Source organism: Cryptomeria japonica, chromosome 1 (assembly GCF_030272615.1).
Source record: "Cryptomeria japonica chromosome 1, Sugi_1.0, whole genome shotgun sequence".
Taxonomy (NCBI): Eukaryota; Viridiplantae; Streptophyta; class Pinopsida; order Cupressales; family Cupressaceae; genus Cryptomeria; species Cryptomeria japonica.
In genome coordinates, this window is record NC_081405.1 from 563,419,610 (window position 1) to 563,563,788 (window position 144,179).

At 35.7% G+C, this 144,179-nt stretch overlaps 1 protein-coding gene across 12 annotated transcripts; it reads right to left on the reverse strand.

Moving 5' to 3' along the window:
• Positions 1 to 24,350: 24,350 nt before the first annotated feature.
• On the reverse strand, positions 24,351 to 105,402 carry LOC131043948 (phosphatidylinositol/phosphatidylcholine transfer protein SFH6). Of its 12 annotated transcripts, none has more exons than XM_057977192.2 (19): positions 104,854 to 105,402; positions 104,287 to 104,512; positions 104,107 to 104,152; positions 102,882 to 102,970; positions 102,551 to 102,632; positions 88,440 to 88,508; positions 85,364 to 85,667; positions 68,480 to 68,579; positions 67,098 to 67,364; positions 66,878 to 66,955; positions 66,690 to 66,791; positions 66,547 to 66,596; positions 66,354 to 66,453; positions 66,156 to 66,245; positions 65,910 to 66,023; positions 56,547 to 56,667; positions 25,279 to 25,676; positions 25,098 to 25,172; positions 24,351 to 24,923 (listed from the first exon to the last, which is right to left on the reverse strand). In XM_057977192.2, exons 5-19 carry the CDS (start codon positions 102,582 to 102,584, stop codon positions 24,897 to 24,899), a joined length of 1,929 nt encoding a protein of 642 aa, XP_057833175.1. In that variant the 5' UTR covers positions 102,585 to 102,632; positions 102,882 to 102,970; positions 104,107 to 104,152; positions 104,287 to 104,512; positions 104,854 to 105,402; the 3' UTR covers positions 24,351 to 24,896. The 12 variants fall into 12 exon arrangements, with proteins under 12 accessions (XP_057833175.1, XP_057833177.1, XP_057833180.1 ...); XM_057977194.2 differs by having other exon boundaries at positions 104,107 to 104,155; XM_057977197.2 differs by having other exon boundaries at positions 104,107 to 104,155; positions 104,287 to 104,515.
• Between the last annotated feature and the right edge of the window lie 38,777 nt (positions 105,403 to 144,179).

The window sequence follows — 144,179 nt, forward strand, 5'->3', positions numbered from 1 at the left end:
TTCCTCAAGAATAGACGCAAGCTCAAAGACTTGCTGCTCCTTCAAGAGAGTTTCCTATTTTAATTAATCTTCTCTACTTGTAGCTCAAAGACTTCAAATCAAATTGGACTAAGCTCCTTTAGAAATACTTTGCATAGAAGAAATAAAAAGATTCAAACTCAAACATGTAGCTCAAAGACTCAAAACTTGAGTAACCCTTCTTTATTATTCTTCAAAACCTTAAATTCACATACATAAGCTCAAAGACTTCTTGCTGTAAATTTGGCAAAGTTTTTGCTTGCTTTCCAAAAGATAAAAATTACAATAGACTGCTCCAGTATTTATAGAAGAGGAGCCTTGAGAAAAAGGTGGGAGGATCCTAACTAACTTGAGAGATTCTCTCAAGCACCAAGACTCATTCAATAACTAACTAAGACTTCATTAACTAACTAAGAGTTATTCTAACTAACTAAGACTTATTCCAACTACAGTCCTAATCGGACACAACTTGTGGTTGCCTTACATGTAATTACAAAAGTGCAAGTAATGTGTAATTTGCATTTTACAAAAAATACTTTTACATGCAACTTGTCAAAACAAAATTACAAATGCGTAACTAAAACTATTCCATGTGTCTAAAGACAAACTCTAACTGCATCATCCTTTGTCTGTGATAATCTTCATGCTACTTCAGGATGCAAGAACTTGAAGTATTATGGATTGGTAAAGACATCTTGAACCGGAACGGGAACTTGCATCCTTGTCTTCTTTCTTGGGGTAGTACTATCTTTTCAAGAGGGAACGGGTTGCCTTCCTCTTTTCATGTCATGACCATCTTTGTCTTGAAAGCATTTTATGCTCTCAACCATGAATTGTTGTTGTATCTCTTCTTTGTATCATCCTTCATCCTTGAAATCTTCTTGAAAAATAAGGCCCATGCCTTAATCCATTGATTTGGTAGATCATGTGTGCAAACCGGACTAACAAGGGAAGAGAGAAATTGATGCAAAAATGGGCTCACAAGTGAATTTTGGGTTTTGGAAGTTGCATTACATGTGTAGGGAAAACAAGAGCATTAACTTGCAATTGCGGGGAACAAACATGCAACTTCATATGCGTAATGGGTAACTACAAGTTTGCACTTGTAATTGGACCTTTAGAACTCATTTTCAAGTTTTTTTTCAGTGCATTTTGGACCAATTTCGGGTTCTGGATGGCTGACTGCAAGTAGACTTTAAATGGGGAAAATGAATGAAGATGTCAAATGAATGGATGAAATGGTATGTACGGATGATGGAAATGAATATGAAAAGATTTTGGGAAGATCATCTTCAAGAAAATGGGAAGAACTTCCAACATGTAATCCGGTTCTAAAAACCCCATTTTGAAAGAATGGGTATTTTTCATCTTTGAAACTTGGAATTTAAACAAAAGATGGTTAAATCTTTTATCCATAAGGGAAGAACAATTATTTTCATCCAACTTGTAATCGGGATTTAAAATCCCGAATACAAGTAAAGAGGGAAAATGGGGAAGAACAATGCAATTCTAAAATTGCTTTACAAAGGGGAAAATCTCTCTCACAAAATCTGATTTTTGGGGAAGAACCAACATATTTGAAAACAAGAAAAATGAAACAAGAAGAAAATAAGAAAACAAAAAAAAACAAGAAAAATGTAACAAGGAGAAAAGAAAAGAAATCAAACCTTGCTTCAAACTGAAAATGCCTCTTCAACGAGATGATTAATCTTTGAAATAAAGAAGAATATCTCTTAAAAAGAAATTAATCGTATTCCAAAACCCTAGCCACATTTTTGAAAAAATGCCCAAAACTGGAAAACGTGGCAACAAATGCATGAGAAATGGCATGGAAAATGGCCAAGACTCTTTCTAATGTCAATACCTTAGCATACCAAGCCAAAACGATTCATAACATTGCTGATTCGTGGCATTTTTAATGAAGAAAAACGTGGTTTTTGGGCAAAAACATGTTTGCTGTTATAAACCTAAAAACCAGCAAACTTAACCTCCATGTGGCGTGAAAGGTGTCTAAAAATGCATGGAAATAGGAAGGAATCCTAAATGCCTTCTATCTCCCAAAAAATCTCCACAAAAATTTACCTAAAATCTTCAAAAAAAAAGTTTTTCCTTGCAATTCGGGTTTTTTGGAACAAATAGCAAGTTTAAAATGCATGAAACAATGAAAATCGGGTTTTTTCGAGGATATAACAAGTTTAAAATTTTACTTTTTCAACATGTTAGGCAAAATCGGGATTTTTTGGCCAAATGGCAAGTTTAAAATGTCAAAAATGCACTTTATAAGCAAAATCGGGTTTTTTAGACCAAAGTGCAAGTTTTAAAATGTCAAAAATGCACTTTATAAGCAAAATCAAGTTTTTTAGACCAAAGTGCAAGTTTTTTAAATTGTCACTTTTTCACTTACAAGGCAAAATCGGGATTTTTGGAGAGAGATGCAAGTTTTATGCACTTGTAAAAGGGAAATAAAACCCCTACAACAAGTTAGAAATACTTGCACATATGTAATGGGGATTTAAAATCCCTATTACATGTGAAAACCATTAAAGTAGGGGTTTTTAGACCAAACTGCAAGTTTACTTGTAATAGAGCCAAAAAATCCCTATTTTAACTAAACAAGACTAAAAACAATAAAAAAGATAAAAACAACAAAGGGGAAATTTAAAACAAATTACAAGTAACATCTTATAAATAAAAGTGCACATGTAATAATTCAAAATTCCCCTACAAAGACCAAAACAATGAATATCATTAAAACTTGCAGTTTGAAGAAAATTCTCCACCTGTAGTCGGGATTTTAAAACCTGATTGAAGGAAAGACATAGCAAACGAACCCAGAATTTGATGAAATTCAAAACACAGTTTGAGGATGGACTGAGGATTAAGCCAGTCCAAGGATTAGTCAAAATTCTACCTCGAGAAGCGTGCCATAGAGTAAAAATTTTCATTTTTTTACAAAAATTTCATGTAATGGTCCTTCATTTTTTAAAACAAAAATGAGGACAACAATATTCATCATAGAAAGATTGAAAGGATACAATATAATTTCCATATTTTTGTGAAATAAATAAATTAAGTCATTTAATCATTTAATCTAACAATTCATCAATTTAATAAATCAATAATCACATAGCATAATACTTAAATGATTACGCCAACACAAGATAGCATCATCCATTTAAATTAAATAACCATTTAAATAAACAGAAACACGCAAAACCAAGACAGATCAAATGACGACTCTCAAATGACCAAACCAAGGCACCATGACACGCATAACAGCCAGACGGGGGAAAACACAATTGACTGACAACACTCACACGAGTGTAACTATGGTCAAGATAGGGTACAACAACTATCTCCTCCACTCCCATCGGATATATAAGGCATGCTCAGACCTGCGAAACCAGGTGGAGTCAATACCCCGTACCTACTCGGTACTAGTACCTGCAATGTCCTGCACCAAAGAACCACATGTGCATATAGACCAATATATATAAATACAGACATGGCACACACATCGATGAAGGAGAATCATGACGTTCCCAATCTCATCGGAGTGAGTGAAGTAAAATCATCCCCCCGCATCCCAATACACTTGCAAACACGCAACAAATAAATAACGCATCGCAATATAAGGGAAAAGTGTCACTCCATGATAACGATCCATAAAATAACATTACTCATAAGCACTGAGATACTATATAAAATCATACACCATAAATCCAGATAAAGCATGAAATAGCATCGCATAATATCCGAATCAAAATACAATAATGTTCCACAGAATAGTCACTGAAGTAACTCAAAACATACAAAAGAGGTTGATCAAGGAGGGGTACTACATCCTCCCCCCCAAGCCTAGGCTTACTCCTGGAAGCCTAAAATAGATAAGAAAAAAGCTCTCTCATCTTCGCTGCATCTTCCCAAGTCACAGAGAACTCGTCACTGGGGTTCCATAGGACCCTTACCTGCTCGATGGTGCAACCCCTGAGGGTCAAATCCCGATGTTGAAGGATGCGCACGAGCTCCATAGAAAGCTTCTCGTCCTTGACCTGCAAAGCATTCCAATCAAGAACATGGGTCACATCACAATGATAAGGATGAAGAATAGAAACATGAAAGACATCATGGATGCGAGATAGACTCGGTGGCAAGGCAAGATGGTAGGCAACAGGTCTTATCCTCTCAAGGATCTCAAAAGGGCCTACAAAACGAGGCACCAACTTAGAACCCTTTCCATAATGGATCGGACTCTTCCGCAAACGCACTCTCAAGAACACACGGTCGCCAACAGAAAACAGTTGATGCTCATAGAGTCGATCGCCATCATCATCATGACCATCACTATAATAACCTAAAAATGGCCATCTAAACCATAGGCCCCCTAATCTCGACAACATCACCAAGGTCCTAACCAAAGGCAATTAAATTAATCTTGAGCACACAATTAATTTCTTAAATCATCAATGTCACATGGCAAATTAATCACTCAATATTAATTAAATAAATAATTTCAAGTAAATCATTTTTAAACAATTATCTTATTTATTTTATTAAATATCCTAGTATATTTAACTAAATAAAACAATTTTCCATTAAATCATCAAAAAAGGAATTAATTGGAAAAAAGAATTAAAATTTGAGAAAAGAAATCAAATGGAGATAATCTTGAAAATCAAATTAAATTTTGAAAAAACTCAAGAAAAGTAAATAAAACAATTAAATCTCAAAATTGAATGAAATAGAGAATAAATCAGTTTTTTCTGATTTAATCTTAATTTTAGTTCAATTTCCTTTAAAACTGAGAAAAGCAACCAAACACATTAATTCACTTGGATTGTGTTTCTTCTTGGAAAATCTTGACCGCTCATCATCATTCGATCTCAGTCGTTGGTTTCTTTCTGAATTTTCTATAAATTCAGGCTCTCATCCCTTAATCAAGGATCCTAGAGAATATATTGTTATCATGTTGTTTTTGCTCTAGGTTCACTAAGATTTCATATTGAGAATATTTGCATATTAGTTATTGCATATTTGTTAAATCATTTAGCTTAATATTCATTCATAGCTTAATCATGTTAGCTTAATCTTGCATCCATCTAGCTTAATATTGCATCCATTTAGTTCAATTTCATGCTCATATAGATTAAATCCTTCATTTAGGTGTTGTCTAGTCACTGGTATTGCATATAAAAATTTGAGAGCAAGACTAAACTCACATCTACTATAAGGCAATAAGTCGCTTTGTGATGTTTTATTGTTCATTATTGATTGATTTACTAACCATGCGTCTAATGACTTAATCGAAGTGTTGTGTATTCCAGATACAGATACGATCCACTTTTCACACACATTTTTGGTGCCCACCGTGGGGCTCGGAATTCAATCCTTTAGCCTCAAAATCATTTTTTTATTTTTCAGGTCTCGTATGTATAGTCTCTATGAAAGGTCGTACGAGTATCCATCCTACATCGTACGAAGATCTGTCAAATCCTGTCTTTTATCGTCTAGTTCAGTGCGAGTACTCGTACGAGTTTCTGCTTTCCATATTTGATTTTGTGTTTTGTTTTTCGAATCTATGGGAATACTCGTACGGGAAGGTATAGACTGTCGTACGAATTTTTGTTTTATCGTTTTAAAAACAGTTTACGTTTCAGGTTTTTTCATGAATGAAATTTGGATTTTACTGATGCTGACACTAACCTTGGTTTGTCTCCTGTCTGCCTAAGATTTTTTACAGCCTAACTAGTTTTCTGTAGAACGCTTGTCAAAGAATACATCAATCGAACATACACCTGCCAAAGAATCAAAAGCAAAATGACTACTAATGTGTTGTTCTTGCAGGTTGCCTAAAAAGAATCAACCGAACATCGTTTATTCTTTAAAGTTTTTAGGCACTTAAATTGCTTTCTGGTTAATCAACAAATCTGTCTTTTGTGCTTGAAGAAAAATCTGAGAGGTAGGAGAGTATGCTCTTGTCTTTTACATACAATCAGAAATCTAGACCCTTGAAGCTTTTTCTAAATTTTGAGATTTGTGTACCTTTAGTGGGCCTGTCACAGTGAGAAAAAGTAATCACCCTCTGAGAACGGCCCAAGTGAGTACAGTTGGACCTGAGTATTCCAACTCACTATAATAAATAGGCCTCTGGTGATTAAAGTCTCAGAGGACGGGATTATTTGAGTTTTCTTTTTGAGATCTCTCATATCAAGCATTTTGTAGGGCCTCGTAGTCTCAATCACGTTTACATAACTACAACTTGTTTTAGTACCTTGTTGGGCTATAGGCCTCAATCATGCTTGTGTGAGTTCAAGGGTTAATTTCGAACGGAATTCCTAACTAAGAACTATAAGATAGAGGCTACCGGATTCACCTCTGAAAGGGGGATAATCTTTATGCAATAGAGATAGTAACTCTCCCAAAACACTTGTCATATCGTGCCCCCATTAGCGTTTGGAGTCGGCTAATACGACGTTGAGAATCCATTGCGTGAGACTCAGCAGTCATATTCTGATTAGCTATTGGGTGTGTACCTAAGTCAGCAAGCAAAGATTTTCTTCTCTAAGCCAACTTTCGTAGGGTTAGCGTGTTGTGATTGAAGTCATTATACATCTTGTGTGTTTACTGTGTTTTCATCCTTGAAACTGAAACTGAAACTGAAATACTAAAACTGGAGAAAACAAATCAAAAACATCAAAAACTCAGTGATCAGAACTTTGTCCGTGTCCAAAACGGGTCCTTGTTGGTCATCAAAAACTCAATCCTTATCAAAAACTGGTCTTTGTCATTCATTGAAACTCTGTCTATTAGAATCTCGTCTATAACCAGAACTCTATCGTACAAGTTTGTTGAATTGGCATCCTGCTACATAAGTATTATTGTACGAGACTTCAATGATCCTCTTAGTTTGTCGTCTGGCTCTTTATAAACTATCGTACGAGATCTAAAAAATTATCGTTTGGCCTTTAACATACTGTCGTACAAATACAAATCATACTCAATAGATTGTCGTTTATAGGCCACCAAATTGTCGTACGAAGTTAGGCAGCAACTCGTACGAGGAACTGTCTTTATCATCCAGGAACTGCTAAGCTGTCGTCTGGGTCTGAAAACTCTATTGTACGAATTCCTGATTTTGTCAATCCAGAATAGTCAAACTTGCCTAAATCAGTCTACAATGAGGATAAAATTGGTCATCATAATCTTGAGCATAAACAATCTTGATAACGTACCCTTGTCGTTGTGTTGCATGATTTTGTCGATCGTCTTTTCAGCTAGTTCAATCAACTACTTATCAAACTAAGTTACTTAGATCAAGTCTTATATAGGATAGATCGTTCTTGAAACTAGACTAAGTCTTAGTCACTTCTCTAAAATCACTATGTTAAATGAACAACTAGCTGCAATTTGATCTTGACTTTTGCATCACATCTAGCTCTCGGTCATATCACTCATAAATTCCTGTTCAAACCAGAAGTTCTCACAATAAAACTGACAAAGGTAAAGGACCATCATTTTCATCAAATGCCAATCCATTCTTTGTAGAAGAGTATGTCTCTAATAAGCCTTCATCATCAAGTCTACCAATTTTTTATCAACCCTTATCTCCCACCATGTTTGGAGCAAGGCAAGAGAGACAAGCTGCTAAACACAATACTTAAGACAACCTCAGCACCCATGCTACTAATAGTGATTCCTCATCAAGTGATTTTGAAGCCTCTAAACCTACAGAAACTGTTATAAATAAATTTCTAAACGATAAACATTTCCAAAAAATGATGAAGATCATCATGTCTAGAGAAAAGGAAGAGCATTTTCTAGAGCTAGCAAAGAAAGGCATTAAACTTCCTATTGATTATAACATTGAAACCCTTATCACTAAAGAGGAAGAGACACTTTTAGTGCTGGTAAACAAACAATTGCAAGCATTACAGACTGAAATCACAAAACTAAAAAACAAGGATAAATCATCAAAGCAATATTCTCTCGACACGATATGCCCATTTCCATTTGACAAAAACCTTTACATGCCTCCATTTCCTTCAAGAGTGGAGATTCCTAAGTTTGACAAATTTGACGAAAATGTCAATCCTCAAGACCATGTCAAAGAATTGTGTGCTTTATGTATGGAATTCATGCACGAACAAACATACAGCATGTGCCTTTCCCCGAGAAGTTTAGGAGGACAATCTATGGAATGGTTTTCAAGCCTACCTATGGGAATCAAAACTTTTGAGGAATTAATTGAATTGTTTCTACAATAATACTCCTATAACATTCTTCATCCAGTCACTATGATCGGGCTTTGCAATACCAAACAAAAAACAGGAGAGCCCTTTCTCACTTTTCTTCAACATTGGAGAAAGATGTTCTCTAGATATTCACGGCCTATTCCATATTTTGAGAAAATGGATATCTTCGTCAATAACTTAATCCCTGAATTGAAACACAATATCCAAATGCAAGTGTACCATTCATTCAACAAAATGGTAGATAGTGCCCTCAGAATGGTAGATGTGCTTATAAAGAAAGGAGATATATCACTTTGGAAAGAAACACAGCAAGGTTCTAGTTCTAAAGAAAAGAACAAATACTGAAAATACGGCAAAGATAACAACACAAACGTTGTTAATGATGGAGTGGTAGACACTGTTAAAGAAAAATCAAAATCCATAATATTTAATCTAGATAACGGCACACACGCACTCAAAGCAGCTGAAACTACAGCAAAAAATCCTCCAAAAAAATCAAAAGAATGGTTTAAAGAGAAACCTTGGCTTTCAAAGCCTAAACGCGATTTCACTCCTCTAGACAAATCATATGAATCAACTTTTAAAACTTTATTGGAAAATGGTCTGATAACATTGTCACACAACTCTAGACCATATGATCCAAAAGTTAAACCCAAATGGTGGAGGGAAAATGAACACTGTGAATATCATCGAAACAAGGGTCATACAACAAACAACTACATGAAGCTCAAACATGAGATTCAAGACCTCATCGATGTTGGCAAAATTGTTGTTGGAAATCACACGACTAATGTTGATCACAAAGCTTTTAAAGATCCCTTACTTGCTTATGAACAAGGTGATTCCTCAAAATAAAAGGGAGGTGCCAAAGTCAATTACACCTACACTAACAATGACAATGTGATCAACAGTATTGAATCTTCCCAACCTGAGTATTGCAATGTGATTATAATCAAAGATAAACAAAATAAAGCACAAACTACAAATATTGTGACTCGTGCTCAAAAGAAGGTTACTCTTCAAGGATCTAGTTCCTCAACTCCTGCTCAAACAACATCAAGCCTACCAACTTATTCAAACAGACAAATAGATACAATCACGACTAAATCTAAACAGTTGGCTTCATCATCCTCTCCTGGTTATAGCATTGTCGAACAATTGAAAAGAACTAACGCTAAAATCTCCATTTTTGAACTACTTAAGATCTCTTCTGCTCATAGAGAGATCCTGGACAAAGCTTTACTCACTACTAATGTCCCTAAAGATTTAGATGTAGATCGGTTTCAATCTATGGTGGGTCACCTGACTTCGCCACATTACCTCACTTTCTCTGAAGAAGAAGACAACTCACTTAATCACCCGCATAACCAGCCATTACACATCGAAGCTATGATCCATAAACACCAAGTCAAACGTGTTTTGATAGATGGAGGCGTTGGATTGAATATTTACACCTACAATCTACTGAAACAGTTGGGATTTTATGAAAATGTCATTTATCCAATAATGTAAATAACGATCAAAGCTTATGATGAAGAAGAGAGAACCTCTAAAGGTCCGGTGCTATTACCAATCAGGATAGGCCCTGTGGAAAGAGATGTTATCTTTCAGGTGCTTGACCTTCCTCTTTCATACAACATCTTACTGGGCAGACCATGGATTCACGAAATGAAAGCAGTACCATCTACATATCATCGGTGCTTGAAATTTCCTTAAAACAGAGTTGAAGTCAGTATTCCTATTGATACAAGCTATACCTGTAATGCATTAACGCAGAGTACTAATGCTTTTGTTCCTCATAACAGAGCAGCCTCTATAGTTGAAAGTTCAAAAACTTTGATGAAAGATTTAGAAAAGAAATTGAAAATCACAGATACTGGCAAGGATGGATACAAAATAGAACATGTACTTTCACTAATGTCTCTTCCTCCATCGCCAAGACAGTCGAGAAAACCATCAGATGTTATGAAGCCACAAACTTCAACTCCAAATCTCATTTATGATGGTCTCTTTGTACAGTCCTCTACTTCCCTTGTAGATGAAATAGAAGAGGATGTTGTTCTCAAATGGATTTTCAAAGAAGATAGTACAAACGAAGAAATACAACATTGTGAAATTTTCCCGACACAATATGGTCAAGGCTATAACATGATTCAATGCATGGGATATTCAGGTACCGGTCCTCTAGGAAAGCATCAAGAAGGTATTGTTGAACCTATTCAGCTACAAACTAAGTCTACAAATGATAAAGTTGGAATTGGATACAATCCAAGAAATTCATCAAATCAGAAACATACTTCTCACCATCAACCTAAGTGGAGGAAAAAGATAATACCTTCAACATTACAAAAAATCAATACTCAGCAAACTCGGGAAGAGTATGAAAATCAACAAGAAGAATTGGCAATCAAGAGAGAAGAAGCAGTTGGTACTCAAGTTCCAATTGTATCAGCAATAACACTACAAGGAGTAGAAATCCCAGAAGACATGAGAGAATAAATCAAAGGAATTAAAGAGTTGTTTGCACCACTGAACATTCTGATCGTATATACAGGTAGACAACAAATAGATGATTCAGAAACTGACTCGAATGAGTATGAATGGGGTCCAGATCATCTCTCGGATACATCTACTACAGAAAATCCTGAAGAATCTAATGATATCATAGATGAAGCAAAAGAGGAAATCTGCTTAAAGTTGCAAAAGGAAATAGAGGAAATCAAACTAAAAAGACAAGAAGACTATGAACAATAGCTGAAAGAAGGAAGAGCACAAGAAAATTCTTCACCTACTATATCTCTCTCTAATGAGATAAAACAAATCAGGTATGGAACTACAAAAGAAGAATTAGAAGCTATAGAAGGACCAGACATCAATCCAGAGGAAGCCGAATGGAAAAGACGACAGAGACTAACAGAACCATCAAGGTTATGTCAACAGGTATGTCAAATACAAGTGATTAATGAACCAAGTCGCGAAGGAACTTGCAACATCAAAGATGTAAATATTGATATTATACATACTTTTACTGAATCACTTGAAGAAGAGTCAGAAACTTCATCTTACGACTTTGATAACTCTGACAGAAGCTCTATTTATGACAATACCTATTTGACATCAAATTATGACTACGCTGTCATGAATGTCAAGACTCTGCCTGCTGACCTTGTTACTGTCACACCACGATATGTAGTCCAGTCTGAAGTAGGGGACGATGCTAGGAGTAGGTATGTTGGGTTAGGTCCACTAAATATTAACATGCACTTTGATAATCGTGTTGTAACTCTTCCTGGTCTCGAGACAGGGTAGTTTTCTGGAACTCAACTTATTGGTCTGAAGTTATGATGATAATATCGTTAATTCCCTTGAACTTGTTAAAACTTTATCCTTGGTACATCTTGAACTGATTGAATGTACTCTTCACGACCAACCTTTGAATATACCTACCTTCGCCAATGACTACACATTAGCATGTTATCTTAATGCAGTTGAACTAATGGACTCTTCCACCAATGAGCAAAGTGAGAACATGATTGAGACAGACATCAAGTATCTCAGTCGCAAAAATCAAAAAAAAGAAAAATAAAAATCTGATGACAAAAACCAAACTGTGGCGGTGTCAGAACAAAGAAAAGTAAAAATAAAGGAAGTACCTAAGGGTGAAAACCTCTTTGAGGCACCTGAGGGTCAGATACTTGATATGCTACCAAGTCGCTTCCAAGAAAAGTCTTCAATAATGATTGAACCAACTCAACCGGTAAATATTGGAAGTCAAGAGACACCACATGTCATCCATTTAGCTCAATCACTATCAGCAAAAGAGTTAAAAGATTTCAGCAACCTCTTTTTAGAAAGGAAGATCAACTTTGCATGGACATACTCCGATATGCCAGGCCTAGATCCTGATCTCATCATGCATCATCTCTCTATTACACTAGGAGTTAAACCAGTCAAGCAAAAACTTTGTAAGATGCATCCTCATGTGGCATTGCTAGTCAAGGCTGAGCTAGAAAATTTGCTAAAAGTTGGATTTATCAGAGCTATAGACTATGCAGAATGGATATCAAACATAGTACTTGTATCAATAGCAAACAAATCTATTAGGGTTTGCATAGACTTCAAGGATCTCAACAAAGCGTGTCTGAAATACAATTTTCCATTGCCCAGCATTGATATGATAGTGGATATGACTATTGGATATGAGATGTACTCATTAATGGATGGATTCTTTGCTTATAATCAAATCAAGATAGCTCCTAAGGATCAAGAAAAGACAGTCTTCACATGTACATGGGGAACCTTCTGCTGGAACGTCATGTCATTTGGACTAAAGAATGCAGGAGCAACTTACCAAAGAGCAGTAACCACTATCTTCCACGATATGATGCACAAAAACATAGAATATTATGTTGATGACACCCTAGTAAAAACCATGAAGAGATCCACACATATCCAAGAACTGGGCCTCATACTGGATAGAATGGAAAGATTCAAGCTCCGGCTAAATCCTAAAAAGTGTGCATTAGGAGTGACATCAAGGAAATTGCTTGGTTACATTATTTCAAAGAAAGGAATTGAGGTTGATCCTAAGAAGGTCCAAGCCATAATGGAAATGCCTCCACCCAAGAATATCAGTCAACTGAGAAGTTTACAAGGACGTCTCCAATCAATAAGATGCTTTATTTCTCAGCTAGCAGATAAAGTTCAACCATTCACAAAGGCATTATGAAAAGGAGTCAAATACAATTGGGATGAAGATTGTGAACAACATCTAAAACAAATCAAGGACTATCTTTCTAATCCACCTATATTGATGCCACCAATTCAAGGTAAACCATTGATTTTATACATATCAGCTACCGATATATCACTGGGGCACTTATGGCACAACAGGATGAGAATAAAATGGAAAGAGATATATATTATATCAGTAGGACCTTGGTGTCCTATGAGATGAACTATACTATCATAGAAAAAGATTGTTTGGCATTAGCCTTTGCATCATAGAAATTAAGACACTACATGTTAGCACATTCTATTAAGCTAGTGGCTAAGATTGATCCGCTCAAATACCTTCTCAACAAAGCAACACTTACAGGAAGATTGGCTAAATGGGTCATGGTTCTTACAGAATTTGATATCGAATATGTAGAATGCAAATCCATCAAAGGACATGTCATTGCAGATCAACTTGTTGATGCTCCACTTGAAGACAATCAACCTTTGCGCATACAATTTCTGGATGAATCCATCATGCACCTTACTCAACGATCATGGACGATGTTCTTTGATGGGTCTTTCACTCAACATGGTTCTAGTGCTAGAATACTTTTTATTACTCCTCAAAAATATCCAATCCCAAAAGCTTACAAGACTCTCTTCCCTTGCATAAACAACATTGCAGAATATGAAGCTTTGGTAAACGGGATCAAGTTGGCTATCGAATGGAAGGTTGTTGAATTACACATCTATGGAGACTCCCAGCTGATTATCGACCAAATCAATGATATATATCAGACTAGAGATGAGAAACTTATACCTTGTAAGAGAATGGTTGATGATCTCAAGAAATACTTTACCTTTGTATCATTTCAGCATATTCACAGATCAACAAATAGAGCAGCAAATGCTATGGCCACCTTGGTGTATATACCACAACTAAAGGAATCTAATTTTTGCTTTGAATTCCTAGTGGAAGAGTTACATTATCCTACCTATGATTCTCCGGAGTCCCAAATGGTATGTTCTATTATTGGACATGACTCATCTCGCTACAAGCACATTTACTCTTACCTGTGTGACCAAGTTATCCCTGTTAATCTTACTCGTAATGAGAAAAAACTGAAATGCTTCACGATACGTCATCATCGCTAATGATCTATTTAGATGAGGTTTGGATAGTACTTTGCTTAGGAGTCTAGAAACTAAAGAGTCCCAACATGCATTATCTGAAGTCCATGAAGGTATTTGTGGATCCCATTCAAACGGTCTAACTTTAGCACAGAAACTACTAAGGGTTGGATACTAGTGGCCAAATATGGAGAAAGATGCTATAAAATTTGCTAAAACTTGTGAGAAGTATCAGCTACACGAGAATCTCATACACACTCCAGCAAGGGATCTCATACCCTTCATTACACATAGGCTTTTCAACAATGGGTGTTTGATCTCATTGGCCAAATATATCCTGCATCATCTAACGGACACAAGTTTATTATAATTGCCATTGAGTACTTCACTAAGTAGGTAGAAGTGGTTCCGCTCATCAAAGCAACCAGTAAACAAGTAGCTTTGTTCATCCTTAACTATATCATCTGCAGGTATGGGATACCTTCTTCTATTGTGACTAACAATGGAGGGTGGTTCAAAAACAAAGATCTAGATGAACTCTGAGAAAAATTCAAAATAAAACAGCATTGGTCATCCATATACTACCCTCAAGGTAATGGACAAGCTGAAGTATCTAACAAAAATTTGTTGACTATCTTACACAGAATAGTAAATAAATCTGGAAAGGATTGGCATCTGCAGCTCAATCCTGCACTATGGGCTTATAGAACAAGTAACAGAACACCTACTGGGGCTACACCTTTTTCTTTGGTGTATGGGTCCAAAGGAGTCTTACCTATTGAGGTGGAAATACCATCTTTGAGAGTTTCTTTGCAAGGTCTTGTTACTGATGAAGACTACAGAATATCTAGAATGCAAGAACTCGAGTTGGTGGATGAATGTCGGCAAGTGGTGTTTCATTATCTGAGAGTGTATCAAAAGAGAATGTCTAGAGGTTATAACAAAAAAGTTTGACAAAGAGATTTTCAAGTTGGTGACCTTGTTCTGAGAGAAAATCCTAAAAATCAACAGTTTTGAGACAACAAAGGGAAGTTTGAACCTAACTGGTTGGGTCCCTACATCGTTACTACAAGCTTTGGTTCTGGTGCCTATCAATTATCAACGCCATGTTGGCATTTCCCGTTTTCATTCCCGCTTTCCTCCATCTTTGCTTTCGCTTGTCATATCTTTTAGTCGCTTTTGTGACATCCTAGTTCTTTTGGAACCCTCATGGCTTGAAACCGATCAATGTCCTAGTCTTAGGGTAATCAACTGAGCAATTTACATGTCCTAAGCAGTATCAACCAAGTCATCTTTATGTCAGTGGTACCCGGTCATCCACTCTGAGTCAGTCACCTATCTCCTAACTACTGAAGAGTCTTATTACTGAGTAAACAAGCAAAACAAGACTACTGAAAACAATCACTACACTGTTTGAGATATGAATGAAATTTTCTTTGTGTGATGTCTTTTAAATTAGTTTTCAATTATTATTCCCTTGAAGTAACTCGAGGAAGTCTATTTTGACTAAGAGGAGCAAGGATTGGGGGCATAATACTTTTCTTTGTTTTCTTCTTGTAGGAATGAATCCGATGATCTGGAAATATCTAATTAGTTGGGTGTCTGTGATAAGTGCCTTCACATCAAGGCGAAATTGCCACACATACCTTGACTTTGCTTATTTGTATGCTATAGGGAGATTGGAGTCATTTATTTGTCTGTTTAAAGGAATTTCTTTAATGTGCAATCTGGATGCATGTGTAATTTGTCCAAGGATATGAACGAAAAAGGGGGTCATTGTGGACAAGATAATTAATATTGCATATGAAAAGAAAGGAACTCTATTCTGCCTGTTGTGTTTGTAAAATGCTCAATGATAAAAATTAAGCATTCCAAATCCAGTGACTAGGTTTAGGTTGCATTCATTCTAAATTTTATGCATTTCAAGTAATTTCAGCATGATAACAATTATATGTTTATCTTTTGAATGAGAGTTTGAAGCATCATCATTTCTCAGCTAAGTGGTCTCTTTTTCATCATCATTTCTTCGATCGAGTACTTGTGTATTGAGATGTTAGTTGCATACATGAGCATCTTATATAGATCCATACATTTCATTACATACTTGTTTGCATTCATATATTGCATAAAAATAATAATAAAACATTTGCATTATTAGTTACTCATTTTCATCATTCATTTGCATATGAAAAAGAAACAAAAAAACAAACATCCAAATTCATCTGCATTACATACATCCATACTAAAAAGATATGCATACATATAGAATAAAGCATATAGAAAAAACATCTCATAATCAATCAACACAAGTACGATGAAATCAAATCAAAATCTTGTATATATCATCATAAATGTCTTAGAGTACAAATGATATCAACTGTCAAATACAATGTCTCATCGGAGCAAGAATCGTATAGGCTACAAAAATGGTGTACATAACAAAAATCTAAGAGATATAATAAGCTATCTCTCTGCCTCTGCCTCATCGCCAAGTGGAGGAGGTGGTGCCTGCTAACCGACATCCTATCTAGGTGCCCTAGCTCCCTCAAATCGAGTCATATACTAGGAATACAGAATAACCTGTTGTGCTACTAGGACCGCTACACTATAAGTTGTGACATAATAGGTTGCACGACTCGTCGGATGCAAAACCTCTCACTGAAGAGCATCTCGCTCTGCTCTCACCTCGGCAAGTTCTCGATCTCACTCTGCTCTCACCTCAACAAGCTGTCAATCTCACTCTGATCTTGCCTCTGCAAGTTGTCCATTGTGCTCAACTCTAATCTCAACAAGTTGTCGATCTCCCTCTGCCAACTGCATCTGTGCTACTGTCAACTATGCCTGCAAACCTATCAATCTCAATCTCAGAGACCATACTACATCCGGTACCCCCTAATCTCTCCCAGCCCCTCTGCCTCCCTACTCCTCTCTATGTTGCCTAACCTACCTAGGATCTTCTCTCTCCTCCTCACCTCCACCCTTTGTTTCCCTAGCACTACCAGCCTCAACCCCAACAACCCCTAGAGATCCACCCTCCCCTCCCTGTCGTTGTCTAGCTCCAGTTGGTACTTTGCTTCTACTAGCCTCGGGATCCCCTCTTGCCTGTGTCCCTGTATTTGACCAGGTACCTATGTCTGTGTTGGTGCATCATCCTCAACCTCCTCTATAAGAGGTGCATACTCTTTGAGATCCGTAAACCGAGGAAAAGGATGTCTCTGAAACCAATCTCTGTACCAGGGTAATACCCCTGCATCGGCAACATCCTCTAAGTAATCCCATCTTTGTCATTGTAAACCGACTAACTCCTATATTCTCAACACATATGATAGTATCAAGGCCCATCCTCGTCTCTCCTCCTTACCATACCGGGCATAGGCTGTGAACTCCTGGGATATACCCTGCGATCTCCCATACTGCCACATCACCCTGGATACTACAAACCGCTCAATGATAGACACTAATCAGCCAATGAGAGGTCGAGTCATGAACATTTCCTTCCTCTGCGCTCTCCAATCATCCCACAGCTCCAGACCCCTATACGGTCTCCATACTACGATGATCAAATCATTTAGCTGCCTCCTCCAATAGTTTGTCTTGCCCAGATGGGGCTAAGTAACATACCCTGAATAACAATACACAATAGGCTTGTGCGCCTCTCTAGAATCATCTACTATAGGCCTACATACTGGGATGTGCTCCCATGCCCATATCTGTAACACTAAAACCCCTGTTGGCATACTCTTACCCTCCTGATACACAATCTCATGCATCTCATGATACATATGGGCAAGCAAACACGATCCCCACCCTAATCTCTCAAGATGAGTCAATGGCCTCTCAAGCATCCTAGCCCAACCACAAAGAAAACCTTGATGTCCTCTATCAGGCATAACAAAACATCCGACAATACCTGCTAAAACGCATGCCAGCGAATATTGCTCACTATATCTATTCATCAAAACATCCCATGTGATAGCACGCTCAAGAATAGTCTCATCGTGGAATATTCGTCTCAATTCTAAAACACCCGGTCGCTGATTCGAATCATAATCAACCTTGTCTCCAGCAAACGGAATCCTGAGAATCCTATATACATCGTCTGGTGTAATCATCATCTCTCCAACTGGTAGATGGAAGGTGTTATGCTTTGAATGAAAACGCTCTACTAACGTAGTCAGCATCCCGTGATTCACACAAATATCAGACATCTATAGAAGGTATCCAAACCCACACAAAACAATGTGTGCTCTATCTGTATTTGATAATCCACGGACTAGCCCCATCATCAACGGATATACACACTGAAATAGGACATCAGGCAACCGAATTTGCAAAATCAAACATAAAAACTACAACACGTGATCCAAATTGTGCTAAACATGCTCGCCAATCCACATATACAAAATTAAAAATTGTTGTTTAGACTCAAAAATGCTTCTTGTTTTTTATACGAGTTTTCGCAGAGCAACAGAAACTCGTACGAATAAGGATTACACTCCACACGATAAATTATCCCTATGATAAAACATAACATATCGCACGATATAATGGGCACCCAAGAACAATCTCGTATGAGACATGGGACCACACCAGACAATAAACCCTATAAACCATACGACAAAACAAAAGATACACAGTTTATCGTACGAAAAACGGTATTAACCCGCACGACAAACCGAGGCAAAATGACTTCAAACGCAAATAAAATACAAAAAAATCAACAAAAATTCAAAATTCAAGAAATGCACAGGCCTAAGATGGATCACTTACCGTTGGGTTGTAGTTTTGCAGTCGATTATGTCGTCTCTAGCACTCGAATCGATGCTCCTGGATCGGAATGGTCATTTTTCTTCGTAGAGGGATTTTCAAATTTCAAACTTTGGGAGGTGAAAATGAATTGAAAATGACACATGAACCCCTTATATAGCCTAAACCCTAATTTTCAAACTTGCTTCGATGGACGTGAAAATTGTACCCTAAGCTAATTTGCCCATCCTGATTCCATTTTCAGGATCAAAATCCAAGATCATCTTCCTAGTCAATTTTACACCTGTGACCACTTAGCGCTTTCATCAACTACTCATTCTTTTCATCAATTTGCACTGAATTTCTCATCAATCAATGCTAAATCTTCAAATGACCCTCTGAATCATTCTTTGCGCTCAAATCATTAATCGCTTCATCTTTTTATCAAATTGCTTAAAATCACTGCGCAACCTGACAGTCTTTCGATTTCGCTTCCAAAGGGGCATTCTCATGACATCATCATTCGTGATCACATCCTCAAAGACGAGAATTTCTTTCAAAATCTTCATTACAAGTCGAGCATCTAATCTTTACCGAACATCAAACAAGACCTTATCGTTAGGGGCATCTCAGCTTCATCGCTTCATATCAAATTGAGATTTCTCGACCATCTGAATCAAATCAATCTCTAAGGGCATATCAGTTTCATCGCATCAAATCAAGTTGTCTCTTAATGTTAATCAGTTTCATCGCTTTTCATCAAGCTGATTATTCGTTTAAACTTAATCAAGGGTTTAAAGAGTATCTTTGATCACACGTTCAATCTAAGCAGGTGTTTAGTTTCATCGCATCAAATCAAGCTGGACAGTTTATCTTCGCTCATCGTGTCTTGATCCATCAAGTTCAAGATCGGTTTTATCTTCGCTCACTATGTCTAGTTCAATCAAGTTCTCGATCACTAAGATCCGCTTCTTGATCCATCAAGTTCAAGTTCGGTATCTTTTCTCTTCATCGGTCCTAGTTCAATCAAGTTCGGGATTAGTATCGCTTTCAATCAGTCTGTTCAGTTTCATCGTTGCAAAACAAACTAAATACCTCGCTCTTCATCTAGTTCATGATCAATCAAGTTCAGAACTAGTATCTCCTAGACATCAATTGTTCTTTGAATCAATGCGTTGCTCGCACATCAATTCAAAGAGGGGCAAATGTAATACCCTAAAAATGGTCATCTAAACCATAGGCCCCCTAATCTCAACAACATCACCAAGGTCCTAACCAAAAGCAATTAAATAATCTTGAGCACACAATTAATTTCTTAAATCATCAATGTCACATGGCAAATTAATCACTCAATATTAATTAAATAAATATTTAATTAATTGATCATTTCAAGTAAATCATTTTTAAACAATTATCTTATTTATTTTATTAAATATCCTAGTATATTTAATTAAATAAATCAATTTGCCATTAAATCATCAAAAAAGGAATTAATTGGAAAAAAAAATTAAAAATTAAGAAAACAAATCAAATGGAGATAATCTTGAAAATCAAATTAAAACTTAAAAAATCTCAAAAAAAGTAATTAAAACAATTAAATCTCAAAATTGAATGAAATAAAGAATAAATCAGTTTTTTCTGATTTTATCTTAATTTTAATTCAATTTCCTTTAAAACTAAGAAAAGCAACCAATCACATCAATTCACCTGGATTGTGCTTCTTCTTGGAAAATCTTGACCGCTCATCACCATTTGATCTCAGTGGTTGGTTTCTTTCTAAATTTTCTATAAATTCAGGCTCTCATCCCTTAATCAAGGATCCTGGAGAATATATTGTTATCATGTTGTTTTTGCTCTATGTTCACTAAGATTTCATATTGATAATATTTGCATATTTGTTAAATCATTTAGCTTAATATTCATTCATAGCTTAATCATGTTAGCTTAATATTGCATCCATTTAGTTCAATTTCATGCTCATATAGATTAAATCCTTCGTTTAGGTGTTCTCTAGTCACTAGTATTGCATATAAAAATCTGAGAGCAAGACTAAACTCGCATCTACTAGAAGGCAATAAGTCGCTTTGTGATGGTTTATTGTTCATTATTGATTGATTTACTAACCATGCATCTAATGACTTAATCTAAGTGTTGTGTATTCCAGATACAGATACGATCCACTTTTCACACACAATCACCAGCATCATCATCATCATCATCATCACCACCACCACCACCACCATCATCATCACCACCACCACCACCACCATCATCATCACCACCACCATCACCATCACTATCATCATCAACAGCATCATCATCATCATCAGCAGCAACAGCAGCAGCAGCAGCATCAGCATCATCATCATCATCATCATCACCAGCATCACCAGCACCAGCATCGTCATCATCATCATCATCATCATCATCATTATCATCATCATCAGTTGCATCATCATCAACATCACCATCACCATCACCACCACCACCACCATCACCATCACCATCACCATCACCACCAACACCAACACCAACACCATCACCATCACCATCATCATCATTGTGCTTGGGACCTCTTCAATGAAAACAATCAATACTTATGTTTGATTGAGTGCACTTTAACTATGGTAACCTAATCATAATCAACCAAGGATGGTACTAAATAGCAAATGGACAAACACAAGACACAATAAACAAAGGTAGAGAAAATAAACACTCCTCGCAAGACTATATAAAAGCATAAACAAATAAGAGCTCACCTTGCTAGGAATAAACATAAATGTGTCACGTAAAGAGCACATGATCATTAATACTTGTAAAATTTGTCACATGACCAACTAGGCCCTTCTTAAACATGTAGGGCATACCTACCATATGTACTGAATTCTAAAGACAATGTTGCACATAAATAAAGAAAATAACATTTTATTAAAACATTAATTTTGTATGTTCATGCAAATCCACACTTTTTGCCCCACCAATGATGACATAGCTATGATTGCACCATTTTGCCATATTGTGTAGATTAATTGAGATCTGGCCATGTTCAAACCAATGATATTTCATTATCTATGTGAGTATGGTTCAAAACTACTTGTAACTTGTATTTAATATCTACGTAATGTGTCATATTACACGATATCTAGGAGTTCTCCAAGCATTTTAGAATATATAATTTGCACGTTAAAATGTTTAAGTTTCTTTTAACAAATGCATGATTCGAATTTGCGTGACTAGGAATATCTAATGTCTTCATAAAACATTAGTTTTCAATAAAAAGATTGTGCAAGTATAGTCAAAGCAATGGTATAATATGCAAAGGAGCATAAACACTCACCCAAGACATAACATTTCTAATGATCAATATCATGTGCATAAATCATCTCAATGAAGCACATTAAATCAAATTCACAATAGCAATGATTCTCAAACCATATATTAATTGGGATAACACCCAATTTGTAACTCACAAATAAAACAATGATAATATGAAATGCTACAATCAATAATGATATATCAATAGAGATCCATATATCATACCTTACACATCTTTTAGGAAACTTGAAAAAATCATATCTAATTATACTATAATGTCAAAATGTTATATAATCAAATAGATATTAAGGTGACATTATATCCTAATGCAATGAGTGCAATGTGTTATGAGAGCATCAACAACTATGGGTTCTACAAACCTTTTATCGATTACCACCACTACTATCATTTAATTGGAATTCATCTTACTCTTGTTTGTCAATATCATTTTACATCCATCTTAATTGTCATTTTCTTTGAAGTTCTAACTTGCATTCATAATCCATATCATGAAGCTCACCTATGTGTTATATCGTTCAGTCTACCTTAATGGTTGTATTATTTAACTCTCCTCTATCATCTAATCTCTCATCTTTAATTTAAGTTATTTCAAATCCACCTTAACTGTAGGACTTACCACCTTCAATTAGTATTACTCCTCATTTATAAATTATTGGAATTTCACTTATGATCATGAAAGATTTATCCATCCTAAATTAAAAGGTCTTTCATTTCAATATCTTATTCTTTTGAGCATGGACCAAAAGAAACATAGCTAACAGAGGTTAAATTAACATGATTGCCTATACAAGAAAAATATAATAACCCAAAACCTACTTTCTTTAAAACCCACAATAACTAAGATTGCCCACAACCTATGGCCATTTAGATTACCTTTTCAAGATCGCAACCTATGCCATTTAGATTACCTTCTCAAAATCGATCCAATTATTTATATCTTACAATGAGAATCATTATATCTTACAATGAGAATCAAAATAATAAACAACTTTCTCCTATTTATGAAATACTTGATAAAACTTAAAACTACCAAATAATAATTGTGCACTACATAACGGCATTAATTTAATACACCAGAAACATTAAAAATGAGAATCTTCTCCACCTACTTCACAGGCCAATAGTAATCTCATGTTAATCCAAAGGGATGTCAGCCATCCCAAACTCCACAAGACCATGGTTATCTCTTCTAAATAAACTAGAGACATTGAAAATGAGGAGAATATTCTCCACGTACTACACAAGGCAATGGCAATCTCATGTTAATCCAAAGGGGTGTCAATCATCTCACGTACTCCACAAGACCATGGTAATCTCTTGTTAATCCTAAAGGGATATCCAACATATCAAAGGATAAAGTAGTCAAGGCTCCTACTTGTCTGGAGATGAAACGGCTTACGTTTCCCCATGAGAGTTATCTTTCACCTCTATGTGGACAGCAACTCATGGAAGTAAAGATGGATTGAGATCTTTGAAGTGTAAATAAGTTCAAAAACACAACACAATTGATAATGTTTTTCCAAAAAAAAATTAAAAAACACAAAACGGTCACATCAGAACCATTCTGTCTGCTCAATAGCGCCACGTAAAATCCCTAAATACTATTATTACTTGGTACCCAACCCAATTCGTAGTACCTAGCACGTCATACCAATTTAAATATTCTCAGTACTACCTATTACCTTAAATTTATTCCGTTGATCGCAAGTCCCAAGTACGTAGTCTTTGGTCTAGACCCCCTGCTCCTGAACTTCTAATGTGCACGAAGCCTATAAAGAAGAAGATGATTGTTTGTTTTTCAAACTCGTGTTTAGAACTAATGTTGATCTTAAAAAATTTATAATCCAACGTGATAAGACTTGTCTGAGAGTAAATACGACCTAGCACTTTGGAAATGAGTTGCAAACTGTGACGCTAGTTGGAAAAATACGAAAACAAAAAAGACAATATTACGCTAAGTCTTAGATGTCACATCTAATAAAGTCGTATGCAAAGACACAGTTGCCTTATTTAGATTTGTAAGCTTTCAAAAGTAAATGTTTATTAATTATTTCTTTTGCCAATTGTTGCCTTTGAGGGCACCCGAATTAAAATAAATTGTGAAGTTGTTTTCTCAAGATTTCTCAAGAACTAAAACTATCCCGAAAATAAAGAAAAACAAGCCATGTCCAGTAAAGGAATAATTAACACACATATCAAGAATGAAAAATAGCTTTCAAATGATGGCAGACTAGGAGAAAGTCTCCTTTGCCAGGCCACTCAATTTAAGAGGCGTGCACAGTCCCACAAAAGCATGCATGCTCTGCGAATACACTATACTTCTTAAGAACAACCCAATTTACAATTCCTAGAGGATTATATCACTTAGCTGAATAAGAATTAGAACAAGTCGTGGAAGAGGAAAATGGTAATTCAGAATTCAAAATAGTCGATAGCCAGACTTGTTCCAATCACAGCCTGCTCTTGTAGTGAGCATTACAGTAAACCTTCTGCCCCTTGACCTTGAAGAATCTTCACAGCAAAAATGGCAATAAGCCATTAACGTTGACCATTTCTTCATATGTATTGGCAAAGTATTCTATTCAAGGGTGCTCGTGAATTTGTGACAGGAAAGGTTGCAGATGATTGGCAATTACTTTATTCAAAATATTTCTGGTAGTTGTAAAAAAATTTGCACATCCCTCGGATGTGTTCCTAGGACTTCCTGCAGAAAAAACTCTTCTGCAAAGACAAGGAATGCACCAAGCTGTAGTTAAAACATTCATATTTTAATTAAGCATTTAATAACAGATGAAAAGCATACCAATATCTTTCACTTTATCTCTGGTAAAAGCATTCATATTTTAATCAAACATTTAACAGCAGGTGAAAAGCATATCAATATCTTTCACTTACACGTGATTTTGAAGCTTTCATATGTTCCAATGTTTCATTGAGTTCTACCTGTTTGAGAATTGTATCTTGCAATACCTGGAGATAAAGGCATGAAAAGCGAGGAATGAAAGATCCTTCATGAACTCAATTAAATGTAATGCTTTATAGAACATAACGAACATATCAAGGCTCGTTGACTTACTTTCTTTGTGCCTTCCAGCTCATTTTCTAGCCTCTTCATACGAATTAGTGTATCAAATAGCATTTCTTCCTTTTCCGGTGGAATTTGCATAGATTTTGTATTGAAATGATCGATATCTTGTTCCATTTTCTCAAGACGCATAAACAACGAAGGCAACACATCAATTCTGGCATCTTCTGGTTCAGGAATACTTTCTGATTTCTTCTTGTTTGCTGGGCCCATAGTCCTCTCAAGATGTGAGGAATGATCTCTGTCTGAGATGTGTCCCCTCTGAAGACCAGTTTTGAAAATACGGAAGAAAGCTACAAGTTTTAGAAGGAAAGCCATGAGTACTGCTGTTGTGTCACCAATAGAACTTTCTGCAGGAGTTTCGCAATCGGTGTCCAAGGGCAAGTTGTCTACAGAATAAAGAGAATAGCAATGCATTAGAATCTCATATAAAAAATTTAAAATTATAATAATCTGATTTTGTCCCCTGGAAATATGGTTGAACAAATTGCTGATAAAACCATACCAAAGATATTCAGTGATTGGTAACTTCAATTGTTTTTTGACATTAGATATGCTATTCTTATTGATATCAGCTTGCCCCGAGCAATTAGAAATTTCATGCATACAAAACCGTGAAGAAGGAGGGCCCACTATGTAACCAAATATGTTGTCAGACTTGTATATAATAGAATGTTAAAGAGATGAAGCTGTAAAATCTGTTTCATCTGGAAAACATCTTAGATTCGTACCACTTTAGGAACCATTGGTGTTCTCCCTAAAATTCAAAGTTGCAAAGTTGAAACATTAATCCATGAAGAAAATTTTAAGTATTGTAGGCAAATGACAAACAGGTGGCTCTCTATTGATGGTAAGTAAAAGGCCTTTGCTAGAACTACTTATTGAAATCCTCTACCATTTGTCATATTTGATCCAGTACTAAATGAATTTTGGATGGCACAGTCAATCTACCATTTATCATATTTGATCTAGTATTATATGAATTTTGGATGGCACAGTCAATTTTTGAATTAAAGTTGACATGAAAAATGTTCAATCTAAGTACATCCAGTCAGCTAAGAAGCAGCTTGCATTAGGAAGGTGGAAAGAGGATAATTTTTGCAGGACAAGATACTTGTAGCTTCAAGCCTGACTAAAGCGACAATGGAAAGAATCTTAAGCAGCAGGTTAATACGGTACAGCATTTGGGATGCAGGAGCAACAAATATAACAGCATGAACTAACTTCTGAGTGGTAGCTCTCTGTTTCAAAATTACAAGCAACGGATGAAAGATATTCAACTGGTAAGGTCATGCCCCTGAGATGAATGTAAAGACACTTGAGGCACAAATAGTCAAACTAAAGAACAATATCATTTTCTGCGTGTAACAGTATTCCAACAAGCACACAAACATATAACAGCTGCTAAAAGCACAACAGCAGATATAGTACAAAAAACCATGATTTGATCAAAATATAATTCCTAATCAAATGATAAGAGATATCTAAATGCTAGCATCCCAGCTAAAGTTAACTTCAAGAGAACCATACATATTGAAGCTATCTTCCCACAACTATGCCGTTAACCCATCATTAACATAAAAGTCTACACTACTGCTTCAAAATACTAAGTCCTAAACTATCAACTATTTAGCATTCTAAACTTAACATTACCCATCCAAAAAGGGTAGTCAGTCTCTTCACTGGCATAAAGCTGGGTAAGCCAATCTTATTGTAGTATTCCTTTTACCATTTTTGTTTTATGTTTTTTACATACAACAATATAGTTAACTGCCATAAAATTCAATCTTAGTTCTCAACACTGTTGTGAGCTAGGGTGAGAACACCAAGCTAGACAAGAAAATGAATCCAAACTTCAACTAAGCCTTGTGAATAACACTTCAAGCAGAAATCTTTTAGTTTTCCAACTGTGACAATTGTCGGGCTCACTTAAATTTTCATGGGACTTCCACATATGTCAGTACTAAATGCTGATGGGTTGACACTGGCTAGCATTTTGTCTGTCCTTTCATTCAATCCCCTATAGTTTGAATCACCGTTGCATCCTTCAAATCATGTTGGTTTTGTCATGAATATAAAAATGTTCACCAATTGTCAACCTATTTTTTACCTATCATTTTTATTAGAACAGGATGAGAGAGTGTTGTCTGTTGAGCTAAGTTCACGGCAAGTGTTGTGTCTTGCACCCATAGCCGTTCTAATATGCTTGATGGATTTGCCCTTCTCCATTGCGTATAGTCCCTTATCACAAAATAGTGTGGACCATCAGATACTTGGGGCCCTGCAAAATTGAAGCTTGTATTTCTGTCCATTTCCCAATTCAAATAGCATCGACTGACTGCAACATTCAATGCATGTTTTCTATGTGATTGCTCATTATTGGGACATTTTCCAGTTTTTTACATTATAATGTGTCACCCTTATTTGGTTCCATCAATTTTACAGTTGCTAATTAAACTCTGATTTGTAGTGTCTTGGTATCCCTCACTCGTACAAAGTTCTTGTGCTAGTATATATCATCAATCCTCATTTACTTTTGTTTTTAAATTAGGTGGTCACTATCTAATATCGTATGTCTTTGGATTGCACATTGAAGAAAAATTTATAGGACATCAGTTCACTTGATGTCCTTCTGTCTAATCTCTTGATGTGGCTTCTTCCATCACCTTTTTGAGCATTTTTATGACAATTTGCATTCCAATATCCAAACCCTCCATCAATTGTCCAATAATTACTGCTATTCCACATCCCGGCTTGAAGTTATTTTATATCCCAATTTTGATGCAATTCCTACTTTGGTTGAATCCCTTTCTTTGCCCTCCCACAACATATTACTTTTAGCCTTAATGGTTTAGATAATTATTGTGCTAGGTCCAAAATTCTTTGATTATGATCCTTCATACAAATTTGTGATCTTGCTTCAACAAAATGGATTCATTAATGATTTGTTTATCTGTATACTATTTTTGAAGCTTCTTAAAAAAAATATTTTAATGTTTTCCAAACTTTCTTACTGTAATTCTTTGGTGAAACCACGTGGAAAGCCTATCCAATGGATTTGCACTAAGTCTAATTTCACTTTATTACCTATTATCCCATTTACTTTCCAAAAAAAACTATTCAGAAAATGACTGATTGGATAAGTTGCCTTCTCTTCTAAACCTTTATTTTCTATATGGTTTGGGCCTCTCTTTCTAGTGGCTTCAAATCCTATGTTCCAGCCCACTCAGTCAAATACTGTGAATGGACCTTGTCCTTGAGTTGATAGCTATTCTAGCTGTGTAAATATCAAATCTACTACAAGTGAACCAACTGGTATTTGACTAAAAACCAGTGTTGGTGATTCTTCAAAAGAAAACCGACCCATGTGTTGTGACGTAATCACACATAGCCCCATTGCAAATGGGAGAGCCCACTTTTTTTCTGCTTTCTAGGATAGTTGTAGAGTCTTTAGCTATTAGCCTTTCATTTGTAAGAGGTGTAGTTTCTCAACTGACCAGGAGGAAATCAGGTTAAGTCTCTCTCTTTAGGATGAAGTGAAGTCAGTCAGTTGTCAAGGCTTAGGAAATGAATGACTCGTCTTTTGCTTGCAAAATTAGGGATGAAATGCTAAATTTGGCTAAGGCATGAAAATTTCCTTTGATTGCCTAAGATCAGCAACCGAGGCATTGAGGTGTAGTTTCGCAACTGACCAGGAGGAAATCAGGTTAAGTCTCTCTCTTTAGGATGAAGTGAAGTCAGTCAGTTGTCAAGGCTTAGGAAATGAATGACTCGTCTTTTGCTTGCAAAATCAGGGATGAAATGCTAAATTTGGCTAAGGCATGAAAATTTCCTTTGATTGCCTAAGATCAGCAACCGAGGCATTGATGACACTTCCTTTGCCCAGCCAAGGCATGATCCCTTCCACTTCTCCCAACACTGTTGGTGGGTTCCCAAACCCGATCACTCCCATTTCCATTCCTCACCATTCCCATCACCATTTAACCTTTCCATTCCTTTCCATCTTCCCATCTCACTCCTCCATACCACAGCCCTTCCATATTCACCCTCTCCTTCCACTTCCTACCTCACCCTCACCTTCACCACATCCTCCTATCCTCCACCTCCCCTTTCATTTCCATCTCCCTTACCTTCCATCTCCTTCCATTTCTTTCCATTCATCTTACCCTCCCCTTCGCCTACCTTCTTTTCTTCCCTTCCATCTCCCACCATTTCCACTTCCCCTCACTTCCTTCCATTTCACCCCATATCCTTTACCCACCTACCTTCCTATCCACCATCTACCTTTCCACTCCCCCTTCCTACCTTTACCCCCATTACCACTTCCATCTCCCTTACCTTCCATCACCTACCTCTACCTTCACCTTCACCTACACCTACATCCTCTAACCCACATCTTACACCCCTTACCCCTTTACTTCCCTTAGCATACCCATCCACTACCCTTCCATTCACCTCCCTACCATCCCACTTCCCCTTCCTACCTCTACCTTCACCCCCACTACCACTTCTATCTCCCTTACCTTCCAGCCTACCCTTTCCCTTTACCTACCACCCTACCTAACCCTTATCCCATCTTAGCCTACACCCACTATACCCTTCCTTGCCACGACCTCCCTTTATCCCTTATACCTCCCACTTCCTACCTTCATACCTTCTCCTTGTACCTCCCAACTTCCCTTCCCTTCACCGCAGCACTCTTTCCCCACATCCATATCCCTTATGTCTCCCTTTCCCCAGCATCCTCCACTTCCATTTCTGACGTGGCACATTTCCTTACCACTCTTCCCTTCCCCACAACACCTCACACCTACCTCCATTACCTTGCCACGCATCTTGGGCCCCACAAACTCTAAAATGGAGATTCAAAAAGTTTTCTTAAGGCATAGAGCATTTCCTTTGACTCCCTTTTACTACCGTAGCCTTGCTTGGGTCCCACCAATTACACCAGTTAAATAAAAGATGCAAATCAAAGTTTCTAAGGAATTTCAACCGCCGACATCAGCAATCAAGTCGGCTTCCTTTAGGGTGGGAGAGAATTTTGTAAAAAAAAAAAAAGAAAATTATAGAAGATACAATCCGCAAATTTATATAAGAAAGTAAAGAGGTACGATTCAGGGAAGCATATATAAGAAAGGTGCTAAGTTAAATTTTAACAATCAGCAAATTTATTTCAAAGCGATTTAAGGAGCAGATTGGAGTGCAAAATGAAGGAGCAGATCTGTGAATTTATAGGGAAAACTTGAAATCAGACTTGGTGCAAACTTGATGAGGTTTTCTATCATCCAATTTGAGAGTGTTTGTTTTTTTTAATCATTTCTCAGACCTGAGAAAATTTCACAAGCAGGTATAAGGCGAATTTGATCAAATTGCTAGGGTATATTCCTTCCATTTTGTGGCAAGTTTATGGATTAGGAATTAGGCGAGCTCGTGAAGGTTGATAAAAAAAAAAGTGTGACTTTGAAGACAATTTCACCATTTTCAGGGCCTGATTTGGTGCGAGTTTCAAGATTGCAGAGGCATTTTCAGACCTGAGGATGTCATTTCTAGATTTGTGATTAGATGTTTAAGGCATGAGAAGAGAGTAAAGACTTCTTGGCTTATCACGAATCTCTCTTATTCTCAGTTTTATTGCATCTACGTATGGATTTCATTCATCAATATGATTCATTTTTTCTCTGTTTCAGGTTTGAGACTAGCAATGAAGTGCATGGAGCAAAAGGATAAAGGAGAAACAACAAAGACATGTTCCACACATTCAAGACAAGGAATTTTCTACATTCCAAGGCGAGTCAACGTCATCACAACTTCAAGGAAGACAAATTCAAGACATTCAAGAAGGAGGATGAAAGAAGTTTCAAAAGATAACAAAAAGGAATCTAAGCTCAAAACAGAGGATTTCACAACTACACCAAGGAATTCAAGTCAAAGACAAGGAATTTTATCTAACATCATCAAGGAAAGAACAAGGTGAATTCCCTAACATAAGGATGAGATACAAACCATCACAAGAGATTCCAAAGAGGAATGTCCAAGGGAGGAATCAAGATATCCAAGATGAATGCAAGTGTGATCAAAGAAAAGGATAAGTTAAGCAAAGCTAGAAAGTTGATCAAAGATGATACAAATTGGGAATATGATCTATCATCATCATCATTGCTGAAGTTTGAGATGTTGAGTATCAAGAGATATTGAGATGTTGAGTATCAAGAGATATTGCTCAAAATTCCTTCATGATAATGTATCAAGTCTACAAGTGCAAATTGAGATGGCATCCTAGTCATCACTCTTGTTGACGTGTTTTTTATGACAGCGTTGAACATAGAATAAAGTTACCAATGACCACCTTACTCTCTCTTGATCAAAGTACGATTGTATGCTAAGATTGTGGAAAGTTCAAACAATCGACTCCAAGGTTCCTTAATGGAACAGGCGTGACTTAGTTGGTGGATGTGATATACTAGTAATCCAAGGAGCCTTATGTTTGGATCATTCTTTCACTTCTTTGTTGTCGCTGGAACTTCATCATCGGATATGGCAATTTTGTGATGTTTTTGTGGGCAATGATATCAATGGATGGTGCTTTGGTGGACAAATTCCAAATAAACAAGCTCTCCTTCACCAAGATTAACTACAACTCCGCAAGAACCAGTGCAATCTTCTAAGGATGTTGATGGATTTTCACATTGAGAAAGTGCATTTGAATACCCAACACAGTGCAATCCAAATGACTATTCACAATTGAACTTATAAATTTGGGGGTTCGGGCTACCTTTACACTGCAACTTATAATCAACGAGATGCAAAAAGTATGAACCATGGAAATTCATCAAACACCATTACATTCTCCATTGAAATCAAAGCACTATACTACAACTCTAAGTGAGGAAGGTGAAACCATGCAAGTTTTGAAAAATAACTTAAGTGGGCACCATCAGAGAACAATGTTTCACTATTATTATCGCAACAATTTAATACAAATCTCCCCCTTTTATTTACAAATGCGAGGGTCACCCCTTTATATAGGCTTCAAGCCTTGGCTACATGCAAAACCCTAATTAGGGTTTTCCCCAAAAGATTCCCGACACATGATGCGACAAGGTGGGAATCTACAATAAATACCCATGATGCCCGTATACAATTAATTTCATTCCATTACAATTTGAATCCCAAAATGCACTAAATGTGTCGTCCTCTACTAAATTTTCCTAACATGCAAAGAATATTCCCTTATGCAAAATTGCCCATAATGCTTTAAATGCTCCACCATCTTCCCCTGAGATGACTACATGCAAAAGAATCTATCATAATGTCAAAAATGTGGCGGCTACATGCAAAGAGGTGCTCCATCAATTCGGCATGCGTTGACCCGGCCGCCACTTGGCGAGAAACCCTTGGAGAGAGAAAATTTTAGGAGAGAAACTTTTGATTCATGAAGAATCTTCTCGCAATTTCGACTTTTCCTTGATCTAGGGAAGCTTTTCCATTGTTTTTGCACAAATCCTATTTTTTAGGGATTTTCCAGATTAGGGTTTGAGGGTCCAAGAGAGAAAATTCTCTCACGAATCCAAATCTGAAAAAATTTGGAAATTTTGATGAATTTTGATGCCTAAAAGTGGATTTTTCAGAAATTTTCCAGATGGGAATTTTTTCCTCTCTTTGTTCATCTTTGATTCCTTCCTTGCCTTTAGAAATTTTATCTTCAATTTATCCTTGGGTGTGATTTCTTCCTTGCTTGCAATCCCGTCTTTAAGGAAGGAATTTCCAACACTTGTAAATTTTTCACCTTTCCTGGAATTCTGCCTTAAGGAAGGAATTCCCAACACTTAGTCAATTTTTCACTTGTCTTGGAATTTTGTTGTGAAGGAAGGAATTTCCAACACAGCCAAATTTTCACCTTTTCCAAGAATTTTGTCGTGAAGGAAGGAATTTCCATCACTTAGCCAAATTTTCACCTTTTCCAAGAATTTTGTCGTGAAGGAAGGAATTTCCATCACTTGGCCAAATTTTCACCTTTCCTATTTTTTAGGAATTCTTCCATTTTTAACTCAGTCAATTTTCCACCTTTCCTGGAATTTTGTTGTTAAAGAAGGAATGTCCAACACTTACCAAATTTTCACCTTTTCCAAGAATTTTGTTGTGAAGGAAGGAATTTCCATCACTTAGCCAAATTTTCACCTTTCCTATTTTTTAGGAATTTTTCCATTTTTAGCTCCGGGATTCAAGTTAGAGAAAACTTCTCTCACTTGGCCAATTTTTCTTCTCGTCTTGAAATTTCTTTACTCTTTGGCAAATTTCCATGCCTAGGAGGGGAATTTTGAATTCTTCCCTGAAGAGATTTTCCTTCTCTCAATTTCTTCCTTACGCGTGATTTTTTTGTTGCTTGGAATTCCAATCTTGGGTGCTAGAATGACCATATGGGGGAATTTTCTTTTCTTGCTTTCCCTTCCTGCCCTCCATTCAACGCTCTAGCTTGGACTTGGGCGTGGAAATCACATGGCGAAGGATTTTAACCTTTTTTTTTAACCTTTCCATGGTGCCTCGGGATTCAACTTTCTTTCCTTAACTTGGGCATGAATTTGATGTCTCTGAGAATTTTTCATCAATTTTCTTGTTTTTCCATGACCTCTTCATTTTAGCGCCCCTCACTTGACTTGGGTGAAATTTCATGCCTTAGAATTTTTTCATCTTCAATTGACCTTGAGCGTGGAATTCATCACATGGAGGAAATTTCAATTTTTCTTTGATTTTCCTTGACTTCCCTTATCTAGCGCTCCATGCCTAACTTGGGCACCAAAACATCATGATGGAGAAAAAATGTTTGGGGAGGAAAAATCCTTGACCCTCCTTGTCTAGCGCTCTACCCTCTGCTTGGGCACCAAAACACCTTGGGTGTGGAATTTGTGGTGTGGATGAAAATTCCTCCATCACCAAGTTTTAGCGCCCCACTATGACCTTGGGCGCTATTTTGGCGATGTGAAGGGAAAATGGGGATGGAGGAAAATTCCTCCACCACCCCTCTTTAGTGCTCATGCCCTCTCTTGGGCGTCAAAACCACTGTGCCTTGGAAAATGTGTCAAGACCTTGATTTGGCACCCCCACTTTGGAATGCCACTCTGCCTTGGCAAGGATTTCTGCTTGGTTTTCATCCATACTTAGTCAATTTTCGACCATTTTTCAAATTCAAGATGCCAAATTTAGGATTGAAGTGGTTTTGCACCAGACTTAGAAGATTTTTGATGCTTTCCATTTCTGGAATGGGCGTCCATACTTAGCTAATTTTTTTATCACCTAGCCTACTTTTTCGACTTTCTGGATTTAGACAATTCTTCAGGATTGTTCAGTCTTCAGTGTTTGCCTGTGAAGAACCTACCAAATAGACTTTTCCCAAAATAGTAAGTGTTTTGAAATGTTAAGATTAGGGCAAAATAGGTCAGGGAAGCACTTACTAAAAATCAAAACTGTTAAAAATAATAAGTTTGATTTTTGGCAAAATTAGACCAATCTGAGTGGCAATGAAATCCCTAAAAAATAAGAACTTTCTAAAAATAGTTAGTAGCTCAAATTTCACATGTAGGTTTCTTAAAAGGTCCTGATTTCGATGCAACCTTCAGTTTTTCTAGAACCCTAAAGGAAAGGCCTCAAATCCAAATCTAAAGGTGAAAACCCTAAAACAGACAAAACAGACATCAACATGTCCAAATGCAATGTACATGACTCATCCATGGAGACACAAACTTTGAGATACCTACCCTCATATTACATTGGTTCGCATTCAATAATGAACCTAAATATAACTTTCTCATTGGCCAATGGGATCTGTTTTAACAAACCCTAATTAGGATTTTCATCTTGTAATCTCGGCCATTGATTGTGAATCAATCTAAGCCACTCATTGTAAAGAGCTATCTATAAAAGGCTCAAATTTTCTCATTTGTAAAGGATAATAGCAAGTTAATAGTTCAAAAATAATGAATAGTTTATAGATGTTAGATAGCAAGCAGTTAGAATAGAGTAGGAGAAGAGGAAATTGTTGCTAAGACTTGTAAATGGAAGTACTCTTTTCATTGAAGATATGGTGAAATGTGTTGGTTCAACAAGTTGCATGATTTCTACTTCTCATTTGCTTTCATGTTGATTAGATGAATGAAAGGAATTGTTAATAATTAATGATGAAATTCATATATTCATACCACTAGCGATTTATTGATTGTAAGTTTGTCTTGTGTGGTCAACTGGAATTCTTAAATGAGCTTAACTTCAATTGCTATTCACACTTTGATATGCATTGCCTTGATGGTATCTTTGTTGTTGATAGCGATTTGAACATCACATACCTATCTTAGGAGATTGCACTAGCTTAGTAGAGTCGTTCGTTGATGGCGAAGTGAAGCTTAGTTGAATTTCACCTAATCGTTCATTGTCTCTTGCATTCTTAGGAGTAGCGTAGTCTTCCTAAACCCATCTCTTTTTCCATTTTATTTTCCAAACAACTAGTTAGAATCTAAGTTCCAGCAACATCCACACGTTCAACATTCAATTATTCAACGTAAGACCCCTTGAATTTAACAGCAATCACATCAACAATTGACCTTATCCATGAGTCAAGACCTGATAGTAGAAACCTTGGAGTTGTCCCATTTGATCACGAAGCATAGCATTTGAGAGACTTCATTCGAGAGAGGATAACATACCTTGGTATTTTATTTTGTGTTTGATTGTGCATAAAAAACACATCAACACCATGCAGTCTTACTACCTCCTCTTGTTTATCCTTTAAAAACCTCTTACTAAGCAGTGACTTGTGTATCCAGCGCAAAGCCATTCAAGGTGTTAACAGTCAAAGTGATTGCAAATAATATATTGCAGAAGCATATTATTATACAACCAAAAGTCAATTCAAGTCAAGCACACCACTTGAAGATGCATTCCCATAACTCAGCCTATATTGCATCATTAACTTAAATTCTCTGTTTTCATTGCTATTTCAGCCCATATTGCATCATTAACTTTCTTTGTTTCCATTACTACTTACACTCGACAAAGTCTTTGTGTCCTAGCCTGACAAATATTTAATTTGTAACCTTGTAAGCTTAACATTGAGTACCACAGAATCTACACATAATATAATGCCAACGAATTGACATAAAGTACTGTTACCCCCGTATTGCAACAGCCCAATTTGTTTTTAAACTTCTACATCAAACTCCTTGCCAGGTTGATCAAGAATGTATATTTCACAAGTGTCTTCAGGTTGACAAGGACATGTGCGTGGTCAAGGTCATCATCTGAGAGCTCTATCATCTGTTATAACAGATCAATGAAGCCAAATCATATGTCCAATGTTAAACTAAAAACTTTGTGTGCACTGATCCATATGTACATAGGATCGACTATGCACATTGGCCTAATTGGCAACAACAATTGGCCTAATTATGCAAAATTGTTTTGCAGGAGGTAAATTCATGATATTTCAACAAATCAAACCCATTTTCAAGAAAACCCACTTCACAGTAGTCAAGATTTTAAAGCTTCAGTTTTCCAGTAGATGAATTGTGGAAACAATTAAATCAGAGGTTTAATTAAATTTTGAAGGATTTAGCTTATGGTTTTGGTCACTGGGGCATCACAGTGAATTTTCAATGAAAAATACAGAACCAATGGAGAAATGTGCCAATTTCTCTTCGTCAGTGAATCAGTGGAATTCAGGAACAAGTTTTCAATTTTTCGTTGATAAAATTTTGCACAATAATAAATTATAGTAATGTTTATGTCCAGGTTAGCCCCGATGATATTTAATTGTGAAATTTATTGAAATTTTCAGTTCCTACAAGTAGACATTGTGCATTGTGAAGTTTTGAGATCATTTACGGTTAAATGTAAGCGATGGGCATGCTGAGAAGAAAAGAAAATGAGAAAGTTAAAAGAACAGAAAAATGAAAATGAAAGAAAGAGGTTGTGAGAATTCACGACTCGTTACAAAGGAATGAAAGTCAGTTGTGAAAAGAAACAACTCACAACCAAGTTTAAAAAAAAAGAAGAAAATATAAATTGTGGTTGTGAAAATTAAAAAGTGGAGTTTTAAAACTTGAAAAATAGAGTTATAAGAATTCACCATCTCCAATTTCCAGAATAATAAGAAATAGAAATAGTAGTAAAATAAAACAACCATAAACTCAAAACAAAATTAACAGGCACTTTTGTTTAATTTCACAACTTGGGTCATACCCCAAAGGTGGAGGTTAGATTATTCCATAACTCCAAAAATAGAAACTCATAGAGTTGTTGAAATCAACAACTGCAAGGAAAGGCTCCAGCGTTCAAGTTTATAAATTATGTGTTTTAATTCACACGTGAGTCTTGCACCCACGTTCTCCTTAATTCACGCCACATTTCATGTAATAGAAAGGAATATTATGAAGATAAACTGAAAGAATAATTATGGTTACAGGAGTGTAAATTTAGGCAAGGTATGGGGTTATCTGCAAGGCCTGGAAATATTTACCAGACACGTAACTGTTTGACAGAAAATAAATAAAGGGGATTCCATCACATGAAATGCAATAATTGCAGAATATATGAACGAAAAGGAAATCTTGAAAAGGCTTTAGAAACCGTTCAAGCATCCTCCTCTGCCTGAGCAAAGTCTGAAGCTTTGAAAATGTATATGGATGTTTGCTAGAGCAGGGATAAGGTGCAAAATATTTTCTGTCAGATGTAATAGTTGAAAATGGTATAGTAAACATGCATTCAAATACATAAGCATAGACAAGTGCATAAAACTGTTTAATAGAATGCCTCAAATAGATGTCATCTTAAGGACTAAATTTGTTGAAAGGACTCTAAAAACCTTTAAGTAAATGCAACCTCGCCAACCTAGCCAAATACGTCCACAGACAGAATCCATGCAAAATCCGCAATTACAGAGTACTTGAATTGTTTGACAGTGTGCCTCAAAGAAATGCAGTTAAATCGACTGCAATGATTGCAGGCAGAGCACAAAATAAGATTTATGCACAGGGATAATTTCTTTGGCACATCATGTGCAGAATGGATGCGTTGAAAAAGCCTTGAAAACTTTCTAGCAAATGGAACTGGCAAATGAAAATCTTGATTCTTCAGATCTGAACCAGCATCCTATTCCTCACTACTGCACCAAAATGAGAGGTCATGGAACAGCGAATAGGCATCCATTTAAAGTGCTAAAGATATGGATAATTTTGTTAGATATTATAGCCAGTAATGCTCAAGCAAACTTGCAAACCATGTTTGTAAATTGGGGAAGCATAGACATGGCAGATGAACTGTTTGACAGAATGACTCAAATGTTTGCAGAAAAAAGAAAAATTAGATTTGTTGAAAAGAAGGCTCTAAAAACTTTCAAGCAAATGCAATTGGCAGGCATAAAACAAAGCTCCATGACCACTGCCAACCTCTCCTATGCCCGCAGCCTGTGACAAACTGAAACTAGCTCTAAGCAAGCTTTAATGCATCCAGAAAAGTATGATAGAATGTGCATTCTTGTTAGATGTGATAGTAACTAGTGTTCTTGTTGACAAGCATAAATAACACAAGCACAGACAATGAATGTGAAATGTTTAACAGGATACTTGGAAGAGATACATCTAATCATATGAAATGTAATGAGCGAAATATCTTTATTTGTAAGAAGGCAACAATTGTGTCTCAAGTACAAATGTCTAGAAAAACATGCAGAAGCAAAAGCTTGCAGATGAGACCATGTCCGTAAAATGTCATGAAGAAAATATGAGGTCGCGGTTGTTCTGGTAAGTTAATATGCAGAATTAGAAGCCCTCAATAAAGGAACTAAAATGTACTTGCTGGAGTTTTGTTGAAGGATGTGTATTTTTTAATTTGTCAGCTTCTATCATATGTCTTGCAGGTTGTGTTAAAATTGAAGCTTTGAAATATGGTATGGTTGCCAATTTGAGTAGACTACAAGTTGTTGAAAGTGAACACTACTTTGTATGGTGTTATCGTTACAATTTCATGGTGACACTTCAAGTGCATAAAGTCAAATTACAAAATATTACAAATTAGTTTAATTGCAAAGATTATATATAGAAAACATTCAATCAGTCATACTCAGCAGCCTACAAATATGAAATATAAGTATCAGGGATATGAGTTTATGTCCGTGTTAGAGAATACACTCCCTGAGATCATAGATACAAAGTTGGGACACATCAGTGTACAGAACTTCTGTTAAACAATGGAGGAAAAAGATCGCGATTGTCACAAAGCATATTTGAAAGCAGGTTAGCTCATGCTGCAGGTTTTCCAATATCAGTCCAATGTTTAAAATTGGTTTTAGAAAGTGTGAAATGTTACAACCCTGAAACCAGAGGAATCAGAACAGCTGATGAATGGTCAAATTGGATGGTGGTTCCTTCAGCATTATTCTCAGATTACCTGTTAGAGATCAATCCACGAACATATACAAGAAGATCGCACAACAACATTTCATTGAGAATAAGAATCAATGTCTTAACAATCTGACAAGGAATTGGTTACAGGTGCCCAAAGAGGGGAAATCCCAGCTGCCAAAAAACTTTCCATAGATCCCTTTATGTTAAAGAAGTCTCCAATATGATCATTTCGCTTCACAGGATAATGGGTAATGAGGAATCAGAAGTGTTCAAAGAATGGATGCATATTTTCATAACTATCATTTGTATAGAGAATCAATTTATTAATTCGGGGAAAATCATAAGCGATAATTTACATAATCAGTTGAACTGTTTTGAAGATGATAACATTTCTACATGACCTCTTTCCTCTTTTATGCAGTTGCAAGTATGAGAACATGGTTAGGGATCAATACCAGAGGGGTGTACAACAATACTTCGAAAAACTATGAATTTTACCCACATCTGCAGCTAGAAGAAAGTTATAAGCATTTCCAAAGGGTAAATGATGCCTTCACAATGCTAATAGTGAGAGTGCTCCATGGAAATGTTGGGCTCAGAATTTCTCCAGAAGCTGCAACTCTTATCAAGCAATATTGAGGCTATTTCATTCAGTTTCAAGGATTCACCTATTTGCGAGTCAGAGGGTTTGCTGGATATCCTTACAAATTGCCAAGGTATGCAGATGATAAGCTCATCCTAATAGAACTTTGTAGACAGATTGTTGTGATCAACAAGAAATGCAAAGACATAAAGAAGATTGGTATTTTCTTTCCCATCGGCCTTGGTTATTATAGATGTAGGTCATTCTCAAATGCTCAAAACATTGAATGCTCATTGGTGAAAATTAATCTATTCCTTGGAGTCATGAGGTTCCTATATGATAGTAAGGATTATGCCAAAAATAATCTGAATCTTAGCCCAAGTTATTACCATTATCCAGAAATTGAAAATTTGGGGAAGACCGCTAAGATGATTATGAGATAAAAAGAAGAGATTGGATGAGGTTCACCTTAGAGAAAATCAAGCAATTCAAGCTAGGATGGGATGTGACTGGCATTGAAAATGATAATTCAAACTTAACAGATCCACTCTTCTTCGAAAAGATTCAGCTGCCACCATTGCCACCTATCAACTGGGCAAGTCAGGAAGTGAGGGGTTTAGATGAAAGAAGTGCTCATATTATCAAAAGGTTAGAGGAGTGGGTAAGGTGGAAGATGGTTGAGGCCACAACAACCAGACCTACAAAAAGAAATAGTTCTTTGAAGAAGAGAGATATAAACAAGAAAGTGCACTATTTCTCAACTTTTTGTTTCTCTTTCTAATTCACAGCAAAATGTTCAAGGGAGTGGTGATGATGAAGATCCAAACAGGAAGGACAACTTCAAAAGTATGTGTGAGAGTGATTCAAAGATAAGGAAAAGGAGATCAACTCTGAAAGATAAGTCATTAGATCCAATTCGGGAAGTGGTTGAAGGAGAGGAAAGTATGAGTCCTTAAATGATCCTGATGGTGAAGAATCAATTTCCGCTATTTCTCCTTCCACTCCTATTTCATCTCCTTCTGATGATGTTCCACATTCTCCTCTACAGCCTTCATCCTTATTGATTGATGATAAAATTTCTAATGAAAATCCTTTCTCAAGCATCCTTAACCCATCTACACCAACAGAACACCAGCTGTAGACATCCCAAGTTCTCCGCATATGCATGCTCCCTCTTAGCTACAACAAAGCTTGCTTAAGAAAAGGAGAGTCTCACTCAGCTAGTCAATGGGCATCCCTGAATTTGATACAGTAACCAACCTAATCCAAAGATCTAACAAACCTAAGAAGACCAAAGTTGCATCGAGGTTAACAATTGATTCTTTGTTAGAGAACATGTGTGTAGAAGTGGCCCAACCTATATCAGAGAAGAATGTGGATGAAGCTAGTAAAGCCAACTTTGATGTCACCAAAATAGATTTTGGTCCTTCAACACATGAAAGTGATATTCATAATTTTCAGATATCTGCAGCTAAGTTAGTAGAAAGGACGGAGAAAGAGAAGCATGCCAAGGAACAACTGAAACAACAAGTGCAGGTTTTGACATCCTATCTCAAGTCTATTGTGGATACATCTTCCATGCCTATAGATGTGTTGTGACGTTTTCACACATCGCCCCATTGCAAATGGGGACCCTTGTTTTTTGCTCGTTTTGCTCGTTTTCGCTTTGCTTTTCTAGGGTTTTGTTAGTTTGTTAGTTGTCTGGATTTAGGGTCAAGCCTTAGGGTTTTAATTACCGTCTTTTCGGACCAAAATCCAGTCAGTTTTGGGAGCTTTTTGAATTTCCTTTTCTAGAATGCAAATTTTGAATGCAATGAATTCGCCAGAATGGTCTAATTTTCAATTGGAATGTTGATGCAGAGCTTAAATTTGTCTAAGTGTTGAAGATGAAATGTGAATTTTTGTCCAATTGAATATTTTTGACCAAATTTTGACTTTTTTGATATTTGATCCTGGGCATTGGAAATGATTTGTTTTCGCCTTGTGAAGTGATAAAATGTGTAAAATCATGATATTTTGGCCTGTAGGAGCAAAATCGCTCCTGTCCCTCAGTGAAGGACGGGAGCTCGTTTTCAAATATTTTACTATTCCTGCAAGGTCAAGATGAATTACGAATTGGAAGTGATGGAGAAAGGCGAGATCTTTCCATTGAATATAAATTGAAGATTTTCATGAGCACAGAAATGCCTCCAGGGGAAAGATCGCTCCTGTCCCTCAGTGAAGGACCGGAGCTACAAATTCAATTTCGCCTTGTCCTTGCAAGATTTTGATGACTTAATGATTTGAGGACGTCCAAAGGAAGATGCTTTGCCAAATGAATATAATTTGAGATGCAAAAACGAAGGAGAATGACCTATATTGACCAAATCGCTCCTGTCCCTCTCCAAGGGACCAGGGCGAGGTACCTTGTAGCTCTCGTCCCTCTCCCAGGGACCAGAGCGATTTCCTTCATTATGCAAAATCCAGACAAAGGTCAAGGCAAGTTTACGTTCAAAAACAAGGAAAAACATGAGATAAATGCGTTGAATATAAATTGAAGATTTTTGGGACGTCCATAACAGTGCTAATTGCCTAAATCGCTCCTGTCCCTCAGTGAAGGACCGGAGCTACAAATCCAATTTTGCTTTGTCCTTGCAAGATTTTAACGTCTTGACGATGTTAGAAGGTCCAAAGAGGTGCATTTTATCAAATGAATATAACTTGAAGTGCTGTCGGGGAGATCAACAGGGTAGCAAGTCCGGCTTGAGTGAGGTCCTGATCCTGAAATTTGGCTAAGTCTGGAATGTCCTGATCCTGAAATTTGACTAAGTCTGGAAACTGAAAAACCTCCAAAAACTAGATTTTGCAATATAACTCCTGGAGGTCTGAAACCACTCTCAAACATCCTGAAAGTATATATGGAATATAACTTAAAGTATAAGAAAGAAGAAACATAGAAGGAAATGTCACTTATACTTAAATGTTATATTCCATTAAAATTGTCCTGATCGAGAGTGCGAAAAGTCAAATTTCGCTCGTGTCCTTCTCCAAGGGTCCAGAGCGAAATGCGCTCGTGTCCCTCTCCAAGGGACCAAGGCGAATCGCTCGTGTCCCTCACCAAGGGACCAGAGCGAAAATGCTTAGTTGAGCCATTCCTGACCTTGTTTGGACGAATCGAGACATCAAAGGCATGGTGAAGGACGAAATGAGCATGATAGAACATCCAGACTTGATCAAAAAACAATGAAATGATGAAGTTTTGCCTAGAGGGTCAAATTCGCTCCTGTCCCTCAGGAAGGGACCAGAGCGATTTTTGTTGTAGATGATTTTCTCGCCAAATTTCAACCGATCTCAAGGCATGAATGAATGAAAGGAGGCATTGCGAATCCGTTGAATATAATTTTCGAAGGTGATGAAGTGAAATGAGGCCCATAAGAGCAAAATCGCTCCTGTCCCTCTCCAAGGGACCAGGGCGATGAGGTACGTATCTTCTCACTTTTTCATTTTGGCGCTTAAAACACATTTTTAAAATTTATTTAAATGCTAGAAAAAAAAATCGATATTTAATTAAAAGCATTTAAATAGCGCATGGTATGTATTTATTAATTATTTTTTGCCTTTGTAAAAATCGAAATTTATTAATTAAAAACAAAGGCATTTAATAATTAATTATTAATTTAATAAAAACCAAAAGGGAGCGCTTGGGTTTATTTTGTCAAGGTCGGCCTTTATTATTTAATTAAAAATCGTTTAAAATTGCTTTATTTCACAAAAGTCGGCCTTAGGGTGAATGATGAGAGGCGCTTATATAAGGGAGGTGAAAGATTTTTTATTTTCACATTATCATTTTTATCATCTCAAGTGCGATTTAAGGAAGACAAAGGGAGAAGTGCGAAGTTGTGTTCAAGGAGGTGCGAATTTATATCCAAAGGAAGGCGTTAGTACTATCCAAGGAAGTGCGAACTTGTCCAAGGCATTGGAGATCACGTCAAGAACATATCAAAGATGGCGAAATTGCTAACTTGAAGAGGAGATCACGTCCAAGACTTGAAGGGTGGCGAAGTTGATAAGAGGAACGTTCTTTTGAAGATCACATCAAGACTTTCGAATTTTGATTTTTGCTTAGGCAATTTCCTCATTTTGCATTCTAGAGTTAGCTCTCTCCTGAGGTATGGCGATATTGGTGTTATTGTCTTGATTTTGAATTGTTCATCGTCATTTCCTTAATTTTGAATTTTGGAATTTTGTTTTGCCTTAGCTCAGTTGTTTTTAGGAAATGATTAATAAAGGACTTATCATTAAGTTTCCTAAAAAATTGCTCTCTAATTTATGTTATGTATTGCAAAATCATGTTACTAATTTTGAAATGTTGTGTAGGCGTCAAATGGAGGTCTCTTCAAGGAAAATCAAGCCGGATCAAGGACGGTCTTCGCCAGGACGATCAAGCCAAGACAAGGGCGACCTCTTCCAATCCAGCGTTCCAAGGCGAGGTACATCGTCATCCTGCACATCAAGGACAAAAGGAGTTAGAACAAGAGTTAATTAAAGATAGCCTCTCAACGACATCAAATTGAATATCTAGCAAGCTTCAAGTGTCAGATGAGGTGGCGTCCTAGTCATCATTTCTCCAATCAGTGAAGTCCATCTCAGCATGTCCAGATTCAATGTACTTAACTCATGGAAGGTGGCACAAACTCCGATGTACCTACCCCGGCTATCCATTGGTCGATTTTTCTAAAAGGGACATGTGTCCAAGCAATACAATTTTATCATTGGTCAAGCATTAAATGTTATGTAATGGTTGTAACAAACCCTAATTAGGGTTTTCATTGTAAAATCTTGGCCATTGATCTTGAATGGATCTAAGCCATCAAATTGTATTGTGGGCACTATATAAGCCCAGGCATTTCATTTTGTAAAAAAATTTTAGATGATTAGAGAGAGTTGTAAATAGTTGGAAGAGTTAGAATATAGTTGATAGAATAGCAATTAGAGTAGAATAGGAGGACAAGGCAAGAGATTGTTGCCATTGATTGTAAACAAACTCCATTTTCATTGAAGTAATGGTGAAATATGTCGTTTTCTTGCAATTTGCATGGTTTCTTGTTGAGTCTTCAATCTTAGATGGTAGATGATTAGATGAATGGAGGAAATGTGATTGATTGATGGTGGAATTCGTACATCCATACTACTAGCAGTTTGTTGATTGCAGACTTGCCTTGCGTAGTCAACTGGAATCATTCAGCCTAAGCTCAATTTCAATTTGTTGCCTCTTCATTGATATGCATCAACTTGGATGGTATCTATGCCTGCGGTGATGATTTGAACATCATAAAGCTTCCCCTTAGAAGATTGCACTAGTCTTGTGTAGATGTTCCATTGATGTCAAAACAAGATCTAGTTAGAGTTTCATCAAAAATCAATCATTGCTCCTACATTCTTAGTATTAGGATTAGATCCTCTCTTCGCCCTTATCCTTTTTCTACTTTTTTTAATCTAAGTTAGTAAGAGCCTATGTCCAGCAAAGCAGATCGGAAGTTCAATGTAAGTCCCCTTGTGATTCCAGCAAATCACATCATACCACTGGAGCTTGTCCACACGTGGAGACCCCACTAAAAGAACCTTGGAGTCTACCTAACTGATCCTTTACGCGAATCTTCAGCAGTTAGAGACTATTTTCTCAAGAGAGGATAAGATACCCTTAGGTATTTTATTCTGTGTATGATTGTGTACAAAATACACGTCAACAAGATGCAGTTCCTACCTCTACAATACCACTTTCTGAAGGTGTTATCAAAAAGGAGGTTATAGATAATGTTTGTAGATATCAATCATACAGGAAAGCGGCTGAAAAACGGATGGACCAAATGAAATTGATGCCTTGCTTTCATTGAGAAAGCCAAAGAAGTTTATAAAGAAGCAGCCACTGATAAAGAAGGAATTGCAAAGGAGTTAAAGAAATTCAAGATCAAAGAGTCTGTTCGGCAGGGAATTTTGAAAGACCTCCAAGAGATGACCAAGATGGATAAAATATTTTGATTACTGGGAATATTTTCTCAAAAGTGGAGGATAAGCAATGTAATCTGTAGAGGGGGGAATCCAAAATGACCAGATTCTACTAGAACAAGAGAAGAACAGATGAAAGTTAAGATTCAAAATGACCACCTGTCTATCGCCTCAAATTCATCAGTAGAGGAGGGAATCCAAAATATGGACATTCAAGACATAAATTTGAAGTATGATTAGTACAGACATGTTTGATGGACATGCTTCTGGTACAGAGGTTGTGAAGAAATAGAGTAACATAAATTTGAAGTATGATTAGTACAGACATGTTTGATGGACATGCTTCTGGTACAGAGGTTGTGAAGAAATAGAGTAACATTCTGTTTCTCTTGATATGTGTAGTGGTCATATATCTGATTATTATCAGGAATTGACGAATGTTCAGAAGAATGACTCTCTCAAGGGGCTAAGAATGATCATGTAATTGTCCCTAGAAATAAGCTCATGGCTCAAGCTGTAAAGTCACTCAGGACATTCAAAGCCAAATCATTTTCACTTCAAAGAAAGAGGTCGCAGTGCAAAATTCTACTTTAGAAGGCATCAAGGATAGGTCAGATAGAGAACAAGAAACTTCTTAGTAAATTGCATTTGTAGCTTTAAGTCAAAAGTCACATGTTTTATTTGTTAATGTTATCTTTTGTAAAAAGTGACTTTGTCGTATATTTGTAATGGGTCATAAAATAAGCTTTATTTCTATAAAAATCCAGAATTTTATAAATTGATTAATGCTTATTTTATTTTTCTCAAAATAACAAAGTAGTTACTTGAGTAGTTTCAAAATAATTACACAACAGTTATCGAGAGAAAGTCATAAATATGAAGTTTTTGTTCATTGTAAAGGACTTCTGAATGTTCACCAATCGACATAAGGGATTTTTGGGATTGTACAATTCTACAAAGTAATGAAAAGCAATTTTTGGAGGTGTATCCATGGTGTTTTTCTGAATGTCATTATTGATCTTTTGTATGACATGAGTCAATAGTGATCTTGTATCCTGAAGTCTTGTTTGTGAAGGCAATAGTCAGTAATTAACAACTTCATTCTAAAGGTTGAATGTGTTAGCATGCGAAATATGTATCTATCATTGGGTTTTTATGCGTGACTCTAATCCTTATGGTGGAATTCACTCAATTCTAAACACCGGTAATAACACTTGTATATTTGTTATTAAAGGTTCTTTATATTTCCTGCTGTTCTAAGTTTTCCTTTTCCTTTAAGTACTTTCTGGTTAAAAGTATGTTTCACAAATCCAAAATAACATAATACAAGGGAGCTGCCCCACTCAAACGTAGAGGAAGATCATTATTCGACAACGATCTTTCCAACTGTTGGGAACACTTTGCCACTTCCCATGTGAGTCATTTAAAGTGACAAATCTGTTTACCAACAGGTATAAATTGGATTGTTTAATATGGTATGGAAAATAGGTTATAACTAGACCCTCAAAGAATTCAAATCTAGAGTTAAGCTGTGTATGTAGATGAAGATAGAGACATGTTTGTAATGGAATGTGAGCATAAAAGAAAATTGGTATATTTTACACACCCCGAATGTTTTGTTTGTTTTAGGAAGAGTGAAGACATCTTGTTTTTATTATGAACACACCAAATATTTAAAGCAACGCAGTCAAGAGATACATCAATGAAAATAGGGTACAAGGAAAGGTGATTTTTAAGCAATGCAGTCAAGAGATACATCAATGAGAATAGGGTATCAGGAAAGATGATTTTTAAGCATGTTTTGGGCATTATATTGATGACTGAAATCACAATCTTAATTAGTATAAAATATTCACAAAGGGAATACGATGTGGTTAATATGGGAAATATGGTTTAAAGTACTGAAAGGGCAGTTCAAATCATGTAATCATCCCAGGCAATAAAATTGAGATGTTGAATGTATGAGAACATGTCCCTAAATTGTGAGAGCTCATTTGGCAGAAAAAAGACAATTAGGCCTTTCTCGGAGATAGGCGAAAGCATAAATAAAAAGGCCCTAGAGGTAGGCCTCTAAGCAAAGAAACAAGTTATATAATTACAATTGTACTACCGATGCCAGAACACAGAGAGGAATATATACAAAAACAAGCAAATCTAAACGAAGTAAATGGGAGATTTAGGATGCGGTATAGGGTGATTTAAAAGATTAGAGAATAGTGTATATGTTTTCACAAAGACAGAATAATGCAATTATCAAGAGAGCACTGACTCTCCACTCACCACAAACTGAGAATAAACTAAACAAAGACTCCAAATCTCAAGATAGCTCCAACTCCCTTCAAACAGCTTCTTTTGAAAATTCAAGAAGAATAACTCCCCTTTATTGACTGAAACAGAACAACTGAAATCAGACAGCTATCAAAACTCAGCGATTTCACCAACAAAGACCCACACCTCCAATATTCAGATTTTGAAAATACATTTGAAGGTTAGACCCTGTCACTGATAATATTTTCTTTTACTGGCCCAGTATACGTCAATAGCATCTCTAATATGTCACGCAGGTCATTATTTTTGAATAACTACCATCAATATATATTAAGCAAGAAAGCTGATGATATATATTTTGGCTCCGTCTTCTATATCCTTTTTATTACCAGCAGCGACAAACTCTTTTACAAATGGACTGTCCTCTTTTACAAAAAAAACACACCCAGAAGATAACTGTCAAGAACGGCTGTTCAAAGAACCGAGAGCCAGCATTTCCAGATGTTTTACGAGCATCACCTCAAGTATGTCAATGCACTACACGTATTAAAAAAGGCCCGATATATTTTTGACCATATCAATCCACTTCAACAACACCTGACTCAGCCACGATTCTACCAAAAAACTTCAGAAAGAAGCAACAACGGCTCTATATGTTCTGCTCTAACAGTAAATGAACGCCACAATAGCAACATAAGTCTGCTTCAAAAAATATGCGTTCAACACTTCTAATGAAGAATCGATTTCAGTATCAGAAAGAAAACATAACTTCCCAGTCAAAAGGAAAATAAAATCACCACACCCAGCGATATTCACTCTTAACGTTACAAGCAACTACCAAACTAACTTCATGACCCACGATAATATTTTTGAAAATTTTCTACCGAAAACATCACGCCCAAGAATAATAAGGAAAGAATAACACAGCAACTACTCTGCCGCTCTGCCAAGTCAGATAGTAACATCCACTCAGCAAACTCAGCACAGATTTACCTCTGCCAATATTATCTTGAGCAAATACGATGCCCGCTTGGAGTCAGAAGCAATAAAACTGTCAAGAAGGCGTTAAAACTGCACATGGAAGTAAAACGTTTTTTAGAAAATGATTCCCTCAACAAATGAAGGCGACAGTAAACCTCTGCCAAATATGCAGCTTCTGAAACAGATCAGTTACAAAAAAAAAACACAGATCAAAAGAAAACAGCTGTCAAAAATACAGCCATCACCCGAACTGACCAAGATATTGATTCTGCAACCATCCACTTGGCACGAAATAAACTAGGAATGACACAATGCCACCAAGCTAAAAAACGAAGACCACAAATGCACTAGAGATCACGTTTAGCAGCAACTGCAACTGGTTAGAATTGACATCAATTACAATTACATGTTCAACAAACAGTATTCATACCCCAGCCGTATGAATATACCAAGCAAATCTCTGTATGAAGCTTTTAAATTTTTAGAAGCAAAATATGAAGTACCCAGGATTGTGTATAATGCTTCTGATGAAAAAGAATATGAATATTAAATGTTCATTGTAATTTGAATTTTCAATATGTAAGGACATTTCAGGACTTGAGTATTTTCATTCTTGCAAATTATGAAATGAGGTATTTAAATATTCTTTTTTTTTGGCAATTACGAATATCATTGTTCTTATAATTTATATTTTAGAACATATACATATGTATATGTATATGTATATTCTCATATATATACCCAAGCGAAAAAAATTGTTGTACCTTCATACCGGGCTCTGATTCCTATACCCACACCCATACCGAAATTGGCAACTTAGGTCTTGGTTCATGATAATGCTTTCCATGTGTATATTTCCAAAGACACAATTTAGCGAGAAATAGTACACAATATCATAAATACTAAGTAAGGCTTCTATCTGATTTTTTTAATATATCTTAACCTTATAAGAATACTTGCCAAAAGTAAATACTAAAAGCCAGACTAAACTAAAACAAAACATTATTTGCTTGCTACCAACATAAAGAGGCAAGTAAATATAGAAAACCATGCTAAACTAAAACGAAACCCTATTGGCTTCATATCGACCTAAAGAGATTTGTTATCTTGGAATACTTGTGATCCTAACTATTCAAAATAATTTTAACATTTCAATTATCAACAATAATTCCAAGGTGGTTGTTTAGATTATCAAGGTTAGGTTGGCATAAAGTTCTTTTCAAATGCTAATAACATTTGATAATTTGGAGCTTCAATTTGACACTAGCCATCAAGTTTTATTGACAAGCGATTAGTGTAGTAAGAATTATATAATCAAGTGGGTTGCAAGAGTATATACATAACAATATATAGACATTATGGAACAAACGATAGAATGGTTCCTATCTTCAAGATTGTTGTGGTTATATATAAATTTCCTATATATTATGCATGCTCATTGCTATGTTAATGAGTGAAACTCACTACTTAAATGCATGCCCTGCACTTGTTAGAGAACTACATTCCATTTAGGCTTGTCATACACATAAGGTTCAAAAGGCCAAAGAGTACAATAGTGTATTGTAAATTAATGCTTTAGACATATATAACGTAGAATTCCATTCATGTTAAATTGGTATCAAGCAAACTAATACATGCCTTGAGATAAGTCTTGCCCAAGTCTTAAGGGCTTATCCTAATCCCTCCCAAAGTGAGCCTCGCATATTTTCTCTTTAAAGATCTAGATAGATTTCACCAACAACTATACCCTTAAAAGGGAATGCTCCTCGTTCTTTGATTTACCATTGAAACTTGTATCTATAATCTCTCAAATTCTCAACTCAAACTCAAATAAATGTTTTTAACTCCATCCACTTATACGCAAAATTAAGGAAATTTTACTTGAATAAAAATAGCTAAAACTGTGGCTCAAATAGTCACTCTTCTTTTGTACTAGGTGGTCTTTATTATCCAATGGAAAAATATTTATCACACTATTGTTTTACAAATCTGAGAAAATAATTATCAAGGTTGCATGGGTACTCGTACCCAGCGCCTGGGTACTAGTACCGGAGACTCAGATGCGTATCCCGCACCGGAAACTTGGTTGGAAACGTCTCCATAGAGAGGAGACTTCCCGCTAATGTATCCGCCCATCTCCCACTGTCTCCAAGCCAAACAAAAAAAAAGGAAACCTTAAAATGTTTAAAAAAAAAAACACGGGCAACAAAATAATCAAAATGTAGTACAAACGAAAAAAAAACAATGCTCAAAAAAAATGCAGGTCACAAGGATTTCTTAAAACGTTGCAACAGCCATTACTAAATTATTATATTATATTTAATGTTCAATGTTGTTATATTTTCAGCATTTCCATAAATTATTAAATTATATTTAAAAGAAACTGGAGTCTCCAAGTACCCACGTCTCCTATTTTGAAAAATAGCCGTACCAGTACTAGCACCAGTCTCCAAAGTCTCCAAGTTCCCCCATACCCGTGCAACTTTGATAATTATCAACGAGAATATTTAAATATCATATATGGTCTTTTCAAATGTAAGAGTGTTTTAAAAGCATTTTCTATTATTCTATCCTAAGCTATTTGATTCAAAATCTATCGACTTGAACTTTGCAATTGCTTCTTTGTCATATAATTTCCATTTCACACTCTTAATATAGTTCTCTTTGACACTGTTCTAGTAATTCAAGTTTTGTTAAATCACAAGTATGAACTAGTTGATCTCTGTTTTGTAATTTATGAGGTCTACATAACAAAGGAAAAATGTCTTTTTAATGACTCTCTTGAACCAAGCATTTTGATATCCTAGAGACCATCTTGGATAGTCAAGAGGTTGAACAACATAGAAGAGGCTCTAAATCAGGAGCTTCATCATCAGCAAAAAACGACAAGTAGAGCAAACCATATGCTAAATCTCCTCCATTATGGACATATGTCACCATCTTTGAAAATTTTCAATATGGTAGAGGTTATAAATGGAGGTGTCATGAGTGTTTAGCTGACTATAACAATTCCTATACTAGGGTTCATGGGCACTTTTGCCACATAAAAGGTATTGGATGTGAAGTATGCCCTGATCCAGATGTTGGTGAATGTCGAGGGAGGAATCGTTGGCTAAGAAGATTGCAAAATATCAAAAAGAACAAGATGAAGTTGAGAATGGAGTTCAGACATCAAATCAAAAGTCAACTCTAGTCTAAATAGACCCTCCTTACATCCAACTTCAGGAACATCTAGTGATCACAAGAGGAGCAATTTAGGACGTCTTGAAAAGGTATTTACTTTACAAAGTCGAGAGGATATAGATTAGAATATTGCACGTTGTATGTATGCGGGTAGAATTTTATTTAATGTGGTTCGCTCTCCATATTGGTAAGAGATGATCAGGTCAATTAATAAATCCCCAAAAGGATAAAAAAGCCTAGGGTCCAAGAAGGTTCATACCACCTTTTTGGCTAAAGAAAAAGATATTGTTAATAGACAATTGCAAGTGATTCGATTTCTATCATTTGTGATAGATGGAAGGATGCTAGAAATAGGCCACTAATCAATGTGGTTGCAATGAGCCCAAAGGGAGCAACGTTTTTGAAAGCAATAGAATGCAAGGCTAAAGAGAAAGATACCCAACCCAATTTCTTGCCAACATTCTAATTGAAGCAATTGCATTAGTAAGGCTAGAAAGTGTTGTTTAGGTGATCACGAGTAATGCAAAAGTATGCAGAGCAGCAAGGTTTATCGTGGAAGCAATATATCCAAACATTTGGTAGACCCTTTGTGTAGTTCCTTCTTTAAACTTAATAATACAAATAATTGGCAAAATTCAATGGATACAAAAAAATTATGGAGAAGCCAAAGAGATTCGGAAGTTTATTTGTAACCATCACATGTCACCTGCCATTTATAGAAAATTTGCCAAGCAAGAGTTATTAATGGTAAGTTTTCTCTTGTATTAAACATATATAGATATATTATTTTATTAAATGTTTTATTTTTTTTAATTATTATCTTTTAACTGAAGGTACTTGAAACACATTTTGCCACACACTACATTGTTCTCAAAAAGCTTGTCGATGTGAAACAAGCCTTGAAAAGTATGGTGAGTAGTGACGTTTGGGCAGTTTGGAGACAGTCTCATACAGATCGAGCAAATAATATTGGAACATTAATTCTTGATGATGATTGCTAGGCTCAAATAAATTGTTTATTGTCTTTCACTGAGCCAATATACATCCTCATTAGTCCTTGTGATACTAATAAGACAATATTGGGCAACATCTATGATTCTATACATACAATGGTGGAACAAGTTAGAGATATTATTATAGAAAAAGAGCAAGGCCCCTCTAAATTTTTTTATAGGCAAATATATCAAATAATCAAGAAAAGATGGGATAAAATGACAACTCCTTTGCAACTTTTGGCATATGCTTTGAACCCCAAGTACTACCATGCTAATATGGATGTTGAGGTTGTTGTTGGATATTAAAAAGCTTCCAAGAAAATGTTACCGATCCTCGAGTTGCTACGAAGATTTGAGATGAGTTTGAGACATTTGCATCCTCTAATGGAACTTATACAGAGGTTGATGCAATGGCAGATAAAAAAGAAATGGACCCTATAAAGTAGTGGAACTTCCATGGTGCCACGACTAGACATTTGCAAAAACTGACTATCGTACTTTTGTCACAGGTTAACCTTTATATGAATTATATTCTAATTTAAATTTCATCTTATTTTAAAAAAATTTGATTCTTTGTCTTTGTAACTTTAATAAAATCTTTTTTATAGGTTTCAAATTCTTCATCTGCCAGGAATTGGAGTACATACTACTTCATCCATTATGTGAAACGAAATAGGTTGGTAGCCACCAAAGCATAGGACCTTGTATATATGTATTCCAATGTCATCTCTTGTCGCATTCCTCCACAAACTACATGATAGGATCTAGTAGACTTTGGGACGTACATCTTGAGATTAGGGACAAAGATGTATCCATAAATGCATTGACAAATCTCAATCTCATTGTTAAGAAATTTGACATAGTGGGAGGATACTTTGGTGAATCTTCAATGGGTTCTAAGAGTATAGTCCGTGGTCACACTCAATCCAACTATCCTAAGTCTTCAAAGAATCTCAATGATCTATATCTCCGACTTCAGGAGAACAGTGATGATACTTTTGATAGCATGTTATTCTAGCAAATTATTAATGTATTTAAATTTTGTTTTAATTATAAAACTATATATTTAAATATAGTATTTTGGAGTATGTCACAATTATGTGTCCATATAGTTTTCACTAATGGCTTAGAAAATTGTGTTAAATATGTGTATTTTTTATCAATGGCGTCCCTTGTGGCATCCAAATGAGAGGTCTTGAAAAATTGTCATATTTGTATCCAATATCGTACCCATATCCATATCATTATTTGTGTTCGTGCAACTTTGATTATTATTTATACACTATGAAATACACTTTGTGCAATGTAATGTAATTAAATATGAATATAAACAACAAGATCCTATTTTTAACAATTTATGGGTTGAACTCTATATTCTATTTGCTCTCTATATCCCCATAGCCATGGAAATGCCCTCAAACAATATTTTACATTTTATTAAAATCCAGTTTTTTCAAAAAAAAAAAAAAAAAGGTCATATTTTTGGTATGTCGATTTTTTCCCCAAACGATTTGTACTGCTATGTTGCATAGTTGGTAAATATTTTTTGTTTCATAAACCAAATGAAAATATTATAATGTTCATACTTGTGAATAATAGATTTTGAATTTACAAAAACTCCAGTTAATTTTAACAATATAGTTAAATTTATTTAAATCTTGTGCAAGAATTTGATTGGAGATCTTTAAGTACCAAATAGCAACCTTATCTTATGAAAAAGGTCCACTAGTGTTTCTACTGCTTTATGTGGCCACATCTAGAAGACATTGGCAATGTTATGTGTATAAGGAGACATGAACATAAATTGAATGCATCTGAAAGGACTAGTTTGATGGATATAACTAGAGTTAGCAAATTCCTACACCCATAAATAAATTACAAAAGCTCTCTATTTTTACACAGTTCTTCCATAACATAGAAGTCTCGTTGAGCAATTGACACACTCTTTTCCTAATTGGTAATTAGCCATAGCTAATTCACAATTCAGATCTTATTTTACAAATGTAACCATCATCCTACTGTTTGCAGTGGTCTTGTCACTCTATGAAACCGTTCTGTGTTCTTCAGTAAGTCTCTTCAGTTGTGTCTGGATCACCTCAAAATCACCTATGACTTCTATGAACCCTTCTACAAAATTGCATACTTCATTCTTACTAAAATCATCACAATGAGAGTGGTTCAAGTCACCAATATTGTCAATGTTACTAGTCAATGAGAATAATGGCCTAGTAAAACTTAACCCAACTTACTTCATGATCCAATTCAGATCATTTTCAGCAAGATTTCAGAATTGGTGATGCAAATGAGAATACACTCACACTTAGGCTCAGGCAGATGCATGCATCTGTGTGTGCATGTGTTTGTCATATCTCAGATGTATCATATCCAATGTTTGCTTGTAATCAAGTCATCTGCACTAGAAACCGTGTGTGTGTGTGCATGTGTGCGTGCATGTGTGTGTGTTCCCTCAATATCCATGCAAGTTAGATTAAATAACTAAATGAGTACATAAATTGATAGAGCAGTGTAAAAACTTATGATTTGTAAGTTATAACCCGTAAAGAAAGCCAGTTTTGTTTCCAAGAGAGGCACTAAGACAAAGAAGATAGATAAACCCAATTTGGGAATGGGGAGCAAAGGGATGGGTAATAATTTTGTGAAGAATACCAAATTTTCAAGGGTTTCTCACAATACCAAAATAAGGAACCTGACCTCAATATATAAAAATATATGAATTTTCAACAAAATATTACTTTTTCTAACAATGACCACTCACGACCACAATACTATATCAAAAGTTGATAAAATGTTGCATTTCACATCACTAAAGCTAACTTAAATATAATTATAGAAGATAGTAAATGCACGATATACCTTTTGAAAGTACTCCTTTCTCTCCACTTCCTTTCCCTTTTGAACCTCCATCAACATCCTTGTCAACTGTTGGAACAATATCCTCACTCCCAAAATAAGATGTTTGTGAGCTCATCTTCCCCTATAAAGACAAAAAAAATAACAATAGATTGTGACAGAAGATATCAATATTTCCCAAAAATATAAACAAAATTTATAAGATTCTAAAATAAACAAGTCATAAAACACCTTGGATGTAAGTTATCAATGAAGCTAGTTATGAAATGCATAAGTTATGCAAGGAAATTACAATGCATCAGTGTGTGGCTATCATCTTAGATGAGTGCTTAAACAGAGCTTGGCTAACAGTTGCTTATATTTTTCAATTCTATAACGGGTTTTGTTTCATCTTTGCTAGCGTTATTCCATCAAAGGATATTCACCATTGATCCCAGTCTAAAGAATTATTATAATGGGGGTGTTGTTTTATTACAGTCTTTTTCTTCATTAGTAATATCTGCCTCCTAGCCTTTATTTTGTCAAATGCATATAGATCTCGAACTTCAAAATGGCTTTCATTGATCCCATGTGATTGTTGTAAAAAGGTTTCGAGTAGTTGAAATATATTGTGCAACCGACCAAGAAAAATTCCATCCTAGAAGAGTCACTTCAGCTGCTTCCTAATTCAAACACAAATCTTTCATTCCTTGTCATTTTCAGAATGTCAAAATCTTAAGATCTTGAATCACAATGTTTACAACGTGAATGAAAAGGCTTTATGCTAAGTGATGAGCTTTCATAGCATGTTCATGATCCGAAAATGGACAAATTAATTTAGTCAAATAAGCTACCTTATCCATGATCTTATTAAAGCCAACTGTCCTAATAAACACTTATTAAGAAAATACAACATAAGTCAAGTTGCAGAAGCTAATGATTGGAAAGCACAAAAGAGAAAGTTAACTAAAGACCTGAAAACCTAGTAGCATTGGAACCAAGGAAAGGAAAGACAGATTTAATGGGTTCAACCACTATCAAGAACATCTAACTGGTTTGACAATCCTGTCAGACACTAGACAAGCAGAGTAGGTTCAACGGCAATTGGCATGCCATACATATCATAAAACCAAAGTTCGTCAAGTTCAAACAAAAGAGCTCCAAAACATGTCTGAGAAATTCTTTTAGTATGTTGAAACACGTGGGCTTCCTTCTTGTTGATGTTATTGTAGCAGCAGGAGATATCACTGCTGTGTATATACGTGATTTCTTTATTTTTCTCTATACTGTGTGTTGGTATCGCACTTTATTTACTCTTACCTTAATCAATGTCTTATAATACGATCACCTTATAGACTAACCAGTTGTTAGTATTCTTTATTCCCATACGATTAGTTATACTTCTATCGGGTTGTTAGTCTATCGCAACCTTTTGTCTATAGTCGTGTTTGTTCCAACTAAGAATCATGTCATTTCAGGTGACATTGACTGGTATTTATAGCCCTTGATCGGGGTTATTGGAGAACACTAGATAGGGCAGGTAACATATACAATGGTGGGCATAAAGATGATCGTGGAGTTATATGCAGCACATGCGATACCTATGAAAAACAACATGGTATCAGAGCCAAGGTTCCGATCCTGGCTTATACAACAATCGAATAGAAGTGTTGACACTCAAAATCGCCTTGCTTATACCGTTGGAGCTTTCAGTGTTGATTTGCGGTGGTAATGATGAGAATCGCCACCCTGATATTCGCCTTCACCGTTTGTATCGATATCACCTCCTTCAAATAGAATTCGATCAAAGGTAGGCATATTTAGCTATGTATCGCCAAATGCCACTAGAGGATTAAATTGCAGAAGTGAGAAATATTGACCTTAATTTGACCAAATTGGAGTCTACAATCGCTTAAGGCGGCCAATACCTCGTCATGGGTGCATAGCTTCATTAAATGCATTGCACTTGATACCATCTGCTCAATATTATTCAATGTGGTATCGTTGAATGGGAAGTGACAGCAGTAATGATTTTGTTTTCATGTGACTATAGTGCGGATGCAATGATATGGGAATGAAGAATGACTAATGCTTTGTGTAGATAATGGTCAAGCAAACTTCATGTATTACATATCTTCAACGTTCTCTTTGGCTGCACACAGACACATCGTTCTTATGATTCTAGATCCGTATATTCCTATGTTACCCCAAGTTTCCGGGACGGGGGGACGAGTTTCCGGGACGGCAAATTTTTTTGCCAAATTTGGGGACGGGGGGGACGGCAAAGGGGACGGCTATATAAAATATAGGGAAAATTTAAAATATATAGGAAAATTCTAAATGTTCACATGAAAACATGGATAAAGCATGCATCTATACATTATATTCATATGAAAACATGGATATAGCATGTGTATGATACTATGAAAACATTTTAGAATGCAAACATCGAACATACAACGTTATCAATAGACTCAATACTCAATATGCACTCATAATTCAGAATTTCAATTCATTCACATTGTCAATATGCATATCATAATAGATATTAAAGAAATAACCTACAAAATGCCCAAAGGCTACACTGCTGCCATATTGTTTCATTGTCAATTGCGATATAGATAGAGGGCCCATGTTAGAAAAATATAGATAGACGTATTTTGATTTCATAACTATTCAAATTCAATAATAAAAAAATTGATAGTCGTTTTTTAAATTTTTTCAATATAGAGGGCCCATGTTAGAAAAATATAGATAGTCGTATTTTCAATAATTTTTGATAACTATTTTGAAAAATTTGAATTGATAGAGGGCCCATGTTTAAAAAATTGAAAATACGACTTTTTTTATTTTTTTAATATTTTCCCCTAGCATGTGGGGGACGTCTAGTTGTCCCCAGGACGGCTGGGACGTCCCCAATCCGTCCCCAAGACGTACAGACGTCCCCCATAGCTAGGGAAGCCGTGTCTCCATTTTGGGGACGTCCCCTCAAAACTCTGACAATTTGGGGACGGGGAGGGGGCGTCCCCTGGCCGTCCCCAAGTCCCCGAAACGTCCCCGGGACTGGGACAGGGGTTTTTAGGTAGGGGACGCGTCCCCGGGTTTCATAGGTATATTCTTCTGGCTGTACATAAATAAGAATGGAAGATATTATTTCCACGAAAATGATAAAGCATTAAGATAATGATAATAATAGATGATTGAAAGAACTAATATACTCAGACCTGCATTGTCGCCTTAATGTTCAGTCATTTTCAAATTTGGAAATGCTTGAAGAGGAGATACATATTGGTTTCCAGCATGAAAGTCTTCATTGATATGGTTTGCCTTATTCTTAATCTTTCTCATCAGTTGATTGGTTATAATGTTTTGTTTATTTTTGTTAAGAAGATTAGGTGACTTGGTTGAAGTAGTTAGACTTCGGTTGTAACTACTTGAATAAGTTAGAACCACCACAAAGCTTTGTTTTAAAAAGATTGGAGATAGTCGATAGTTGAGAGATGTTGAGAATGATAATGCGTGGATGGCTCAGATAGAAAATATTCTCTTCAAAGTATTTACTAAATTCAAAAGGAAGAATACTGAGTTGTTTATACAGAGAAATTAGACCAAGAACATGGATTTCTGTGTCTAGATATAAACAGTAAATATTATTTAAAGGCTCTGATCAAAATTATTCTAGTGTATTCCTTCTGTCTAGCTGTTTGCTTCCTTCTGTCTAGCTGTTTCCTTCTAGCTAGTTAAGTTCAGTAGTGGGCAAGTAAGTAAGTAAGCAAGTAAGTCTGTGCTAACTGTTGGCTGTTTTCTTCTGTCGAGCTGTTTGCGTCTGCTAGCTGTTTGCTTCTGTCTAGTGTAGCTGTTCTAGCATACCTGGGCATTCAATTGTATTATTCAAATTTTTGATCAAGGTATTTTGTATTTCTCACAGAAGATAAGCAATTTAGATTGTTATACCGTTGAGAAAGTCTGCTTCCTGCGATTGCCTGAATTAATGAGTCGCCTTGGTCAATCGATATTCGTTATTGTTATTAAATGCAATCGATCGTCTAGCTTGGAACTTCAATTGTGATAATGTCGGCTGCTATGAATCTGCTAGAGACCGTGTGAAAATGAGTTCAGCAGAGGCAGAGCGCCAACAGAAATCAAAGGCAATAATTTTGGAACGACATGGGACTGAGTTGGTGGCTGGAGACATCTCTCAAAGAGTAAGAACCCATACAGATTGTCATTACAATCAGTTTCTTCGGAGAGGAGGAATTAACATTTAGAGGGAGTCTAACAAACCAACAGAGGCAACTTTGGATGAGAAGGTCGGGAGGTTGATACTAGTACTTGAAGACCTTGTTGAGAGGGAGGCTTAGCATCAGTAATTTGTGTTATTTGTTGTTAATACATTTTTTATCTGTGAGAGAGAAGTTTGAGGTGCAAGCCCTTGTTCAATGCATTCTTCTCTGTGAGAGAGAAGTTTGAGGTGCAAGCCCTTGTTAATGCATTCTTCTTTGAGAGGGAGAAGTTTGAGGTGCAAGCCCTTGTTAATGCATTCTTCTTTGTGAGAGGGAAGTTTGAGGTGAAAGCCCTTGTTCCGCCCTCTGGGAGTAGCCATGGTGAATGTCATGTTGAGAGACTCCATGACAACATCACGTTGAGAGACTCCGTGATGAATTCCTTATACTTGTGTCTATCCACCCTCCGGGAGTAGCCATGGTGGACGTCATGTTGAGAGACTCCATGACGACATCACGTTGAGTGACTCCATGATGGGCACTTGTGCACTTGTTTTCCTTTCCACACATGGGAGTAGCCATGGTGGACATCACGTTGAGCGACTCTGTGATGAACTCTTTTCCACAAATGGGAGTAGCCATTGTGGATGCCACGTTGAGAGACTCCATGACATGGATATTTGGAAAGATATCTCCCTAGCTAAGAGGGAGTGTTATATGTGATTACTTTATTTCTCTCTAAACTGTGTGTTGGTATCACACTTTATTTACTCTTACCTTAATCACCGTCTTATAACATACAATCACCTTATTTACTAAAAGGTTGTTAGTATTCTTTATTCCCATTCGATTAGTTATACTTCTATCAGGTTGTTAGTCTATCGCAACCTTTTGTCTATAGTCGTGTTTGTTCCAACTAAGAGTCATATCATTTCATGTGACATTGATTGGTATTTATATCCCTTGATCAGGGTTATTGGAGAACACTAGATAGGGCGGATAACATATACAATGGTGGGCATAAAGATGATCGTGGATTTATATGCAGCACATGCGATACCTGTGAAAAACAACACTTCTCGACTCAATTGTAACACTTATTGTAAAATCTCAGTTACTGGGTTCCTCTAAAAGCAATGATATATAATATCTAGTCTATTGCTGCAACCAATCATGGCAAGGTTAGTAAGAAGTGCAAAGAGGGAGTGCAGAGACAGAACCTCCTTCTAAGTAGACCACCCCATGCTAGATGTCCAATGTGTCTGCCAATTGGGGCCAAGTGGTTCAAAGACACGCCCTTGGGCTTAGATGAGATGTTTTGGGCGCCCTATTCCTCTCCAACCTATGCATTGATTGATGGTATACACACTTTATGAGGGTTCATGCAGTGAATAGGGAAGGCAGAAATGGGCTACCCTACTAAGTAGACCACCCCATGTTGGATGTCCAATGTGCCTACCACTTGGGACTGAGGGGTGCAAAGTCATGCTCTTGGTCTTAGATGAGGGATGTTCTAGGCACCCTATCATGTTTCCTAATTCAACCCTCTAATATGATAAATTACTATATTTAAGTATGTTGCCTATTTATTAAGTGAATATAATTTAATGTTATCACAAATTATCATGATACAATTGTTGATAGATGCAATTAATTGTTATTAAACCCTAACCCTAATAGAATAAATTAGTCATGAATTACATTTCCTATGTTGGCTAACACTATTGCAGGTTTTAAACCAAATTCTATCAGTGAACTGCCTTAAACTTGTGATTTTACAGCAAAGGGAAGAATCTTCCTAAGTGGGGACATTACACCCACAAAGTACACGAGTTGCCCGAAAGGGACCATGGGCCGAACCCAAGGGAACTCAAGGGCTGCCAAATCATTTTTATAAGCAAAGAAGTGCTTGTGTATATAATTTCGCCTTTTAAGTGATAAAATTGTGAAATGGCATGCCTCATGAAGGTTTATGTGGTTTCAAAGGCCTTAATTCATGCTTGGTGAAGGGGGCTCTGACCCTCAACCCTTCCTTGTATCATGCCAACTATGTTGGCCCTAGACCCCCACAAGGGGTCTGCAACTTGAACCCATTGGGGGTGTTGCCCCAAACTCCCATGAAGGGTGTTGCCCCTCTAACCCATTAGGGGCATTGCCCCCAAACCCCCATGAGGGGTGCTACCCCTCAACCTCATTGGGGTCTAAACTCTAAGGCCCCCTCTAGTTATTAGGATCTCATGTCAAGTAAAAAACTTGATTACAATGCGGAGGTGACGAAGAATTGGGATCTAACTCTTATGTGTGTTAACTTAGACATTATTGTTCTACAACTTGCCAAAAAATATCTTTAGATGAGGTATATTGTACACGACATGGCTAGTGGAAGTGGCAATCTAACTTATTGCAGTTCAAGTGAAATTGGGCCAAATGTTGACTTTGATGCTTTTGATGAAGTGCAATATGAAGATTAATAAATATTGACTGTAATATCCCAACTCATACCCATACAAAAGGGGAAAAAAATTAACCAATAACTTAGCATAAAACCTCTAAGATAGGTCATTGCAATTCACCAAATCTTCTTTGGCATTGCAAAAGAAAACTACTTGTAAAAATGCTTGTGTGTTAGAGAGCATAGTTTAGGGAGTATAAGATAGCACTAAAAAGTTGCATGTTGTAGTGTAATGTCCCCAACTAGGAGGTTGTCAATTCCAAATAATTAAAATACATCACTATGTGTTTAAATCAGATTAAATTTAGGAATTAACTAATGATTCATAATACATTTGATAGTTAACATACTTAAGGCCCAATTCCTTACTTCTCTCCTAATCATCAACCCTAAGGAGGATGGGGAATTCCGAATTACTTGTCATAGGGTGAGTGGAAACCAATCTACAAGTAGGCTCCCTCAAGGCTTCAGGACCTTGTCCATATCCCATCTTGGTATTCAACTACTTTGTGAGGAATTACTTTGCCTCTCCCTAACTCATAGAGCACATCATTATGTCTAGAGCATCTAACATTCTTGGTTTTGCCTCACATTTTGTCCAAGTTGAGCTTTAGAGATAAGATTTGCAAAAAATTGAATAAAGGGTTCTCTATTGGACATTTGTAGATCACTCATCATCTAAAACCAACGTTACTGAGTTCACACATCCTAGTGTGTGCACCCACACCAATTTCACCTAGGGGTGTGCCTAGGGTATGCCACAAGCACCTTGGGTGTGTTGTGGGTCCATGGGCACGGACCCACAATGCACCCAAGGCACCTAGGGCATACCCTAGGCAAAACCAAATAAAAAACGGATAAAGTCAACAAAAAAAGAAAAAAAACTTCAAAAAAGCAAAAAAAATTACTTTTTTCCCCTTAAACCCTAATCCAGCCCTAAAAGGCTCATTTAGCCCAAGACAAAGTTCATTTTGTCCGTTCACTCCATCTCTTTTTCATTTTGGCATTTTAAAGGGGGCAACTGGTTATTTTCGAAGGGATCAATCATAGAGTGCCCAAGGAAGGAAGATAGCTCCAACAAAGGAGATTTAATCATCAAAGGTAACAATTTAACCTTTTTCTCTAGTTCTTCTGATGAATTTTTTCAAGTTTTTTTTTATTTAAAAAAAAAAGAGAAACAGGTTCTACTATTTGTTATAACATTTTTTAATACATTCATTAGCTTGAACATAGTGTAAGCTTGCATTTAATTTTATTTTTTTCTAATTTAAAATTGTGTAATTACTTATAATAGCAAAGAATGGCAACTAGTTCGAGTTCCGTGGGTGGGGGTCCAAACCAAAAATTTATAATTGATAAAGTATCTCCTTTATAGAATCATATTACAATGCTTGAACAACTTCCAAGAGGTGGGGGATAGATTTGGAATTGCAATTATTGTAAACCCAATTATAGAAGCTCATATTATCAAGTGAAAATTCACTTTTGTGGCCCTCCTCAAAAAGGGATTAAAATGTGTTAAGGGCCAGATAAGAAGGGTTTGCCTGCCACAAAAATAGTGGCACTCATTAGAGAACAAGAAGAATCTAATAATATGACAGAAAGAGAAAAACTAAGAGCTCATCCATCCACAAAGAAAAAACGACTTTATCCACAAATCATCAACCAATAATGGCCTCCCAATATCCTTTCTTGGAGATACCCTCTATGCAAGCTGAAGTAGAAAATCCCAATCTTTCCCACAAAGTAGAAAATACACTTATCTTGCTTCTAAGTATCTATTGAGATGTTTTTGTTATGTGCTGAGGTATATTATATAACTTCTACCAATTTGCAAGTTTTGTATTGCAAGTCTTCTAGAAGTTGGATATCATGGCCTTCATTTACTTTATCAAAGCCATCATATTTTTGTGTATAAGTCTTATTCAATCTGCATATACTTGCCTTGCTTCGTCTCTATTTTTATCTGAATGGTGCAAGCATCTAGTCTTAAAATTTATTTTCAAACAACAAATATAAAATCCTTTGACTTGTGTTGAAAAAGCATTTCAGCCTAACACTTGGCAAAACTAAAAAAATACACATCTGAAATATATTTAGCTTAAATGTGAAATCACCATTGAAATCGCACAATAAAGTTTGTAAATTGCAATTACCTATTGTGCATAGTAGGTTAAGTTTTATTTTACAAGGAGTTTCCCAAGAGCAATTCATTTTTGTATTCATTTGATGGATGTATACTTGTGTATGCAATCAAAGAAGCTTTTATTTAAGTAGTTTATTATGTCTTTAAAGTTTATGTATTGAAGGGTAAATAATAAAAGTTTTAGATCCTTAAAAATCCCTATATTTCATGTTTTCTTCAATTTGTCAAGCCTTGGCCAAATCTAAATACCACTGCCAAGTCAAAAATCAGCTTGCCAAGTCCAAATATTTTAACTACATTCTAAAGCTCCTTAACACCACATGCTCACAATTAATCACAAGAAAGGAATTATTATTACCCTTCCTGCAGGTGTTCTTTTTAATGATTTAAAACCTTAAAAAGGGGATTCCAAGCATTTTTCCTAGCCTTTTGGAACCTTTGTAATTTTTAGAATAAAATAAATGATAATCAATTTCTTCAAAAGGCTGAGTCTTGACTATCAACAGATTCATTGCTAAAAAATGTTCTTTAAAAGAAGATATGCAACAGCTAAGTAAATAGCTTACTTCTTCATAAACAGGAGTTAATCGTGCAAATCCAGCATTTCCATTCTTAAAAGGAGAGATAACATCATCAACATCTGACCCTGACTCTGCTGTAGAAGTATCACCATCCCTACCCTGGATAAGCAGAGGAGTGAAAATCCAGAACATAAAAAGCATACAAATTTTACTTTACTATGATGCAAAAACTTGGTGCTACAAAAGTATCAGGTAAACCATGAAAGACAAAATTGGAAACAGCCATGTCACCTTGCGCTGTTTACCAGGAGATATTTTCCCTTCATCAACTGTTACAGTCACAATTTGTTTGTCAAATATTGCCTCCCCATTCAAAACCAACTGCATGCAAATGATAGCAAGCACTGCCCACGATTAATTATAAACCATATAGATTTTAAATAAAACAAGCAGAAAATTGTTATTGTTCTTATCAATGAAGCATTCTACCTTCATTATAGCTGGATCCTTCCAAGGTCCTTTATCAGACCTAAGACACCCCCCTTCATCGGCACAGGTGCATGTACCACCCAAAAATTCAGGTAGTTGGCTGTTTGGAGAACACAAAAACCAACTACAATTACTATATTAAATAATAAATACATTAATATTCAAGTTTCATATCACCAGAAGATTTATATACCTTGAATCAATAGCCTCCAAGAGCTTGCTCTGGTATTTACTTCCCAAGACCTGCACAAAAAGAAGAGTTTTAGATCAGGTGGAAGTTAAATTAAATGTATGATAAATATTTATGTTAAATAAACAACTAAATCCCACACATACATGTATCTTAGAACTTGTCTTTGGATCAATAAAACCCTTAACAGTATTCCAGACTAATTTGAAACTGTGACCACCATTGACAATGTACATGCGATGCAAGGTCTGCATAAAACAACTTCACATTTTGTCAGTTGGAAACATGTACAATTTGTGAGTACAATAACCAATCCCTAAATACACAACCATACCTCTGGATAGTTGTTAGAATCAATTTTCTGTATTTGCATAATAAGATCCCGTGCATTCTTGGTAAAGTTTTTCAAACCCTGCATCCAGAAATTGACGAATTTTGCATACAACAAGACAGAATATCAAGAAGGACCAAGGGCATACGGTGCAATAAATTTACATAAGCGATTGGCTACGCAAATAAATTAGCAAATACTAACAATAGATTGTCAATCATACCACGCCTTGCACATCTAATATTGTGATTGTTGAATCTATGTGTCTTTTAGCTGCTATAGAACAAGCAGGAAATTTTTTTTTCAAAGCATTCTCAAACCCCTGCACATGGTACTTGATGTATCGTTCAATAGTGGTGACACGCATGAGCTTGTTTGGATCAGCTGTTCCCAGTCTCTCAATATAAACTGGTCTGCCCTCCTTGTCAACTCCATGATATCCATGGGGATAGTAGCATAGAACTTCTTCCAGCTCTTTAAATTCAAAATCCTAAAGCATGAAACAGAAAAGAGAAGTGAATAAATAACTAGGAACATGGCCACCATCAGAAAAAAATAAAAATAGTATAATTTGGAATTTTGTCAACATCAGTAAAATCAATCCATTAAATATGGAAAACATAAATTGATTAACATATAATGATACATAAATAGCAGTTCAAGTGACAGGAAATGAGATCAACATGCAATAAACAACTCATAATCTTAATCAAAAAAATTGTCATCACGATAGCTAGAGTATAAACACACAATTGCATAAGCACACGAGAAAAGACAAAAAGGTGCCCATTGGCTCATCTTTTCAAAAAATTTGCTTACACCAAATGCAGGAGATGAAGAAGGGGAGGCAAAATACAATTTTGTGAAACTGATAAGGAAAAAAATAATTCAAATCCCAAATCATCACTAGATTGTCCAATGTGTTAATGTACTCATTCTTTTTATCAGAATATGATTTAGAAGAAAATCCAAGCTTTTGTACACAAAAAGAAAGAAAATATTCACATAAAACTGTTGATTGGCAACCAAGGTTTCATCTGGTGAAAAATTCCGACTGTGAATTGGATCATATCACAACAATTGAAACAACCTCCATTTAGGACCCTGGGGACCTCACAAAGCAATTACTAACTCGAGCAGTTTGATATGGAACAATTCTCAACAATGGGGTTGCTAGGAAAGGTATTTAGCTAAAACATCTCCACAAATTGATAAATGTTGAACTCATCATCATGAAAAGTCTCGTGCAATGGATATATTGCATAGTTGCTAGGAGACTGGTACTGGTATTGGTATGGGAGACATACAGATACAAAGACATCATTTTTTGAAAAATGTACGAGCCTATGACCATATGCAACTAGCCATCGAAATAGTGCAATTCTGATGGGTTGGGATGCCATATATATGAAATCCCTGGAGATGTATCTCTCTAAACACGTTTCATAACGTATTGAATGCCTTTACTGCTCAAGTAGTCTTCCCCTATGCTAATTTTGTGATCTTCTCCTATTTTAGTCCTTCCATTTCAGGTGAGTGTATCAATCTCTATAACAACAAAGAAAAGCCAGATTTGAAACATCAATGATCAACAAATGCAATTACCTCTTCAATTGTATCAGCACCAAACTCTTCTCTCCAGTGCAACATCTCTGCCCACATATGTACTGTTTTATCAATATCAAAGTTTCTTGCTTTCAAAAATCTGCATCACCGATATATTTTATATCAATGTCTACATTTAGATAAAAAAACAACAAATTACAAATCATAATGTGTATATGATTACTTATCACCATGCATATAGAGTTCCATTTGGCAGCATCTAAAAATGTGGAATACCAAAAATAAATGACACCAAAAGGTCCCCACCCACTTTTCCATTCATAAAACATGGAAACATTTCTAAAGCATTTTCCACGATGGAAATGAAAGGAAAGTTTACAATGCATTCCCTACTTGATTATTTCCTAGAGATAGAGTTCTCAATGGAAAAAGGAAAATGTATGCATTGCCATTCCCGATATTAAAAATCCCCACTTCCCTTTATGATTTATCCCAAAGTCTATGTGCAACCCCAATACTTCTTAGGCTTTTATAGCATAGTCACTTGGACATATGTGGCTGGGACACAAACACCATTTCAAAAGAAAACATGGTATGTGGATGCTCAAATACTGGAAAAAAACTTAATGTTAAAAATATGGATGTATAAATTATATAATTTTAGTGTTAGTATTTGTGTGTTCAAACCCTGGCAATACCAATTGAAGTGGGCTAGCCTCTAAATTGGGAAGTATAGCAGTTGCATAGCTTGATAGTATTATGCAATAATAAGTCTATAACTTAGATTCTATTGTACATTCGTATTTGGTATGTATCTTTCAACTATCATCTTTGTTGAAACGACAACTTCAATTCCAACTCTCTAACAATGTTTCTCAATATGTATCAAGATGATTTAGATTTTGCTTCGTTGTCCTATTTTAAGAATTTTTGGTTCCCACTACTCACAACCAACTACCACACAAAAACCAAACCAAGATTTTTCTTTTATAAACAAATCCTAACACTCTTTTAAGTTTTTCTTATTTTGCACCCAACACAAATATATTGTCCCTGGTCATGTAGTGTCTTCTCACACCATTCATCTTACAAAATCAATAATTACTAGTTGCTCAATCAATTTTCATTAGCACTTTGGTTGGAAACCTATGAACTTCAAAGTGAGTGGGGAGTTGACACTTGGCAAGTTCCCATGTAATTGCATACCACAACCTAAAGGATTGTGACTAAGTTGGCAATTGTGTGGGAGTTCAAGAAAGCAACTTGCATGACTTGAACAATTGTGCTTTACTTCTCAAGGAAGGAATTCTATCAGCTACCAACTTTGTGCTTGTGTAAACAATCATTATGTGCCCATTTCTTTTGCACTTCTCCATTGAAACTGCTTGCCCATACATGCTGCTCTTTAGATGTTCACAATTTTGTAGCTTAAGCAAGATTACAGCTCCATTCTACAAAATGCATGAAATTTAGTGCAACACAACTCAAAACATGGCAACTCAATTCAAGCTTATACAATGCTCAAAAACAAGTTGTTCCAGGACCAATAACTCCTAGGGTCAATAAGCCTTCTATGCTACCACACATCATATGTACAAGCTTTTGCAACACAATGCACCAATCTTAACAATTCAGCTAAGGAGATCCCTTCTACCTTAAAGGCTACTAAACTGCTTGACTACCTTGCATTGAGGCCAAAATTACAAGCCATATCAACCTTACAAACCCTAGGGATCTAACCTCACTGTGCAACCTAGTTCAATTGCAAAGGACTATGAACAAAGTAAGACTAAACACATATTCAAAACTATAAACAAAGTAGGACTAACTCAACACCTATGCAAATCAAATGAAAGAATACACTCAACATTTGACTAAGGTTAATATTGTTCATCAAATTTCCAAGAATCATTTCACATTAATAATTAAATTCCATTAAGAATCATTTCTACTCTTAAGGTTAGATCCATACATACTTTTTTATTTATAACTCATTAATATCAGCAAAAATGTCTACAATACATCAAAAAAGATTGTCTACTCAAAATGGCCCATAACACTATCTCCTAATACACAAATCTAATATCAGCATGTGTGCCCTTCCTACAATTGGATATCCTACTTGCAACCTATCTTCTTTTGTATTGGTCCAAGTCTTCTACACCACTTAAAAGTTAGCAAATCTAGTTTACAAACATCACCATGCAAGAATTCGACAAATATTACAATCGTCATAATTTATTTGAAGCACAGCATCAAGGTACAAGATGTCATCATTAACCACATTGTATCTTATCACATCAGCTCTATTTAACCAAAAATGTGTGATTGTCCCACTCTATGACCCTCAAAACATTGAGCTTGTTCTATAGGGGGTAATGAAGATGCACAAACAAAATCCAATACTCTTGTGCGCACTATAGCTACTCTGATGCACAATAAAAACATCCATCTAACATCCAACAATGTGCAACTCCTTATCTCGTGTATTTACACAGCAATGGGCTCCAACCTGACATGGAATTTGACACAAACCCTACCCTACAACATCACTACACATGACAATTTGAGACAACTTTCAAAGCACAGGCAAAATCAAAATTAAAAGTAAAATTACAAATCACCTTCTCAACATATGGTCCCAATCATAAATAAATTAAGAAAACAAGGTCATCAAATATACCCATCTAGCACCTACTTATATTGTTTTCTTGGCACCTACCACAACACTAGAGTTTTGATGTCCATGTGGTTACAACCTCCATCTTATTAATTGCTTAAAATTAACGCACCCCTCTTTTTAAAATGTAATCAATTGTACTTGTTTCTCACAAACTAAGCCACACCAACATTTGCTTTCCTTGGCAGAGGCCAACATCATACTTAAGGGTTTTGCACTTAATGTTCCTTCTTGTTTAATGATCATGGTTGGTTAATCAAAAATATAGAATCGTTCAATATTTTCTTGTAGCTTAGTTGTTAACATTCACCTTAATAATTTTGAGATTGCTTATTAGCACCAAAGATATTATTTTGTCATTTTTTTTCAAGATTGCCAATAGACCGGCACTGGTATTGGTATGAGAGACTGGTACTGGTGCCATTATCAATATATCTATTTTCAAAAACAATAAGTACTTGGAAACACCCATTTTTAATATGATTTAATAATTTATAGAAAATATCATGACATTGAACTTTCAACAGTGCAAATCCTTTGCCAAGGGTATGCCAAAATAGTAAATAGGCAATGAAAAATATTCAAGAGAAAAAAGAAGTATCAAACATCCAACAGCAATCCAATCTATAGAAGAAAAGGAGCAAAGAGTTCATCTAGAACCAAAACATCCATCAAAAGCAAAGGAAACTTCATAGGAATCAATCAAATTTGACCAAGTGTACAAGAAAACTAAAAGCAAGGGCCCAAACCACCAAGTTGAATCTTTCAACACCGCAAATCCTTTTGCTATTTTATGTGATTATATATATGAGAATATGAGTATAGACATACTCACAAGAATGAAAAAAGAAAATGTGTTATCACAAGAAAATTTTTGACTCCCAAGATCTCATAAGACATATTCATTGTGTATATCGCAAAGTCTACATAAAGGAATTAAAAGAACAAGATTATAGAAAATATGAATATCTTTTGATTTTATTTTCCAGCTTCTCGACAAGTTCAAATTTAAGTTTTAGATTTTTCTATTCTATTTGTGTGGGAGACGATGGAAGTCTTCCAAAGACCATGGTTAAAAGTCTCCTGACCACAGACATCTCAGGCAAGGTCTCCAATATCAGAGACACGTCCCAATCTCCAAGACACATCTCAAGGGGTTGGAGATTGTTGGCAAACAGATTTGTCACTTTGAATTTCTTGACAAAGTGCCCAACAGTGGAGTGACAAATTGCATCTTTTGGGTGAAAATCCTAGCTTTTACGCAAGAAAAGTCAAAACCTTAACTTTTGTATTTTCAGAACTCTAAACGCTAACTTTCGCATTTTTCCAACCCCAATCCTTAACTTTTCATGCAAATTCTCCCCAAATCCTAACTTTTCATACATAATGCTTCCAAACCCCAACTTTTGTGTGAAATTTTCAAAAACCTTAACTTTGTACTTCTTTTTGCTCCAAACTCTGAAACTCTAAATTTCACGTTTCGAGAAACCCAAACCTTAAGTTTGACACTGTCAGTCCCAAAAGCTTAACCTACAAAATTTATAATAATTCAAGAAGTCATAATCGTTTTTCAAGAAGCTTCAAAATAGTTGGGAAGTGAGAGGCTTCTGCAAATGCTCGCCATTATTCTACCAGTTGTGTTAAATGAAAAGCATGGTGATGATTCTCGGTTGCAAAATGGACACAAAATGGATTTGTTCAATCGGCCTTACAAAGGCAAAACAAGGTTTATGAAATGTCTGATACAAAAAAATACCAAGGTTGTAGACATACACACAATAATGGAAGCTTTAAAACAACGATATGGGCATCCACCTAAGCATAATGGAAAAAGGAGTCTTTTGCTAGATATCAAAGTTAGAAATGCTTTGTTAGATATGCATGCAAAATGTAGAAGCAAAGGCATGACAAGTGAAGTGTTTGTCAAAATGCTTCAAATGGATGACCATTTCATGGAATATAATGATCGCAGGTGTGCAAATGTGAAAACAGAGACACAGGACATGAATTGTTTGACAGAATACCTCCAATATATGTCATCACATGGAGTGCAATGACTTCAAATTTGATGAAACGAGTTTAGAATCCTTCGAGCAAAATGCGATTGGAAAGTGTAAAGTCAAATTCTACAATGTTGCACCAACATTCTCACCGTGTGCAACATTGGAAGCTTTGGAACATGTTATAGACATTCGCCAAAGCATAAATATATGGGGTTTTTTTTGCCAAAGATTATAGTTGCGAGAATGCTTGTCAACACATATTCAAAATGTGGAACCAAGCATGGCATGCAAACTACTTTACATAATGCCTCAAATAAATGTGAAGCAACAAGATACAGGGCACACAAACTATTTGACAGTATGCCTCATATAAATGCCATCTCATGTAATATAGTTATGGCAGAGTGTCCTGGATGCGGTTTGGAGAAAAGGCAAACTTGGAACAGATTATAAACATCCATTAATGCATGTCAATAAGCAGATTTTGTCAAATGTTGTAGTTCAAATTGCTCACATAAACATGTATGCAAAATGTGGAATCACAACCAACGTGAAAGAATTGTTTGATAGAATGCCACAAAGAGATGTCATCTCAAAAAATAAAATGTTTTTTTTTGCAGAATGTGCGCAAAACGGGTTTTGCAAGGAAGCTATCGAAATATTTGAATTAATGATGCGTAGAACAACATGTGAAATATTTGATAGGATACCTCAAATTGATGCCTATGTAATGATTGTAGAATTTGCACAAAATGGACTTGTTGAAAAGTCTTCAGAGACCCTCAAGCAAAGAGCAATTTGGCAAGCTTTACATGCAAAATGTGAAATCATGAACAAGGTGTGAAGTATTTTTCTAATTGATTCATAATAAACGTGGTCGCATGAAGTGTAATATTGAATGCTTATACACATAATGGATGTTGTGTGCGATTTTGAGAAAGTGGATTTTTATCAATATTTGTGGTTGCAAGATATCTGGACCTGTGCAAAATAGATCAATTGGAAAAGCTTTAGAAACATTCAAACAAATCCAATTGGTAGAACAAGAACGAATCTCAAGTCAATGTGCCTAGGGAAAGTTTTGTTATCTCTTGAAGACTTATGTTCTTAAGTGATGGAGTTCGTTTCTAATCTTAAAAGAGTACATCCACATAACAATTGCCCGATTGCTTTTGAATGTCAGTGGATTTGTGTTACAAATTTCAATTGTCGAATGTAAATTGAAAGAATTTGGAATGGAGAAAATAAGTCCATTTATTTGTCGCTCGAGAAAATCAAGAATTATGCTTGCTCCTGAAGGAAGGATTTTTTATGTCATTGGATCTTAACTAATGGACTACAACATTTATTTTCAAGGAGGATCAAATTGAATATGTAAATTGTCAAAGCCTACATAGAGTATATTACCTTCTTGAGATGGAGGGAATTCTTTAGACATGGTAATCTCAATTTTCAATGGATATATGTATTAATGTTTTAATAATCACAAATAGATTTGTAGGACCATTTTCTACAAGAAGCTAGTCTTATCTTCACAAATTCAATACTGAATGCACAAGATTTGTGGCAAACCTTAAGTCAACATATCCATTACAAGTTCTATTTGAGATATGTAGAATGTGGCTAAGGTTTCAATGTGTTGCAAAGGTAGGTGATGCAAGATACTAGAATTCTTCCGATTTAGGGAAAGTTTGCTTCATCCCTATACCAGATGGTGAAGATTGTGGACTAGTGAATAATTTGGCTTTGACATGCCTTTGTCAACTTCAATACAAATGAAAAACCTATTCTGGACAAATCAGATCGATATGGAATCACACTAATTTGATATGAGTTGCTTGTTGACAGACCTTAATCAAACAAGTGGTTCAATGATTCGAAGAAGAAATGATGCCTACATTGGTCAAACTCACAGTTTGAAAGTTATGTATATCAATTATCTCTTTGTTAAAGTGACTTATGTCACACTTTGTAACTACTACTTTGAAAATTGGGCTTAATTTTTGTAAAAGTTAGGTATATCCTAACTTGTTTCTAAATGGTAGTTACTAGAAGTAATAACTTAGGTAGTTATCCTAAGTGTTTGTCTTAGGTAGTTATTCTAAGTAGTTAGGCCAAGTGGTTACAAGGTAATTATTCTCTCAGAGCTTATAAATAGAAGATTTTGGTACTGTAAAAGGGAGGGACTCTTACAGAAAGGAAACCCTACAGAAATTTTCAAAGAAACTTGTAATGACATTTTGATTTACACTATGTGTAGAAAGGATTTTGGACTTGTATATTTTCAAAAGGATAATGTACAATGCATCTTAGTTCGTGTGTTCTAAATGTATTCATGTGTTATCATTACCAATTTCTCGTATTTTAAATTGGCAGTCTTTTTATGCAAATGTGGTCTGTGTGATTGATGTGATGATACAAAAGCAATCTTTGGTATCTTAGTTTGAATGTGTTAGAGTAGCCTATCTCTTCGTATGTCAAGATCTATCATTCTTCTTTCGTCATCATCTCAAAGTTAAAACATGTTATGTTATAAACTCCTCTTGTTATTTGTTACCAGTTGAGAAAACTCAATTGATGTTCGTATGTCTATCATTGGGGTTTCTACCTTTTATGTTTCTTTAGTTTTAGGTTTTCTACTTCATGTACTTTCAGGTTAAAAGTACACAAAAATCCTAAAAACCCTTATCATATGAGAGAGTTGCCCCTCTCAAACGCAGAGGAAAATTGCAGTTTCACTGCAATCTCTAAGATTGTTGGCACGATTGTCACTGCTCTTTGGGCAAATAGGGTTAGTTTCAAAGATACAACAACAGTGACAAATCTGTTTACCAACAGAAGGCCAAAGTGTACACATAAGACTCTCAACAATGGAAATATATATAATCTTTGGTATATTTGCTTTGAGGTACCAAGAAAGAAACACACCAAAAGCTCCCTTGAATTTAATCTTTAATATTTGAAATTTAACTCAAGAAACTCAAAGACTACTATTAGCAACAACATACGATGGACCAATAACATTTGAGCACAAATCAATTTAAGAAACACTTCAAAAAGTGGCTCGTATTCATCTTGAGTTACATAATTCCACAATATCTTTGAGTCACAATTGCTAAAATGCCAAAAGTCCTTTTACATTGCTATATCTCTTGTATTTATAGACCTCATGTCATAACTACTTTTTCGGATTAGTAACCAACTAAGTTAGGGCATGGAAGTTATTCATGCTTTTACAACCAACTCTAAATTTTACAAAATAAAAGTCAAAATCCTAACTTTAACAGAAGGAAAGTCAAAATCTTAACTAAAAGTCAAAATTGACGAAAGTTGCAATATTTACAAAATATTTATATAGATACCAAAATTGCAACGTTATCCAACTTGTACAAAGAAGCAAACCATGGAGTGGGTTGCCCAACTTGTACAAAGAAGCAAACCATGGAGTGGGTGACAGGCAACTTTGAAGTTCACATCAGGCACTTATGCTGGCATCTCCAGTTGACGCTCCTTGACTTGCAGGTGGCGGTTGTTATTATGAAGGATTTCCTTTATATGCTCTGAACAATTTGATGGCTTGAACTAAAGATTTATTATTGAGAATGATCACACTTTCCATCCTTGGTTTCCATTTGTCACATTTCGTTGAACTTCATCTAATTCTTTGTTGCAGCTAGGTAGGTGATAAATACATGTGCCTAGAGCCACTAAAATGACACTTAATCCTCTAATCACATCTGCACCTGAATGTTGTTTGTCACTAAGCTCTGCATTGATCTTAGCTTCAAAACTATTTTGCATTGCTTGTGCATCTGGATCCTGAGTTTGCTCATTAACTGGTATGTCCTCAATGATTGTCAATAAATCATTCAACACTTTAGTCTTGAGCTGCCCACAAGTGTTTAACAACTTTTCTTGTCCAGCTGATATCTAATTCATGCTTATACATTTCCATTCTATGTTCTCAATCCACACGTTGGATTGATTTTCTTCTTCACTTAAAAATATTTTGAGAAATACCAACGTATTGATGTCCATTTCTTTTATTTCTCTTAGATTATTCAAGATCTTTTGCCAGAATATCCATTTCTCTTTGAGGTTTATTATCTCTTGTGAAACCTCCTATTCTACCTGGTTTGCCTTGGCATACATTGCTTTTATTCCACTGAACAAATCCAAAGCTTGTGCCTTCATCTAAATTATCCAATTATCAACCATTTTGCTATATGATTGATACCTCTGTATATTCTCTATGGCTTGTTTATCAGCCACTCCTTCAGGATTAGAACTATTTCTGCTGAAGTTGATTTGAGAGTTAAGGCTAGAACTCCTACTATTGATTGAAGGCATGAAGATAAATCTTGAACTTGTTGCTTGAGCTAATCCTTGGTTTATTCTTATTTGTTTTCTCTACCAATATGGCTGGGGAGACTTGAAAGTAATGAACAGCTCCTTCATGTGTAACAGGGCCCAAATCTACCTGAGATACATTAAAATCAGCTTCATTAGCCTCATTTATATCTTTTTTGGTAGTAGGTTGTGCAACTTCAACAAACAAATTGCCTGATGAAGGATTCACTGCTAATATGGAATCTACTTTGGTTTACTTCACTTTCACATTTTGATGAGCCAAATTAGCAATTGTGTCCATATTTGGTGTCTCTAACTGGATGACTCTCTTTTTCTTCCTTTCTAGACTTTGTTGGAGCCAAGATGTAGAGAATGCTGATGTAGAAGGTTCAACTGATATAGGGACGTTTGAAACCAAAGGTGAAATAGTTTGATCATTCACATTATTTGTAACTGAAACTTCTTGAGACACATTGACATCACAAGGAGGAGTGACTGTAGGGGAAGAGATAGAATAAATTATCTCTTCAACGAATGGTGAAGGCAATGAAGTCATTTCTTGAGCTTCTTCCATCATCTCTTGTATTAGATTCAGATTCTTCTCATTTGATTTTGACCAAATATTTCTCATTATGGGATTGATTTCACATATTGCAGCAAGGTCTATTCCTTTATTAGGATCTTCATCATCACCTCCGCTTTGAGCACTTTGCTGCAAATTAGTAGTTGATTAAATATGAGGAGCAGATGGCATGTGTGAGCCTACATGTGCATCATTTTTAGAGGAATTACTTCTTCTTGTTGGTCTAGTGGTTGTGGCTTCTGTAATTTTCTTTTAACCCATCCTTTTGTCCTTTTTATAACATAGAAAGTCCTTTCCTTCAAATCTTTCAATTCCCAAAGAGACCAATCAATGAAGGGTAATGGTAATAACTGGATCCTCTCAAAGTAGAAAGGATGAATCAAATCTGATTCGTTCCCTTGTATATCAGTCACATCCCATCCCAATTTGAAATCAATAATTTGCTTAGCTGTGAATCTCATCCAATTCCTTCTTCTCACTTCAAAGTCATCTTCACAGTCTTCCCAAAAGTCTTCCATCGTTGGGAAGTGAAGGTATCTTGGCCCAACCTCTAAATTGTCTCTGACAAATCCTTTACTATCAAATGGAAACCTCTCATCATAAAAGTATACAGTGAGTTTGACAATAGCCCTTTCTATGTTTTGTGCATCTGATGAAGAATTATAGCTGTAATGACCCATGTCAATGGGGAAAGGGATAAGTTTTGTCGCCTGTTCCGACACTTCTTATCAACCAACCAATTTTCTATATATATCCTGCAACTGTTGTTGTTGTATTCTTATTTTACTTACGCGCACTAAGGATACATGCCCACACAACAGCCACAAATTTGACTGGCATCTCAATAATAAGAATGTGTGTCTTTGACATAGCTACCATGGGCATGAAGGTCAACCAAGAGTACCTATAGGCAATGCACCCAATGTGGTTGGAGTATATGCAGTCATCATTCATTAACAAAAACACAAACAAATCTTACGCTATTAAGAGAGCTTCATTAATAAAGATAATGAGAGCTTCCTTGTAAAATTTGTTTGGTACACATTCTGCATCATTCCATTTTATTCCTTTGGTGACGTCTCTTTAGGACATGAAACATTCCTCTTAAATGCATTCTGTCACACAGATACCTGCATTCTGTCAAACGGTTAAGTTGCTTTGTCGCAAAAGACTCTAAAGCCTTTTCAACAAGTCCATTTTCTGCATACTATGCAATCATGGCAAACCATGAGATGATATCTCTTCAAGCATCCTTTTAAACAATTCATTTAAATTATCTTTGCTTTCCATGAGACCACATTTCTTCAAGGCACTTCGTGCAGGCCATGAGCATTGTTTATGCTTTCAAAAACCTGCATGCATATCTAACAGAGCATCTCCAATTATAATGCTTGATACTTATAAAATTTTGCAGGTTAAGCTTTTGGAACTGACAGTGTCAAAGTTGAGGTTTTGGAGCAGCGAACGCAAAAAGTTGGGGTTTGATTTTCAAAAACGTGAAATTTAGAGTTTAGAGCAAAAAGGTGCGCAGAGCAAAAATAGGACTTCAAAAATTTTGAACAGGGAAGAACTGGCAGATTTAAAAGTTCAAATTTACAGTTGTATAAACATGGCAACAGAGATGTGTCCCAATCTCCGAGACATCACAGGGGGTCAAAGACATGTCTCCTGACCATATAGTTTTTTTGTAGATTACATAATAGTCAACTTAATATTCTATCCAAATCATATTTACTAGTGATTTGGTTTTATTGATCGTTAATAAGGTGGAAAATGCAATGAGTAGTGTTAAAGTAAGGGCATGAAAGCATATGCATAGGACCAAATACAAAGTATTGCGCATATTGTTCAAAACCCTACCAAGTTGAAGTGAAAAATTGACATAAAACATAGTGCATGCTCGAACATGCACAAGATTTTATTCTTCCAAAGGTTTGATGTTGATATAGAAATAAAGTTTGAGGCTTAATATGAAAATAGAAATTAAGGTGTGTGTTTTGATTTTTGATCTCAAATTCTATTGATGATAAAGGTTGTTTCAAAGTGTTGATGACATAGAATTTTGACTATTCAATTTCTTTTGTGTTGCATTAAATGTTATTTTTGAATGAATTAAAGGTGGCAGTTTTGTATAATGCACTTGCCATTAACAAAAATAGCAATAAGCATGTACATGCTATGTAATGTGCCCTATTACAACGCTACATGTTTCCCAATAGTTACATACATCATTTAATGTCAGTCTTAAATTAGGTTATTGAGATTAGAAGTACATATAATGCAATAAATAACTAATTAAATTTAGGGTTTGCCCTCACTTCTTCCCTAACCCTATGGAAGATGGTGGAATTACTATGCTTGGGCGCTTGGAAACAGTCTATGAGCAAGCTCCGTCAAGCTTTCTTAGGAACATATGTTTATGCCCATAAAAGGACTCTCCCTCAAGACTTTAAAAATATATGTCCTTACCCATATTGGGATTTACCCATCTAGTGACCAAATTACTCTGCCTTCCACTACACAGACCCCCTATCCTTATGAAGGCATTAGCGAAAGATCAAGGGTTAGACTATGAGTATACGAACAAATCATGTATTATAAATATATATGAAATTAAGTACTATTGTCATACATATTGCAGTCTTTATTAATATTACTATTAAATTATGCAGAAGAACATTATCAAGCTTCATATATAAAGCATACATATTAAGCACATCCCCATGCATACCAACAAGAGCAAAGATGTTACTGCCTGTAACTTAATAACAGTTCTGATTTTATCTGATCCATGGTGATGTAGCTGGATGCTTTGATTCCTTCCCTTTATATCTCTCAATGTGAAGGAGAGGTCACACCTCTTCATCATTTATGCCCTTTCGCAAGAGACACACCCTTTCAACATTAGCATCCTTTGAAAGAGTGAAACTCTTCATTATTTCTGCCCTTTAAAACGGACACAACCTTTCACAATCAGATCTGCACTTCTGATTCTGAAAACATCCCCCCTCAAATGAGGTTCTCTTCTCCCTTTTATATCTCATGTTTGAGGGAGACGCAACTTTCATTTCATGTCTTTTGACCATTCATTAACTTAATTAAATTTTAATTATATTTAATTATATTCTTTTATATTTAATTTAATTTTTAATATTTTAATTTTATTATTATTATTTATTATTAAATTCTACTTCAAAGTGGGGACATTACAATCCACCCCACCCAAGATTGCTTGTCCTCAAGCAATGATCATGGAGTGTTCAAAATGACTTCCGATATGAAATGGCTTTGGAAACACACATGGAGTAAACATGCTGGAAAAATATCAGGCGTGAACCAAACACAGAGCATACACGCAAATACATGTATTGTTAGATTCCTTCTTATTGACTAGAATGATTCATTGATTCATGTTTACCCTGCAGGATGGTAGGATCAAAACTCTGATACAATTGTTATGTCCCCTATTAGAACGCTACATGTTTCCCAATAGTTACATACATCATTTAACATCATTATCGTCATTATGTCTTAAATTAGGTAATTGAGATTAGAAGTATATATAATGCAATAAATAACTAATTAAATTTAGGGTTCGCCCTCACTTCTTCCCTAACACTACGGAAGATGGTGGAATTACTATGCTAAGGCACTTGAAAACAGTCTTCAAGCGGGCTCCCATCAAGGTTTCTTAGGAACATATGTTTATGCCCATCTTGGGACTCTCCGTCAAGGCTTCAGAAATATATGCCTTACCCATCTTGGGATTTTCCCATCTAGTGACCGAATTACTCCGCCTTTCCCTACACAAACCCCCAATCCTCACGAAGCCATTAGCAAAAGATCAAGGGCTAGACTATGAGTATTCTAACTTCTCATGTATTATAAATATATATGAAATTAAGTATGACTATCATACAGATTGCAGTCTATATTAATATTACAATTGAATTCTGCATAAGAACATTATCAAGCTTCATATATTAAGCATACATATTAAGCACATCCCCATGCATACCACCAAGAACAAAGATGTTACTGCCTATAAGTTAATAACAGTTCTGATCTGATCTGATCCATGGTGAATCCATGGTGATGTCACTGGATGATTTGATTCCTTTCCTTTATATCTCTCAATGTGAGGGAGAGGTCACACCTCTTCATCGGTATGCCCTTTGGCAAGAGACACACCCTTTCACCATTAACACCCTTTGAAAGAGTGCAACTCTTCAATATTTCTGCCTTTTGAAAGGGACACAACCGTTCACAATGAGATCTGCACTTCTTATTTAAATCAGATCTGAACTTTGATTCCCAAATTATCCCCCCTCAAATGAGGTTCTTTTCTTCCTTTCATATTTCATGTTTGAGGGAGTCACAACTTCTCATTTCAAGTCTTTTGACCATTCTTTAACTTAATTAAATTTTAATTATATTCTTTTATATTTTAATTTTACTATTAAATTCTACTTCAAAGTGGGGACATTACATGCAATTAAAAGAAGCTTTCAAATTCTTTAAAGAACCCTAGCTTTCATTTTGATTGTGTCTATTCTGCTAGGATTGTGAAGCTCTAGCAAAATTGTAGCTTTAGGGACATTTTTCATTTTTCGAAGGACATTTCTTAGCTTCCAAGTAAGAGTGTCAAGCTGTACATATTTCATTTGTTGAATAAGCTTGGAGTTTTGGGATTCATTGTTGGATGAGCTAATGGTCTAAGAATGACATTTTTTTGCAATGTTTCACAGATTAGGTTTGGTGTTGTTTCGTCTATGCTCATTGTTTGAAAGAGGAGATAGATTTAGAACTAGATGCTTGCCTTCTAAATCTAAAATGATTGACCACAGTCCTCCATTTGTAGAATAGGGTATCATTTCTTTTAATTTTGAAGAGTTGCTATGAAAATTCCTATCACTTTTGTTGCAATTGCTCAAAGGGCATTAATTGTTATCCTCTCTCAATCTTGAAACTCTAATTTGTAACGTAAATCTTTCCTTTTTGAAATATGTTGTGCCTATTTTGAAGCTAGAGTTTGTTCGATGTTCATTAATGTTGATTAATATTTATATTGGTGAGCTAACTGAAAACAATACTGTGAAAGGTTGTGAACAAGACATGTATTCCTTCAATCGTTTCCATGTCTCTGGAAGCTTGACTATGTAATTTTGTGTTTGTTTCTTCCACTCTACTATCAGTTCTCTATTTCAAAGCTAGCTTTAGAATCTGTATTCAAAATGCATTGAAGATTAAAAAGGAATATCTCTGTTTATAGAGCTACCTATGGGAAGGATATTTCTGTTGATTTCAACATTATTGTTTGAGCTCAATTTTTGATGATGCATGCTTTATAAGTAGTATTTACTTAAGCAAAAGGAGGAAAAAGTATTTTGATGTGTTGCATGATGTGCATTCAATTGGCTCAAAGTTATATCAACTAGAATATTTTGATGACAAATAGGTAGCCAAAAAATGGAACATGCAGTCGGAATCGTAACAACTAAAGTCCAACTATAATATAGCATAACAGCAGATCATCCCTTACAAATTCAAACACACTATAATCATAGTGGCCCCCTAGAAATAATTCAGACCCACCTTCTGAAGATTAGTTAAATTGAATTTTGATAATACCTTTCCAAGCGTGGTCCAACTGGTATAGGTGGGGTTATCAGGAAATGCAAAGGAAAAGTCTTAATTGCCTATGAAAAATCCCTACATAAGCAAGCAAAATAACATGGCAAAACTTCAGTCTATGAGTTCAAGGAGTTCTTCTAGCCTACTAAATGAAAGTAACCAATTTGATAGTCGAAAGAGGCTCCAAACTAATAATTCAACAAATCATTAACAAAACAAACAAAGGAAATCCAAACTGGACGGTGCAAATCATGTGACCTATATTATTTCAAAGATAAAAAATTCAGAAATAGATGACAATTGAGTAGTTGATGCTCTAGCAGAACTGGCCATCACCCTTAATCCAATCGATAGCCTAACCAACTGCAATAATTAATAACAACTCCTGCTATAAATCATTAAGTTAATGCTTTACAACACAGAGAAATATCCTTCAATTTGATTCAGCTTTGTTGGATCCAGAAATAAATCTATAATTTATGGATCAATATCAAATTCATGCCCATATACATCACACTTCTAAAGTCTTAACTTTTAACTCTTTTTTTATGATTCTAATTGCCTAACCTGCATCCCCTTTTCCAAATCCACTGCCACATCCACCGATCAATCCTTATGTTGTGTCTTTCCATTACCATTTCTACCACTTACTTTAATCTCCACTAACCTAATATTTCCACTTGCCACATAACCTTAGTCGACTCTTACTTTTATCCACTTTCTGACATCTATTCCCACATCACCTTTCCTTATCTCCTTTCCTTAGCTGACTGCCTCCCACTTCAAAATCCAATCTAATTTCTCTGTCTCATCTCCATGGCTGTATGCAATTCACCACATGCTCCTTCCTGTCTTAGAATCCACAATTTCTCAACCAGTTTTCCTCAACAAGGAAGAGTGTTCAGGTTGTCATACCAACCAAACGATAATTTAATGAGCAATGATAAATATAAAAATCAGTTTAAATTTCATCCAGATATACTTGCATTCAAGGCATTCTATCTTGTATGGTAAACGGATTATGGTATCAAGAAAAGGGGAAACAGATTATTTAAGGGAATGTGGATGATAGTGAATGATCTGTATGTTTGCATTGTCCATGTTGTCGGTCCACAAAGGCAAAAGCCACCCAAAAGAATAATAGAACCCTTGCAAATTCAACTCGCTAGGACAATCTCTCCCAGCTATGTGAATTTTGAGAATTTAATTAGTTAAGTTTCAATTATTTCATATTTCATTGTTTATGTCAACGCTAGTCACAAAATCTTGTAACCAACCCTGTTGAGTTGCTTTCCCCTGCTTCAACTCAGGAGAAGCCCAACAAGCTGAAGACTGCTGCTAGTATACTTTCGACATAGCAAAGAGTTGTGTTGTCTCTGCTCAAATTCAAATAAATTAGCCACTCAGAAAAACTGTAGTGGCCATGAAAGTAACCATACATTTCACAAGAAATCAGTTTCCCATGCGGACAACTCTGACCTTCACATTTTGATCCTCACAAAGAGCTCCTAAGAACCCTAATGATGAGAAGATAGTTTCTATTACACAAGGTCAACCCTTCAAGGAATTTCGCTGAAGAATTAAAAATAACTTATTAAAATTTTCATCACTAAAGTGAAGCATTGACAACAAGGAGATAACATGTACTGACTCAATGTATTGGAGTATCTTACCTCAGCATCATATGATAATCATCATGTCGGGGTGGTAGCAGCCCTTTTTGTAACAGTTTTTTTCTAAAAGCATTAACAACTTTTTCCTCCTCTGCATCCCGTATGTCCTCAATTGAAACAGATAAAACCCTGTTTTCACTTTTCCTTCTTCCTTTTTTCTTTAATGAATGCCTGAACTTTGTGGATGCATTAATTGCCCTTTTCTTAAGGGATGCAATTCTGGTCTTTCTTCGCTCATCTTCAGAATTTTCAACATCTGATTTTCTCTCTTTTCTTTCCTCTTGAATCAAGGAAGCTTCAGAGTCTGAAAGTTAAACAGTTTTCAATCAGCTAAAGCAATATAAATTCATAAGACACAAGCCTTTGAACAATTTAATATTGGACATATGATGATTTATGATGAGATCTCTACTTTTTCCTCTAATGAATTCACATGGGAAAGGCTTATTATGTACAACCACAAGTTCAAACTCACAATTCAATTAAAATGTATTAGCTATAAAAAGATTGATCACTGTGATAGATTCCAAACAATTGGATTGAAGAATAACATAAAGCATCATATCAATAAATTTCTTTCTTGTTACTCTTCTACATAAAAAAGTATGGATAACAGCTTTTACAAATACACCTAATAGTCATTTAACAGTGCATAAATATCAAAATAATCTGTACTGCACATTAAATTTGTGTGAACAAAAACATTGTCAAACTAAATAATTAAAAACTAATCTCAATGCATATATGAAAAGATGTCAAGAAAACTTATCAAAATACCATGCATCTGTACTTCATATGTATGGCAAAATTCCATCATGAAATTACCAAACTAAAAACATTGAACTTGAAATATTTTTACAACTAATACCAAAGAACATATGAAACATATGGAGTTAATGTTGACTTAACAAACACCAACTGTTTTTTCTAAGAAAAAACAGAACTTCTATTAAACCATGCATGTTAATTTAAAATTGTTGAATCTACGGTTATTTAACTTGAATCTATGGTCTGCTCTTATGGGTATTTATAGAAATGAATGAAGTTCATTAAAATGCATTAATCAAAGAAACAACCTACACATTGTCACATAGTATCACGTGATGTGAAATATCATGGACAGTGTGGAGGAATATGAGGATAAGTATCAAATCAGCACTAGATACAGGCAAAAATTCTTTTCACGAACATTGTCAATTTTGAGTAATGGCATAGTGTACATAAGGTCTAAAAAAACTATTTCATGGACCATAATTTCCATAATTACAGATAATGGTTGAAACACAAAATCTAAATAGAAACTGGATAAATGCACAGACAGGCCTAATTGAGATCCCTCATTAGTTAAGTCGATAAGAGTGTTGAAACCAAGTGCTTTTGAGCCATCTTTAAGTTTGTTTTCCTGATTTATAATCATATAAGCCAACAATGTAGAACAGGACTGATTGCTATGTCCAATCACACACACTGCAGCAGGTGGTGGTCCCCAGTTCAATAAGTGCTTTTGAGCCACCTTTACATGCAAATGTCACTTTTGTAAATATTTTAACTTCAAAAGATACCCTTAAATGCCTACTTTAGCTTGAGAAGATGGCAGCAGGTAGAATGTTATTTCTAGAGAGCAATAAGGTATTTAGAAGTCAAAAAGAAATGCTAGTGATGGGTTAAGAGGAAAAACACAGAATGAATGGATACCAAGTCAAGCTCTACCCTTATTTGAAAATAACTAAAAAATTATTTTTAATATATAATAATACTTGTTACAGTTTGCCAGGTTTGTTCTTTCTCCTGGATAGTTGAGGTATAGATAAACAACACCTTTGCTTTTATAAAAAGTAATCTGAAAATCGATTTTTGGGGTTAAAACTGTACAAAAATGTCTTATCATCTAGATTCTACTTAGATAAGGAAGCTTTAAGAAAATTAATGAGCAGGGACCACTATTATAGGAGTTCTCAAGTATAACAGAGTAAACAATGGTTCATGCTTACCATAAAGAGCAGTAGCAGAGTACATACAAATTTAAAATAATTTTATATATGTATTAGGATACAACCCTGTGCCATTTGCAGGTGAATAATTCTTTCTTTTTCAGATATAAACTTTTTACACTTCAACAGTCTTTTCTTCCGTGTGCTTTCAAGTTTCTTAAGAGAATCCACTGATATTTTGCAACTCTAATTTTTATTTCCAATGTCAATGTCATAATTTGTCATTGATATAATAATAATAAGAATATTATAATGGTATTTAAATTTTCAACAATTTATAATGTCATGCAATGTTTGGTCAAATTTGAATACAATTAAATTTCAACTTTGTTGTTTTATATTATGTTTTCTTTTTGTATATTTCAAATATCACTTGTATTTATAGTTTTAGTAACTGATCCTTAAACCCAGAAAAAAATGGCCACTGAAGACATGCCCCCCATCAGAGAAACTTGGAGAGTCATTGATTGATAGTGTTTGTGACAATCATATGCTCGAAACCTTGTAAGATAGCAATCAGTAGTTCAGTGACTTCCCAAACTCGGAGCACTTGAAATTTTGAGATAGCATGTTCCACTCTCTCCCATTACTACATGGAGGACAAATTGCACAGAGGCATTGCTTATCACATTCCTCTAAATTGTGTGTAAAATTATAATAATATAGTAAATAGCAACATTCCACTGGACTATGCCCGCTAATGGACTCTCTAGGGTTGATCCTACGTCGAGAAGAGAGGGAGTTGAGTGGACTAAACCGGAACTGGGGTGGGTGAAGGTAAATTTTGATGGAGCTTCAAAGGGGAACCCTGGTCCCTCAGGAGCTTATTGTGTAGCTTGTGACTCAGAAGGAAACATACTTGCAATTGATTCAAAGCAATTAGAGATAGGGACTAATAATGAGGCAGAGATACAGACAGCTATGTCGGCAATGGATTTGGCAAAAAGACTCGGGATTGATCAACCGCATCTAAAAGGGGACTCTCAGATAGTGATCAATGCTATTGCCAGTGGAGGAGAAAAGGTGTGGAAGTTGCATAAGCTTTATATGATATTTGTGGAACACTGGTAAAAATGGAACATTACCAAAGTGATATCCAAGATTCAACCCTCCTGCCTCCACCCTAAAGCCTTCAGCAATTCCATTGTGCATGCCTGTATGGAAATTATGTTTAGTCCTTATAGTGACAACTGGGGTGGGCAAGCTTCTAACATTAAACCAGTGAAAATGAAAATATAATTATTCCGTCCCCCTTGAAGTGAGCTGTCCCACTATTCAAGGTTCGCTTGAACCATTATGTACCAATTGAAAAAGTATATAGAAAAACGTTGTATATAAATACAATTTTCTTTTGTTGTGCATGTGACAATTGTACCAGACTTGTGTCTCCAAAAACACCCCCATCCTCTACAAGATGAACCTTACCTTAAGATTTCATTTGTTTGAAAAATATCAGTATACTAAGGTATATGAAAGCAATATGACATATTATTTTTCTTCAGCACAAACAAATTTTTTTCGCAATAAAAATTTAAAACAGGTTCATATTACTGAGCTTGGATTCAGCAATGTGTCAAATGGCATATCAATAGTGAAAAGGTGAAAAGTTAGTGGCAATCACTTGTGCTATTGGCCTTCTCAACTCAATTCAGCATATAAGCAGGACCAGATGTCACAGACAACTATTGATATGGTACTCAATTTCACCTAGGATGTTCTTTGTGCAAGAAACGTAATGCATGTGATGCACAAAACACATAAGCTCCAAGATTGTTATCATGACTTGTACATCAAAAATTGTGAGTGGGTCATATAGAAGGAAATGAAATCATTGCATTTAGTTAAACCAAATTAAGCTCCTGTTTACTTGGTCAGCCATAAATGATAACACATCACTCAGAGAAAAATTTGTAATTATTGATTGGTGTCTTATGCATGGAAAAGCATTCACTTTTGTAGTTTTGTCCATTTGTGTTACACCTGACACACATATGCAGCAAAATGCTTGATGGTAACACAGGTCAGATAAATAATGTTAGTATAGAAAATTATCTTTTTATTAGGTATACCATTCCAATATTATTGATAAGATTGGCAGATTAAACTTGCATATAAAGTGTTAGGACCATAGGTTAAAAACTTGGATTTGGCGGATCTAAAATTTGACTCATTCTCGGGACTCACAAAAACTCAACAAAATTTCCAAACAGTAAAGAACACATGAATTTGTAAAGTAAATTTATATAAATGCATAAAAAATGAATTTACAAAGGTAACAAGTGGTCTTTCCTTCATTTATAGATCAAAAAAGAGTTTGTGACATATGATTATAAATTACATATCCATGTTATATTTTACAACTTTCATCCTTGCTAAACATGGGGCCAAAACAATTTTTTGTTTTTCTCTTTTTAAAACCAGAGGAGACCTTCATGGCACGTGCCATTTTCCAAAATGTAGCTGACAAAACTCTATAAATTTTTTAAATCAATCAAGCCTTACTCCAATTTGTACAAATGCACCAGCAAACAATTGAGGACTGATATTTGTTACGCTGGTTGAGTTTTTCTTGCCAACTAGCAAATTATTGGCAAGTTTTTATGCAATCAAATGGCAAGTACTCAGCAGACTTTTTTGGTGAGTTACTCACCAAGCCTAGTGTGGTTGTGGATCGGCAAGTATTCGCATAAGTTTTTGATCATTGGTTTACCATTTTACCATAGCAGCAAAAATCTTTTCGGGAAAAAGCCCACTAACCAAAAGAATATATTTAAGAACAAAAAAAAAGTCAGAAAGACCCCAAAAAGGAACTGCTGTTTTTAAATCTAAACAGCCCACAGCATAGAGAGAAAATAAAATTGAGAATTTAGCCCAAGTTGTGGAATGTAGATTTTTATTATTTATGTTCACATTGCTAATTAAATTGCACTGCACAGAGCATATGCACCAATCAAGCCTTACTCCAATTTGTACAAATGCACCAGCAAACAATTGTGGACTGATATTTGTTATGCTGGTTGAGTTTTTCTTGCCAACTAGCAAATTATTGGCAAGTTTTTATGCAATCAGTTGGCAAGTACTCAGCAGATTTTTTTGGTGAGTTACTCACCAAGCCTAGTGTCATTGTGGATCAGCAAGTACTCGCATAAGTTTTTGATCATTGGTTTACCGTTTTACCATAGCAGCAAAAATCTTTTGGGAAAAAAGCCCACTAACCAAAAAAATATATTTAAGAAGAAAAAAAAAATCAGAAAGACGCAAAAAAGGAACTGTTGTTTTTAAATCTAAACAGCCCACAGCATAGAGAGAAAATAAAATTGAGAATTTAGCCCGAGTTGTGAAATGTAGATTTTTATTATTTATGTTCACATTGCTAATTAAATTGCACTGCACAAAGCATATGCCATAGTGCATAAATAAGATGCTAATAGTTTTCATATTTTCAATTACAAGCTGCTTTGTACAAAGTCAACCATTGACCTTATTCTTAAAGTCTTTTACTCATTAGTGATTTTACCTACACTTCTAGAAAGGAAGTTGGGCTTCTTTATTAATTCCATTATTACAGTGAGGGGCATTCTATGTGACCTTGCATAAAAACTAAAACATAAACGATGTCTACTATATTGTTATTAATGAAAACAATAAAATGACTCTTTAGTAAATAAAAGTAGCTCTTCAAATAAAAATAAAGTAAAAAAATGTAAATAAAATAAAATAATTCTTCAATAGTTCTAAAGTAAAATAAAATAACACAACTGATATCTCTCAACATTTTTCAGATAGATGCATTTAAGATATCTATACTAGTTTATAATAGTTTATTAAATTATTATAAAAATTTAATAAATAGTTTTAATTTAAAACCTAAAGTTATATATACTTGTGTAACAAAGGTTTCTTTATTCTCAAGTTTGAATCTATTAGGGACAAAGAGAGTTTATTCTTCATATGGGTGTATGAGAAACGAGAGAGACTCTTCTATATATAGAACCCTAGTATTCACCTTTCAACCCTTGAAATACTTCTTTTCTACTGCCCAAGGATTTGGTTTCAACTTTCAAGCCATTTAAGAAAATTGGATATTTTGGCCAAGGTATGGGAAGACGGGAAAAGAGATTAAACTCCTTTATAAGGCATATCTAAGTGTAATGTCCACTACTCAGTACCCCTGGAAAGAATACCAATAGTAGGTGAACTAGGACAAGAAAATTACCTACTTTCTTAAAACCTCTATGAATTCGCTATAAAATATCCTGCACAAATAAATAAGATTGCTTTATTTATTTGCATATAGAATTGGAGTTGTTATAGTTGTTTTAATTATAAAAAAATTGTTGCAGATTAATGTTTGGGAATGGAGTCATGATTGGGTTGCCCGGCCAACCCATGCTAAGCCTTGCAGGTCTTACTAACATGGTGTGGGTCTTATTCCCCTGATCCCACTCTTACCCTTGTAGATTCTTAATGAAGGAAAGGTAGGGACAGCATAGTGGAGCATAGTTGAGTCCTCAGTTTTACCAAACTAAGCCCAGGAGCGGATCTAAGCCCCCCTGGCCTATTGCAGACTGTCATCAATAGGTGGTCTACTTAGTGGGTAAACCTTAACCCTCTTACCTATCTAAGCCCTCCTTCCAACCATATTCTAACAGTTTGTTATATTGGATCAGATATACTATATTGTATCAGATTACATTGCCATTTCTTTATTTGTTCATTCCATTTTTCATTACATTATTTGATTCCATTTGTAGATTGTATTAAAGTTATGTAGCATTGTCCACTTATTGAATATTAACGGTCCTAGAGTTCATTGTAATTATATGCAATGTTATGTTTGCTGTACCAGATATACAGAATGTAAATTCATTATAGAATTATAATGTGATTTAATTCCTTATTACTGATACGTGCCATCTGAATTATATTATGAATTTCTGAAGTTCATTGACAGATTAATAATCTGGTGAAATTTGTATTTATCCAGAATATACATGACTGTTTATTACCCTTATTGTTTGATAGGATATTTTAATCTCATTATATCCTTATGTCATTATTACTCTATTCTTAGAGTTCGACAAAACATACCTGACCGGCTCCTTCTGAATGCCTTTTGATTGTTTTACACACCTATCGTGTTGACAGAGTACAGACGTGGACTGAGGCATCAATCGTGGTGTGCTCGAGTCTTCTTTTTCTTACCCTTTTCTCCCTGACCCCAGACACCTATGCAAGGCTTTCCCTTTTAACATGAGGAGTCACGTATGTTGAGGGAGAAGTGTCTCTTTATTTCAAACGGCATTTTTTGTTTAGGGATAACTAAGGTTCGTAACCTCTAATTCATATTGTGTCCCTTAAATATTATGGCTAGCATAACCTTATTAAATATTGCTAATACATTGCTTTATTAAATACTACTAATGACCAATCAATTATTATAGTTAATCAATTTAAGTTATATTGCTGATCAAATATAAGTAACTAGCAATTGCACTTTTGGTGTGCAATGGGTACGCCGAAGATGTTTAGAAAGTTAATTATTAAAATTTTTGGTTTATTTGTTGCATGTATGTGTGTAGTACTTAAGGTTAATTAGTAGGCATCTAAACATAATTAAAAGGATAATTAGACTCCATTACCAATAGGCTCGTGTTATGTTTTCAATCGAGATGAAGAGGGAGAAGGAAGGAGAGAGTTGGGAAGAATGAGGGAGAGAGAGAGATAAGAAGATAAAGATAAAGAAGAATATAAAGATTGAGATGGAGGAGAGGGAGGGATAAAGATAGAAAGGAAAAGAGGATAGATAGACATAGAATAGATATATATAGAGAGAGATAAAAATAGCTGGAGATTACATATTGGTGTTGGGAGAGATAAAGACAGAAAGAGATAGGGAGATATAAAGAAATAAAGAGATATATATGATGATGTGGAGAAGGAGAGGAGAAGGAGAAGAGAAGGGGATATATCTCAATATATAAAGAGTGAGAGTGAGGGGGGGGAAGATATAGACAAAGGGCGATCTAGATAGATAGGGAGGGATATAGAGACAAGGAGATAGATAAGTAGAGATAATGATGTATAGTAGGAAAGATATAGGGAAAGATGAAGTAAATGAGAGAGACAAAGATAGAGGAAGTGATATAGATAGAGTGAGATATGTAGCAATAGAGAGGGATGGGAAGAGGTATTAATAGAGTGATATGGATAGAAAGAGATGGAGAAGAGTGAGAGGAAGATAGAGTGAGATATGGAGCAATAGAGAGGGATGGGGAGAGAGATAGAGAGAGAGGTAGAGGTATTAAAGTTAGAGACATATGGATAGAAAGAGATGGAGAGGAGTGAGAGGAAGATAGAGATAGAGATAGAGAGTAGGATAGGTGGAGAAAATAAGAGAGAGGTAGAGATAATAAAGATATAAAGAAAGGGAAATAGAGAGAAATACAAATAAATAAATACAAATAAAGATATAGAGTAGGAGAGATGAAGTTGATGAGAGAGAGGGAAGGAGTGATAGTGGGAGATAGAGAGAGATAAAGAGAAGCAGACATAGCTAGAGAGATATGGATAGAAAAAAATAGAGAGGAGAGAGGGGGTGATAAAAAGAAATACAAATACAAAGAAAGATAGATAGAGTTAATAAAAGAGGGAGGAGATAAGGAGACATAGATAGAGAGGGGAGCTGGAGATAGCAATATAGAGATAGAGGGGGCAATGTGTAAGTGAGAAAGAAGGTGTCATAGACAAGTAATAGAGGGGTATAGAGAGAGGGAGAGAGAGGGAGAGCGGGGGAGTTAGAGAGATAGAGATACAGATATAGATAGGGAGGGAGAAATGGGGAGTGTGTGTGTGAGGGAGAAAAATGGAGAGATAAAAATAGATGGATGGAGAGGGAGGGATAGAGATGAGAGAGTAGAGAGATATAAAAAGAGAGAGTGATAGCAAGAGAGGGAGAGACGGGCATAAAAATAGTTAGTTATGGTTTTTACATACAATACTAATTAAAAATATTAAATATATTATATGTTTAGGAATTTGTATATTTATTATTGAAAAGTATATTAAATTTATTAAAAAACCTATTTAAACTATATTTATTACTGTATGTTATATAAAATAATACAATATTAAATATAAATATTATATAAATTATATATTTCATAGATAATATCAATGAAATATAAACAAAATATATAATTAATGATATATAATATTTTATACAATGAAATATGTAATATAAATATAAAACATAATATTATTTTGAAAATAGCCCGCACGGGTAGCAGAGTTGGCTCAGGCTGTGGATTTGCTCCCCATTGCTCTCAAGTTCGAATCTGCTCCTAGTTTAAAGAGGTGAGACGGCTTGCGGGCGGAGGATCTCACCCATGGGGGGATTAATCTCGCCCTAGCTCGCACAGGTACCCAAGATACGAGTTGTTGGTCGCTGGGCTAGGTCGCGGGGATACCTCCTATGTATTAAAATATATATTATTTTGAAAATGAAATTCATAATTTAAATTGTATAAAAGATAATATACAAATGACCTATCATGATTCATCATTTGATCCAAGTTTTCATATTAATATGCCTTTATGTGTGTTACCTTTGCCTTTGTGCACCTCATGATTTGGGTGACTTTGGCATAATGGATACCCTTAATCATTGGTTCTTAATCGAAGAAATTTGGGCCGAAGTAGTATGCTCCTCCATCAAGTAGAAAAGCAATCTTGTGAATGATATAAAATTCTCTATTAAAAATTTTTTTAAATGATTGTTCCATAAATAAGCTTAAAATAAGAACGTTATCATCACAAATAAATGTTATATATATATTTGATTGATAAATATTATTTTCAAACATTTCAACCATAATAAATATTTTTATGAACAAAAATAAGAACCTAAAATTATTTTATAAATTTAAATAATTATAATAATTTAATTAAGAAATAAAAATTAAAATATTTCAAACTTAATTAAAAATATTAGATTATCAATTACTATATTTTTTCTAATAAAAAAGACTAATAAATATTTTATTAAATATATTTAAAACAACTCTATGAAAAAAAAAGTTTAACTCAATTAATGATGTATTTATTATGAAAAAAATTTAAAAAAACATTTAAAACAATTTTTAATGAAAAGTATGAATAAATAAATAATTATAAAAAAAATGTTTGGTGATGCATTTTTCTATGGGAATTAAAAGTTGGCTTAGGTGACTAGGTATAGGGGACATTCATACTTTTAGTCTTTCACTTCATTATCTCCTAACCAATCGAAGGTTGGCTTGACAATAATTTTACTATCAAACAAAAAATTTTAGCTATCAAAGGGTGCAGATTCATTCCAAAATTCCCGAGGTACTGGTGAGAGCGGTTTCTGAAATTATGGCAGCGTTTAATACGATGCTAGCGTTCAGTACGAAATTTTGTTCAACCATAAATGCTGTCCACAAGCGGGGTAAACGAAAATATAAGTGGCGGGGACTCCATTTTTCAAAGAGCAATCCGATGGCCAAAAATATTTCTATCGTCTTGCACGTCTATGGGGAAGCATGGACCGTTGATGTCAAATCCTAGGTCGCCCTTCTCAAATAAAGAAACGCCTTCAGCATAAATATTATTATTAATAAATATTTATTATTGTCAGTCAATTATTATTATATCTTCTAATCTTAATCGTAGCTTTCCTTGTCTCTTTTATACATGTATCAGTAGTTAGTTGTTGCAAAGGTAGACAAATCACTATGTGTTTGCTCCATTGCATAGCAAATATAATTAGGGACCTTCCTCCTAAATAAGTACCTAGTTTGTTTTTTCTTATTCTCTATGTTTCACTTAGAGGCTTGATAGGAAAGTTATGAAGTCTTATGGAATAAGACAATTTTCCACAATGTCTTTTATGTTACGACATTTATAAATATACAGCTAGCTATTAGTACTATGTACAATTGTTAATCTGATTATTGGGTTAAGTATGGGGACATGACACTAAGGCCCATTGATGTTAGTCTCAATCACACTAGAGAATTTTCCCAAACAGCCACAAGTTCCACTATTGTCAAAGGAAACATACATATAAATCCAGTTGGCATGCGTTCTCCAAGGAAGACCCAAACAAAGCAACTTGTAAACATCCACCAAAAGAATGAAGCTCATTCAATTACACTCATCCACTATGCACAAAAGTGATCATGTATCTAATTTCCATCCTTAGAAATTATATAAAATGCAATCACAGCATTTTGCAAGTCAGCCTATTGGTATTACTATTTAGCAATCTTAGTAATCAATAAAAAAGAATTTTAGATTGATTATCTCAATGAAGTGGAAGAGAATAGCTTCTACACTTACACGTGTTATATTCCACAAATATTGAAAAAATTATTTTGCCTCGACATTCAAACTTTGGATGATAGGGGGACTACTACTTCACAACAAGGAATAACCAATACCAATCTAATCATTAACCCAATGGATAGTTCATCAAAGAAACCACCAATATGAATCCTATGACATTAATTTGTTGTTTCACTAATTCTATGAATTATTTGAACAACATGGAAGGCAAAATTAATAGATAGTAATATTTACATTATCCATAACCACTTGTGACTTAGTTGTTAGAAACATGTAGCAACATTAAAAAAAAAAGTTATTTTAAACAACAAACACAAACAAAATATAACTCGAGATACATTGAATAAATCCAATGTAGTAAAAAACTCCAACAAAAGAACCAACCATCAAAAGTAGTCTCATACAAGCATTCTCTCACTTGCAACTAATTTATTGAACTCTAATGTGGCTACATACAATCATGCAATCTGTTGGAGCTCAAAATCACTGGTTTGATGATCCCTAAGAATATGCCACTCTCTATGATTAGGATCAGCAATTTATTTTGGCCAACTAGTGGAATGATCGATTTGATCTAACTTCCCTTCCCTTCTGGCTCTGCCAAACCAAGGCGGGTGTACCTTATCACCAACTTTTCTTTATATATACTACAATTAGCTGGTAATACTTAGGCAGATTATATTACAATACTCCTATTTTAGGTCACTCTGAAATGGCATGAAAGTGAGAATGACTTTATATTTTATTTCTTCTACTTCTACTGTGCAAAACTAAAACTGAAATGAAATCTATTTTATGGAATGAAAATGTTTTCTTGACTTGGTTTCGATGTGATGCAATGCTGAGCATGCAATATAGACCAGTGTCTTTCTTCTCAATGGGCACAAAGTCTTATGGAACTTTATCTCTTTCGGTCTCCTTACTAGACAGTCTTACAACTATCCATTGTTGTTCTTCCTACAACTACTACTCTTATTATGACGGTCACTATACGGCGAATTTAATCAAGCCCCTATAGCAACTTATCCAAGAATACATATCTTCCTGTTCATGAACTGAAAATAACAAGATAGCAATAATATATACAAAGAAATCTTAATGCGGTCTCCAATCTTCTCAGTATTGAAATAGCAAGCAGATTCGAAATAACGAACCACATTTATATGAATATCACATATACGCAGAAAGAATACTGATTTTGTATTTGCTTAAAACAGAATTACACCACAACAGTGATAATACCCTTACGGTATGATATATTACAAAAATCTGATATTTTTTCTAAAATCTTTTGATGTTTGCATATAAATAGTATACATTAGGGTTGCATCGCTTCACTTCGTCCGTCATGTCTCTTAGGTTGGCACCTTTGTGACAATTTAGTCGTCGTTGGAAACTGTCTGTAATTCACGTCATTTCGACATAGGTTATACCGATAAGTAACCACGAACTTGATTTTGATCTCCGGGCTACCTATGTCGAACACATCTTGGATGGTGCTTATCGGGATTGTTTCAACTATCAACATACCTAAAAACTGTCTTCCCGAATTCACAAGTTATCCCGATGAAGATCTTCACTTTTGATTCTGCCTTTTGCTGTAAGTTATCCCGATAGAGGTATTCAGTTGAGGGTGTGCTATCGGAGTAGCTGTTTCGATGTTACTTCATATACTAGTTTTGGGGATAAGTTGTTCTATCAGGTCGCAGATGATCCATTATTCTGATTTCATTAATTATACCGATAGAAATATTTCAACCAAAAGCACGCCATCGAAGTAACTATTCTGATGACCATCCATATGCCAATTTTCGGAGTAAGTTATGCTATCGGATCATAGGCAATTCATTATCCCGATCTCATTAGTTATACCGATAGGGTATCACCTTCATTTTCCTTTGTCGCCATAGGTTTTACCGATATCAGTTCATCCTTCATGTGTGCATAATCAGAATAGTTCCCCCGATGTCGTTCTATTTATTCACTATCGGGATAGTTTTAGTAATCGAAACACAGTTGATGTGTTATTCCGACTTCATAAGTTATTCCAATAGGTTTGCATAACGCTCTTTTTGTATTTTCTTTCGTCGAGATAATGTATCCTGAAATGTGTGTGTGTCGAGATAGCTTACTCTGTCGCCAATGCAAATAACTGCTTCTCTGCCTTTGATAACTATTCCGATAGGTGCCTAAAACATCTTGTTCGGTATAACTATTCCGATATAATGCTTATCGAAATAGCTTGTTCTATCGGAATCACATAGAATTGTTATTCCGCCTTTAGTTAGTCATTCGAACAGGTAATCAAACATCTTGTTCAGTATAACTATACTGATATGATGCTTATCGGAATAGCTTGTTCTATCGGAATCACAAAGAATTGTTATTCCGCCTTTAGTTAGTCATTCGAACAGGTAATCAAACATCTTGTTCAGTATAACTATACTGATATGATGCTTATCGGAATAGCTTGTTCTATCGGAATCACAAAGAATTGTTATTCCGCTTTTATTAATTATTCCAACGAGCAATCAAGACTTCATGTTCGGCATTGCTGTCCCGATGTCCATGTTCAACACTGATTTATTGGATCAGGTTAGCTATCCCGATATCGGTATTTAACAATGATTTATCAGGTTAGAATAGCTATTCCGATATAGACAAGAAATGTTTGCTTAGTGAGGTTATCTTGCTGATCTTTCTTAGATTTATTAGGAATTTTTCACATATCATTAGGGCATAATGGAGACAATATGTGGGATTCTATGTTAGGTAAAAGAAAAATTTTGTAGCTTCAACATTTCACCACTATAAACACAAAAACTTGGTGATCATGTCAGGGGTATTGTTATGAAAATTTAGGGTTCCAACACAATCCTCAAGAGGCACAACATTGGATTTCTTCCTTTCGCTACCAATAACCCTAAGACTAGCATGACTAGAATGCAATTCTCTTGAGAATTTTATCTATTTAATCCTTCCTTGCTGACACAAGAAGGAAGAATTTCCTTTGAGGAAAAGATCTTTGTAATAAACTATTCTCTACTCTTTGAAATTTATGCAATATATATTTGTTTGTTTTTAAAGAAATTGAATGCAACAACGATTATTCAATATTCTGGGCTCCCAACTAATGACAAGGCTAACAATGATTTACGAGTTTGCATATGAACTTTGGAAATTTAGTTCATAAACAGAATTTACAATAATCAAATTCCTCCAACAAATATACCATTAGCTATGGTTGGATCGCGGTCAATGGGTTTGTTTCAGAAGTGCGGCAGACCTTAAACAGGGGTTTTTTAAGGTTTTAATCTTCAAGGGCTGCGATAGAGATCATTGGGTGCTGCGATTCAATATAATGACTGCTTGCATGCTGAAGTTGATGAAAAAGCACCATGTTTATTCCAGATCATTATCTGAAGACCCTTAAACTGTTTCTTTACCCTCAACTACAGATATATTCATTATCAATCATGCTGCATCTGATATAACCCAAGGCCCTTGAAGATGGAATGATTTTGCTGTACTCTCCTGGGGTTCCGTCCAGAAGATATCCTCTGCAGGGGTTTCGTACTAAGAAGAGCTTGCTTTGGAAACTGGTTGAAGAGAGAATTCGATAATATTCAATGATCAATAATAATCCCAAATCTCATCAATGTCTTTTTATATAAACTCTTCAGCCAAAAAGCCATCGGCTTCCTTCTTCCAACCCTTTGATTTGGTGACTTAGGCAATTAGTAATGTTTGCCTCTTATTAAATAAATCACCACCATGGAGTAAGGCCTAGGGAAGATTAATTCATAACATGAGTTGGCCCCTTTTTATGATATAAAGTGAATAATTAAGTGCCAATTATTACACTTAAGCTTTTTGCTCAATTATTTAATTTTCACTTAAAATGGTCCCTTGTGAATTAAAGTGAATAATTAAGAGCCAATAATAATGAATTTAGCTTTTTGCTCTTAAATTTAATTATTCACATAACTCATGGAAAGGGACATTACAATCTTTCCACAAAGAATAATATTAACTAGAAAAGATTGCAAATATGGTATTTATACTAGTAGATGAATGTATGAGTCAACCAAGAGGAAATGTAACATTTTCCACACATAAAGAATGAGAATTGTTTGAGCCTGAAATGAGTCTCCAATTCCATTCTTTTGTCCTATATGAAATGAGTTCGTTTGTGGCCAACCTAGTCAACTAAATTCTATTTCCATCATGACAAGTTCGCAAGCAACTGAACTCAATCGACTATGGTCAAAATTGTCACCTATAGACATTTCTTTCATTTCCTCAACTCTTTTCCATCTAACTTTGCCTCAAGAATCCCTCTCAACATAATTGATCTCTCAAACACCTAAATATGTTTATTTATACAATAATTTGAAAACCACACATTTCCAAATAGAAGGTTTTCAGTCAAGCTAAATATTTATAGCCACCAAAATCCAAAATCAAGTATCCAATACTCAGCTGTTTGGAAATGGATTGCCAATTTTCTCTATTGGAGTCTTCGAATTCTGTCAATCACAATCATGACTTAAAGCATGCATCAATTTAATGCAAACTAGTCCAGAAACAACCTACAAAATTTCTCCCAAGACAAGGGCCATCAAGAATACCAAAAACAAGTGTCCTTTCACCTACAATTGGTGAACTCAACCAGACCATCATGATGTTGCAAATCAAAATTAACATGCCATATTGTAGTGCCTAAAACACACATACTCCAATCGTTAGTCCACAACAACCAATATATGTATGCAAAAATGAAAAATATCCATATGACATACTATTGAACCTTTCTAATGCAGAAAATCAGACTTTTGAGCTAATAATTTTTTGGTTCCATTTTTGTCCTATTAGTCCACAACAACCTTCAACTCCCTGGATAAGTCTTCAGTTCCATTTTTGTCCTATAGAACAAGTTTGTCTACAGCCAAACTGGCTGTTTCACTTTGTTCCCACCATGATGAGTTCGTATGCAGCCTAAAACATGCTGCACTAGTTGAAATAAAACCAAAAAGACAGGTGTACATCATGGGAGGTTACTCAATTATCCCTCTCCCCTTCCCCCTCCCCTAAGTATAGTGTGCTTTTTGTAGTATTTATTAACTATTTGAATAGGATAAACCATTGTTCCAACAACGATAAGTAGACAACTTTATAGTTGTCCACTTCTTAATTCATGTGATATAGCAAAAGCAGGATAAGAAGCCAATTTATTAAGCTACCTTACTAATACAAAATGTAAATTCTACTTAAAAACATGCAAGCTTTCATGTGGCTAAGATGTTTGATTCACTCCAGCTAAAATGTGAAATAATGTCTTTGAATGTACTTTTACTTTTACTAGCAAGTTTCTAATACCCTTCGCATGTGCACACAATGTGTTAATATTAGCTCTTAATATCTCAAACATGAAACTGGAAACAGAGTGATTTGTCTATGCATACGAACAGATTCTGCCAATTGCCATGCATGCCAGACTTGTTTTACACACAAAGCTATACAAATTACTACTAGCTACTATGGTCTCCACATGCTAACACTTGCAACAATGTTTGATTATCTCTGCTCAGCTAACGCAGAAAGTCTGCCATCATTTGCAGGGATGCACTAGCATTGTGCCTATATTGTGCATACTCCATACTTTTGAACTCCATAACTCAAATTAAATTAAAATAACTTCAATAAATGTCTTACTAATCAACCACTTTCTACTTTATTTTACTATGTGCAGTCATGGTAGCAGGTGTAACTCATTCCTCACAAACAGAACTGTAAAAAGATTAAACATATAACCATCTAAACTTACATGCATGTGAAAGTCCATCAAGTGACCCCGACATTGGGATAAAACCCAATGAATCCAACTGCAACACTCCCAGCTATCCGATCTGATGAAACAAAAAAGGCTATCAGTCCATACTTAAAAATCCTTGACTAAATTAATGCATTAAAAATCGAATTAAGATGCCATGTACAGGATCTTCTTGCAAACTCCAATGAGATGCCCTAAAACACTTAAAACATATGACTTCTAGAAAGCTCTGGTACATTCTGACCATGAAGTAAGGAATATAACAGAAACAAAAAAAAAATTAAGCATATAACTTGACAAACACAAGATTTGCCACTTAGCTTACCTAAAAACTCAAAATAATTTCATAGAAGGCTCAGGTAAGGTAGAAAGTATGTGCTCTTCTATCACATTACCTGGAATAACATCTACGAACTGTCCAAGCAAAAATTTCCTAAATGTAAGAAGTTTCTAGATCCTTCTAGGACATTTCATAAAATAGCATATAAGATGTACGAGAATATCAATTAGCTGGAAAAAAAAAATTATAAAAAACTTGCCACTTGGAATAAATATGGTATTCCAAAATGCAAAGTCACTTTCAACTATCAAGTTTGTTAAAATGAAACCACCACTGTCACAGTATAACTGGCCCTGAGCTAAACCTCCACTTAAAACCAAAAAAAACACAAGGGTAACCCTAACCAACTGAATTCACACGATGGCAATCAAGTTGCAGTTGTTTTGCAAATGGACTTCTGATAAATTACTTACTTTGATGCCCCATCTTCTCAGTAGATGTAATATAAGTAATACTAAGTTCTTGACAATTATAGAAGAAATGCATGCGATGTAACATAATACAAATTATGGAGGACCTGACATTAGCATGCCTATTCAATTCAACAATCAATCCCACCCCTAGTTATCAGATTTGCTAAAATATGCAGCATCAACTGTCAACCGCTACCTGAATTTCCATTAAAAAAGTCAAAATAATTGCAATTTAGTTTACACAATGCAGATCAAACATGAAATAACAGTCATATGCTATTCTCTTGTATTACCTGCTATGAACAATGATGCCTCATAGACCTCTTAACTAAATTTTCTACATGTAGATATGTTCCAGAAGACACACGATGTAACAGAATATTCAATAATTAAAGCAGAAAGCATGAATCTCAGAGAATTCACTGCTAAGCATACCTCTGCAATTCGCAACCAAGCCCGCCGCCAAACTACCACTATAAGGCATAATTCCCAAAAAGGAATCTCCTTGACTGAACTAAAGTAATGCAAGTCAAATTTATCAAAGTCCTAAGGTGCAACAAATATTTTCCCACCGCATTAATCAAGTAATACCCTAGGATGCCACAGAAAACACAAGTTTCTATGCAATTCTAGAATATACCACAACAAAAACATATAATGTCAGGGAAATTTTCAAGATTCAGCACACAAAATAAATTTTCAATGATATGCTACTTCATTTTATCCGTTCAATTTTGAAAATTCTAAGAGAAATACGTTCATCAGATAAAACGAAATATGGAGAATTTGAGGCTTACCTTACCTACGCAATTCGTAAACCAGCCCTACTTCCAGCTCTCAGATCTGCTGAAATAAACCCAAACACCAGCAGGACATATCTAAGTCTCCATTCAAGAAACCAAACTAATTTCCAAAAAGGCCTCTCCCTAAATGAATTCAGATAATGCAGGTCAAATTCAAAAGAAAATCACTGTTACCTGCCACAATGCCCTAGCCCTCTGCAAAATATCGTGCGTCTAAGTGAACTGAATGATCTAGAGTAAATGGATATTATGTCACAGAAACACTTGCCCAACAGAAGCTTAATAGCTTTTATTTCATTCAGAAAGTTTCGACCAGATATCACAGAATTTTCAATAATTGAAGGAGACAACATGAATTATGGAGAATTTGCGAAAATAACACCAGCTCCGGCTATCAGATCTGCTGAAGCAAGCACTAGAACCATTAGCATGTACCACAAATCTCCCGGCAAGAAACCATATACATATGTAAATCTCCATTTAAAAAAACCAAAAACCATAAAAATATTAATGCCTTTTCCTAACCGTATCCACACAATGCAGATCAAATCGAGAAGCAATTCACATACTCCTCAAAACACATTAACCGCCATGGTGCCCTAAAGCTCTCCTACATGTAAATGAACTTTCTAGAAGCTTCTAGAAGATTCTAAACATCACAGCCAAAATGCAGGCGAAGCCCATAATGTCCAATGATTGAAGCAGACAAGATGAATTATCAACACTTCCTGCAGACCTTACCTCTGGAAATTCGATTTTCGAGCCCTGCTCAAAGATACCACCGTCAGAAAACAAAATCCCCGCGCAAACTACACGACTTATTAAAACGATCAGCCGATCCAACAAAATTTCAAGAGCCGCAATTCAAGACGGCAAACCAGAATGATCCCGCTGGGAATCAATTGTCATCAATCTGTTCCGTGCTCTCGAATTTATGACACTCGAGAGAAATACAACAGCAAAAAGAAAATTGAGGTACACAGGACGAAACAATGTATAAATTGTATTCTTTAACTACGGTAAAGCGAAACTGCAACACCTGACAGGAAAACTACTTCCTCTTCCCATCAATTTTCTGTTTCTTTCTTCTCTGGTTTCTCGTTTCCCGAAATCAAAACAGTCCTGGCTGCTAATGACTGCTCAACAAAAACCGCTTCTGGCCTGCTTAATCAAGACTGTTTGACAGGGTCGCATCCCAACGCCCGGGAGATCTCGAAGGCGGTCTGGAGATCTTTCCGGCGAATTTTAGCGAGGCCCCACACAAAGGCAAAGGCTTTGAGAAGCTCGCTGTGGGTCCATGCCTAATTGTCGGTAGCGTATTGACCACATGTTCCAAAACTAATTAAAAAAAAAAGGAAAGGGTGAGAAGTAGAAGTTAAGTTAGATAAGGAAAAAAGAGAAATTCGTTGTCGCGGATAAAGAGGTGGTGTTTTTATAACGATTCTTGACAGATCACTTTTACCGCGGTTAATTTTGACAAGTGGGAATTCCGGAGTTTTAACTTCTCTGAGATACGGGTCAAGACAGCGGCCTAGTTTAGGGGACGGCCTATGCGTCACCCGGTTGAATGGAAAACCCTAGAGACAATTTCTAAAGATAAGGAACTAATTGATTCGCAGTTATGTATTCTTATTAATATTCTTTTTCCATAATTTATATTTGTAGAGACGGTGACCCATTTCAAATCAAATGATATCGCCTCAAGATTGATGTTTAGTTTTAGAATATGATTTCTTTTTTTTAAATTAAGAGAGGAATCCAAAATCCGGTTAAATTTAGTTACCCAACTTTTTTTAATTATGGGAAAATCTTATATTATTATTAATTAATGTTGTATTTTGTAAATAAGAAAGTGTAAAAAAAGGAATGGGTCTTACCTTTCATTTAAGAGCACAAGTTTTCCACCATTAGACTAACTCAGGTTGTATATTATATAGTGGTTGAGGCATTGGACTAATATATTTAAGAAATAAATGTTGAGGGATGATGGAAATGCATAATTCCAAATGTTTTTTATTAATAAAGCAATGAGAACAAAGACATTGACCCTTTACATAGCATAACTATTAAAAATCATAATGCAGAAACAGCAACTATCAACAAAAAGAGACCAAGTCTTTAGAAATCATAAACAACAACAGAAAACACAAAAAACAAACTACAGGGGTGCCTTGCGCACCCCAATGGCATCCATGGCATTGTTTCATTCATTGGACAGGAACTTTTAAAGGTCCCTAGCCTCCTACTTATCCTCCTCCGTGTCCGCAGTATGTTCCCTCAGCAGAAAGAGGGTGAGTGTCGAGTTGTGTAACACCTACAAATGAAATTTGTTAAGGTCCGTCATTTGGGCATCCCAAGCCTCTATCTTGCTCTTGAGCCGGTTGACATCGTCCTTGATAGCCTACAATTCCAGCACGGGGTAGAGGTTCTCAATCCTCTGCACGATGTCCAACACATTCGTGCTCAGCTTTTCTATTTGCTACAGAGTAGGGACACCCTGGGGGTTCACAACAACCATGTCATCCGTAGTCTCTTCTATCTCCTTGGGCACATCTCCAGTAGGGAGTTATCAATGTCATTACCCAGGCCCATCAGGGGGAGAGATTGCATCACCTGTTCATCCATTTTTAAATGCGGGTCCAAGTTACCAAAGTCTAGGGCTTTGTTATCATAAATTTCCTCGCCCATGACACCCTCAGTGCCCATGTTCATAGGGGTTGTATCCTTAACATCAATAGGGTCATGGGTTTGCATTTCAGAATTACCTGTGTCAGCGACACCAACAGTGGTCGGAACCATGGGGTCCCTAGTCATATCCACATACACAGCATCTGCATCAAGGGGCCCTATAGAGGTATTAGGGTCCTCTCCCTCCTTGTCCCCAATGGGGTCCTCCTCCGAGTCAATATTTTCGATCACTGGAGTCTTCTTTTTGCGTCTTTTGGAAGCCAGTTTGGAGGATCTCCTTTTAACCTCAGAATCAAGGGAAGGATTGTCATTCTCAGCATCCTCGAAGGAAGAATTTTCATCAAAGACAATACGTTTGCGTTTAACAGGGGTTTTGCCTTTGCCCTTGGATAGGGAGCCGGAAGCACTAGGAGAGGCTGACAGAGTTAAACTGGGGGAGACCGTCGATAAGGAAACAGTCAAGGCATAAGCAGGCAGAGACATGGTGGTCATAGCAAAGCCTTCATGAGGATACTGGAAAAATCTGGGGAATGCCATAGACAGGGCGGCAAGCTGTTGAGGAGCAAGCATGGGGGGGCGAGAGAGTGAAAGGTTCTGGGGGGCAAAGGGCCTCATGGAATTTATACATCGTGTAAATGAAGCCCTGGTGAAGGAGGTAGGGTCGCTAATCCCCATGCTTGGGATCCATGGTGTCTTTAACAGAGCTTTCAATCGAGTGCAGTAAATAAAAGGGCAGACAAAGCAAATCATTATTGTGGAAATGATTGAGAAGGGGCAAATGATAGTAGTAGAATACCTTGTGCCTGCCTTCAAGAGTGAAGTACTTCGTGATCATAAGGCAGATCATGTTCCACAAGTGTTTGAGCTCCTCCTGATCAAACCCACCTTGGATCTTGACGGGTTCTTCACGGTTACGGAATAATCGTTTCAAACCTTCACTATTTGCAACATGGATGGTATGCTTCCAACTACGGTCGTCAAGGGTCAGCTTCGTAGCCTGGGAAATAGTCTCCTTAAAGACATCAAAGGCAATGTCGCCCACCAAGACACGCCTCCCAAACCAGGAGGAGGCAAAAGCAACCGAGAGCTGCTCATAGTGGCCCTTCAGGCATTCCAAAAAATTAGCAACCCCACCTTCAACGCAAAAATTCAAAATAGGGGGTCATTTTTAAAATCATCTAGATTATCCGGTTCGTATCTAACTTTGTCGCCCCCCATATCCTCTGCCAACAGAGCTTCTTTGGTCATGAAAAAAATTGCACAAAGAAGGTTGCAGAGACCCTTCGAGAAGCAAGCCAAGAAGAGATAATGGGAAGTGTGTGAGCCCGACATCAATAAATGAAACATGAAGTTGGGCACATGGGAAAAAATGAAATCACTTTTAGAAATGATTTCCTGGTTATGAGGCATGAAGAGCCAACAAATACCAGCGACAACCAACATGTTACCAATCCAATTGTACCTCATCATGACGTTGTAAGCCCAAAGGAATTGCCAACACAACAACACGTCCATCATCGCCAGCCTGGTCGAACGAGTTACCACCACATCAGAAAGGATCGAAGGGATATTCCCAAATTTTGAATTATGAAACCAAGACCTCTAGACTACCCCAAGAGAAGAGAGGAGAGTAAGGAAAACACTTTGCAACAGCTCAATCATTAGTAAAAAATTTGGATTTCTCTTCCTGAAGAAGGAAGTTAACATGGTCTGAGAAGGAATTGTGACTTCTCCAACATCTCAACCTTGAGAGATTTAGACCAATGGCCGCCAAGGCATCCGCCACTCTGTTGCCTTCCCTGAAGACATGCATGATTTTGAACGATTCAAGCCCGAAGATGAGCCTCAAGGTGTCCCTGATGGTTCCCTCAATGGTCCAATTAAGCTTAGTTCGCCCTTTGACAGCATCAATGATGAGCTTGGAGTCACCCTCAATGTCCATAATTTTGATTCCCATGGTGAGGGCAAGACGAATTTCCCAAGCTAAGGCCATATCTTTAGCCTAATAAAAGGAATGCCCATTCAGGTTACCCGCATAAGAAGCAACAAGGGCTCCCAAATGGGATATGATAACCCCTCCACTAGCAGCCCCATCAAAATTGAGTTTGAAATGTGTAGTCAGAGGGGACCAGACCATGCTTTGTCTTAGAAGTCTCTTAGAGCAGTCAACAAGAGAGAACGAGGGGGGAAAGTTCCAACATCTAGCAATTTCCCAATCCCAGGTAGAGGGGGGCTTGGACGCCATCCGGGTTTTAGAAATAGAGATATTCTCAAGAATCAACTTAAGGAATCGAGCAAAGATAGTTTCCACAGAGGCCTCTTTATCTCTGAATATCCTGTCATTCCTTTCCTTCCAGATACTCCAGCTCACATGAGGGGGGATCTGCTTCCACAGTTGTTGGATAAGGGGGTTGGAAGAGGGGCCCCAAAACTCCTAGGACAAAATTTTAACAAATTATCATTCATAATCCAACAAATATTGAGCTTGTTGTAGACCATCCCCCAAAGCTCCTGAGTAAAGGCACAATGGAGGAAGAGATGAGCAGGACTTTCCTTATCACTTTTGCAGAGGATGCATTTGTTAGGGAATTGGAATCCTCGCTTGACCAAATTGTCTTGGGTCAAAATTTTGTTGAGGAGAGCAGTCCACCAGAAGAAATTAACCTTGGGGATGAGTTGGGGATTCCAGACCTCTTTCCAAATAGAGGTGCAAAACAGGTTCTCTTAGCAAGCTGGTGTAGGCAGTTCTGATAGAGAAGTCTCCAGAGGGGTCCCACTTCCAAATTAATCTATCCTCCCTAGGAAAAGGGGGAGGAACATACCAACCAAAAGCTTTTGGAGCTCTCTAACAGCAGGGAGGAGGAAGGGATTATCAATGTAGCAGTCCTCCAAGGCCCTCCAAGTGCAGTTGTTGAAATAATCATTGGCCCTTTCTCCAAAGAAGCTTTTGGTAGCATCTTGGAACCTTCTAAGGGAGGGGGAAGAAGAAAGGGGTCTCTCTCCCAACCAACAATCCTCCCAAAAGAGAATATTCCTACCATTTCCAATAAGCCACCTCAAGCCATGAGATAAAGGGTCCCTGCAACTCAAGATGTTAGTACAACAACATATTAGTAATTTGTTTTATGGTATGATTTTATTCGACATATCAAGTAAAAAGAAATAGAAGTGTCATGAGATACACATTGTACTATTACTCCCAAGCATTATGTCAAAATATTAACTAGAAGAAATCTTAGTTTGTGTTCTTTATAGATCCAAAGAAGCACAAAGAGGTTGTTGTGGTTTTAAGATTCAAAGTCAGTTTTCTATTGAGTATATATCTTGGCATCACCTTGCTCACTTTGGGACTCCTTGTTATTAAGTCGCAACAATAAAATGTTATCTTGGAAAGGAAAATGGTTGTCTTTGACTACCAGAATTCTAATCTTGAAAGCAATTATATCAATAATTTTAATTCACATCATGGCATGCCTAAAAATGTCAAATAAATAATAGATGTTATTAACCATGAAACGATTTATTTCTTTTGGAAAGGATCTTGGAAGGATAAGAAATTCCTATATATTTCATGGGAAATAATATGCAAGTCGAAGGAAGCTAATGATGTTGGTTTAGTAAGTGGACAATTCTTAATACAACATTATTGATCAAACCAGTATGGGGAATCTACTCCAAATAATATTTAAAAAGGCCCAAAATACTAAAACACAAATACTTTATTTGAAGGTGTAGGCATCTAAAAATGGTCAATGCTTGCGGTGTCATATTTTAACATGTTCGTGTTACCTTCTTTTAGGTTTTTTTGCATCTTACTAACACTTATTCTATGTCATACATTTGATCTTTATCATGTGTTGACGTTGTGTCATTCCTCTACATTCTTTTCCTATTCAATTCCAATATCTCGCATTTGAATTAGCTCTTGTTAATATCAATTTTGAATCTCAATTAGTGGTCATGATCAGCCTGTCATATCAATTGGACACTGTTGTAACCATAATCGACGTCAATTAGGGTTTTGTCCTAAATCTTCATCATTTGCGATATCAATCATCTCCGATTAATCAACTATCAATTTGGATCACTTTGGATCTTTGCCAATCTCAAAATATTAATCTTTTATCATTTTCAATCGATCTATCATTGATCTTTATTAAATCAATCTTCATCAAATCAACCTTTTGTCAATCTTGATCGATTTGTCATCGATCTCAATCAATCATCAATCCTTATCAATTTGGATCAATTCATTATTGATCCTTTATCAATTTATCATTTATCAATTCAATTTCTTTGTCATCTTCGATCGATTTGTCATTGATCTCTGTCAATTAATATCAAGTCCTTGACAGTTATCTTCTTTATCATGATCCTCATCATTTGTTTATGGCTTTAATTGCATCATGATCTAATCTCAACCTAATTCATTTCCCTTTTCTCCTTTTAGGGTTTAATAATTCTTTAGTTATTATTCCTTGCTAACATTCCCCCTTAGGTTAAATGAATTTATTCATTTATCCTACGAGTCACAATTAAATTGATTTATTTAATTGGCTAATTTAACCTCCCTTTTTGTGAGAGAAATTAATAAATGAAAATTATTCATTTTTCCCACCATTCTCTCCCCTAAATTTTCTCCACTATTTTGGCTCCTATTTTTTTAGGCTAAATTGTCATAACTTGTCATAGAATTTGTCATGAAATTAACATAGTAACTTGTCGTATTCTTGATATAGTAATTCGTCATAATTTTGACATAGAAGTTGTCATAATTTGCCATGACCATGTCAATTTTGAATGAAATTGCCTCTTTCAATTTGCTCATTCCAAATTGAAACCCTCATCAATTTTCCTCTAAATTGAGCTTTCTTCTTTGTCATTTTCAACCACACTTTAGTATCCTTACATTGTTGATTTTTCTATCATCTTGTCATCCAATTTGCTTTCAATTACACTTGCTTTGTAGGTGAGATCCACAACCATTTGAAGGAGAAAGAAGAACAATCAAGGTCAATGAAGGAAACATATGCATATGGTTTGCATTCCTTTTGAGTATTTTGTCTTCATTCCTTTATTGAATGTGTTAGGACATAATTTCATTGTATTTTAGGTTTTGTGGTTGTCTAATTGATTGCTTTGATGCTTTGCCTAATTTCCTAACTCACAAAAGGCTCTTGGCAAAATCTTTACCATAACCAATCCTCCTAGGGACTTGGTAGTTTGGAACTTTTTGTTATCATGCAAACATGTGATTGTGAAACACAATGCTTAGAAAATAAAAAATAGAAAGGCCTTGTTTTGGGAGGATTCATAGAATGGTTATCCAATCCTTAAGGCTATACCCAACATAGAAGAAGTAAAACATTGGAAGGGTGTAACAATCCTGACTAAAATAACTTTGCGAAGTTATTTAAATGTAGCAACACATGTACAAAATATGAAAATAAATTTAAACTTCAAACCCTTCCTAATATGAATTCAAGAAATTTCATGAATACCCATATAGATTTTCAAATTTAACGTTGAAACTATTCACCCAATCCCACTAAGCTTGATTGTAGCAATGAATTATGGAATTAATTATAATAATTATCCTTTCAAAATTTGCACTCGCACCACACTACCGACATTGATTTTGCACAAAAATGAATGGGGAATCCTTCAACACCTAAACCTGATATAAGGACTCAATAACAATTAAAAAAATGGATATCTACAAGAGCACAAAGATTCACATAGAAAATTAAACTCACACCCAAAATATATTCCAAAATGAAGAGTAATTGCATTCCTTGAAACACTACAAATCACGCATTGTTCACCTCAAAAATGAAATCAAATACTCTCACCACCTTTATCTAACCTAATATGCTAAAAGAAGAACAAAATGTTACAATTAACTACAAAAACCCATGAACAACAACAAATTTATCTAACCCAAAATGATATGTGCAATCAACAATATGATAAACACGCCAAAACTAAGAAATATGCAATCTTTGAAGCTCAAATACAATTCATGAATGGAAATACATCTAGAGTCACAGGGGTTTCATCACATGACCCTCGCAACCCATGGGGTTTCATCCATGAGTTAATATTTATCTTTAGGTTTTTTTCCAAAGAAGAAAGACTGTTGAATACAAGTGCTCAAATAACCTCCAAAAGAAATAAAATTATTAAAAGATTTGAATGAAATCTCTAGACATGAATAAATAGAAATCAACACTAATTTGCACCCAAGAAAACCCAAAAAACAATTGGAGAGAAACTTTGAATTTCAGATTGCATGTAATTGTACCACCTTCACAAAGTGTCAAATGGCTCAAATAGACTCAAATAGATCCAAGAGAATACCATACCCAAACTTGGACAATAATTTATTTTAATATTTGAATGTATAATTAATAATAAATATTTAATAAATTATTGCCCTAGAGTTGTTCCGTTAACCAAGACTTGCTAATTTTTTGTCAGTTGGAACTTACCATTTTTAGCAAGTGCTACTTTTGGAAAATTTGACATGACAAAGAAAGACTAGGACTGATATGTGAGAGATCGCCTAATAATGTTTCAAAGAGGAAGGGAGAAGGGATTCACAATGGAATAAGCTATAGGAATTAAACATTTCATAATATTTTAGGGACAACATCGAAAAATAGCTAATGGATACAAAGTTTGTTATCATAATGAGAAAGAGAGCATCAACTGTTGTGGAGAAAAAAATGGTAATTATAATTTAAAAAATAAATACATTATAGAAGAAGAAATAACTAAAAAATAAGGATGGCCAACAATTTTTTGTCGGCATAAGAATTATATATCCAAAGCTATAACATTTGTGAGGGAAGCCCTATAAAAAAGAATCCTTACTACAAAAGTATTATTAGTTTTGAGGGTTTGTATAAGTGTCATGTCCAAACAAGAAGAAGAAACTATAGACAACCTATCATTAAATTGAAAATCTGCATAAACATGTTGGCAATGGGTTTAAAAGAAACTAAAGTGGGTTGATTGACTACCCTAAGAAATCTTATCTCTATTCACAGTGTGGTTGGTTCTCTAAAGCAAGGTTATTTTCTCTAGTGTCAGGATAATCTACCCCTTGATAATATTATAAAAAATATAGAAAGAAAGGAACAAAAGAACCTTTTTTTAAAATGTCAATCAATAATTTTCGCTTTAAGCTAGAGAATGTTATTGAGGAAACAATCAACAATGCAACCAAACCCTAGAAATAAAAAAACAACTTATTTACATCTTAGAATAATGAGATAAAAAAAATTGATAAGCCTTATAACCCTCCCACTTGGGTGTTTGTAGGGGTTAATCCATACAAAATGGCTTCGGCCCCTAAATGATGGTACAAGCTTAACTTTAACAAGACATCGAGGGTGAATCCAAGGTTACCAAAAGTGTACTTCATGACCAGGAACCACAAAGGGAGACTTATTAGGGTATCATTAAAAAAATTAAAATTGGAAACTAATGATAAAGAAGAAGCCCAAACCCTCCTTATACAACTATAAATGTACAAACATTTTGGAATAAAACAAGTGAATGTAGAGGAAGACTCATTGATTATTATAAATTCCATTAAAAAAAAAAATCTCTAAACAAAAAGATTAATAATATTTCAAAGCAATGTTAGCCTCTAATTAAACACTTAGTTGTCAACATTGTTAGAAATTTATACCATGAGGTAAGTGAGGATGCAAATGTACTATCCAATGTGGTCATAAATTTGGAGGTGGAGTATATTGTAGACTACTCATATCACACCTAGAAACAAGTGACTTGAAATTTCACTCACTACTTCCCATGCACAATAAGCAAGAAACATCTTGATATTAGTGAGATACCTTGACCCTAATGCTATGCACTTATGTCAAATGGAAATAGTGGGTCATGATTTGGTTACACCTACCTTTCAAAACTATGTTCCATAGTTGTCTTCTAATACACCAACAAACATTCCTATGGTGCCCCCTCAAGAGGAAGTCCATGAGAAAGTTGTCCCTAAGGAAGACTCCCATAATAAACTAGATCCTCCTAAAGTAGAAAGTCCTAAGCCTACTCCTACTTCATCTCCTTGTTCATCTCCTTCTAAAGTGAATTCATTTTTAGGTGACGATTGGGGAACTTTTGACTTCACCAAATCTTACATCAGTGAATACAAGGTAGATCTAGTCCATTTGAATATTTTGAAGATTTCATTTGCCTAGACGAAGGAAGATGATTGTGCATCTATAAAGTTGGGTCATATTGATCACCTCTTATATATTGATCCTCCTTCCTCTCATAATTTACAATCACGTGATGGGTTGAGGTATGATCTTTCTAAGCATGACTATGGAGGTAGGGGTTGTGGTCCTAATTAGCAAGTTATCAGAGTCCCTTAAGCAGTTGAACCTTGTCACTCTAACATTGGACTTGGATATTGCACCACATCTTCTAAGGAAAAACTATGGTTGAATATCAACATGATTTCTATCTTGCATCTTCCTCTTAGTCTCATTCATCCTGAATATATTGAAAGTGAAGTAAACTCTAAGGAAATTTCTCTGGATGCTTTTTCTTTGGAGGAGGATCGAGAAGAATTCTTGGGTGTATATTCCAATCTTCCTTCTTATCACCATAAGTTTTGATTCTCATATTGTTTGAACAATTGAGCATGTTTCAGATAATCCATTATGAATTTTGATAAGGAGGCCCCTTTATCTTATGATGATGAGAATGTGTCCATGTCGCATCCATAAGACCACGATACTCTCCTTAAGGGAGATACTTTTGATGTTTGAACATGGATCCTAAGTCTTCTAAAAAGGTAATTAAGATTGGAGAATGCATTTCCTCTAAAGAACCTAAGTCACATTCTCACCTCTTGCATCATTATTCTAATATCTTTGCTTGGTCATATGAGAATATTTATGGTATCGATGGATTTATTGTGGTCCATAATATCATTTTGTGTCTTGATGCCAAGCTTGTTAAGCAAAAGATTTGTAAAATGAATCCCAAGGTTGCTTTGTTGGTCAAGACTGAGATAGAAAGGATTCTAAAAGTTGGTTATATTTGTCCTACTCACTACTCACCTTGCATATCGAATATTGTCATTGTTAGTAAACCTGATGGTCGTATTCGTATTAGCATCAACTTTCATGATCTTAATAAGGCTTATCCTAAAGATGATTATTTGTTGCTAAATATCAATATGATTGTTAATTCGACTGTAGGTCATGCCTTTCTCTCTTTCATGGATGGCTTCTTAGGTTACAATCAAATCCTTATTAACTTGGGAGATTAGGATAAGATAGCCTTTACAACCCCTTGGGGTACTTTATATTAAGTAGTCATGTTGTTTGGGTTGAAGAATGTTGGAGCAACCTATCAACATGTGAGAAAACATATCTTTCACAATTTCACTCACAATATATTAGAAGATTATGTCAATGACATCTTGGTAAAGTCTGTGACTCATCAAGATCATGTTAAGGAAAATTCTTATCTTTAGAAGACTCCGACTCTATAAGATAAGGATAAATCCTCTTAAGTGTGTCTTTGGTGTGGACACCAAAATTTTTTTAGGGTTTATGTCTTTCATCATGGAATTTAAGTCAATACAAATAAATTGATGAGATTGTTAATACTCTTGCACCTAAGAAAATCTCATAACTTCATAGTCTACAAGGGAAGATTCATGAAGTTCGTAGATTTATATCTCAATTAGCTGAACGTGCCCTTTCATTCATGCATTTGTTGAAGAAAGATGTATGTTTTCAATGGGATGATGAGTATCAAAAGCTTTTGATTATATCAAGAGTTATTTGGACAATCCTTCTATCTTAATGTTGAATATGTTAAATAGAGCCTTTTTGCTTTATATATTAGCATCACCTAATGCTTTGGCAACCTTATTGGCCAATATGATGATGATGATGATGATGGTATAGCTAAAGCAAATTATTACATTAGTTGTATTCTTGTTGATTATAAAACTCATTACTCTATGATGAAAAACCAGTATCTTGCTCTTGTCTTTGCAATGCAAAAGCTAAGGCTTTATCTTTTCCATGCAAAAAATCATGTTATTGGCAAGAAAGATCTCCTTAAATATCTCTTCTCTAGAGCCAATCTCTCAGGGAGATTGGTAAACGGGTGATGTTGATTTCTAATTTTGACTTTAATTTTGTAACTCAAAATTAAATCAAGGGTTAATCTATCATTGATTAGTTGGGGAAGCCTCTTCATTTAAATTATTTCTTACGTTTGACTTGTTACCAAATGAGAATATTAGACCATGAATCTATATGGGAAATGTACTTTGATGGATTGAGATGTCAAACTAGTTCAGAAGTAGGTATGGTCTTAATCTCACTTGAGGGAAAACTAGTTCCTCATTCCTTTCAAATTGAGTTTCATTATACAAACAACATCATTGAGTACAAAGCCCTTATTTTTGTCTTGTGTTTCGTAATTGCATTTGAAGTTACACATATTCTCTTTCACAATGATTCTAAGCTTATTTTAAGTTAGAGAATGGGAGAATATCAAGCTAAACAATGTAAGTTATCAAGTTATTGAGATTTAGCTTTGACTTTGGTTAATCACTCCTTTTCTTATATTATCAACAATATTTCTAGGAGAGAGAATCATGTAGATGCAATTGCAAGCGCAAATTCCCTTGTATGCCTTGACTATAGCATAGATGAGTATCACTTTGTGGTACAAGTTCTCTGCTCTCATGTTGTCTTTGATAAACTTAAACTTGATAGTCTTATGTGTGCACACATAGACTTTGGGGGATTAGTTTTCTCACATCTATAACTATTTAAAGTCTACAAGTTTTCATGGTGATGGACTTAGGGGGATTAGTTTTCTCACATCTATAACTATTTAAAGTCTACAAGTTTTCATGGTGATGAATAAGAATAATCATGTCTAGATTTGAAAGATTTTGACTCATTATATCATTCAAGTTCTAATGTTCTTTATCATAGATCTTATAATGGTCTTCTTCTTCAATGTTGTACTGAGGCTAAGATACCCCTTTCCCTTCAATAAGCTCACTCAAGCTTTGGGGGTGGACACTTTGGTGGTAAATCCTTAGTATACAAATCAATACACATGGAATATTATTGTAAAAATGAAATGAGATTACTTTGCCTTTGTCAAGAAATGTCCTCAATGTCAACAACATAGCAATCTTATTTGAGCTCTTGCACGAGAGATTTTCACTCAATTTTCTCCTTAGCATTTTCTTATTTGGGGTCTTGATAGCATTTTAAAGATACCTCCCACTTCTTCTAAAGTAGATACTTTCATCATAATATCTACTTAATACTTTATGAAATGGGTTGAAGCTATTTCGCTCCGATCACTTCTACTAAAGCAATTTGCAACGTTTTTTTTAACAACATAATTTATTGTTTGTGATTACCATCTACCCTTATATTTAACAATGGTACACCATTTAATAATAAGGAAGTGAATAAATTCCTCGAGAAATTTAACATTAAACATTAATTTTCTACATCTTATCATCCTCAATCAAATGGTCAAGTTGAAGCTTCAAATAATATCATTGAACAAATCATGCATAAAATGATTAGTAAACACGATAAGGATTGGTACACTCAATTGACCTATACATCCTGGGCCTATCACATGATGTTCATACGAGCACTAGTACCACTCTATATTACCTTGTGTATGGTGTTGATGATACTATGTCTCTAGAGTTGGAGATTCCTTCATTGTGATTTTCCTTTAGTTGGTTGATTGAGGATGAAACTTACTGTACAAACTATCTGAATTAGCTTGAGTTGCTCGATGAGTGCTGACTAAATCCCACAAAGAATCTTCAATCTTATAAAAAATCTCTATCAAAGCAATATAATAAAAATGTTCTTTATGATACCTTTAACATAGGTGACCTCATTCTCTATGAAAATCAAATAAATGTGATGTGCTACTCAACCAAAAAGGAAAGTTTAGCCCCGATTGGTTAGGTGCTTATGTAGTCACCTTAGTTTATCATTTTGATGCTTATGGTTTATATAAGATAGGTATTACATCGTTGAAGGAACTTTTAAATACCATGCACTTATGCCAATAATATGTGAAATGCTTATGGTTTATATGAGATAGATAATACATCGCTGAATGAACTTTTCACTACCATGCACTTATGTCAATATTATGCGAAGAACCATTCAATGTGTTGTATGCATGATACTTGGCTCCTCTTAGGATATTGAGTTCATCATGTTATGACATTCCTTCATCAACACAATTTTATTTATCATTGTGTTATGATGTGTGCATGTATGGTTAATTTCTTTAGTTAGGGGTTAAATATATATATATATATATATATATATATATATATATATATATATATATATGTACTTTATTTCTATACAATGTATTAATGTCTTTCAAATCAATGTTAGTTAGCATGCTCATTTTATTTAAATAGATTAAGCATTATTTGTTTTCCATCTACCTATATCATCATGTCCCATTAGATCATCATTGCATTTGATTAAGCATATCAATCACATGTGTTTAATTAAATCATGATAGTATCTTAACTAACCATACTTCATAAATCATCCATAACATACATGAAATCAAAAGAATATGTCTGAACATAGGTCATGGTCAAACCAAAGTATTGTGTGTGTGTATGCATGTGTATATATAAGAATCTCAATGTACATGTGTCACATCACTACAAAAACACATGATGTGGGTATGCATGTGTATACAATGAAAAATGATGATGATAAACTATTGCAAAACTACAAAGATCAACCACAATAAACCCTAGTCCTACAATAAAAAATTCACCATACGTCAATGAAGATACCTAAGAACAAGCAAATCAACAAATTGAACAATAATACCATTCACATGCAAAGTAGGGTTTCAATATCCATTGTCTCCTATCTCCATTGATCTTGTTTGATATATTTTATCTCAGATTTTGTATGTGCACAAGAGCTCAACAAAGAATGGATTGTGGTTGTGAAGTCACTTGATTGCATAAAGTACTGATTAGGATTATGAAATGATGAGAGAATACTCTTATATAGAAGACACTTTAGAAAATGGAGGGATAAGATTAAGAGGTGAAAGAAATAAATGGTCGGCTAGGATTAAAGGGTAGGTAAAAGAAATAATAAAATAATGAAGGGGATATGTAGAGTAAAATTAAGAGATGAATGACATGTGTCTTAGAGGAAAAAGATAATGAATTAATTAAATAAATAAAATATTTATTTAAATGAGGAAATAGCTAGAAGAGGCTGAATTAATTAATTAATTAAATAAGAATTTATTTAATTAATATAAGACAAAATCAAATAATTAAATAAATAAAAATATATTTAATTAAACAAGACAATTTTAGGTGTCTACATTTTGTCTGTCTTTGAGTGTCGCGTTGGCTCAAACAAGATAAGATAAACTGATACAAAGTTTCCCCGAGACAAGAATGATACTCCCCCTCAAGAGATTGGATGGAAAAAGTGTAGACAATCTCTCGATAAGAAAGAAAGGCTAGTAATTGCTGGCATTATAACAAACAAGGAGAGATTGTTGGCATTTCAATAAGGATATTGAGAAGGTTGTTGATGATTATGGATATAACTGATTAAGGATGTTTACTATCTTAATATTATTATTTTGTCATTGATGTCAAGAAATTGATTTTCTAATTCAGTATGATGTTGCCATATCTTAAGAAGTATGATTTGATGAGTATAAAGATGTTGGTAAAAGACACAGAAAGATTGTGATGAATAAGGGGAGAAATAAGTTATTCAATGGGCAACTATTACCGAGTTAGGCAATGATGAGATCACGATGTTTAGATTGTTTTGATATCCTACACATGCTGTTGATTGTAAGGTTAATACTATACTATGATACCGAGCAAAGAACCTAGTCGGTAAACCCTAAGGTTATCGCTATCGGTTAATGAAGGCGGAATGTCTGCCGAGTGAAGTTTAGTATTTACCGAGTTGCAACCAAGCTGTAATGAAATGCATTAAATGATTAAAAGCATTATTTAATGAAGGAACCTGATGAGCTAGAATTAATTAAATGATTGGTATGTTGTGCATGAAGTTTGTTAAAGAATCTATGGCAATGGAAGATTGGCAGAAAGATCTACAGCTCAGATTGAACCGCAATACCTTAGCACAAGTTCCAAGGCGAGGTAAAACATTTTTAGATCAAAGGATACATTGAACTTGGTCAAGTTTGAAGATCTGATGGCTATGATTGATCATGGGATATGTGATCAAGGAGATTAAGCGGTTAGCAAATTGTTTATAAATAAGGAACTGTTGATAAACAATATATGCGGGCAATTGTAAGCACAGGGATGCTACACAGTGATTACCAAGCACAGAATCTTGAAGACCTGTTTGATTAATAGAGTATAGAGCCCAACAGAGGGACAAGATAATAGCTATGACTAGATTGTATTGAGCAAATAAGAATCTGCTTTAGCATTTTAGATGCAAAGTTGCAAATATATTTTTATTACTGTTATTTTGTGAAGTAACAGAAAATCTCTTAACCGAGTGGACTTAACAGCCTTATTTGTAAAACCCTCTAGCAAGGTGACATTCTGATTGAGTGTTTGAAACCCTTTAACAAGGTCACCTCTAACAAGGTGAAGATCCTAACAGATCTGAGGGAAATCCCTTAACCGGGTCACATCTAGCAATGTGTTTGTAATCTTTAACAGGATTTTCTTTTAACCGAGCATACTCTAGAAGAGTATATTTCTTAGTGGGTCTGAAATCCCACAGTGGTTTTTCCCTATTTGGGTTTCCACGTTAAATCTGGTGTTATGAGTGTTGTTATGATTATGTATTCTTAAGGTTGCATGTTTTACAGTTTTGATTACATATATCTGTTTAAGCTATTGAGGTTGAATCTGTTGAATATATTGAAGATTAAGTTTGTATGATTCACCCCCCCCCTCTCATCTTGTTAGCTTAGCATCTGTACTTAACAATTAGTATCAGAACTATCAGTAATGACTTGATAGGATACGGTGATAAAATCAAACAAGGAAAAGACTAACATGGTAGACCAAGGTTAAGCAACCTATATATGCAAGCGAAAAGAAAAACCTCCTCATTTGCATCCATAACACTTAGGAGATTAGAGCAGAGTAGAGCACCTAGAGAGTAGTCAATAGTATAGGAGAGATGGCAGAGAGGCTTCACAGATTCAATTGCGTCTGATGGTTCCAGTGGCCAGATGACATGGGTGAGCCGGTATGTACCCTGATCTTGCTTTGTGCATTTTGCATTTATGGTGCATTTAATGCAATCTAGTAGTTTGACAAAAATGTGGAATTGGTAATTAGGTTATAAATGCGTCTAGGTTAGGTTTGACTGCATCTATGACAAACATATGCATTTAGGTTGAGTTTGCATGTGTTTACGAATATGATCGTGTCTATGTCAGGTATGTTCGCGTATGTGATAAAGAAATGTCTACATTGAAAAAGCATGATTATATAGAACAATATCGCATATGTGATGTCAAAGCATGTCTAGGTCTAGTAGTGTCGCGTTTGTGCTGATAAAGCACGTCTGTGATGCCAAACCGCACATAGGTTAGGTAAAATCATGTATTTGTTGCAAAAAACACATCTATGTCTAGAAAAAGGCCAAAAGTGACCATTATGTGATCAACATACCCTATGAATTGGATAAACTAGCAAGAGGATTCACTCAAATAGTTGCCCCAGAGTAGACAAACTGGAAACAAGGCTATAATTGAAAATTTTGTGATAAGCATACATTGCCAATTAGATAAGCTGCTAAGAGGATTCACTCAACAGGTGCCCTAAAACAAATAGTTTTGCTAAGCTGAGTATAGGATAAGCCATTGAATTGATAAAATCTGGTGAGTACTTTAGCAAAATAGGTTGCAGCACCATGCGATAAACATAAGCACTAGGATAGATAGGATAAGCTACGTAGCACAATGTGATGAACATAAGTACCACTATGGTTGACATGATTGGTTTGACTAAATGCAGGAGGACCTGCCCTAACTAGAGTCGCGAGAGAGATTCCCATTGACTCAACAATTACGACCAGAGTTGATCGGCGATGATCATGCTGCCATTGATGCTATGGGACTAAGGCATACGATGTTTATGCAAGAGATTCAAATGAACACAATATTGTTGACTGCTCTTGGAGAGAGGTGGCACTCGGAGATGTGCATATTTCATTTGTTGACTGACAAAATGTCAGTCACATTAGAGGATGTATACAGGATACTACAGATACCGATCCATAGAGATCTAGTAGTATATGACCGGGAGGGAGATAGTGATGCACTCTGACTAGTCTTTGGAGACCTAGATCTATAGCTCAGACCAAGACATTTGAGCTAGGATGTCATCTATTCCAACGAACGAATATTGGCAACAATGTTAGGAGGGATGATCAATGGGTATCTATGTCCCAATAGAGTGACACACAGATTGGCCATTGGATGAAGGAGGACACTAGAGATCCTACTCATTGAGAGGAGGAGGTTTGCATGGGGTCCTATGTACTAGCACACCTATACCATGAGCTTCATCAGTTTGTTTACCTCGGTGGCAGTGGGTTAGGGTGTGGGGTGACATTACTACAGGTATTAGCGACAAGGTCGATCCATTTCAGAATTAGAGGGCATGGGTAGGCATATGTCCATTTATACAACATGATTACTTCTCAGCCATGGATTGGGAAGGTAGAGTATTGGTGGTGCATCATCGATGATATCGACAATGTGACATGGCGGTTGTATATTGATTATGAGGCTTGGGAGGAGGATGCCACAAAGCTACCATTTTGTTTTTGTAGCAGGTATCTCATCGAGAGGACTCCCTATATATTGGACAAGCATTTGATAGACAAAGTTATTAGACAATTCGATAGGAGACAATGGATGCCATGGGGGTCAAGAGAGTTTGCATAGACAGTCAGAGTCCAGGCTCACTAGAGGCTGATTTTTTCATATGATGCAATAGTCACCTAGTTCCAAGAGATGGTACCTATGCCATTTGACATTTTATTGAATGTAGTTGATGCAGGGATGGATGATGAGTACAAAGCATATTTTAAGGCACGTCAATTTACATGACTGATAGATCCTAGAGAGCCCATACATGTAGAGGAGGAGGATGATGATGAGGATGGAGGTGGCTGATGGAGGAGGTGGAGGAGAGGAGAGGTGAGGAGGATTGTGCGGGGTAGAGGAGGACACAAAGATGGAGGGAGAGTAGAGGGAGCATAAGGAGGTGGGGAGAGGGGCATACCACTAAGGCCACCTAGAGGGAGAGGAGGACAACCGTTATAGGTTATAGTTCAAGTATAGGGACAGGTACAGGTTGGACTGAGACAGGTATAGGGGTAGGGTGGAAAGGTAGAGGGAGCCTAGGGAGGAGATGAGGAGGAGGATGAGCTTCTCATGCTTCAAGATCTCTCTCAGGGACAGGTCGATGAGATCGATGATCTTGAGAGAGATGTGACTTGATTGAGGTGACAACTGGGAGAGATGCAAAGAGAGACGAGGCCATACAACGGTATACAATCATAGAGGAGGCATTGAGTGCAGGACAGGCTGCAACATTAGGTGACTCTGGAGCATGGTTTTCTTTTTATCTCCAAGCAGGAGAGGAGATAGCATACTGTAGGAACTTATATTATGTAGAAGTTCCTCCATACCTACAGGCAGGTAGCTACAAGAGAGCTTCCCATTCGACGACCACAAGATGAGACAAACGAGAAAGATCTAGTGGGGATGTTATGGGTCCACCCGCACCACCATCAGCAAGAGGGGAGATTCCTTCAAGACCTGTCGAATCCGAGGGAAGGAGTTCATCATAGCTCTCTTGGACTTATTTTGTATCAACTTTGTTTTATAATTATGTAGACACCTTCGGGTGATTTTATAGTTGTATATGATATTTTGACATAATTGTGTCATGACACTGATATTTTTTATATATATATATTTATGAGATGACCTATCCTTGCAGTGATTATATGCATGTGTTCTTATGTGATGTTTCTATATGCTTTATGATTATGAGGTGTAATGTGATGATTCTATATAATGATACAATTTATGTTATGATGTATGTTTTATTATGATTCTATGATGCCTATGATGATTCAATGAGATATGTATATGATGTAATACATTGGTTTTTGTGCATTTATGTTTTTATGTATGCATGATGCAAAGGAAAATGATGTTCTATGATTACTTTTTATGATGCACTATATACATGATGAGATGCATTATTTTTATGTTATTTTTATGATTTATATGAGAATGCAAATGCTTATATGAGATATAATATAGTAATAAGTGGTGTGTGCAAGATGTGATATTATTATGATTTGTATATGCATATGGTGAAATTTATTGACATGTGGTGGTGCAGATGAATAATACATGAGATGCAGATATATTTTTGGTGTATCATTATACTCAATCATTTGATAGCAAGCTACATGGAATTAGGAAAGGGACAAAGAAAGACAAACGAAAGAAAGGGGGCTGAAAAGTAGAAGATATGGAAGTGAAAAGAGTTTCTTGTGCTATTATCATCATTGAGCTTTATTATGGCAAATAGGTTATGACCATCCAGGTATAGATTCGACCTAGAAATTCATTGCACCCGTTTGCATAGAGATCAGACAGTCATAAACAAGGAATGCCCCAGTTCACACTAGACTCACGGTGTCCTCATATCCTTGGATGAGCCTTAGTATTACTAAGTGTAGCATCATAAAATTGCGACCTTTCAATTTTCGATCACATTTGGGTCTTCACATTGGTGAATGAATCCCTAAGTCTGATTGGAGACCCGAGTCATGCTCACACCTCCTGAAACTTTCATTTCCTCGCACCCTGCACTGCCTATTCCCATTTCCTATCCTAAATTAGGGCAGGATAGAGGCATGGCACCCTTGTCCCCCCTAGGACAAGGCGCCCCTGTCCTTGCCCTATTTTGGGCCCCCTTTGATCCTTTCTTGCATTGGGTTTATCCAATGAGAAGTGGGAAAAGTTTCCCTATGTTGGCCTAACATGAAAAATCAGTCAAATAACCCTAATTGACGAATATATAAGACACATTTTCTCCTCCTATTTGCATAAGTCAATAAGAGAAAAATAAGTGAAAGGAAGGTGAACAAGCATTATCAACATTCAAGCATTCAACTGTCCATTCAAGTATCCATTAAGCATCTTAAGTCTCCTTTCAAGGATAAGTGTTGCATTCAAGTCAAGAATTCAACCATTGAAGTGGAGATCTCTTTGACATTCAATTCTACATATCCTTTCAAACAAATCCATCAACATTTCAATTGCTTCCTCTCTTGAGGTGAATTCTACTTCAGTCATTTACTTTCATTTACTTGCAAGTATTTTTCATCATTTTGTTAATTCCAAAACCGGGGTTTGACCTGAAGGAAAATCCCCAATCCCAACGACATTTCCTCTCTTTTCTGTGTGTAGGTTGCACATGCACAACTATATTTGCAGATTTGGACTTCATTTTCAGAGACAGAAAAACCATTTTCGACGCGCGGATTTTTCGAAGGACCGAGTACACTTTCAACATGGTCCCAACAAATTTCACCCAAATTTGCAAGGGAGCTTCGTCTCAGCCTTTTACTGCTAATTCCAAGTGCACATCTTCATCCTGCATTTCTATGTCAAGTTATAATCATTTCTTTGTCGCTTTTACACTTAGTCTTAAATCGCATAATTCAACTTACCCATTCTAAAAGAGGGGTTAATATCACTCTTCGAATTCATTATCAATTCATTTAACATTCAATCTCCTTCTATTGAGATTGAATCTAGTGAATTTCCCCCCCTCTTTTAAATGTAATGGTGTGTGAGAAGTTGAAGGAAATCCTTTGTGAAACTTTCACTCCTTTTCTTGAAGAGAGAAAAGCTTTCCATTTGATCTCCTCCCATCACCTTTTTACACCCATCACATTTTGGTGAAACCGACGTCTTGCATGCTTGACATTACAAATTATTGCATATTTTTCATTTACAAGTTTAATTTTCTTGCAAATTTACAAAACTTAGTGGTCAAAACCCTAGTTTTCAAAAATTGAAATTGAACTTGTGTTTTGCAAAAATTGCTATATGTTATTTTAGATCTAAAAATTGCATTACTTGTAGAACTCAATTTCTTCGTTGTCCTATTCAAATTGCAAATCAAATTTACAAAATTAAGTGCTTAATTGTCAAAACCCTAATTTTCAAAAATTAACTTGAACTTGTGCAAAAATTGAATTCACATTTAATTTTCAATTTTTTCCTCTTGCCTAAAAATTTTAATTTTCAATTTCCTTCCTTTTTTTCAAAATTCAAAATTTAAAAATTTAGTGGTTAGGTTTTAAAACCCTAATTTTCAAATTTAATTGGATTTTGTGCAAATTTCAATCAATTTCAGTTTTCTAAACATTATTCAAGGTGGCCCTATCCATTAGGTTTGACCTTTTTCAAATTTACCATTCAATTTCTTATCTTTTTCAAAACCCTAATAAGGTCCTATTTTGACATTCAAACGTCAATTTCGCCTATCTAAACTTCGTAAAATCAACCAATTTTTCGGGGTTAGCTTTAAAATCATTGTAATTTTCATCCCTAAATTTTTTTGAAAAAGTTGGGAGGAGCGTGTGCAACTTCAACACGGTCCTTGGATTTTTTCCCGAAATTTCAGGAGATTGTTATGACTGTATTTAATTGCTTAAATCCAAAAAATTGGTTGATTTTCTCGAATTTTGTTCCCTCTAAAATAAAAAATACTTCCCAATTTCAACATCGCAACTTTCAAGGAAATATTTGAAATTAAGCTGTTAATTATAATCTGCCTTGATTTTGTCAATCTTACTTTTGAAATTAAGTGGTATCCCATTGGCCCTAATTTAAAAAAAAAATCAATTTCTTTTCATTGTTGTGTCAACAAAGTTCAAATTGTGTTATCATTATTTTCTTGAAATTTGTATTGTTCAATTTTGCAAAATTTGTTGCTAAAATTCAAAATTCAAAACTTCCCTCTAGTGCATGAGTTTTACAACTGCTAGTCCTACCTATACTATCCCTGTTAGATGAAACATTAGAATTAAGGCTTCTCAAGGTTTAATTACCGAGGAAATGGAGCCTAGTTTGGATGACTTTTTCAATGAGGATAATGCTAATTCTTCCCATCCTAATAATGTCCCTTTTTACCCAATTGATGATTCTAATGATGAAGAAGAAGCTTTGACTCGAGTTTCCATAGATCAACTTTCAAAATTGGATAATCAATTTGACGACTTTCAACAATGGATGTCCTAAGAATACCCTAACAGTGAAGCTATTCCATTAATTGAAGGTCTAAAGCACATGATTCAAAGTGATAAGAATATAATTGATATATTTAATGGATTGCTCATATTGTTGATTCTAATGTCATGCCTATAAAGAGTTGTGTTGATAACTTAGGTTATTTACAACCTTCTACACAAATCAATCATTCTATTCCTTTGACCACTCCAATGGCTAGCATTCCTACTTTCACTTCAAATATTATGGCTACATCAACTCAAAATGTCATACCTACAACCATTAGTCATGGGGGCAATCCCTCTCCTTCAATCAATCCTTCATCTTTACCTATGCCTTCAATAAGTATTCCTCTTGTCTCTCACCCAATAAATGTGATGCAAGGGGGCAATTCATCCAATCATTTTATTCCTCCTTTTAGTGTCCCATTTCCTACTCAATCATCTCCTATGCCCAATTACCATAGTGTTCCACCATCTTATTCTCAATCAATGCCTTCTTTCAACAACATAACACCACCTTCTCAATCAAACATGTCTAACACAAATCCCTCAACCGAAGCAACCATTAATAACCCTGCTCAAATTGTGTCATCGTTGCAACAAAAAATCTCTTATATGAGTCAATCCAAGTTTAGTGTGCCCACATTTCATGGTGCGAGCCCACTTTCTCTTGATATTGTTAGAGTTATCCCTCCTAAACATGTTGAAGTTGATGAATACTAAGGGGGGGGGGGTGTGAATTAGTATACCCAAAATCCTTACCTAACACTTAAGTAGTTTTACTGTAGACCGGTATAGCCAACAGTAAACTGGTTAATACACAAACAAGCTAAATAGAAAATAAAGCATTCACCCACAATAACACAAGATATTTTGATGTGGAAACCCAAATGGGAAAAACCACGGTGAGTAAAACTCACAAGTCTACTATCTGTAGAATAGCAACCAGATCGGTTAATGTCAGATTGGTTAAGGCCTTACAATGTTCTTCACCAGAATAGATCCTGATCTCTATTAGGAGATAAGTCCTGTTAAAGACTACCATGTTAAAGGATTTCAGATCCACAACTGTGAATCACCTTGTTAGAGGATTTAGAACAGGCTTAACTAAGCCTACCCGATTAAGGGTTTCTGACTTGTCGAAGAGATTAGTAATCAACAAGTAAGTGATCTATAAAGTAGCACAAAATGCTTAGTTAGATCCTTGATTGCTCTTTGTTAATGCATTGTAGCATTACTTTAGTCTTTAGTCCTTTGCACGTTCAATCTTTGTTGCAAGATACCTTCTTACAAGGACATAATCTTCTTACGCAACTTACAAAACCCTAGACATGATGTCCTCATATAGGAATCTTATTTCATGTCAGTCCAATGAGATTAGACTATAATTTCCTAGGTACAATGCATCTAGACACAATTTGTAACATGACACAGAATCACCGCATCAGTGTCGGTGGATGATAACTCATCACACTTTACAAGTTTGCCAGTTAACAAAACAAGGTATACTGATTACCGATTTACAAACAAAGACTGGTAAACTGGAACATAGTGTTCTGATCTTGAAAAGATTGGCTGCCGCTTGGGGCCCTTGTACCGCTTGAGGTCCTCGATCATGCTTTGACCAGTAAGCTCCGTCTACAAACACCGATAGTCTTTTACAAACAAAGACTATGCATACATTGGCATATAATACCGGTTTGAACAATACATCACATACTACCGATTGAGAATAACTCATACAGCAAATAAGTGTGTGTCCATCAATGACAATCACAACAAAGTACAAACATCATCAAAATTCCAACAATCTCTCCCTTCGGCATTGATGGCAACACTTAGGAAAATTTGACATCTAAGTGCTTACAAAACAAAAATGATTCCATAATCAAAATTACTCCCCCTAAGCATATACACTACTCCTTTTGCCAAAATTTCAAGTATGTACTACTTCCATTTGCATAAAATTTTCAAATACCACTCCCCCTTTGCCAACAATGACAAAGTAATGCAAACATGCCACGGAGATTTACCAAAATCATATTGCATAACATGAAAACAGAGTATATGTTTATGACAATAATGAGAAAAACTTTTCAAAAAAGAATTTAAAGTTTTTCAGAAATTCCTTCATGTTTGTAGACCAAGTATCTAGGAGTGAGGCAACAATTTCACTTTGAGTCTTCATCTGGAATGCTAACTCCTCCATGGCATCAATAGTGCTCAATTCATGAGTGACAATAATGGCATCCATGTTCAGAAAGCACTTCTAAAGAATATGCAACTTAGGTAATAAAAGCAACTGAAGCTTCTGCAGATCTTGAGTCTGCTTGCAAATCTTTGAGTCAATCCTGGCAATTTGTTGCTTGTAAGTCTATACAGTCTGTCCATACACTGTGAAGGAATCATATGGCACTTTGAAGTTCTCTATATACTGCTTTAATTATGATTTAAGTTGACCTTTCTTCTTCATAGCATCATCACAGAATAGATCGGGCTAGTAGATTTTCCTCAAAAGTTTATGTCCTTCAGCCATTGCCAGACTGATATCATCTCTCTGATGGATCAACTTGGCTCTGTCTTCGTTATATTTCTTCACCAATACAACTTTTAGTGCCTTTGAATATTTTTTCTTTGCAGTAGTCTAAGCAGTATCTTCCAATGATTGCACTTGATCACCCACTACTGTGCATAGAAGCTTCAACTGGGCCAGTGAGGAATCGGTACCGGAAAGATCAGTATCGAGGACTAAGGTTGAAAGAGTATCAACAACAAGTTGAATAACATATTTTTCTTTCTTCCTTCTTAGATCCTCCAATCTTTCTTGAGCAAGTTGAATACTTCTAAGTAGCTCATTTTCATCTACAGATTTGGTGAGACAGGCAAGAGTCAATTCACTATGACCGGTGGGATCAACCTGTTTAGCTTGAGCTTGATCTCCGGTTGCCTTGGGAGTCTTGGGAGTCTGTCCTCCTTCCTTTGCTTTGATCTCCTCTTATCTCTTCTTCTCCTACTCTTCTTTCTCCTATTCTGCTTTCTCCTTCTCCTTCTCCGCTTTCTCCTTCTCTATTTTCTCCTTCTCCTCTTTTTCCTTCTCCTTTTTCTCCTTCTCCGCTTTCTCCTTCTCCTCTTTCTCCTTCTCCGCTTTCTCTTTTTCCGCTTTCTCTTTATCCGCTTTCTCTTTCTCAGCTTTCTCTTTTTCCACTTTCTCTTTCTTTGCTTCCTCCTTCTCTACTTTCTCTTTTTCCGCTTTCTCTTTCTCAGCTTTCTCTTTCTCCACTTTTTCCTTCTCTACTTTCTCCTTTTCAGATTTCTCCTTATCTGCTTTCTCCTTTTCAGCTACCTCCGGTTTAGTACCTTCATCATCTAATGCATCTACATCGATAGGGTCATTTTGCTCAATTACTCTTTCTCACTGATCATTGAAGGTTTCATCCGGTTTTGATTGGGCAGACACTTGCTCAGCCTATAGATTTGTTTCAAATGCCTTTTGCATCTTGACAACTTTTTGAGCCTGCGAATGAGTGTCCTTTTCTACTTCAGAGATTTTCCCTTCAAGTAACTGAAGTATTCTCTTTCTCATGAAAAAGATCCCTTTGTACCGATCAAGAATCTAAAATAATTCAGAATTGGAAGCATCTGGGAAATATTGAGCAAGAATTTGCTCCCTAATTGTTGTCTCCTTTTCGATGACAATGCACCATTTATTGCTCAAAGAATCATACAAATAATTAGAAACTATATGTTTAATATCGATTGGAGACAGATCATTATCACATAAATACTTAACGAGTTCTTGCTCTACCTCCTTCTTTTCAGTATCGTTAAGATCATCAAGAATTTTCCTTCTAATATTCTTTATAATCCTTTGAAAATGTGTCATAGGCTTGTAAGAAGCAACATGTATATTTACCGGTGCGGAGGTTGCAGGTACATTACTGGTTAGCTTGGTCTTCTTACCCGATTGCCTCATCTTCTTCGTTTTAGCTTCCGGTTCAGTGTCTTCTAAATCTCGTGCTTCATTCTTGGTTTTCCTCTTCCTCTCAAATACCTTTGGCAAAGTAGCCTCAGGTTTCTTCTTGGCTGGTGACCTCTTGGTCACTTTTGGACTGGCAGCAGAAGTAACTAGTGCCGATGTCGATGGTACAACTTTCTTCTTCCTCTGTTTAGGTACTTCAATAGGATTAACCTTCTCAGAGTAGGTATCGATCCTCTTCTCTTTTGGATCAAGTGGTGAAGCAAGTAGGGTAGAGGCATGCCTAGTGAGTATATCATTCACCACTTCATAACCCATAGGCTCAACTTCATCTTTTCTTGGCTCAACTGCTTCCATTATGCAATGATCCACTTTGATTGTGAAACAAATATCATCTTCATACTTCTTAACCAGGTCACCTGATAGCCTTGTTCTCTATTTCATCTTTAATCTAAACTCATTAAAATACCTGTTCAGAGTCTTTGGATCAGTAGATCCCATTGCTTGCGGACTCTCCTTGATTTGTCTTGTAACTGGTAGGTCACTTGACCATTGAACATCACCAACTCCTAGAAAATACCCTTGAAAGTAGAAAAACAACCCGACAAGTAGTTGACCAAACTTGAACCTTAGTGCCTTGTCCTCTTTGATGGATTTTAAATTCTCCATGAGTTGTTTTTGCATGCAGGTACACAAGTTGCACTCTGCATCTTCCTTGATCATTTGATAAGCGACATGCACCGCAATTGTAGGAACAAAATTCATTATGTTGGCATAGAATACTCTATACCCGATCAGCATGCATGCATACTTCACCAATTCATCTCTTATGGTGTTTACAGTCATTGCCCGGCTGTTGCTCACAGAACCAATGAACTTATCCACTTGGGCTTTTGTGATCTTACGAAGAACATGGACTTCTCCAATATTATGGAAACCAGCCACGACATGTATTGCCTCCGGTGTGATATCATGGGTTTGCTCAAGATACATCTTGTCACCATGAACCCTACTAAGAATAATTCTTATATGATCTTCTGTGAATTCCTCAAGAAAATATACCACATCGTGGAGTTTCTTCTTCTCGATGATGTTGTACTCTAGTTTAATCTTCTTATCTTCTCCATAGAACAATCTCAACTGGGAGTAAATCACTAGAGACCCTAGGTCTTCCAGTCTGCAATCAATATAACCAGAAACATCCCCTTCAACAATGACTCTGGTGGGAATTTGAGATAGGGCATTGTATTTCAACTTCTTCCTAAGAGATTTAGATGACTCCTCAGGTGCAAAAGAACTAGAAGAGACTTTGGATGTAGAAGCCATGTCTAAATAATTCTGAATGATAAGAGTGATTTGACGAAAAATACATTTTCACTCTAAACTAGGGTTCGCTGATGTCGAGCACAACACACTTCTCCAAAAGCTTGCTTTACAACTCTGACCTCCACTCCGGATAACTTTAAATGACTACTGAGTCTTGCACAAGATTTCTTTCTGGATTTCTTCAAATGCAAGATTTATCGCTTTTGTTGCACTACTCAAGTTAGACAAATGCTTCTTTGAAAATAGGTAAGTAAAAATGACTACAAGTGTTGCCTTTATACATGCTCCTACCTACCATAATAAATGCATCACCGTTAGGGTACAAACCCTAATTTTACCTTTTACCACTTCATTTCTTCTATCGGTCGACAGATAACCAATACCGATAAAAGCACTTTACTGATATACTCTGGGGGTTCAAAATATTGTTACCGATATGTTCCCCCTTAAGATTTTCGAAGCTCAATTTGGTGATTTAGGGGTCTCCACATTGGGTGTAGAAATCGGTGCATCTTATGGCTTCTCTTCAGATTTCTTTTTCCAAGTTTTATTCATATCTGCCTGAACGGTTTCAACATCGACCTTTCCTTTTCCTTTGGGGTCAACTAGTTTATCTTCTGATGGATTCTCTCTTAGTTTGCATGCTTTGACAAGATGTCCCAGTTTGTGACAACAATAACATACCATACCAGGTGCTCTCCATGGTCCAGTGTTCACCTTTCCATTCTTTCTCCTACAAGTTGTAGTAATGTGACCGCTACCACAACAGATCACACAAGTTGCACGCCAACCGTTTGTCGCTCCATAACCATTTGACCATTGGTCATAGGTTCTATACTAGTTTGGGTTCTGGTTCATAAGAGGTTCTTGGACAACTCCTTTTGATCTCGGTGTATAACCTCTAGGGTCGTTCATAACCAATTTGCACTCAAAAGATCTATGCCCAAACTTGTTTCATGCATAACAATGACCATTAAATCTACCAGCTCTAGCCTTGTGGTTATACACATTGTTTTACATGTAAGGGAAATTATTATAAATCTTGCTCCTACATACATTGGCAGTATGTCCTTCCTTATGACACTTAAAGCATACAGGTTTGAACCTTGACTTACTTTTTTTTGTTGTTGTTTTTAGGTACCAGTTGCTCTTTTGAATCATCAATCTTGGTTCCAGAGGATTCACCTTCCTCATGTTCAGAGAAACCAAGTCCAATGGTATTCCTTGATGGCTTCATTGATTCCAGCTATTGGTCTAGTTTTGTAGAGCTCAGGTTGAACTTTGCAAGTATCTCCTTCATCTCAGCAAGTTCTTTGAAAAGAGCTTCATTGGTCTTCATTAGGGTTTCATTCTGAGAGATGGTTGCATTGAGTTTTGCTTGCATTTCTTCTTTCTCTTCCTTACCTTCTTGTAGATAAGCGGTAATGGTACCAATTTCTTGATTCAACTTAAAGATCTTGTGCTCTTTGTCCTTCACTAGATCCTCAACTTTTCTTTGGTTTTCTAGTTCCTGACTTATCCTAATGGTCAGTCCTTCCAGCTCCCTCCTTAGATTAGTTTTGGACTCATTCAATTTCTCCACTTCTTTGACTAGGGCATCCATGTCTTCTTCATCAAAAGAGTTGTTTTCAGTTATTTCCAGCATTTGCTCAACAAGTTCTCTTCTTTTGGCTAAAGAGGCTTTATACTTGACCTTAAGTTCATCATAGGATCTCTTAGATTCAGCCAAATGGTGAGTGAGTTCCCTCATGCTATATTCCCCCATATCTCCTTTCAAGCAGTTAGACTTAAAGAAAGGTTGGCTCTGATACCAATTGATGAATACTAAGAGGGGAGGGGGTGAATTAGTATACCCAAAATCCTTACCAAACACTTAAGCAGTTTTACTGCAGACTAATATAGCCCTTTCAACAATAAACCAGTTAATACACAAACAAGCCAAATAGAAAATAAAGCAATCAACCACAATAACACAACCACCATAACACAAGATATTTTTACGTGGAAACTCAAATGGGAAAAACCATGGTGAGTAAAACTCACAAGTCTACTATCTGCAGAATAGCAACCAAACCGGTTAATGTCAGACCGGTTAAGGCCTTACAATGTTCTTCACCAGAACAAATCCTGATCTCTATTAGGGGATAAGTCATGTTAAAGACTACCTTGTTAAAGGATTTCAGATCCACAACTGTGAACCACCTTGTTAGAGGATTTAGAACAAGCTTAACTAAGCCTACCCAGTTAAGGGTTTTTGACTTATCGAAGAGATTAGTAATCAACAAGTAAGTGATCTATTAAGTAGCGCAAAATGCTTCATTAGATCCTTGATTTCTCTCTGTTAATGCATTGCAACATTACTTCAGTCTTCTATCCTTCACATGTTCAATCTCTGTTGCAAGATACCTTCTTGCAAGGACCTAATCTTCTTACGCAACTTACAAAACCCTAGACATGATGTCCTCATATAGGAATCTGATTTCATGTCAGTCCAATGGGATTAGACTATAATTTCCTAGGTACAATGTATCTAGACACAATTTGTAACATGACACATAATCACCACATCGGTGTCGGTGGATGATAACTCATCACACTTTACAAGTTTTCCGGTTAACAAAACAAGGTATATCGATTACTGTTTTACAAACAAAGACTGGTAAACTAGAACATAGTGTTTCGATCTTGAAAATATTAGCTACCACTTGGGGTCCTCGTACCGCTTGAGGTCCTCGGTCATGCTTTGACTGGTAAGCTCCTTCTGCAAACGTCGATAGTCTTTTACAAACAAAGACTATGCATACATTGGCATATAATACCGGTTTGAACAATACATCACATACTACTGGTTGAGAATAACTCATACAGCAAATAAGTGTGTGTCCATCAATGACAATCACAACAAAGTACAAAAATCATCAAAATGCCAACATAAGTCCCTCAATTGGAACTCTATAATGAAAAAGGTGATCCTTTAACACATGTCAAAATATTTCAAACTTTGTGTATGGACTTTGCTTATGATCAAAGATTGCTTGCCAAATTATTTACTATAACATTGAGAGATAAGCCTTAACAATGGTATTGCTCTTTTCCTTCTTATTCTATTACTTATTTTCAACAATTAGCAAATGTTTTTATTCAACAATTTCGAAACAACATAGGTCCTAAAATCACTTTGATTGATTTAATGCATTGTAAATGAGGTGTTAAAGAAAAAGTGATTGATTTCATTGGTAGATATAAGCATTTTTATTCTCAAATTTATTTTCCAATGCATGATAATGATATTCAAATAATTTTCATTTCTAATTTGCAAAAAGATATTAGAGAAAAACTTCTCCTTTTTGAGTTTACTTCCTTTCCGCAGTTGTGCACAATACTTCATAATTGTCAATTGATTGTGAGTCAACTGGAGCAATCCACTCCTATGGCTCCTGGTGATAAGGGCGATAGTGCTCAACAACCACTTGTGAAGTTCAAACCAACTAAAGGATTCATCAAATTTAATGACAACATCAACAACAACAATGTGAATGCTACAACAGGTGTGCCTCCTGTTTCTAAAATTTTCAAAAGAGAAAGACAATTTACTCCTTTGAATGAATATTTACATAGCATTATTTCTCAATTGTTACAAATAAATGTTGTCAAACTTCCTCCAATAAAACCAGTTGACCCTTTTAAGACAACCTCACCTCACTTTGATAATAATTCTTTTTGTCGATTTCATTTTTAACTTGGTCATGATACTGAGAAATGTTCTGCATTAAAAAGTAAGATGCAAGATTTGATTGATAATAATACTATATCTGTGGCAGGTGTGAATGATAAGGGAAACAAATCAATAGCTCCTCCTAATCAAAATCTTAAGAATTTTATTGACCCTTTACCTTCCCATACCTCTAACGTGATTGAGACTGAACATACTTCTTTCTCTCCTTTTGATGTGACTACCACGGTTCAAAATTTGGTAAATATGGTAGAGAAACAACAAAAACATAAGGATCTATGTATCGCATTTGACCCTAGTGAGACCATTAGAGCACCTGATGGACCTTTATATATAGTTGCAAAGATCCAAGAAATACCTTGTCATGGTGTGCTTATTAATCCCTCTTGCATGGTTAATGTCATCACTGAGGAGTATCTTTTCACTTTACATTTGCATAAACCAATCTATGATGATACTAATGTGGTCATTAAGTTATTTGATGGATTCTCTTGTCCTACCATTGGTTGTATCACACTTCCTATTGAGGTTCACACTAAATCTATGGATGTCGACTTTGTTATCATTCCTTACTCTAAGCAATTTCGTGTGAAGTTAGGCTAACCTTGGCTATCTTCCATGAAGGCTATTGCTTCTCCAATTCATAAGTGTTTGAAATTTCCCCACAATGAAGAAATCATAACTATTAACCATAGCTTATTTCAACCACTCAAAATAACCCCAGGTGTTCCTATTTATTTCTTTTGGCCTAAACAATTTCAATCTCTTCCATCAAGAAGCGATGCTCTCTTTCAATCTTATCAAAAATGGAAAAAAGGTATGATCGTATCCTTAAGCCATCCTAAAACTCCAAAACTAGATATTCCCATCATTCTTGAAGATGAAGTTCTTCCCCTAACGGATAGAACAGATTCCCAATCTATTCCTATAGATGAAACTATAACTTCTCCTAATAAGAATAACAATATTCCTCCTAAGACTAGACATGTGCCTCCTCCTCATGATGGACATGGTCTCCTTCCTACACCAAACATTCCTCCTTTATATGATGCAATTTCACCTTCTTGCTCTTATAGAGAGAAGAGACCCGCCTCTCCTCTTGTTCAACCTAAAAGACCTCAACCCAAACCTCCAACTACCAAAGATGATAATATTCCTCCTTCAACGAATATCCCTCCTTCTCAGTCTTTCGCTAAGACTTGATGGAATCATTGTGTGAGAGAATGCCGAAAAAAGCGTCGTGCTCGAGCTCATGAAGTTGTGCCTCAAAATATTCAATCTCTTAAAACTCCAACATTTGACATGATTCCCTTTTCTCCTAAGCAAGATGTTGAACCTAAATCTACAAATCATAAGTTTCAAAAAACATGTGATGGGTTTACTTCTATTCATATTCATGCTCCACTTTCTATAAACTTTGTTGAAGAAATAGGTGAAAATGTTATTCATGATGGTGATATAACTCCTAATGCTTCTGATAGTGAAGATGAGTATGTTGATGTGGACAAACATTTATCTGCAAAGTTTTCAAAATCCTTAATCTTAGCTCCTAGAATTGAACAAAGTGACTTAGCACATGAGCATAGTCCTTGTTTGGATCTTGTGATAGCTCCATCTGTTGTGCTCGATGTCACTCCTCTGGCATGTTTCCCACCTTCTCAAAATAGTGATCAGCAAGATCGGGAGGTAGATGTCGTGCTAGACTAGCTACATTAGCAATGTAGATCCTCTACCTCTCTCTCTTTTCTTTCTCTTTTGTGACCATTTTTCTATGTGTATCCGTGTTCTTCTATATTCCCTAGTAATGTCTACTTGAGGACGATGCAAAGCATTGAGATCTCTTTTGGTCTCTTTCATGTTGACTCAAAAGACACTTGTATTCCCTTTCTTCCAAGGTAGTTTCCTTTCTTTGGGGAATGATGACTATTCTATGCACATATATATATGATATACATGAGTTATCATACAACACATTGACCCCGAGGAAAGAAAAACTACCTCGTGCTTTGTATTTTGTGTTCATTATCCATGGGTATATTCCTTGATTGGGAGCTAAATCCTTGCGATAACATGCTCTCTCTCTTGAGTATATCCTACCTTAAAGCAATCGCTCCTGATAAGGCATGCACAATCACTTTAACGTGGGGGCATACACTCTGCTCATATTTTCCTTCTTGATACTTTAAGTTACTTAGTGAACCTGGCTTTGCTTTGTAATTTTTGGTGTCCTTGCTTTTCATGACTCATAGCAAGGAGAACCTTGCTACTTGGAGTCATGGCTCTCTCCCTTTTGATCTTCCCTTTTACTTTGTCGAAAAATGTCATGAGATCCTTAGTCCACTGGGGGCTCGGTGTATCTTGCCTCCTTGACGTAGTGAAAGTCTTTCAATCTTGTTTCCTTGTACTTTACAGATAGTTATGGCGTATGCTTATACTCCCACTAAAGTGGGGGCTAAATGTTGCATCATAAAATTGTGACCTTGCAATTTTTGACTGCATTTGGGTCTTCACATTGGCGAATGAATCCCTAAGCCTGATTGGAGACCTGAGACATGCTCACACCTCCCAAAACTTACATTTCCTCGCACCCTACTTCCTATTCCCATTTCCTATCTTGAATTAGGGTAGGCAAGGGGCATGCACCCCTATCCTTTCCCTATTTTGGCCCCCCTTTAATCCTTTCTTGCATTGGGCTTATCAAACGAGAAGCAGGAAAAGTTTCCCTATGTTGGCCTAGGACAAAAAATCAGTCAAATAACCCTAATTGATGAATATATAAGACACATTTTCTCCTCCTATTTGCATAAGTCAATAAGTGAAAAATAAAAGAAAGTAAGATGAACAAGCATTATTGGCATTCAAGCATTCAACTGTCAATTCAAGCATCCATTAAGCATTCAACTGTCAAGTCTCCTTTCAAGGCTAAGTGTTGCATTCAAGTCAAGGATTCAACCATTGAAGTGGAGATCTCTTTTGACATTCAATTCTACATATCCTTTCAAACAAATCTATCAGCATTTCAATTGCATCCTTTCTTGAGGTGAATTCTTCTTCAATCATTTACTTTCATTTACTTGCAAGTATTTTTCATCATCTGGTTAATTCCAAAACTGGGGTTTGACCTGAAGGCAAACCCTAAATCCCAACAACATTTCCTCTCTTTTCTATGTGTAGGTTGCAGGTGCGCAATTGTATTTGCAAATTTGGACTTCATTTTTAGAGACGAAAAAACCCTTTTTGGTGCAAGGTTTTTTCGGAGTACCGAGTAAACTTTCAACACAGTCCCGACAACTTTCACCCAAATTTGCAGGGGAGCTTCGTCTCGGCCTTTTACTGCTAATTCCAAGTGCACAACTTCATCCCACATTTCTATGTCAAGTTATAATCATTTCTTTGTCGCTTTTACACTTAGTCTTAAATCGCATAATTCCACTTATCCATTCTAAAAGAGGGGTTAATATCACTCTCTGAATTCATTATCAATTCATTTATCATTCAATCTCCTTCTATTGAGATTGAATCTAATGAATTTTCCCCCTCTTTTAAATGTAATGGTGTGTTAGAAGTTGAAGGAAATTCTTTGTGAAACTTTCACTCCTTTTCTTGAGGAGAGAAAAGATTTCCATTTGATCTCCTCGCATCACCTTTTTACACCCATTACACTAAGAGACAATCCACAACCAGCAAAAAAGGTGAACATATCCCATCCTCACATTTCTAGTCAAAGACATCCTGGAGATAGAATCTCTAGTCAAAGACATCCGAAAAAACTAAAAGACATGTCACCAAAAGATAAAATCAAAAGAAAACCAAGACTTGACAACAACATCCAATGAAATCCTCAAGTTATTTGTATTTGTTGCCACATATGTTAAGATGTTGATTTGGTCACATTGTTGTTTCTTGGAGAAAGAACAAATAATGCTGAAAAAAAAGCATGTTGTTGCCAAAGTCTGCTAAGAGATTTGATTTGTTGAAGCCCAATTATGGTTGTGTCTTACCTGAAACTGACTGAATCCATGAAACATATACCTTTATTGCGGAGAAGAACAAAACTTTATTGTGTATCAACATTGCATATGACCTTTTATTGCGAATTGTGTGTGAAAAGGATGAATGAAAAGACAATTTGCCTCAAAACATGTGATGCTCAGGGTGCCACTTCCATCACTAGATTTAGGATTTTGCCCCAATTACAGATTGGACCTGATTTATTATGGAAGGAAAGGGTGAAAAGGGGTTTATTATGAATGGCTAACCAATCTTAGGTATCAACAACAAGCCATGATGGGAATGGGTAAATTTATTATTAGGTGGTAGGTTGTGAGTGTGTGCAAAGTGAAAGGATGATATTGAATCCTAAAGGAGAGAGGAGAAAAGTCTCTACAAATGGCACTGGTAACCTGGTTTTCACCATGGTACTTGCCCAAGGTGCCACTGAAGTGGATTTCATCGTTGGATGAATTTATTTCTCTTTACTTTTTTCAAATTTTCAAATTTTTTGTGTCACAAGGTACCTGTTTGTCAGGTTTTCACCAAGTAATGATTTTTTATCCAACCTTGCATACCAAGCTCTCAGAGCATGTTTCAAACCATATAAACTTTTCTTCAATCTGCAAACCATGTCTTTGTCATCTATCAGTGAAAATCCATCAGGTTGCTCAATATAAACTTCTTCCTCAAGTTCACCATTCAAAAATGCACATTTGACATCCATTTGATAAACCTTATAGTTCTTATAAGTTGCATAGGCAAGAAATAGTCTAACAGCTTCAATTCTAGCTACAGGTGCAAATGTCTCACCATAATCAATTCCTTCCATTTGAGAATATACTTTACAAACCAATCTAGCCTTGTTTCTTACAACTTGACCATCCTCATTCAGTTTATTCCTAAAAACCCATTTAGTTCCAATAACATTCTTATTTTTAGGTCGAGGAACTAAAGACCAAGTTTCATTCTTCTCTGTTTGATCTAATTCATCTTCCATAGCCTTTAACCAATGTTTATCCTTACAAGCTTCAATAACAGTTGCTGATTCAATTTGAGAAATAAGATATACCTCTTCATTTGCCAGTTTTCTTCTTGTCATTACTCCTTTGTTTTTATCTCCAATAATTTGATCTTCAAAATGATTTAATCTTACATACCTTGGAGTCTTTTGAATTTCAGGTTCACCATTTTGATCATCAGTCACAGTTGAATTTTCTGATAGTGTTGGTGTAACTGTTTCATCTTCCTATACCGATTGAGGCATTGCTGGTTCTGTTATGATCATTTCCACTGCCGGATTCTTGTCATATGATATAGAATGATTTATGTACTATTCATCTACTTTCACATTAGCACTTTCCACAATTTTTTGCAATATTTTGTTATAAAATCTATATGCTTTGCTTTGAATTAAATAACCAAGAAATATTCCTTCATCACATCTAGGATCAAACTTTCTAATTGAATCATCTCTTTTGATGTAACATTTAATTCCAAAAATTCTGAAATACTTAATAGTAGGTGTATGTCCAAACCATAGTTCATAAGGGGTCTTACTGGTTTCACCTTTAATGTGAACTCTGTTGAATGTGTAGACTATTGTACTCACTGCTTCTCTCCAATAGATATGAGGCAATTTGGCTTCCATCATCATAGATCTAGCTGCATCCAAAATAGTTTTGTTCTTCCTTTCAACTACTCCATTTTGTTGAGGAGTCCTAGGTGCACATAGCTATCTCTGGATTCCATTTATCTCACAATAGCTGTTAAATTCATGAGAAGTGAACTCATCGCCATGATCTGATCTTAGACATTTAATTTTCAATCTAGTTTCTGTTTCAACCTTCACTTTAAAGATCTTGAATTTCTCAAAAGCTTCAGACTTCTCCCTTAGAAAAGTCACCCACATCATTCTAGAATAGTCATCAATAATCAACATGAAATACCTGTCACCTTGAAAGCTTCTAGTCCTTGTTGGACCACATAAGTCATTGTGAATCAAATCAAGTACATTATTAGATTTATCATGTATGCTCTTAAAAGAACTTCTAACTTGCTTACCCAATTGACATTCCTTACATACCAAATTATGAAGCTTCATAATCTTAGGTATATCTTTAACTGCCTTAGTTGAACTGATCTTAACAATACAATCAAAATTAACATGACACAACCTCTTATGCCATAGCCAACTCTCATCAATATGAGCAATAAAATATGTCTTATTACTAGTGTTTAGGTGAAAGATGTTGCTTCCTGTCTGAATACCGGTTGCAATTTCCAAACCAGTCTTGTTAATATTTTTGGATTTTTTATCTTTAAAATGAAGTTGAAAACCCTTATCAACTAATTGATCAACACTCAAAAGATTATGTCTTAAAACTTCTACATAATAGACATTATCAGTGTTATTCTTGCCACCCAAAGAAATAATACCTCTACCTTTGATCATACATGCCTTGTCATCTCCAAATATGACTTGACCACCATTGTATTCTTGTAGGGACATAAATTTTCTTTTATCTCCAGTCATATGATGTGAGCATCCACTATCAATTACCAATTCATCCTTATCTTCAACTTTTGTTGCCAGGGCCTTCTCTTCATTTTTGATAGCCAGTTCTGGTTCATCTTCTTTCAAAGTATAGAACACCCATTCCTTTCCATTTCTAGATCCACTACCAGAGTCTTCTGTCGGTTCATCTCTAGAGTCATCAGATACTCCTTACTCATCTGCTATGTAGCATTGTTCGTTTTTCTTGAATCTATATCTGTTTGGGTTAGGCTTAAAAGTTTTCTTAACTCTTTCCTCAAACCTTGCATTTTGTTCAGGACATCTAGATGCAAAATGACCAATCTTATTACATGAAAAACATTTAAAAGGTGCTTTTCCTTCATACTTTCTTCCAGTTGGACCTTAAGGTACTCTTCTAGCAAATAAGGCTTCAAGTTGCTC

Excerpts from the sequence above, each read along its gene's own strand:
- LOC131043948 (XM_057977193.2), bottom strand. The coding sequence starts at position 102,584 with ATGTCGGGGTCACTTGATGGACTTTCACATGCAT. Across the intron at positions 68,580-85,363 it reads GATTATCATATGATGCTGAG|ATTTTTGAAAGCAAGAAACT; the intron begins GTAAGATACTCC and ends TCGGTGATGCAG. Across the intron at positions 66,597-66,689 it reads AGACAAGTTCTAAGATACAT|GTCTTGGGAAGTAAATACCA; the intron begins GTATGTGTGGGA and ends CTTTTTGTGCAG.